Source organism: Ursus maritimus, unplaced genomic scaffold (genome assembly GCF_017311325.1).
Source record: "Ursus maritimus isolate PB19 unplaced genomic scaffold, ASM1731132v1 scaffold_1, whole genome shotgun sequence".
NCBI classification, from domain to species: Eukaryota; Metazoa; Chordata; class Mammalia; order Carnivora; family Ursidae; genus Ursus; species Ursus maritimus.
Genome location: NW_024423343.1, coordinates 27,261,395 through 27,405,573, shown reverse-complemented (window position 1 = coordinate 27,405,573; position 144,179 = coordinate 27,261,395). Strand labels below are relative to the sequence as shown.

The 144,179-nt window shown below is 39.6% G+C and overlaps 2 protein-coding genes across 2 annotated transcripts; one reads left to right on the top strand and one right to left on the bottom strand.

Moving 5' to 3' along the window:
* Positions 1 to 9,298: 9,298 nt before the first annotated feature.
* On the bottom strand, positions 9,299 to 27,881 carry IDH1 (isocitrate dehydrogenase (NADP(+)) 1). The gene is made up of 9 exons (XM_008687448.2): positions 27,739 to 27,881; positions 23,814 to 23,951; positions 20,466 to 20,757; positions 17,940 to 18,045; positions 16,505 to 16,682; positions 14,860 to 15,011; positions 12,612 to 12,752; positions 11,775 to 11,937; positions 9,299 to 10,256 (listed from the first exon to the last, which is right to left on the bottom strand). The coding sequence occupies exons 2-9, from the start codon at positions 23,933 to 23,935 to the stop codon at positions 10,166 to 10,168; spliced, it is 1,245 nt and encodes a 414-aa protein (XP_008685670.1). The 5' UTR covers positions 23,936 to 23,951; positions 27,739 to 27,881; the 3' UTR covers positions 9,299 to 10,165.
* Positions 27,882 to 34,205: 6,324 nt separating this feature from the next.
* PIKFYVE (phosphoinositide kinase, FYVE-type zinc finger containing) lies at positions 34,206 to 111,943 on the top strand. Its single transcript, XM_008687449.2, has 42 exons — positions 34,206 to 34,643; positions 37,850 to 38,030; positions 39,876 to 40,028; positions 43,298 to 43,416; positions 44,223 to 44,394; positions 49,167 to 49,374; positions 51,139 to 51,228; positions 55,763 to 55,901; positions 57,426 to 57,583; positions 59,044 to 59,155; positions 60,080 to 60,227; positions 60,769 to 60,936; positions 66,762 to 66,821; positions 68,588 to 68,717; positions 69,139 to 69,319; positions 69,945 to 70,019; positions 71,996 to 72,103; positions 75,813 to 75,953; positions 76,608 to 76,734; positions 77,010 to 78,175; positions 80,099 to 80,199; positions 81,552 to 81,623; positions 82,262 to 82,433; positions 84,726 to 84,904; positions 86,488 to 86,601; positions 86,974 to 87,082; positions 87,186 to 87,340; positions 88,414 to 88,504; positions 92,118 to 92,178; positions 93,038 to 93,175; positions 94,198 to 94,318; positions 96,573 to 96,668; positions 98,141 to 98,224; positions 99,104 to 99,201; positions 101,448 to 101,612; positions 103,092 to 103,151; positions 103,818 to 103,994; positions 104,786 to 104,889; positions 105,610 to 105,738; positions 107,225 to 107,486; positions 107,889 to 107,963; positions 108,681 to 111,943. Exons 2-42 carry the CDS (start codon positions 37,859 to 37,861, stop codon positions 108,794 to 108,796), a joined length of 6,306 nt encoding a protein of 2,101 aa, XP_008685671.2. The 5' UTR covers positions 34,206 to 34,643; positions 37,850 to 37,858; the 3' UTR covers positions 108,797 to 111,943.
* Positions 111,944 to 144,179: the final 32,236 nt, after the last annotated feature.

Sequence of the window (144,179 nt, the reverse complement as noted above, 5' to 3'; positions counted from 1 at the left end):
GATGACGACCCCATCCTGGGTCCTAGCCAACAGACACACGAGTGAGGAGACATGACAGCAAACAAGACGACTCCAGCCACAGCCACTGTCCGACTGCAACTCCAAGCGTGAACCCCGAAGTGAGAACCGCCTCGCTGAGTGCAGTCAGCCTCTGGAACCATGAGAGATAACAATGAAGTAATTAACGGGGTTGTAAGCCATTAAGTTTTGAGATAATTCCCTCTGCAACAAAAGATGAACAGAGTATCATCAGTGTGATCTCGGCACTTCTGTGCCTCAGTTTCTTTATCTATGAAATGAAAAAAATATAGGTATCTGCATCACAGGGCTACTGCGAACACAAAACCAGTCATCAAGTAAAGGATCCAGGACAGTGTTTCTGTGAGACTGATAAATATCAGCTACAGGCATCATTACTGTGGGTCCAAATTATAACGAAAGGACAAGCAAGATATGGAAGAGCCCATCTAGCTCTGGGTCTATTCCAGATTGACGCTAAATGACTCGTCCTCTCTTATCCCCAAAGATGGAGAGCGAACCGCTGGAACTTGGCAATACAGTGGCTTCTATCTTGAGCACATCCTTAGATGACCTCTGTCCTCTGGTTTGCCTGTGGAGTAAATGTACATTCTAAATATAAATGATGGTTTTATTAAGTGATCCCCTCCCCCTCAACCCCAGAGGGAGTAAATTTTCTTCTATATGGGTACAAACCTTTAGAGCCAAATGTGTTTGTGGGTGCTAATCTGCTCTTTGCAGTCAAGGAATGTTCTTTTATGGAAAATGTCTGTTGCTTGAACAACACTTGAGTTATTTGGTAATAAACAGCATTTAGAAAAGTCTTACTTCTTTTTTTTTTTCCAACTTGAGCACAGAGAGTGCTAAATCCAATTATCTTTAAGGTCCCCCTTACACTATATCATTTATTTTTAAAAGAACTACAATTCCCACCCTACCTTTATGTCTTGACTGCTTAGTTCCTGCCAGCGTCCAGATGCATCAGGCCAGCAGACAACCTTGGAGAGAAGAACCCGAGAGGGGAGGTAGAATTGATTACGAGGGGCCTGGGGTCCTGAGACCACCCCCAGGGAACCTGAATTCCCTCCAAGGGCTAATGCCTGGTCAGAAACCACGGGGTGGGGGGGCGCCTGGGTAGCTCAGTGGTTAAGCATCTGCCTTTGGCTCAGGGCATGATCCTAGCATTCTGGGTTCGAGCCCCCCATCAGGCTCCTCCACTAAGAGCCTGCTTCTTCCTCTCCCACTCCCCCTGCTTGTGTTCCCTCTCTCGCTGGCTGTCTCTCTCTGTCAAATAAACAAATAAAATATTAAAAAAAAAAAAAAAACCATGGAGGGGCCATTTCACCCAAGGTGCTGAGCACAGCCGCCTGGCAGAGCATGGAGGTCCTGCTGCAATGGAAGCTCTCAGGCAGTATTTGGAAAAGCACTTAGAACTTCAGACTTGGGAAAATGCCAAATCATTGACCCTTAGGTACCAGTTCTTGCCCCTGACCTGTATGGGTTTTTGGAGGTTGCCTTGGCATCTGGATTCATCGTGGCTAACTCAGTCCCACCAACCTTGTCAGTAATACTTAATCCCTAGACAGAAATGAGAGAGAAAATTGATGTGTGGGACTGAGGGGAGATGGCAGGAGGTGGGGTTGTGGAGGGAGATACTGGGGAAAGCAGAGGTCTAGACACACACACACACACACACACACACACACACAGATGATGGAACCGTTTCTGCATTAGTGTGAACTCTGTTTATCTGCGTTATCACAAAACAACATTCAAATATAACCTGGGTTTACCATGTCTCCCTGCTGTAGCTGTCACGGTGGTAATAGCATATTTCCTGATCTATCTTTGATTACTGACCATTAACATTCAGGTTTTCACATCCAAAGTGACTTTATGCAAATGTGCATTGTATCCAGGAGATTCTGGGGAAAATATCATAGAGTTGCCTGAAAACGAGGACGAATATCCCAAAGGCTAGGGAATCCAGAACTCCCAACTTACAGGTGACCCTGCTTTCCAGGAGGGGGGGCCACAGCTGGCCCTGACACTCTCCTTACCCGATCACTGGGAGTTCTTAGGGGATTGACAGTGACACCAAACCCAGTTTTGCTGTTTGAGAGAGTCTCTGGGTCCAGAAGTGAAAGAAAGGAAGGAGGTTGAAAACAAGCTGGAAAGTGGACTTCAGAGTAAGTCTCCCCCACACAGAAACTGTCAATGCCAGCAGGGGGAATAACGTAAATAATACACCTGAAATTGTATCCATTAGGAATGATTTGCAATTAATCATCTTCATCATTTAAAATGGATGCTATTAGCCAACCAAAACCTTGTGTAAATTTACTCTATCTCGTGGCTTTTCCCTAAACCCTTTCCATAGTTCTCAAATTTTCCCATTTAGAACAATCACCAGAGAATCTTGTTAACCTGGAGATTGCTGGGGCCCTGGCCTTCAGCATCTGATTCAGTAGGTGGAGCCCAGGAATCTGCATTTGAATATCCTATTGGGGGTTTCCAATTGCGTTCTTCAACTGAGTGTTCTGCCCATCCTGCTGCGTCTCCTATGGGTGGCCTTTGGTTCATATTTTGAGGAACAGTTTATCTAGCTAGATGCACTCAGCAAATGGTGGCTCGCCTTCTGTTCTGCTGCTTGCTCGCTGACCCTGGACAACTTACTTTCATTCTGCGCGTCTCAGTGTCCTCCTGAGTAAAACACAGGGATAGGTGGTGGTGGGAATGAACTGGAGAGGCACGTAAGAGACGCATGTAAGGGACGACACACACAAATGTAAGCACCCTCAAACTTTGCCCCAGCTACACACTGAAGACTCACCCCATTGCTTCTGCAAGAAACTGTGCTCCAGTGCCAAAGAACCGATTCACGCAAACTTTTGAAACATGGTCTAATTGCAAGCTTGCAACTTGAACCTGGGACCAAGTTAACCTTACTTACAGAACACCACGTGACCACAAACAACTTACTTCTTCGTGCTACCAACAGTCAGCATAAATGCTCAAGACATTTACTTTGCACAGAACTCAGTCTATACACTGCTTTTCCAGAGCTCCCGTTTCCATGCGGTATTTCCATTTTTGCATCCCAACCACTCACATATGCCTGTGGTTTATCACTCTCTCCCCATCTCAGAACTCTGCAGGGACTCACTCCTCTCTTTTCTTTGTATTTCTTTCCCCGTCCACCCCACCCCACCCTCAAAATAGTAACTGATTTATTTTCCATAACATCAACACATAGGCTTAAGACATAATCATGCTGGGGAGCCTGGGTGGCTCAGTCGTTAAGCGTCTGCCTTTGGCTCAGGGTGTGATTCCAGCATTCTAGGATTGAGCCCCACATCAGGCTCCTCCTCTGGGAGCCTACTTCTTCCTCTCCCACCCCCCTGCTTGTGTTCCCTCTCTCACTGGCTGTCTCTCTCTCTCTGTGTCAAATAAATGGATAAAGTCTTAAAAAAAAAAAGACATAACCACGTCAATTGAGACTAAAAGTTCAAAAGTGCCTACTCACTTTGTATTTGAATAAACAACAAAACTGGGTCCTCCACGAGCAATTGATGTAATTATTGAAATAAACGATTTATATTTGTGTTACAAAAGTTGCCTGTGTAATTTATACATCTGGGCCCTAGGTGCCAATCTACGATTATATATGATCTCGCCAGTTTCCCTCTCTTTGAGTAGTATGTAAATGGTGTAATATTAAGCTTCAAGGGACCAGGTCCAAGCCTAACTCACCACAGTGTGTCCAGTGCCTAAGCCAGTGCCTGGCACACAGTGGACCCTCAAATCATATTTGTTGAATGAGTGCATAGGTTTAGAGTTTCCATAGGAGCTGAAGTTTTCCTAGAGCTTTATTCAGTTGTTCAGGTGATGCCCTTTGCTTGTTCCCGCGCTGATAATGATTCTACTGTCTTTGTTCAACGTGATTCCTAATCAGAGATGGCAGAGAATGTCAGTTCAGAAGACGAGAATGTTGTAAGCTTCCTACAAATGAGTAAAACACTAATTTAAAAATCTTAGTATGCCTTTTAGAGTGTGATTATCAAGAGTTGCCAATGATTGTTTTTTAGTTTACGTTCACCTTGGTCTCTAACGTCTACCTGTGCGCTGACCCCTTTCCATGGGAATTAGCTTTTCCCCTATCTTTGACACTGACCTCCTCTGTCTTCCAGCTTGTTCTTTCTCTGTCCTTCACGGATTCTTCTTCTGGCTTCCTAAATGTGGCCAATCAGTGACCATCTATTGTTCTCATTTTGCCCTTTTCTCCTGCAGCTAATCTGTTTGCAAGCCTTCAACTATTGTCTACATCTCTGGCCCTGACCTCAATCCTTCATCCTTAAATGCTGCTTGAAATCCCCTAGTTGGGTGTCCTGCCTATCTCAAATTCATTGTCTACAACAGAACTCATCTTTGGTTTGGAACCAGCAATCTTCTTGAGGCTTCTCTTTTTTGATGGTGGTCCCTTAAGTGATTCACTCATCCAGAGAAACTCATCTTTTTTTTTTTTTTTAAAGATTTTATTTTCTTATTTGAGAGAGAGAGAGCACGAGAAATTATATGATAGATATAAACATGTGTAATAAATTAGAGTAATTCGTTGTTAACAAGGCTTTTTAGAGGTTGGTAGAAATCCAAACTTTCTATACAGCAGATTATTTTTTAAATGTTGGGATACCAATAAGATGCTGGGTGTTTCCTTGGGTTACATCCATTGACAGGTTTTTAGGCTGAACAGATTCTTGTAGTGAAAAGGAATTCAATGGTAATCTACCTTCAGCAATCATCCCAACTGAAGGTCATTCTTACATACAGATTCAACTATTCTCAAGTGTGTCTGGGCTATTTTTTTTCCCTCAGCACTTTGAATATATCATTCCTCTGCCTTCTGAAATCCATGGTTTCTGGTGAGAATTAGCTGTTAAATTTTAGTGAGGATCCCTATACATAATTAGCTTCTCTTCTGCTACTTTCAAGATTTTCTCATCATTGACTTTTAACAGATTCTTCTTAATGGGCTGTGGTGACATCTATTGCAGGGCCAGATTACCTCACAGTTATTGTAGTGGCTTTACAGTTTTATTTTTAATTTTTTAAAAAAGATTTATTGATTTGAGAGAGCTCATGTGTATACAAGCAGGGGGCGGGGCACACTCCCCAGTGAGCAGAGCACACCAGAGGGGCTAACTCTCAGGACCCTGAGGTCATGACCTGAGCTGAAATCAAGAGTCGGATGCTCAACCCGACTGAGCTGCCACCCAGGTATCCTGACTATGTATTTTTAAGCTGTGGCTTTGAACTGTAGGAAGTTTATATCAGAAAAAACACATGGTATTACCTACATAAAAGATAACCCAATGACTTGATCCCTACTCTGTTATTTATAGGCAAAATAGAGTACGACTAAAGATGTTGTTTATCCTGCCATAGCTTTAGGAAATTTGGAGAATATATTCATGGAAAATCAGACCCAAGTCAACTCCAAATAAAGTCTAAAAGTCTCCCCTTACGATAACAAAGAATCTCACAAAAACACTGTAACAAAGTCAATGACTCAAAACCCAAGCTGGTTCGCTCTTAGAACTAGGACAGTGTGAGTCCCTGGGACAGCCTGACCTGAAGAGAAGTACCCCCATCTAGAGGTTGTGGGTCTTATGAGACACTGGTATCCCAAGAGAGTGTCAGGATTAGAGGACATACTCAAATCTATTTGTGGGGTGAATTGTGTTCAAAGACAGAAGAAACAAACAAAAAACCCCTCATATAAAGAATTTGATCCAGATGCCAAAACCAGGTTAAAAACTTTGGCTGAGATCCAAGTTGTAGGTCTTTATGGAATAGTACAAGGGTGTGGTAATTAATTTGCAGCAATGTGTAGGCTGCCTCAAATAATAAAAACAGGGACATGATTTAAAAAATAAAGTCATTGAGGGGCGCCTGGGTGGCTCAGTTGTTAAGCGTCTGCCTTTGGCTCAGGGCGTGATCCCGGCATTCTGGGATCGAGGTCCGCATCAGGCTCCTCCTCTGGGAGCCTGCTTCTTCCTCTCCCACTCCCCCTGCTTGTGTTCCCTCTCTCACTGGCTGTCTCTCTCTCTCTGTCAAATAAATAAAATCTTTAAAAAAAAAATAAAGTAATTGAGTAATTCTAGCAAATGGAGTAACTACAACCAGAAAACATGGAAAATTAAGGTGAAATAGATGAAAGTAGCTTTAGAGTATTAGAATCAAGATTCAAAGTTAAATTTTTGGTTTCTATCATATAACTTAAACATTTCAAAATTTACTTGGGAAATTCACAGTAAAACCCCATAAGGAATGCCTGAATATCGCTTGAAGTAGGAAGAAAAGTAGGAGAAATTTGAATTAGTGCTTTGAAAAGAGGAAAATGTGATTCAGTTAGAAAATGTCTCGGAGCTTAGTCTCTGAACATATAAATAGTGCACCAGGTGAAACAAAGCAAGGCCAACCAGGAAGAGAGCAATTCTCAAGCAGAAATCAAATGACAGCTTTACACCCAAGTACTCCGAACAAGAAAGTGTCACAGATTCACAAGAGAAGGGAGGTCCAAAAAGCCACCCAAGGACCCTCAAGCATCTCTATTCATAATTCTTGGTGTTCAGTCCAGTTGACATTACAGGGGTAGAGCATCTTCTTAGAGAAACACTTCGCAGCTTATGTTTGAAAAATTAGACACAATGTGACTGGAATGTGTCACTTTATCAAAGGCAAACCAGAAGGCACGGACAGCAGGGTCAGCCTTGGAGATCTTGATTTGTCTCTGGAGAATGTGGCCCTGTGTCATTAGTCTATGAGATTCAGAACAGGTTTCCTAATATACTTGTTAACTTTTGTATTGTGAAATAAAGTTGGTAGAGTAGACCACAAAAAACAGTCTAATAAATTATTACAAGGCATTCTTGTAAGTATCACCCATGTCAAGAAGTAGAACACAGGTTGGGGCCCCTGGGTGGCTCAGTCAGTTGAGCATCTGACCCTTGATTTCAGCTCAGATCATGATCTCAGGGTTGGGATATCGAGCCCTATGGTATGGCGCCTGCTTAAGATTCTCTCTCTCTCCCTCTACCCCTCTATCACTTCAATGGTATTTCTGCCCAAAATGCGTAACTTGAATCTATTTACAAGGGAACATCAGATAAACCCAAACTGAGGGACATTCTACAAAATAACTAGCTTGTACTCTTTAAAAATGTCAAGGTCTAGAAAGACAAAGAAAGGCTTAGAAAATGTTTCAGGGGAAAGGAGGCTTAAGAGCTATGACCAACTGAATGCAATGTATGATCCTGGATTGGACCTCGGAGGGAAGGCTGTAAAGATCATGGAAGCAGTTGCTGAAACTTGAATAGGGACCGTATTGTATTATATCAACGCTGAATCTCCTGACTTTGACAATCGTATTATGGTTCTATAGGAGGGTGTCCTTGTTCTTAGGAAGTACACACTGGATTATTTAAGGGTGAAGGGGCACGAGGTCTTCAAATTCCTCTGAAATGGTTCAGGAAAAAAAAGTGTGTGTGTGTGTGTGTGTGTGTGTGTGTGTGTGTGTAGGGAGGGAGGAAGACAAGAGAGAGAACAAAGGGTGCAAAAGTAAAAAATTGACAAAAGTTATGGGACTTCCTCATACAATTTTTATGATTTTTCTTTAAGTCTGAAATACTATCAAAAATAAAAGTTACAAACAATGCTATGCTGTTTGCAAAGGTCACCTCTTTGAGGTCTGAGATACCATCCAGAGTTGTTCAAACTTCTTGTTCCAGAGGAATTAGCAGTTTGGATGCTGCACTCTCCCTAATATTAAGAATGGGGCTTATGAAATAAAATTTCTAATAGAGAGGTCACAAGAGTACACAATTTTTCAGTATTTATATAAACACTCAAAGTCTTTCTTAATATTTTTTGTGTTTGTCTCATATCTTACCTCCTTTTTAACAGGAACAGAGAAGACGCTTACAGCACAAGAAATTTTTACGATAGAGATATTCAAAGGGAAAGTCACTTGTTCGGAGTGTCTTAGGAGGGCTCTCTGCATCCGGGCAGAACACAAGGGAGCTGTGATTCTAACTGTGAAGATTAGTTATTAAGTATTTTTGGTTAAAAATTCTACTTAAGAAATAGTACTTGCAATTGAGAGAATTTCGAGGCGTGGGACTCCGGTCTTCTTTGTCCCTAGATCCTGCTGCCTTTAGTGTTTTGCAAAGCAGAAGCCAATTTCCAGGTCAAAAATTCTGATCCTGACGCTGTTACAAAATAAACCATTAGCCTCGGCATGTATTCGTCAGCATCTGTTCATTTACTAAGTATTTAAGAACATTAACCGGTTCTTGGCCAAATACTGATCCTGATAGACATTGGGGCAGGTCTTTGCAGCCATGAACACTCATCTGATCAACTCCCAGGATGCTTGTGAGGGCCGGAGGGACGAGTTAAGGTCATCCGACCCAATGGCGTCACTTTGTTCCACGCGGTGCTTTATCTATCCAAACCCGCACACGCGCAAGTCCAGTAGAAAGAGACCCAGCTCAGCTACAAGGCTTCCTGGCTTCCGGGCCAAAGTGGCCACTGAAGTACCGTGTGTCCCTGATCAAAGTGCCTCTTGAGGCCTCAGTTTCCTTCCCCATAAGTATGTGGCTACTGCTGGGATGCTGACCAGCTTTTCTTCAGGCGTGAGCTGAACTGTGGGAAACCTCTTAGATGTGTTGCTTTTCCCACATCCCCCAGGGACCCACCGATCTCCATCTATTCTCTTCTCTTTTCGGGGATCCACCCTGCTCCCTCCATCCCCCGTGCCACTGTCCCAGTTCAGATCTTCATCATTTCCCACCTGAAGTATCACAACACCCCAATAACTAGCCTTCCTTCCTGGATTGTGCCGACCACCCCCTCCTCCACTCCTATCCATTCTTCATACAAGCTGTGCTGTTTTGTTTTGTTTTTAAAGGAAAATATGATCGTGTCCCTCCCTTCTTAAGTCTTCATGGGCTTCCTATTAACTTACACGATCATACCTAGACTTCCTCGCACGTGCCTACATGCGATGCCCGAAAATTCCAGTTACCTCTTTTGTTCTGTCTTTGGTCTTCCTTCCCTTTCACTGTAGGATCCACATCTCGCCGTTTACTTACCCATTTTCCCCACAGTCCACTCCTTTGGGGCAGAGACTTTTTAAAATCAGATTCCCGTGGCTAGGACCTAGCATGGTGCCTGGCGCCTGAAGTATACTCGATAAATAAAGACCCAAGAAGACTACTCATTAGCACTGAATTTTAATTACAATTAGTAGTTCAGATGAAGAACAGACTAGAAGAGTGTTTAAAATCAACTTGTGAAAAAAAAATCACATTTATAGAAGGGAGATAAAATGGGCCAGCAGAGTCCGAAAAAGGTACAGCTTGGATTATTGCACTTGGATGAAATATGCTGCTCAGGGTAGCATAACGCTCAGGCCACATCAGGCCGGGAAGAGGAGACACACACAGAGGACAGACCCCCAGGTAGTATTTATTCGGGATGCCAAACTCTCCAGTCGCCTCACAAATATTCAGCATTTTCAAAATGTTCAAGAAGAGCTCTTTACAAAAGTGACTGCGGTGTCTCCAACAGTTTTAGTTACACCTCTGCTCTTCATTCCAAATTTTGGGCAAGTTAACCCAGATAACCGGATAACTCCTTGTCACCCGATGGGACATCTGTCACACCAAAACCACCCAGCGCCCCAGGCCACGGAGTGCTGAAGGGGGTGAATCTGTACTTCACGGATATTTTAGGGAACAATACTGTGGCTACAGTTTACCCCTTCGAGCACTCTTCGTTTTGGTCATTTGTATTGGAACATGAGAAAAAGTGACAACGAGTACGAATGAGCACTAAAGTAACTCCTAGGCTACTAGTAGAAAATAAAATAAAATTTAAAAAAGTCCCCTGCCACATTCACGAAGGTGGCATAACTGTATGTGTAAGAAAAAGGCTGTAAACTTATAGAAAAGATAAACTCTGGCTTCTAAACAAATTACAAAATTGATTTTACCTTTACCCTTGAGTGTTACACAGGAAAATGTAAACCAGAGGACCTAGTTACCAAAAACACGTATCGTCCTAAGCTGAGGGATGGATGGCCTTAAAGTTTGGCCTGAGCCAGTTTTATATTCAAGTTTTCTCCGAGTTTGTCCATGAACTCAAATGTATTCAAGTAGTCAGAACGTTGCACGCTAATAAAGGAGGAGAAAGAAAAGAAAGGAATTAGTTTGTCTCTGATCTGGTAGCAGGTAGAGGGAAAGTTCTAGAAATGCTACATCGGTAGGATTTTACTTATGTCTAAAAGAACACTAATTAATATTAACAAGCTATGAATAAATGCCTGAAGACCGTGCTCAAGGTTCAAGGGGCTGACCCCCGGAGCCGCAGCTCAGCCACACGCACCTTCACAGGATGTCCCTTGCCCTGAGTCTTTGAGGGTGAAACTAATGCCTGAGAGACTGAAATCATCCCTTCTTATTCATCATTCTTTAAAAATAACAAACCCTATTCAGGGGTACAGCCATGCTTTCATCTACATTCCTACAAATTGTCACATGTCCTTAAAAAAGTCTGAACACTTATTTTTATCATTGTCTTACTTAAAAAAAAAAGGTAACGGACTGCCTAACGTAATCCTGGTGATAGGTGCTTATTCAAATAGGCTACAAAGGTAACATACTGATAAACATTTCAAACAACATGTTCTTGCCAGAAACCTAAGGTAAGAAAGACAGAGTGGTTGAGTATATCCCCATCACTGAGGTATACTGACCCTAAACCAGATCTCAGAGGATGCACGGTTGGGATTTGGGATTGGTGTTTAACTTTAGTAGGGTTTCTTGAGGTGAGTCACAGTGACCAACCGCAAGGGAGAAGTCTCTGATTAGCAGCCAATCCTGCTGGGATATGGGCTACTATGGTCTCAGAAAAATCCTGGGCAATAAACAGGCCTCAAATATCTATAGGTTATAGACAATTATGGAAGGGACTAAGACCAAGTGGGCATCTGAAACTTGTGCTGTTGGGGTGCCCGGGTGGCTCAGTTGGTTAAGCATTTGTCTGCCTTCAGCTCAGGTCATGATCCCAGGGTCCTGGGATCGGCCCCGCATCGGGGTCCCTGCTCAGCGGGAAGCCTGCTACTCCTCTCCCTCTGCCTGCCTCTCTGCTTACTTGTGCTCTCTCTCTGTCAAATAAATAAATACAATCTTTAAAAAAAAATAGATCAAACTTGTGCTGTTATTTTTCTTACCCGTAAACTGAAGAAAATAAAGGGGTAGAATACAATAGCCTTGGAGGTCCCTTTGTTTCAATGGTCTACAATTTTCACTTTAAACAGAACCTTGTCACCCAACGAGCGTCAACTAGATCAGAGGTCAGCAAACTACAGCCTGGACCTGGACTCCATCCAGGCTATAGTCTGGTTTTGCACATAGTTTGATTGGAACACTGCCACATCCGCTAGCCTCTGCATCACCTAGGACTGTTCTCCTTCCACAGTGGCAAAGTTCAATAGCTGTATAGTTTTGAAAAGGCTGTATGTTCCCACAAAGGCTGAAATGCTTACTGTCGGCAATCTATAGATAGTGTCTGTTGATCCCTGAACTAGGCGAGAAATAACAATTCATGTACTTCCAGAAAGCCCTGATGTTTTGAGCCCAGGAAAGATAAGCAGTGATTTGACTGCAGAGCTCAGGGCATTTAATACTTACTTGGGCAAACCTTTAATACAAGCAGCCAAGTCCTTGGTCATGAAGCCAGCCTCAATGGTCTCAACACAGACTTCTTCCAAAGCCTTGGCAAAGAAGCTGAGCTCTTTATTGTTATCAAGCTTAGCCCTGTGGGCTAACCCTCTGGTCCAGGCAAAAATGGAAGCTAGAAGAGCAAAATAGAACAAAACCAAAAAACCAACACTTAGATCATACCAAGTTTCCAAAGTAAAACAACTTTTTTTGTTTAGGTGACTGATTCTATTAGATGCTATCCACATGGGCTATACCTTTTATAAGAATTGAAAATATTTTTACTGAATAGAAATTAAAAAAAAAAATCTTTTTGTAGAGCAGATGTCTTGGGTTTTGTTAGAGCCTTACAAAAGCACATTTCATGGTGTGCTAGTAATACTTGAAGCTTAAGGTATTTACTAATCTGGAATGGGTCAGAGTCTCTTCCATCTCTTGTCTATGATGGCTTCCCCTCCTCGTTCCAGGCTGTAATCTCAAAAGTGTTTTCCTTGAAATCCGGTTAGAAGGATCTATCTGTGGCTTTTAGATTCTTAGCCATCTGTGACATCTCGCCGCACCAGAGGAAAAGGAAAATGCTCGTTGACAACATTCTTCTCTGTAGTGCATTCTCCCACAACATGGAAAAGCTTATATCGTGTCTATTTCAAGAAGTACCCTCAAATGGCTCTTATTAGTAGAACAGATGCACTGTTTGGTGATGATTTAATACACAAAGCATTGGGCAGCCAAAGAAACATGTCTGATTTCCTTTGGAGATCTCCACTCTTTAGGTGGAAATCAGTGTAGTGGTGAACACTACCTTACCAATGGGATTGGTGGACGTCTCCTGTCCTTTCTGATACATGCGGTAGTGACGGGTTACGGTCCCGTGGGCAGCCTCTGCTTCTACTGTCTTGCCGTCTGGACAAATCAGCACGCTGGTCATCATGCCAAGAGAACCATAACCTGTAAGTGGCAAAGCATGGAGTATGGGGTACAACTTCAGGAAGGACACTCCGTCTCCCAGAGATAAGAGGTCTCAGGAAAACAAACATCAGCATGTGTAGTCATCAATAATTGCACCTTTCAGGAAGCAGGGTCCCTGCTCCAGACCTCAGCATCGAAGAATCTGGAAAGGCTATACTTCTTTCTCACCTGTCTATCTGATAGGTACCTGCTGCAGGATGGAGAACTCAGGATCTGCCTGCTTGCGTTTCACCCTAGTGCTGTGACTTCCTTGCTACTGTGACTCAGTTTTCTTACCTGTACAATGGGTATAATGAAAGCACCTCCTTCATCGGGTTGTTGTGAGAACAGATGAATATACATGTATTTGTGAATATATGTGAAAAGAATACATATTCCTCTTCCTTAGAATAGTACCTGCCACAGAGCAAGAGCTCAGTATATTGCCGCTTTTTTTAAAAAGATTTTATTTATTTGAGAGAGAGAAAGAGAGCAAGCACAGAGGGAGAAGGAGAAGCAGACTCCCGCTGAGCAGACAGCCGGACATGGGGCTCAATCCCAGTTCACTGGGATCAGGACCTGAGCCGAAGGCAAACGCTTAACCGATTGAGCCACCCGGGCGTCCCATACTGCTGCTATTCTTACGTGCAGATGCTCTGCTGTTCCGGAAAAATAAAGATTAATGAGAGTTGTGTCCTGCCATCAAGCTGCTCAGATTCACTGGGACTAGAAAGAAAAGGCAGGTTGAAAACAGGATGGAATGATCCAAGAACATCCCTCTTGCCCTTGCTCCTGGCAACAGTCCTGACAAAACAGTCCTATTCTGTGGCTTCCTATTCAGAGAATGACATTACCACTTTTAAGTCCAGACAATTAAGTTTCCTTCTCTTATTCACTCTTTCACACTTCAATTTGAAGAATATCTTTCTCTGTTTTAGCTACCGTCCAATAGCACCTGTGGGGTTAGTAATGCAAATTTATCACAGGCTGCTACATTTGTTGTTTTGTTTTTTGGTTTGAGAGTAGATAAATAAACGATACGTTTTTAAAACTCCTCTTTGGGTATCGTTAGAAACTTCTGCACAGGATTAGTAGCTCCTTTCATATGTTGTGCTGGTCTGAGTAGTTCGGGACCAAACCCGTAGTGAGTTTGTCTATGTTTAACACCAGAACACTAGTTGGTACCATGGTCAAAACTGAGGACATAAGTGGTGTGAGTCCACAGTAGCTCATATCCTAGGACAGAACGGACACGTGGACAGCTCTGTTGCCTCTTGCCTGTTGAGCGGCACTGCGGTCACATTTACCTACAGGCTCTGCCCAGACACAGAGCCTCAGTACCTTATCAGTGCACTGTTGGACCCTGCACTTCCAAAGTCCTATTTAAAGTCCTTTGAACCTCCACATCTTGACATTTACACTTGAAAGATCCCTCCAGATACTCTCTTTGCTGCTGTGAGGACATTAAGAAAGAGTGGAATGATTTGGGTCCCTTTCTAAGAAATCTGCTCACAAGGAACGGGTTCCCTTATCCACCCTGGAAACATCACAAAGCAGCACTCCTTCCTCTACTGAACTCAGCACAAAGGATTATGAGGATTTGGAGAAACAGAAGAAAGGTAAAGAGAGTTGTCTAACTCATTTATCTGACATGAACCTGGTTGATCTACCCCTTTTTAAACTGGTAGGAGGTGCTTAACTTTTCGTAAGAGAAAAGAAAATGTAGTACTTCCTGGGGAAAAGCCAACATGATTAAAGTTAACACAAACGTTTATCAGGGGAAGATTCACGTTTACATAACTGCCATGGGTAACTGAAATTGAAGGGCAGCGTGGTGCTGACGAAATTGGGGCAGGGAGAGTTCCCATTGATTTGGCCCTTACCTCTGGCATAAAGCCCCTGGTTCTTGGAATTTCTGTGAACAGCCCTGGGCTTCTCTGCTTGTATCAGCTAAGAAGATGGAACGGGATGGCTTGTAGTACCTACACTTTAGGATTTAACAAACGAGGGGAGGCAGAACCCCCCTTCTCAAACTAGAGAAGTATTGTGGCATGACCTACATACCATCAGCTGAGCTCCACCTCTGCTCGGTCCCACAGCTCCTTACCTTGGGCCACGGAGTCCGACTGCACGTCACCATCATAGTTTTTACAGGCCCAGATGAAGCCTCCCTCGGATTTCATAGCTTGGGCCACCATGTCGTCAATGAGCCTATGCTCATACCAGATTTTTTGGGCTTCGAATTGGGATTTGTACTGCCTAAGAAGCAAGAGAGAAAAGGGAATTAAAAAGGAAATTGGTGTTCTTAGGGACAGTACCTGCTTCTCCAAAGGGGGTGGGGGTGGGGCTGGAAGCTGCATTTTTTAGTGGAAGCAACACAGACTTGAGAATCTGACAGACCTAAGCTCAAATTCTGCCCATTTTTTAGCTGTGAAACCCCAACCTCCCCACCTGCTAGAGTGATTTTACCTCCTTCGAAGAGATGTGAGAATAAGGGAGACGGTAGAGTGTCCCCAGCACTATTTTTAGTTTTCAGTACACTACTGATCAGATTCTTGAGAAATGGCTTACTTTAAGAATGTAATAATGGGGGACACCTGGGTGGGTCAGTTTGTTAAGCATCTGACATCAGCTCAGGTCATGATCTCAGGGTCCTGGGATTGAGGCTGCTTCCAGCCCCAGCTTGGGTTCCCTGCTCAGCAGGGAGTCTGCTGGTCCTTCTCCCTCCCCCTGCTTGTGCCCTCACTGTTTCTCCCTCGGATAAATAAAAATCTTAAAAAAAAAAAAAAAAAGAATGCTATAATGGATGAAAAAGACTATTCTACCACTCTATACCTTTCAGGAAACTAGGACAGCTCCTGGGGTTGGTACAGATGGGTAGCAGGAAGAGGAATTAAGATGTCTTAGGAAAGGTACCTAAAATCCAAGCCCTGGCCTCCACATTTGCACCTAAAGGGGAGTTATGTCATCTTAAAAGTTTACACATGCTCCTGTGTTGTTGAACCTGAAGTTGTTATAAATATAGACAAGTTTAAATGACTTCACTAAAGCAGAGTTTTAAATTACAATGGGCTTCAGAAAGAGTAGAAATGTGCCCAACTCAGAAAGTCATATACTTGAAAAATTGGAATTTTCTTTCTTTCTTTCTTTTTTTTTTTTTAGAGAGACAGCAAGCACGAGTGGGGGGTAGGTAGGCAGAGACAATCTTAAGCAGGCTCTACACCCAGCATGGAGCCTGATGGGGAGTCGGGGGGCACGAACTCATGACTCTGAGATCATGACCTGGGCTGAAATCAGGGGTTGGATGTTTAACTGACTGAGCCACCCAGGTGCCCCTCCTTTTCTTTTTAAAAAATATTTTATTTTTAAATAATCTCTACACCCAACATGGGGATCAAACTCAAACCGTGAGATCAAGAGTCATATGCTCCACCGACTGAAACAGCCAGGTGCCTCCTAAAATTAGAACTTTCTGTCAGTCACAGGGTACCTTCATTCAAACATTAAACAATTCTGGCTCTGAAAAAAATAAATATGGGACCCTTATTTGAGAACATTTACCTTCTAAAAGCAACTCAAGAGTGGTTTGTTTCACATCTGTTAAATCTTAGTTTTGCCCTTAACTTTATGGGATAGTGATGGTTTTCATTCAATTTGTCCCAGAATCAAAGTAATAAGGATGCAAATTCTATACTATAAATCCTAGCTTATTTTAGGGTAAAGACAAAGAAGAAAGAAAGCACTGTAGTTACTTGTCATATATTTCCTGAAAGATGTCTTTAAAACGTCCATCATATTTCTTCAGAATAGTGTTTTTGGTGCTCAAATACAAAGGGCAACTCTTAGACAGAGCCATCTGGAAAGAACTATGCGCAAAATCTTCGATTGACTTATCTTGATTGTACATCCCCATGGCCACACCGCCGCCCTCTGTGGAGGAGACACCAATGAGAGAAAAAAGGAGAAGGGTAAATGGGGTAGAGTTGTAACAAGTCCAAATCCACCCACCACCATCCAAACACCCAATTCCCAGCTCCCAGGGCTTCAAAAAGTTCCGGCCAGGCTTCAAATGTGAATACTCCATGAGTTGCCGGGGCACCTGATTGGAAGAAAGACAATTCTAGATAAGGACATTCTAACTTGTTTTGAAAGGGCAATAGAAGTGAGAAAAACACAGTCTTTAGGATCCTGAAGATACCAAAATACTAAAAAGTAATGATATGAACCAGAAATACACTCATTTTTAAGCTGTCTTTCACACTGTTTAAAATTTCACACGTGCTTTAAACTCTAAGTGTGTGCTCCATCCTCAGCCATTGAGAAAAACTGGCATTTCAAATACTGAAGGAGAATTCTCATTTCCTGGAGGGTACTGAAGCTTCATATCTCATTGGCAGAAATAATTATGCATGTCATCACTGGTGTTTCACAACTCTTACTTGGTGAACTTTGTAATTACTGAAAGATGGAACTTGAACTTGTGCCACTCACTGCCCAGGGCCGACTTAGGCTCAAACCCGCAGGACTAGATTCCATTAAAATGGTATTATTTACAGGAGGCAAAGAGAACAAGGGCTACGTAAGCTTTGAGCTTTTGTTTTTATGAGAGCTTTTAACCACTTCAGTAGTGGAGAAAGAGGGTTCTCTGTTCTTTCAACAATCTTTGGGTGGCATTTGCCACAGTGGACCTTTGAAGCAGCAGGATGGTGGGGAAGAAAAGGCAAAAAAACAAACGATCACTTTCACAGAATAAACACTCAGGGCAAGAAGAAAATTTCAGCAAATTTGTAACGCAATCATTTTCAAATGCAAACACTACAAGAGGAAAGGACAGATTACATGACAGGTGATCTGGGATTATTAATGTTTAATTTCCGTAATTTAGGCACGACAGATTCCCGCCAACCTTCCCTCCGTGTTTCAGGAGAAGTGCAAAACTATCTACGTGTCTTTGCCCACATGCATTTCCAATTAAGTGGCTAGTTCCTTTTGTGTCTTTCCGTAGTCCAGCCCACAGGAAGGCAGGAAAGCCAATTCCTTCTTGACGCTAGATTCTGGGCCCTGTAGAAGTGTTGTAGATTGTAGGTTGTATTTTTGGCAGCCACATAACTAACTTTTAAAGAACAGTACCAATATTGTCTAACTGATCTGTGAAAAATGAAAAGATGTAGCTTATGATGGACTTACCTTCAAAGTTATGCACCAGGTATGTCATTTTTTTGGATCCATCACTTGACGTGTAGGTTATCTCAACTTTACCAGGCCCAGGAACAACAAAATCAGTTGCTCTGTACTGTGTAGGGGGGAGAAAGGTTTTAAAAAAACCACCAAACTATCCTTTCAAGAACTATAAGGGAAAAAAAATTAATAGAATATAGAGCTGGAAGATACATAGACAAACAGGGCAGTGTGGCTCAACCTTCATTTATTTTACAGATGGGAAAAAAGAGATACAGAGAGTTCCCAAGGCAAGCTAATCCTAGTGTATAGTGGAAATCAGAATTTACTGGGTGCCTCCCATGTAAAGGGCAATTTCCTGAGCACCGATAAGGAGAGGAGAATGACAAAGCATTTTCTCTTAGGAAGCTTATAACCTAACAAAGACATACAAAAGTGAGAAGCAACCTAAGAGCTTTCAAATGTCAAATGGGGGCTTAGATAAGAAATGCAGTAGGACGACAGAGGAAGGGAAATGGCCATGACCTGGAGGTCAAGGAAGTCTTTCCACAGGGGGATGATAATACACCAGCTACAGCATGAATGGTGACGAGAGAGCTAATGCCTTGTCCTCACTATATGACAGACGCTTTAAGTGACTAACTTGAATTATCTCATTATCTCATTTGATTCTTACCTCAATCTTACAACAGAGGAACTGTGATATAGTGGAAATAACACATCTAGGGTCAAAAGACTTGGGATCCGGTCCTTTGACCTTCAGGGCTCAGTCTCTTCACAGTTATTATCACTGCTAACACCAGCCCAGGATCTGTCCAAAAGCAGCAGTGGCTGCGGAAGCAGGGGCGACAGGCTGGTACCCCTCAGGAAAGGACCATACGGGGACAGCCGTCTTGCTCACAGGAGTGAGCTACGCTGGCAGAAAAACGTGACTGGCCCACACGAGGCACCCGTGAATTTCTGCCACACCGTACCCTCTTCCGTGACTTAAATTAGGGTATTTTCACAATCAGATGCCAACTGTTGCCAACCATACCCATTTATTTACGTTTGTACAGAATAACACTGATGACAGCTGGGACAGGGCCGTCAGGTAACCGTGAAGATTAAGAATCTTTTCTACACAGCACATTTCTGCCATTTAAAGTCCTTCACTACAGATGGTAACTTATTCCCATTTCTTAAAAGGAAGACATCGAGACACCAAAGCATCACGGCCGCTTTGTAGAGGGTTATGCACATTGAAACGATTAGGATTGAATCAGCCCTAGGCTGGGAATTTTCAATCTGGACTTTAATGAAAAGAATGGCCGTTCTTCCAAGTGACTGATACCAAAATAATTAAAAGAAAGGAGGGGGGTGGAGGATGACAAAAACACCAAGAACTCATCAGAACTAAGAGCGGTCTCCCCGGGGTTTGTGAGTTTGTAGTCCTCCCGTCTACGTTCTCTCTCCTGGGCCTCTGGGAGGTTTGGCCAGGATGAAGGGATAGTTTGAACCCCAGTGCAGAACAAAGTGAACTGAGCCTCAAGGGCTGACCCAGTGACCCCGTTCCCAGGAACAGAGAGTGGTCTGACCTGGCCACACTGTTTCTGAGGACAGCTGCATGAAAGCCTCTGGATTTCAGCATTAGCCGTTCTTATTTGTAAGGCTCTTTCAGGACCTAAGCTGCTTTTTATGGAAGTCCGAAACCTCCGTTTCAATACGGATTTTGTTTAGTTGGCAGTTTTTCTGTTTAATTTGGCAATGAGCCTACTGGTACAAAGTACAGAAACTAGTTCTTCTTTTTTTTCCAAGTAGGAGAGGAATGTTTTACAGAGAATACTTTCAACTACTGACTCTGTTTTTCCTTTTATGCATGAAGTGATCATGTTCAATATAGTCTTTGGTGCTTAACCCTGTCTGCACACTGGCCTCACCTGCGACCTTTAAACGGTCTGAACCCCATGCAACTCAGATTCAGCTGGTGGAGGGTAGAACTCATGTACTGGAATGAAAACAAAAACCCAAATGTGTTTAAGAAGTAAAACAAAACAAAAACCAAAGGACCCCATAAAGGGATCTTATTGTATAGCGAGGGTGAAGAACCAGTAATTCGGTGGAACCACTGGAAATTATACAAAAATGGCAATATCGTTTGGTTTAAATTAAAAAAAAAAAAGATACATGGGGGCGCCTGGGTGGTTCTGACTTTTGATCTCAGCTCAGGTTTGGATCTCAGGGTCGAGAGTTCAAACCTCACATTGGGCTCTACACTGGGTGTGAAGCCTACTTTAAAAAAGAAGAGAAAAGATACAGGAAGAAAAAAACACATTTGAAAAAAATCACTTGTGTTGAGACAGGTACCTATCTGTAAGTTTATCTATATTTACTTCTACCTAAATCTACAGATATACACATACCCATTTCTTGATTTTGCACCTCACTTAAAGGGGGAAGACACCAGAAGAATAAAACATATAGATCAGGGCTTCTGGGCAGCCAAAGGTCATGAAGAAAGAATATGGAGAATCCAGCTATGCCAACGCGACTTACTTGATCCCCATAAGCATGACGACCTATGATGATGGGTTTTACCCATCCGCTCACAAGACGGGGGATATTTTTGCAGATAATAGCTTCCCTGAAGACGGTGCCACCCAAAATATTTCGGATAGTGCCATTTGGTGATTTCCACATTTGTTTCAACTTGAACTCCTCAACCCTCTTCTCATCGGGGGTGATGGTAGCACACTTGATACCAACGTTGTACTTCTTTATAGCTTCCGCAGCATCCTTGGTGACCTGGTCATTGGTGGCATCACGATTCTCTATGCCTAAATCATAGCTGGGAGGGAAAATCATTCAATGTAACTCTCCAGACAAACTGGTAAGTGACTGAGGGTGTCCCCATTCTATGCATGGTGACGGCACACAGAGCCTGCCCTGAAGAAAGGAAAGGCTCAAAATACACCTCAATCTGCCAACGTTTAGGATTAACGCACCTTAGACCCAGAAGACGGCTACCAACCAAACAAAGCACTAAGAGAGGTGGACTGTGGGCCGCACCTGCCTGTGTTGTGGGAAGCTGTCTGGAAGGAGACTGAATGGAAGCCATTGTGCTCTGCCTCTTGGTGTGTTCTTCGCCGTCAAGAGGCAATCACAGCATATGAGCAACCGTTTTTCCAGACTTCCTTCCATAAAATTAGCATAAAAACGTAAGCCTAAGCACCTTATTTTCCCTTTGTAAATACTGTGCTCAAAAAATAAAGGGGTCAGAAGGTTTAAAGGATTGTTTGTATTATGGCATTCAAGTGGTAGGAGCTATAAATGCCACGGTCCGTGCCAAAAATGCTACCGACTTCTTCAGTAATGCCAGTTAGTCAGAAGATGAACCTTTCCCTAATTCTTAGGCAAGGCTGTTTGTTCTGGATATAAGCCTGCAGTTTGTTGGGTAAAAATGGACTCCAACGACGGTTTTATATACCCCAGGGAGTAACAGTACTGTACACCAGTACCCAGACTGCAGGTTATTCAGAACTGGAAAGAGTGTTGGTTGTCCACAGAGCATAGGAAATGATTAAAGCCTTATCTCAAGCATGACATAGTTTGTCAGAAACAGGAGAAACATAACAGTAATGTAACAACTCATTTTGTTCTCCAAGACTTTAAAAAAGTTTTCCGGCTTTTTTCAACTTCCAAAACTTGCTAACCCATTAAATGTCTAGATTTCTCTTTTCAGTTCCTTTTAGTTTTTGCATTTTCCTTTTCCTTCACTACCCAACTCACGATGCAAACGCAAAGGTAGCAATCTTAATGTATTTCCAAATAAAAATTATTCCAAGCGCTTTGGCCTTAGATAATTCGAGTCAGTCTAATGAATCCACTGACTCTCTTATCTTCTGGCATAGGAAATGCTGAATATTACAAATGTCTAATCCTAACGCAAACGAGGACCACGGTCAGCACTCTTCATGTTCGTAGGAACCATTTTTCATCAGAAGAATCTACCAACAAATTAGTGGAGTTTTTGCTTCTCTTCTTAACATCTCTAACACTGCCTCCTTGTGCTCTCTCTCCTTCAAATGAATAAATAAAATCTTAAAAAAAAAAAAAAGAGTTAACGTCTCTAACAGGAGAGAATGAATAAGTGGCCTGGACCACCGTCCAGCCTGGAGAAAACAAAACAAACAAATCATTCCCACCCCTCAAAAAGAACTGGTCATGTAATAATCATAGCCATTTTGGAACAACGTACAACTTCTTGGAGCCTCAAAAAATTCTTTATTCTACTGTAGCTAGTGACTCTTTTCCTTCTAGGCATAATGACTGTCCTTCAAAACTCCTTATGCCCCAAGGCTAACGAGGCTTAAAGGTTCTTTGCAACTACTACACTGGCAAGGACTTGGCAAACTCACCTACTTGCAGGCCAAGGTTCCAAACCAGGAGAGTGCTCGCGAAATGCTTCTCTAACCCACTTGGATGACGTTTTTTATACATCGTTTCCTGTATGTCTGGTTGACCTCTGCAAGTATTTGCTTCATCTCGTGGTTGCAATATAGACATTATCAACAGCTTGGGTTTGGAATAAGTAAAAAAAGTGTCTAATGACACCACGTGAATGAAGTATCCACACTCAGGCAAAACAATAGGCCCTTGGAATACATGGGTCTGATAATTCTGGGTCAAGACAAGTACACTTAAGACTCACTGTAGTTTGGCTGAAATGTGTGGGTCAACATTTTGCCATGCCAGGCTTCAGCCACATCCCCTTTGGAAAAATTCTGTCCTTCCTAGTTTGGATGTAGAAAGAGTGTGTGCAAGTTTATAAATATCACAGGGAACACAGGGGAGAATCCCACAGAGACTTTCGTATCTGTCTCCAAACACTTTAAAGACAGGGCAAAGGCTCAAATCCTTGGAACACAAAAGGTTTAAGGAATTGTCTATGGAAAGATGGGGGTTGTATAAGATAATTTCAAGGGTTCTTTCTGTGCTATAATTGTGTGAAAAGGGCAAAAGCCAAGGAAAGAATAGGGGGAAAGGTCCACTGACTAGTTAAGTAGAATGATAGAAAACAGAGGTAGGTAGAAAGGATAAGACTGCGTTAACTACATTTACTTTACTGTTCAACGCAGACTGTACCTCTATTATTTTCCCTTCCACAAATAACACCTTGTGCTGTTCTGAGCCATCTTCATGGGAAATAGAGGCTTGGAAAGAGTGGAGAATCACTGTTCTCATCACAATTCTTTCCTGCGGAACAATGGTAAGTCCAGACTTTCTAGCAATATGTCAAAATTAAAACAAAGTTTGGGGCGCCTGAGTGGCCCAGTTAGTTAAGTGTCCGACTTTTGGTTTTGGCTCAGGTCGTGATGTCAGGGTTGGGAGATCGAGCCTCTGGTCATGGGGCTCTGTGCTCAGCGGGGAGTCTGCTTGAGATTCTCTCTGCCCCTCCCCCCTGTGTGCTCTCTAAAAATAAAGACATAAATCTTAAAAATATAAATAAAATTAAAATAGAAGGTTCATGTACCTGTATTTTGGCATCCCTCCCTTAAAAGCTTTATTCATAAGATACAGCTATAGCTATTTATTTATTTATTTATTTTAAACCTTTTTTTTTTTTTTTAAAGATTTTATTTATTTATTTGACAGGTAGAGACAGCAAGAGAGGGAACATAAGCAAGAGGAGTGTGAGAGGGAAAAGCAGGCTTCCTGCGGAGCAGGGAGCCCGATATGGGGCTTGATCCCAGGACCCTGGGATCATGACTTGAGCCGAAGGCAAACCCTTCGAGCCACCCAGGTGCCCCACAGCGATAGCTATTTAAACACCTGGTTATACCCTGAGATCACTTAGATTATACTGCTGTTTGAGTTTGCTGCTTAGACGACTAATTCGTTTACCTGTGCAGGTCCAGTTCCACATACGGAAATATGAGTTTTTCTTTAATCAACTCCCAAATGATTCGTGTCATTTCATCTCCTTGCATCTCTACCACAGAACCGCCACGGATTTTCTGAGACATTTTGACTTTAAGAAACCTTTAAAAAGAACAAAAGGCAAGACACAGGTCTTTTCATTTATTTCATTACAGTGTAAAAACAAAATACCAAGAATTCGGTGACTACTAACCACTACATTCGCAATAGCACTATTACATAAAAAGGTTAACGACAATATATTTACCATTAGAATCGAGTACGTTCTCTGTATAAAGCATTGTGTTATGTGCTTCGCGCGTGGTATCTGAGGCAGCCCTCACAACCCTGTAAGATGGATATCTTCCCATTTTATGCTGACAGAAGGAAAATATCTCTCCCAAGGCCGTCCCACTAGAGCGTGGGGGAACCTGACCCTGGAACATGTTCTTGATAATATTATTATTCCTGACTGTTGGTTCATCTCCTAAAATGAGATGATTTCTGCAATATCATGTTTATTTGAACCCTTCTATCTAACCCCTCATTTTATAGCACCCTCAAGATCAGCAAAATGATAGGTGCTAGTATTTCCCCTCTTTAAAGAGACTGTTTTGGTTAAAAAAAACAAAAAACAAAAAACGAAAACACTAAAACTATGTTTGGGGAGATTCAACAAGTTCTTATAAAGCAAATTTAAGGAAACTTTAAGTCTAAAAGCGAAAGACGAAGAATTTCTGGTAGAATTATGTTTTCCTAGAGACAATGGATATTGGGGATGTCATGGTAAATACAAAAGTGATTTCTTAATTTAGAAAAACCTGTATATAGAAGGGCTACTACTGCCCAGGAGCCAAGCATGTCCCTGTACTGTTGCTTGGTATCCCAACTCCTGGACTGTTCTTGGGTAAAGGTAAGCTACCAGTGGGTGGGACAGAGAAATGGAATTATTCCAGGAAGACACGTCTTCCTGGGATGTGAGGATAGCAAATACAAATTAATCTCATTCCCAGAAAGGGTAGGGGTGCACCCTCTGGAAGAAGCAAAACTATGAGGCTTCCAGGAAGACCACATTCTGTGTGTGTGTTCCCTGAGAAGCAGAGGAGGCCCTTAGCCTGAGGAAGGTATCTGTTCCCTTTCATGATGCTCTAATGGAAACTTTACCCTGGGGGAACATAACTGCAAATTGCTTTTATCCCCTTAAGTTATGGCTGAAGACTAGAAAAGTCAGGAAAATGGACTTAAAGAATTATTAGGTAAGAGGCCCATAAACAGTATCACTTGACAAGTTGAGCTAAAGTAATTTGATCTTTAAATAACAAAAATGTACTGGGGGGCACCTGGCTGGCTCAGTCCATGGAATGTGCGACTCTTGATCTCGGGGTCATGAGTTCGAGCCCCACGTTGGGTACAGAGATGACTTAAAAAAATAAAATCTTTAAAAAAAAAAAGTGTACTCATTAGACTGTGAACCTCAGTTCCTTGTGACAAGCCAGGACACATTCCTAATCCACAGGCCCGTTTTCACTTCCCAAATTTGTAATTCTAGAAGTCTGCTTATTAGTGTTTAGCAGGTTCCCTATACCATTACTGAGGAACCATCTGGAACTCAACTAGAATAAAAAAGTGAACAAACTGGTGTGGAGGAGTTAATAACTTCTGATGTGTAATTTCAAGTATAATTTACAGTAGAGTTTTAAGTATATGATTCAGTCCTGCTGAGCCCACTGTCACATCTGTCCTTGTGTTTAGAAGAAAACAACCAAAACAAAACACAAAAAGAGGCAGCAAACTTACCTGGCACTTGATACAACATTTCCATGGCTGCATTCCTACCTAATATTATACAAGAGTTCTGACTTGGCTATTTTTCCTTGATAGCAAATACAACTGATGGGTCATATAGCATCCTTGAACATGTCTTGCCTTGTCACAAGAAACTGAGGTTCACAGTCCACTAATGAGTACAATTTTGTTATTTTTTTTTTAAGATTTTGTTTTTTAAGTCATCTCTATACCCAGCGTGGAGCTCGAACTTGCAACCCCAAGATCAAGAGTCATAATATTCCACTGGCTGAGCCAGCTAGGTGCCCCCCAGTACATTTTTGTTATTTAAAGATCAAATTACTTCTGTTCAACTTGTCCAGTGATACTGTTTATACCGAATAATAGCATTTTTAAAATTATTTCCTTCTCAGTTGAAGCAAATATTTTCTGCAGTAATTTTTCTATATCTCATAACTGAAACATTTCAGGATTTCCTCACATTATCAATTAAAATTTCAGCACCTTTTAACTAAAAAAGTAAAGTTTTTTTTGTGGGTTTTTTTTTTGTAGACCCTTGCTTACTACAAGGTAGGACATTATTTCTCTTGGATTTAAATTCCATGGGGTAGGCTGTAGGCCCCACTGGACTCACTTCTCTAAACCTTGCTGCTGAAATTCTCCCTCTCCACCCAAACCCTGACTTCAGAAAGAAGGACTTTTCCAACAAGCCAGTTCATTATTCTGGAAGCAGGTGAATTCCAATCTCCTGACATACTTGGGTCATTCCAGAAAATAAACCTGGCCAAATACAGAGTGGTTTAAGAAGAAGGAGTTGCTCAACCTTCTTGATTTTCTTTTCATCAGCCCCAATTATGTAGCCTCATTTCTTTTAAACTGAGTTCATGAACTACAATAATTTCTGAGCCAAAAAGTCTCTTGCAGAAAAGAGCTGCACTGAAAAGAAACAAGGAAGCAGTTGCAATTTGTTGTTGGAAATATCCCTGACTCATTCCTTGCAGCGCCTCCGCCTACCTCAAGACCTCCAAGACCAATTAAACCAGAACTGCCGCATCAGAAAGTACAGAAGGGGAAATATTGCTAGTTCTCACTTTTACAACTTCTAATCACCCCAACTCCTTTGAATCTTGCAGACTCAGTTGAGTGCAGTTTATGTCCTAAAACAAAACAAAAAGGGGAATAGAAAGACCTAACATTCAAAACACGCCTGTCAGGAGCATTTAGCTGTTTTTAATACGGGCCAGACAGCCGGGTTTATCTGGTTTAAAGTACAGCGTTCAGTATACCCAAAGGGCCAAAGGGCAGTTTTAGGTGCAAGGTCAAGGGAGCACAAATATCTCTGCCCCGCACACACTGGAGGGTGCGTCAGTGGGCGCGTCTCGGGTTCGTCGGCCGTTAGCTGGTCTTGGGGTTTGCATGTCCTTAGGTGACGCTGTGACCAGAGGGCTCTTGGCCTGCATATGTCCTTGTGGCCGTCGTGCAAGAGGGCTGCAAGCGAAGCTGGCTCTACTCCTCTTTCCAGGTCTCCACGCCCATCCCATCGCTCCGCGGCGCAAGAACCTTTACCCCACCCCGGGCGCCTGGAGCCTGCTGGAGGAACGCTTCCCTAGAACTGGAAAACTGGCGATCCGAGCGGGGGCGGAGGTGTCCCTTCCACGCCCCCAAGAGGACGCTTCCACCCTGCCGCACCGCGGGTTCCAGCCACCTGAGTTCGCTACACACGCCCAAGTCTATGGCTTCCACCTTTCTTCGCATCCAGCTCGCCACTGCGGCACGTTTTCTTCCACTCCTTGCAGCCTCCCACCGCTCGATTTTCCTTTCCGCATGCAGACCTGGGTTTCTATGTGTCACTGCAAGCAACTTTCCGCCTCCCAGTTCCACCCTTCCGTGCCCAAGAGTGGGCCTTCTCCACATCCAGACATCTAGCACCCTCTTCCCCCCATTGTCTCTTCCCCACGCCCAACCTGGATTTTCCCCCCTTCCTTTCGATCAGGGCTCGCCGCTAAATTCCTCCCTCCATAGCCAATCTGAGCTGTCTCCCTTTTCCCGTTCCAGCTACTGGCGGGCTCAGAGCCTTCCCGCAAAAGCCAGGGTCTGGGGGCCGCCCCTTGAAGCCTGCGGTTACCTGCAGCGGAAGGTACGCGGACGATGAGCCAGCGGCACCACAGCGACTCACACGCTGAAGCCCACAAGCGTCTACACTGGCAATCCCAGCTGGGCCCCAGCTGTTTCAGCTTCTGACACCGCCTCCGCACCAAGCCGGGAGCCTGCCGGCGGGGTAGGCTTTTGCACCGGCACGCTTTTGTCCCCTCCCAGGCCCGCCCCCTCAGCCCACCTCCCGGAGCTCCGCCCCTTCCGCGCCGCCAATCGCCGCGCGCCGACCTCGCAGGGGTGGGCGGAGCCAAGGGGCGGGGACGAGTCCCGGAACTTCGGGGCTGAAATCGGTGCCCTGTCTCCTCGCTCGGGGTGGGCCGCAGCGCCCCCTGGACTTGGCTCCGGCTACCTGCGGCAGAAGGACGTGAATGCCACCTGCAGGCTCGGACCCGGGCATGCCACGGCTGGTATTCTAAGACCCACTCGGCTTAGGGCCCCGCAAAGTGAGTTTCCAGGTCTTCAGTAAAGGCAAACAAGACGGAGCTCCCCCGACTTCCGGCGCTACTTGGGTGCGAGTTAGACTGGAATGAGCGTTTGGCTGAAGGGAGAGTGCGGGTGGGGGGTAGGGAGCTTGAGGTGGCTTTGGGGGCTTCTTGGTGCAGGAGAATGCAAAGGATTAAACAGTTAAACAGGCAGGCATACCACGGTAAATAATTTCCGCCACCACCGACGACTGCGTCTTCAGAACTTATGTATCTGTAATTCTAATTACTACTAAGTACGTATTATAAATAAACCCAATTGTCATTTGCATTAGAAGATAAAGATAGGAGATTATTGTGTGTATCCCAGTGAAGACGGAGTAAAGATGTGAAGCCTTAAGAAAACAGTGGAATAAAAAAAATATTCTACCCCCTGCAGGGAATTATTTTTTGCGTATTCCTTACTCTTGAAAACATGGGGAGGGGTATTTTATTTCACTTTTGGCGGGGAGGGGTATTTTAGACAGTGATTTGTAGTCAGTGTAATGCTTGTATATTGCTGTCCAGATTCAGTGTTCCAAAATTTATTTTTAAAATTTTTCTGTAGCATCGGATTATTACAATTACTCTTTGAAGATAAACGAGTATGACAGGCACCACGCAAGGCTCATTTTGGACACTAGAGGGCACTGGTCTTTTCTCAAGAGAAAAGTAAGAAAGACTATACAGCATCACACTGATCTTTATTTTTTTTAAAGATTTTATTTTTAAGTAATCTCTGCACCCAAGGTGGTACGTTAACTCACAACCCAAGATCAGGAGTCCTATGCTGTACCACTGAGCCAGCCAGGTGCCCTGCAATTGTTGATTTTTTAGGTGGATTAATGGAAAGTAGCAGTCACCTCCATTTATTCTTGTGGAAATGATTATAGAGGAGTATAAGCTTGTATTTTCATCTAGAATCTGAGACCCAAAGTCACCTGAGCTTGTAAATTTACTCCATTTTATATCAGGTTCACATTATTTATCACCCCTTGCCTACTACTAAAAGTATATTCATTCTTGCTTCAGAAAGGATTTAGGGCGGCTTTCAAGATAAAATACGTTGAACATGTGTGAGAAGACAGAATAAATATGGGAATATACAGAATGAAGGTGAATTTAATCACAAAATGTATTCCATCAAATCCTAAACACTGCTAGAGATGGGCTGCAAATTTGGCTCTGAGCCGAAATGGGAGGCAAGGAAACACATGGGAGTCTCAGCATAGTAAAGTTTCTTAAGCCAGTAACATAGGAACTCCTTTTTCATTGAAAACATTTTTTTTGGTAGATCCCTAGAATTGACTTTTTATAATATGCATATATGTATATGCATAAAACTAGATATATACTCCTTATGCTGTTAGCTCTTATACAACTAAAAAATAACAAATTTATAGACAACATGATGAGAAACAAAACTAAAAAATTATACATTACCAATTAACATTAATTAAATGTAACAAATGATGTTTAGCTGAAGTTAAGTTATTGCGTGAAATGTGAATATGACTCTCACGGCTCAGATTCTTGTTCTTTTGAATTTAGCTTGCCTATTCTGAGTGTCATGTGAGGATTCATTAGCACACCAATTTTCTCTGATGTTTGATGTTGCATCCCTTGACATCATTTGGTTTTCATTTGAACAATAAAAAATCTGAATATTTTTTTTAAAGATTTTATTTATTTATTTGACAGAGATAGGGACAGCCAGCGAGAGAGGGAACACAAGCAGGGGGAGTGGGAGAGGAAGAAGCAGGCTCACAGCGGAGGAGCGTGATGTGGGGCTCGATCCCATAACGCCAGGATCACGCCCTGAGCCGAAGGCAGACGCTTAACTGCTGTGCCACCCAGGCGCCCCCAAATCTGAATATTTTAGTATTAGATGGTTCTATTTACTGTTGTAAACACAAATAGAAACATGGGCTATGAAGTTTCTGTCCGTATTTGGTTATGAGACCCTCATCTAGATAATAGGGGATTCTTATAAATATTTTAAGGCATTTGTGTTTACATTTTGATGATCTAAAAAAATGAAGTAGAATGAACAGTTATTCTACCTTGTGGAAATTCACTTCATTGAAATTTATTGGCCATGAAGATTATGGGAGAAAGAACAGTGTAGGTGATTTCTGGGCTTGGGGTTTGGGTGACAGGGTGCCCTTCAACAAAGAAGGGATATAGATAGAGTCACAGGTTTGATGGCCAAGTTAATAATGAGATAAGTGTAAGGTTTGTTAAATTTGAGATGCCTGTGGGACAGCAAGATAGAGATGTTAAGGAGGCAGTTCAGGAGGGGTGAGTTCAGGAGGGGTGTCTGGGCTAAAGAGAGAAATCTGAGAATCTTTAGCATTGTTATGGGCTAAATTGTGTGTCTTCCTTTCCCCAAAATTCATCTGTTGCAGCTCTAACCCCGCTGTACCTCAGAATGTGACTGTGTTTGGAGATAGGACCTTTAAAGAGGTAATGAAGTTTAAAGGAAGTCATATTGGTGGGCCCTAATCCAATCTGACTAGTGTCTTTTTTTTTTTTAAAGATTTTATTTATTTATCCGACAGAGAGAGAGAGACAGAACACAAAACGGGGAATGGTAGAGGGAGAGGGAGAAGCAGGCTGCCCACTGAGCAGCGAGCCTGATGTGGGGCTCCATACCAGGACCCTGGGATCACGACCTGAGGTGAAGGCAGAAGCTTAACCGACTGAGCCACCCAGATGCCCCTGACTAGTGTCTTTATAAGAAGAGGAAATTTGGACACACAGGATGTGCACACACAGAGAGATGAACGTGTGAAGAGGCTGAAAGAGGGTGGCCATTTATTTTTGAGCCAAGGACAGAGGCCTCAGGAGAGAGTAACCCTGCAGTCACCTTGATCTTGGACTTTCTGCCTCCAGAACTGTGACAAGTAATTTCTGTGGTTTAGACCACCAGGTCTGTGGCATTTTGTTATGGCAGCCTTAGCAAACTAAGCATGTATTGATAGTAGTTGAAGCCATGGAATTTATGAGGTCATAAGCTAGAAGCATACAGTAAGAAGAAAAGTCAACCTCAGTGAGAACTCTGTGGAATATTTCATATCTTTAACAGCCAGGTGGAGGAAAAGAAGTCCCAAAAGAGGATGGCAAGGATTGTCTGGGAGGTAGTAGAAAAATCAGCACAGACCGATGGGAACCAAAGAGAAAGTTTCCAAAAAGGAGGGGGTACTACAGAGAAGGCAAGGAAGACAAAAGCTGAAAATAATTAAGTTGAAGGACCTCACAAACGCACCGTAAGAAGAATAATTCATCGGAATGATTCTAAATGAAGCCTTACTCTAGGGGATTAAAGTTTGAATGGGAGGTGGGGAAAGGGAACATAACTCTTAAGAAGATTGACCATGAAATAAAGAATCATGCTCTGTAAAATATTAGCATGATTTTTAATGACTGCATAATTGTCCATCATTTGTATTGCTTTCAGGTTGTGTTCATTATTAATTTGTTTCCTTTTTATTTATTTATTACTGTTTGAAATAACTGTGAAAAACATATTTCACTACATTCTGCTTTGCACTAGAATCAATTCCTTAGGCACGATTGCTAGAATTGCAGTTGTTGGATCAAGGAGTATAAACATTTTTAAGGCACTTGTTAGATCCATCCAATAATTTTCTAGGAGGGATATACCTATTTATGTTTTCACGTGCAGTGTATGAGAGTGGCAATTTCATTACTTCCTAGACAGAACTGAATTTCATGATTTTTAAAAACATCTTTGTGTTCTCTACTAAAGGGATCCTTACAGAACTGACTAATTCTAGACGTGGAGCAAAGATAGTTCAAGATGAGTCTGGTTTATTTTATTGGGTAAGAAGGTAAGGAAGTGCTCAAAAAGTGAGAAAAACATGTCAAATGTACATGGGAGCTGCTTGAGGGGCTCTCACTGGGCAAATCAGGGAAAACTTGACTGTCAAGAGTGGTGCAGTAATGAATTATAACATACTGTAAAAAAATCATGGGTCTGTACTAATACTGTTAAAAAATAAACTGAGGCATATTACAATTTTTAAAAGTTTATTTGAGCAGGAATTGGACATTGTCAAATGTAAAACGATTGCAAACATTGGAAGTGACAGGAGCTAGGGGAAAGACTTTTTTTTTTTAAAAGATTTTATTTATTTATTTGAGCAAGAGAGAGAGAGAGAGAGAGAGAGAGAATGAGCCTAAGACCGGTGAGGGTCAGAGGGAGAAGCAGACTCCCCACTGAGAGGGAGCCTGATGCCGGCCAGGATCATGACCTGCCAGGATCATGACCTGCGCTGAAGGCAGTTTCTTAACCGACTGAGCTACCCTGGCGCCCAGGGGAAAGACTTTTATAGAGCAGAGGCAGAAGCAAAGAAAGGAAGTTATCTGATTGACTACAGCTTAAGGGGTTGCCATGTTTGGAAAAGCCTATGTGGTTGTTTGTGATTGGTCATTCTTAGGTTTCAAATTCATAACCTTGAGGCATTATATAGGCTTAGGTTTTGGTTTACTTACATAGGCTACTAAGACATTAGAACCATCTCAGTCTAATGGCCCCCTTGTCTAATTAACTGAATAATAGGAATCAATATAAAAGAAAAGGAAAAGCTGTTTTGAGTACAAATGCAAGTGATACCTGATAGAGGAATATAAGTATAGTACCCTCATTACAATAATAGACTCAGTAAGAATCATAAATATGGGCTTCAACGAAGGGTTTATTAGAGGTCACACCCAATAACCCTGCTTTTTCACTCAGGTAGATGAGATTCTCTGCTGAGAATGATCGTCAAGGTAACGGGGCAGGAAGAATGGTGTGATGTGGAATAGTAGTTGAGAAATGGGAGAGGAAGCTGACTACTCTTAGGATGATTGCCGAGGGCCCCGCTGAGGGTGATCAGGATTTCCTTGTACTGTTACCAGTCTTAGGGCTTCGAGGCTGCTCTCCATTTGCCGAGATGGCTAACTGAAGGAAAACTGGGTAGGGATTTGCCAAAACTCTTGAGGAAAGGGCCTGAAGAATTTAATTAAATAGCACCTCACTTTGGGTTTCCTTTCTGACCGCCCCTGCCAAGCCCCACAATTGGGATGAGCAGGTTTTGGTATGTTTTCTTCAGCGAAGAGCACAATGCTCACAGCAGGACAAAAAGATGGACTAATGCTCGCCAGGCTGAGCAAGACGAGGCTTGGTAATTTTCCTTGCGCTCAGTCTTGGTGCAACACAGAACCTGAATGAAAAGACTAGCTATAGAGCTCACATCACTTGCTCAGGGGTAAGGCACTGTGCAAGACGCTTCATGCGCTATGTTTTATCTTCAAAAAATTGTCCGTGAAGGGGGCGTTGTTATCAGCCTCATTTTACAGTTAAGAGGGCAGGGACCTGAAGAACTTAGTAATTGTTTAAGGTCACATGGCCAGTTATTGACCGAGTCACTTAACTGTGACAGCAGTCTGCGCTCCTGTGACTGTCAGTCCCCGGGAACGCCGAGCGCGGTAACAGCTTATGAGAGCCCATATCATCGAACACATACGGTAACTGCAGTGGCCCAGCCAGCACCCGTCCGGTGACCCGGCACGCGTGATGCTCACGCGCGCAGTCGCCCTGGCTTCCTCTGGGAAGGCTGAAGCGGCCTAATCAGTCAAATCGTCCAGGACGACTCTATTTGAGCTCGACTCCTTTTGCCTGGGCGTCTGATCCGAACGCGGCGCGGACGGGAAGGAGAGGGTGGAGCCTGCGCCCGGGAGAATTGCGGATTGGAGAGAAGGAGGAACAGGGGGCGGAGCCTTCGGGGGAAGCGAGAAGCCGCATCAACCATGTAAGTGGCTTTGCTTCCTGCAGCAACCGCCGGCGGCCCGGGTGCCCCCGTCGCTGCGCTCCGGAGCTGGCGGCTTCCTGCGCCTGAACCGGGTGAAGCGGCGCCTGGGGAGGAGGGTGGCCGGCGGGGCCGGGGCGGGAGGCGCAGGTAAGGGAGGGGGCTTGGCGCGCGGCCGGCTGGCGCTGAGAGCGGGGAAGAAGGCCGGTTTGGGGAGCTCCGGGGCCAGAGCGGAGGGGAAGGCTGAAGTGAAGGCGAGAGCTGGCGCTTTCCAAGCGTGGCTGGAGGCCGGACTGCGGCCGAAGCTGGGCAACGAAGGGCAGAGAACCTGTGCCCGCAGTGAGCAGCTCCCTGATTCCCCGGTTGCTCCTTGTCTGGCCAGCGGGGAAGGGAGCCGGGTGCGGCTCTTCTTGGGGAGATTTCCTTGGAAACATTTGAAGTTCCTTTGCCCCTCTCTTCTCCCGTGTCCCTGAGCTTGTTTTGGAGGTGCACAGTCCAGTTCCTCCTCCCTCCGATGGATCAGCTCCTCGTCTGTGTGTCAGAGGTGCATCCTTAGACTGAAAAAGAAAGTTCCTGAGCTACAGAAAACGACACCAATAGTGGGTTTTCAAATACGTATATACCTCAAATGATTGCTTCTGCTCTTTGAGTCCATTCTATTTGTACCTATGGTTGAGGAGGGGACTTGATTTCCCAATTAGTATTTTCCCTTTGCTTAGAATGTTCCCAACAAAAGGGTGAGGATGAAATGTGATGGATATTTTAAGAGTCTCCTGTTCAATGTAGAGGTTATTATTTTTAAGATATCCAAGAAATATGAGAAGTGCTATAATTCTGTATTAAGCAAGTTATTTATGTTTATCTGAAGTGTGTAGGTATATGATAAATTACCATGTATTGATTCAGTGCATCCTCTGTTTTAGAATGAGTACCATACAGATGGTAGAGGTAGTAACTTGGGGTATTGCACTCTCTTATTTTTAACTTATCGAATCTCGTTTTCTGCCACTCCAAAATTCCCATCTATTAGGATTCAAAAACCTTAGTTTTCGTTTTTTTTTTTTTTTTTTTTTTTTTGTTTTTGTGTGGTTGGGTTAGGGTTTTTGACAGATTGGGGGGCAGGTTAAGTCTTCTGTGAAGCAAGACTACATTCCCTTTTTCTTTATGTGCTCCCTTTTTCTTTCTGGGAGAAGTAATATGGATCACGTTGTGGTCTTGCTTTAGTGTTTCTGTTGGCATGTTGATGAAAAATTGAACAAAAAATCTTTGTTGATGGAAACTGACATTTCTGGTATTCAGCTGACCTGCATTATTTTGGGTACATTTTAAGTATTTTTAAAAATTGTATTTAGAAATGATTCAGCTGATGCTTGGGTTTTTTCATCTGCTATATTTTGAAATTGGCTAGTAGACTGGGCTTATTTTTTACATTTAATACCTGATTAGTTTTCGTATTGGCTTAATCAGCAAGATAGCATGTGGTGGGTCTGTACATACTAGTAGCCTACAAATGAGAAGAGGTAAAGTACTGGCATTTGGAAGAGTAGGTTAATATTCCTAATTGCTTATCAGTTAGCAAAGTGTCCTGATTTATATCGCAGACAGTTATTAAGCTACCAGAGAATAAGAATTGTAAGAGTTTTTTCAAGATCCTGGCGTCATTGTGGAATTTTTAAGATGAACTTTGTGACTATGTTTATGTTTCAGAGATTACAATTTCTGAGTGTTGTCATGGTAATTTTTATCCTCATATTGTTAAAGCTTATTAATTAGTTTTGTATGTGGGTGACCTTCAGAAGTAATGCAGAGATTCTTTATGCGGATTGCTAACTCTGCTTCTGATGTTACTTGTATCAGAGTAGAATGTAGACTGTTTAACCAAGGCCTGAGGGTTGTTGCTGTGATCACAAAATCCTTTCTCCTTAGTGCTCTTTTTTTTCTTCCCTTTTTTCTCCCTTCCCCCCCCTTTTTGAGTTTACACTTACTTAGTCAGCAGCTTGCTTTAAAATCCTTTATGCTGGAATATGGATTGTTGACTACTCTCCCCAATAGTGGATGATTTTAGAGACCTCCTCTCTCCCTCTCCCTCCCTTCCTCCTCCTTCCCCCACCCTTTCCTTCCTTCCTTCCTTCCTTCCTTCCTTCCTTCCTTCCTTCCTTCCTTCCTTCCTTCCTTCCTTCCTTCCTTCCTTCCTTCCTTCCTTCCTTCCTTCCTTCTTCCACCTTCTTCTCTCTCCTCCATCTCTCTCCCTGCTCTTCCTCAACACTCCTTCCTCTTTTTCTTCCTCCTTTCCTCCCACTTCTCCATACCAATAAACTTTTATTGGCAAATCATGTTCAAGTCCATGGTTTAATTTCTGCTTTGTTTAATTAATTAATCAATTATTAATCAGGCAATGGCTTGAGTAGTTAGAATTCAGATAGGCTAGAATTGGAAGTCTGTGAAGAGCTACAAAAATAATTTTGCTCTAAAGAGGAATTCCAGGATGAAACTTTGGGGTCTAATTACAGTTCTACCACTGACCAGCTGTGTGACCCTCAAGAAACGTGTTTTAGGTTCAGTGTCCATTGGTTGCCTTAAAGGTAAAATGTAGTAATAATTCCAGTTCTGTGCTCCCTCCAGGATTTTTGCAAAAATAAAACGAGATAGTAGATATGATTTTGAAAGTGAAAAGCATTTTGGAAGAGTATGATATCCTCTTAGTAAAACATAAATTAGTTGACAAACTATAGCACTTTAATGACTAGAGTTATGCATAGTTTATGGTTCTCATTTATTTGAAGCATTAATATAGCTGGAAATAGACACCGGTGTTTTTCTGTAACCTCCATCTGGTGATGTGGTTACCTTTACTACTTCAGTTGAATTTTGATTTTTAGGTATTTAGAAAAAATCCCTTGAAGATCTTCATATTAATGTCTGTATGAGTTTACTCTTAAAAGGAGAAAAACCAGGTTTGTTTGCCTAGAAGAAAACATGATAGAAACAGCTTGTTGCTTTGGAAAGTTCTTGAGGTGATAAGGCACAGCTTGAGGTAATTTTTGAGGTTATGTAGAAGTGTCATTAAGGGATGACTGTTCCATCTTCTTTTCTTGGAAATATTTATGTTTTACATTTTTAAAAAAGATTTACTTTAGAGAGCTAGCGAGAGCGTGCCCACATATGAGCTGGTGGAGGGGCCAAGGGAGAGAGAATCTCAAGCAGACTCCCCGTTGAGGTCAGAGCCCGTATGCTGGGCTCCGGTTCCATCTCATGACCCTGAGTTCATGACCTGAGCCAAAATCAAGAGTCAGACACTTAACTGACTGAGCCACCCAGGCACCCCTGCTTTGCATTTTTTTAAAAGAAAAAATTGATACAAGTTCAAAAATTTTGAAGAATTAATATGATTGTGTAAAACCAGTTTTCCCTGATAACATTAAAAAGCTATTGAGTATGTGTCTTTCAAAGAAAAATTTTAAAAGGAAAAAGATATAAATTATGTCAAAATGCTTTTTTTTCTTTTTACCTGCTCACATTTATACCTTACCTCTAAGTTGTTAATGATTTTGATATTTTCTGTAGATTGAATAGCAATGTTGAAAATTAGGTTGACTATGTAATCATAGTTTCACGTGATTGAGACCCTTATGATCTAGACTGCAGTGTTTCTAAGCCTTAATTTGCAATATATGCTAAACTAGATTTATTTACTCTTTGGTTTTCGGAGGTCTGAGTTTTCGGAGTCAGATTTCCAGATATTTAGGGATGCTATTTGGAATCCACTTTTGGGCTTCCTTAGGAACTCATATCTTTTGTTTTTTAGGCTCATGAAATGGCCACAGATGATAAGACTTCCCCAACATTGGACTCTGCTAATGATTTGCCTCGATCTCCTACTAGTCCTTCTCATCTCACACACTTTAAACCTTTGACTCCTGATCAGGACGAACCTCCTTTTAAATCAGCGTATAGTTCTTTCGTCAATCTCTTTCGATTTAACAAAGGTAAGCCTTATTCTTAAGGATCAGAGAACCTGCAATTTTGATTCTCTGAAATTCTCTTTTTCAGCTTTCATGCTGTGTCTTTGCAAGGATGTGAAGTATTAACAAAGAGATAGCTTTAATCATAGGTCACTGGGGTTTACTGCTTATGAAGAGAAAGCTAGTATTTTCCCTGTAATCTTATTAATTATTGGTAACTAAAGACCTGAGTTAAAAACTTAGTGTTAAGAAGAGGTCCCTTTTTGAAGTTAGCATTTGTTTTCCTTTCTTAATATGTTTCAACTTTCTTAAGTTCACAGAATGGACTTTGTTCTTTTAGGGGTTAATAGCCAAAAGATTGCAATTAGACCCATAAAACTAGAAGAATCAGCGTATGGGAGGAAAGGTTCTTATTTTTCCAAAATTGGAACTGTCAGCATGCCTGTTGACTTAAACCCTTTAAATTAGGGTGTAAATGTAATAATATCAAGGGAAAAGATACTTTTTACTTATTTATTTCAGGAAATTTAGTATCAATGCAGTACTTTTATTTAATCAAGCCTGTATTCCAAACAAATGAATTATCCCCAAAAGAAAACTTCCCTTCCAGGATCCAGTCTGGGGTCACATTTTGCATTTAGTTTTCATCTATCTTTAGTTTCCCATTCTTTGTCTTTTGTGAGATTGATATTTTTGTAGAGAACACAGCAGTTATTTTACAGAATCTCCTTTATTTGAGATCTTCCTTATTTTTATTTTTTTCATTGAAGTATAGCTGACACACGGTGTTACTTTAGTTTCAGGTGTACAGCATAGTAATTGGACAGTCTATACATTATGCCATGCTCCCCACAGATTAGCTCCCATCTGTCACCATACGATGCTATTATATACCATTAACTGTGTTCCCTATGTTGTGCCTTTCATCCCCATAACTTGTTCATTCCATAACTGGAAATGAAAAGGTACTTTTTAAATGAGCTCTTTTTAAGTGATATATTTTTTACCTGGAAAAAAAATTTTTAAAAATATGGTCTGTATCTTTGCTTTTTATTTGGCTGTATTATTTGACATGCATTAGAAAGTAATCCCCCTTGTTGTAAGGAATTTGAGGGCTAATTGTTAAATGAATTCAGGAGAAATTTTAATAGTATTAACTGACTTTTAGTAGTAGTCATATTTAAAGCTGTATAAAATCTCCTACTCTTAGTCCATTTTTAAGATAATGACTTTTTAAAAAATCTGTTTACTTTTAGCTTTATAGAAAAATTGGGAAGATAGTACAGAGTTCTCATATACTCCCACACCCAGCTTTCCCCCAGCTTTCCCCATTATTATGTTAGTATAGTATACTATTATAATTCATGAGCCATCATTGATACATTGTTATAAACTATGTGTTTTATTCATGCTTCTTTAGTTTCTACCTAAGTCCTTTTTCTGTTCTAGGATCTCATCCAGGATACCACATTATATTTAGTCATCATAAGACAATAATCTTTTTATCCAGCAAATGTTTATTGAGCCCCTCCTGTCCACTATTGCACTGTTTTAGTAGTGCATGGGATCTATCCCATAAACAAAACTGATAAAAAAAAATCTCTGTAGTCATGTAAAGCTTGCATTCTGTTTCCTTTAATATGCTCAAGATTTTTCTAATGAAATGTAAAACAAATTGAGGATCATATATGCCAAGGATATATTGGCCTATAATTTGCCACTTTCTTTGAATTTTTTTTAAACCTAATTTTTAATTATGCAAGTTAATTCATAGATACATTATTTTCTGAACAGTTTCATGTGTTCCTTCTCTTTGCTGAACTCTGAGTCTTATTTTTTCAAATAATGCCAAGCTTTCCTTTGCTACAGAGCGCGCAGAAGGTTGCCAGGGGGAGCAGCAGTCTCTAGGTGGAAGTTGGGCCAGCCCTCAGCTCCCTTCAAGAACACAGTCTGTGAGGTCACCTACACCGTATAAAAAACAGCTTAATGAGGAACTCCAGCGACGATCTTCAGCAGTATTAGGTGAGACAGTGCTTCTCGTTTCATGTCTCTCTTGTGTGTTAGATTTTTCCAGTCATTGTGTTTCCCAGGTTGTTTATTGACTTAACTTTTCTGCTGTTTGGAATAGTCAGGTGCTCTTCAGAATTAATGATACTACTACCTCGGTAGTGAAAGAATTTGTTGATACCTGAAAAAAAAAATTCTTAAGCATTTTATTAAATTTTAACTTAGGCCAAGCACAGATCTCTTGACTGTTTTTTGATTAATTACTTGCTTGGGTTTCAGAAGAGAACAGTTTGCAACATCCCCAGGAGAACACAGGTTAGTTTCAACTTTGTGAATGAATTCTGCATCTGTTCTTGGGATGGCTAGTGTAATGTGGTGTGCATGCCTCTGGCTGCAGAACTCTCTCAACTCTGTTAGCGGGCTGCCACTTGCTCTTGGCCTTCTGTCCTTGTTGGGGTGCAGACTGTCATTGTGGCTGGATAAGAGCTCTTGCCTGTTTGTTCTCTGTCCTGGTGTACTATAGTCATCTCCTTCATTTTCATGCTCTTTTGATGAGTATAGGCTGGGGATCAGTGCCTGAATTGAGAGACAAGACAAAGTGAGTTGTTTTATGTTTTATTTCTGTTAGAGTATTAGACTCAGCACAGTGGTTTGCCCAGCTCAAGGTGATAGAAGAAAGGCAGTGAGAGGTGGCATAATAGAGAAGGAGGGGGCAGCACTGGAAGTCAAGTGTCCCTGAACACCAGATCCTGTCTTGTCTGGCCAGTCTTCCCCATGAGATCCTCGAGTGAAAAGTAGGCAGGCACAGGTAATGATGGTTGGCGGGAGGATATCTTACAGCTAGCCGAGACTTGGTTCAGAACCTCTTGAGGACTGGAGCAGAGTTGTCTGTATCACCTCTGCAGGCTTCCTAGGGCAACAAGCCTCAGCCTGGGTTACATCAGCCATTTGGAAGGAAGAATCAGAAGGTGGGAAGGGAGAGAGGGAGAGAGGAGCTCTTCTACCCCAAATGGTTGGAAGGAAGAGACCATCCCCACTTTAACCTTTAAGCTCAATTAAATTCCTTTCCTTTTGAACCTGACCTGTGGCAACACTACTGTTTTTGTTGAGGGATCTGACTACATCCTATGCTGAATTAAGCCTAGAATTTCTTTATTTGTCAAATTGAGGAGTTGGACTAGAGTCTCTTAGGGATTACAAACTGACAGCCTATCACACCTTGCCTCGGTGTTTTGATAAACTTAAATTTAAATATCACTAGGTGTGGGGGCACCTGGGTGGCTCAGTTGGTTAAGCGTCTGCCTTTGGCTCAGGTAATGATCCTGGGGTCCTGGGATCGAGCCCTGTGTTGGACTCCCTGCTCAGCTGAGAGCCTGCTTCTCCCTCTTCCTTTGCCCCTCCCCCCCCTGCTCGTGAGCACTCTCTCTCTCTCTCTCAAACAAATAAAATCTTTTAAAAAGATATCATTAGGTGGAGCTTGGTAATGTCTAGTTTGCTGCAATCCCCACCGCTCCTTACTGTCTTTTATCAAGTCCGTTTGATTCTTTGATTTCTTTCTGCCTTAGCTGCTAGAGGCATTTAAGCTTCAGAAGCCTGAGACTGTTTGACCAATCAAGTTCCTTTTTCTACTGAAAGGCTGTAATTCCACAATTTACTAGCCCTGTGACTTTAGGAAAATCATTTAATTATGTTATATCCGTTTTACAAGAGAAGCATCTAAGGTTACTTAGGGCAGAGTGCTAGACAAGATTTCCTCTCAGGTCTCTTTCACCTTCATCTGTGATTCTTTTGGTTCCAGGAACAGCCTTGCTCTTTCTTTTCCTAGTGAATGATGCTCTTAGTACTCTCTTACACTTCTAAGTAGCTTCACTATTATTATATATTACTTAGAAGTATATCACATACTTCTAAGGGCTTCACCATTATTTGTTGTCACTGCATGGGAGCACAGCCATTGCGATCTGACAGCTTCATCTGCCTCTTTTTTTCAACTTATGAATTATGGCCACTTGCTTTATATTGTGGTATTGAAGAAAAATTTGGTCACTCTAATGCTTGCACGTTGTGTTCTAGTAATAACACATCTGAGGCGTCTGCTGCAATTAGCATATGACTATATAGAAAGATAAAGTTTTTAAAGTTTCCTAACATAGGTACACTTTCAATAATTACTTGTGTTATTTAGTTGTCTTGGGAAGTTCTTTGTCAGTTTAGATTTAGAGAGCAACCTCTCATTTCTCAGTAATCCTTTCTGTCCCACCCAAGCAAAACAAAGAACACCTAAAACAAATGTAGCAGATAAGTGAGTTTGAGAAAGACTTAAGGTGGGGTATTTTCCATCTTCATTTCCATAGGTTTTTAGGTTAATGAATTCAAGCTAATAGAGACATTCATCCTTTTTGTCAAGCCACCTCCACTTCATCCTTAGGTTTTGTAACTGCCAGAGCCAGGAATAGGTGGAAACTTCTGTTGTAATCTTGTTCTAAAATAAGGAAATAATGTGACCGCTTTGGTGGGCATACCTATTTTGTCCCTGAAGCTGAATTTGGGTTTGTTTTACTCTTGGTAGGACTGGCTTCAGTATTGCTCTTCAAAGTGTAAGTGAGCCCTTCCAGTTTGGAGCTGCGGGGCTGAGGAGGTGGCAGGAAAGGGTAGGATCGGAGTTCTAGCAATTCTTTGGCATTTTCAATCTGTTTAGATCTTGGTGAAGGGAACGTTGTGGGTAAATTACCACCCTGGATGTTCCAAACTCTGGAACGTTCCAGATGTCTTTGTCGACGTGGTTATTAAACTTTCTGATCATCTGCTTTATGAGGCTTTAGGTACTTGTTCTCTAGACTGAACTGAATGAACTGTTACTTCCTGTTTGTAGAGACTAAGCTTGGTTAACTCACAGGGATTGCTTTTTCTTCTGCTAAATTTCTAGCAGGTATTTATTATGGCTTGGGACCAAAGGGCCCAATAAATCATTAATGAATTTTGGGGCCGTTTAAGCAGTGTGTCTGTCTGAGGCCTCAAAACTGTCAATGGTCTTAGTGCTTTTCTTAGGTAGCCCTTACTTGCTTGTGAAGCAATGGTTTACATGGTAATAAAAAATAACTTCCAACAGCCTCTTACCTTTATAAAAAGTAGTTTAACTCTCAATCCATATCACTGGCTGGGAGAACATAAAGGCACTGTGCATCACATTATATACCTTATTTTGCATAGGTATTAGAGACTAATAACAAGGTTGATTTTGTTGTTGTTGTTGTTGTTGTTTTTTTTTTGTAAATCTGACTCAGACACAAGAAGGAAAGCAGAACCTACCTTTGGAGGTCATGACCCTCGTACAGCTGTTCAGCTTCGAAGCCTCAGCACAGTATTAAAACGCCTCAAGGAAATCATGGAGGGGAAAAGCCAGGTACTCTCTAGGGGCTTTAGAAGATTTTTATTAAATACTTACATAGGGCTCATGCCATAGTCACTAAAAATGGCATAATGCTACTTGACTCGAAAGAATGTTCAGCTAGTACTTCCTCCAGCTGTGAACACATTTTTACATACAAATTCTTAATTTTAATTTATCAGTTTTTTTCCCCTTTATGATTAGTGCTTTTTGTTTTAAGTTAGTGCTTTTCTGTTTAAGTACTTATTTAGCCCAGGGTCAGTATATAGTCTTTCATGGTTTCTCCCAGGCACTTTATAATTCATGTAAATTTTTGGGGTCAACCTTTATTTTTTTTCATGGAGGTCTAATTGGACCAAGTACCATTTTTTTGTTTTGTTTGGTGTGTTGCATTGTTTTTTGTTTTTGTTTTTTATTTGTTTGGTGTGTTGTGTGTGTGTTGTGTTTTTTTTTTTGGAAAGACCATGCTTCATTGATTGCATTATAAATCTTGTCGTAAGTCTATATACATGTACAAGGGTGTGCCGCGCTCTCTTTTCTGTTCTATAGCTCCATTTTTTTCAATCTTTAAATGAATTTTCTGTCTAAAATTACTATAGTTTTAGAATAAGTCTTGATGGTCGGTAATGTAAGTGCTTCAACTTAAGCCTTGTTTAAGGCTGTTTAAGGCTTAAGGTCATTTTGGTCTTTCCCATTCCCATATGAATTCTTGAAATAGTTTGTTAATTTCTGCAAAAGAAACCTTGTAGGATATTGATTAGCATTGCAGTTGTCATTGCATCTTTTCACATTTTCAATTTTACATATTGTCATTGTTACAGGATAGCGACCTGAAGCAATACTGGATGCCAGATAGCCAATGTAAAGAATGCTATGACTGTAGTGAGAAATTTACGACCTTCAGGCGCAGACACCATTGCCGACTGTGTGGGCAGATTTTTTGCAGTCGTTGCTGTAATCAAGAAATCCCTGGAAAATTTATGGGCTATACAGGTAAGTGCACTTTATTGACGGTTCTACAGTTTTTAAAGGTCATAACTATAAAATAGGTATCATACAGGACCGATGTTAAGCCAATATATTTATTTATTATTTTATTTTTTTAAAGATTTTATTTATGTATTTGACAGAGAGAGAGACAGCCAGCGAGAGAGGGAACACAAGCAGGGGGAGTGGGAGAGGAAGAAGCAGGCTCCCAGGGGAGGAGCCTGGTGTGGGGCTCTATCCCAGGACTCTGGGATCACGCCCTGAGCCGAAGGCAGATGCTTAACGACTGAGCCACCCAGGAGCCCCTAAGCCAATTTTTATGTTAGGTTTCATGTGTGAGACATGGGGGACACAAAAGTGAGGGAGATACAGCTTTGCTTTAAAGGACTTTTCAGTCGAATAATAAAGTAGATGGAGAGGTTCATAAATAACTAGAGTAAAAGAGTATGTCATAGATGCTTGCAAAAAACCACAGGAGCATTAATATTTATTAGACAAGGTGGTTAGGATAGATTACTAATATATATTACTATGAGAGTTTTCATTTTATGAAATGCAGATCATCCTTGAGTTATATGACACCTTGCTTTAGCAAATTGCATCTTATTCATATTCTTTCATAAATTTATCAATATGGAAATTTTAAATTATTCGTTGAAGCAGAAAGTACTAAACAATGGTATGTGGATTTATACAGTGATTTGAGCGTGGAAGGTGGGCAGAAGTTACCAAAAGGAGAACAGTCTTTGCATCTCTCAAATTATTTTTGTTACTGTGCAAATCTTCCTCTTAGCCTCACTCACTTTATTCCCCACCCCCCACTAAACTGCTAAGGAGTTCAGAGCTCAATTGCCTTTCATCAGGATTACGGCTACAGCCTTTAAAAGAATTTTTTACCATTAGTTTTTCCCTGCCTCTAGTTCCTTTTCCACACTCTGGTCATTATTCTTTGTTAAATGCTAATTTGATCATCCTGGGGCATTACCTGCCTAAAACCCTTTCAGAGCTCCCATTACCCTCAGGATAAAATCCTGTCTTGTTAATATGGTGGCTGTGTTCATTTCCCCGGGCTGCCTTAACAAATACTACAAACTGAGCAGTTTAGAACAGCAGACATTTATTTCCTCACAGTTCTGGAGGCTGGAACTACCATAATAGCTCTCATTGCACAGGTCAGGGAACAAATATACGGATTCTGCTATTTGCTGAGTATGTTTATTCCAATTACATATTTTAGAACTGAGGAATAACCACAGAATAACCACTGAACCCACTATATGATGGATCTGAGCTAAAACACTGTTGATCACCTGACCTCTGTAAGCCCCTACTGTGATAGGTAGACTACAATAAAATTTTGGGTTTCCTGGAATTAGAGGCAGGTCCAGTAATCCCCCAGAGGTTTGATGGTTACCTTTTTTCAATGCACAGTCACCCTGGTAAAAGGCTATAGGTCCCTTTGGGGAAGGGTGGTAGAAAGAGTAACAGTGTAAGTTTTTGGCAGTGTAATGAGGTTTTTCCTCAAGGGGATCCAGCCTCCCTGCAGCAATCAAGGAATTCTGGGTCTGTAAATGGCTCAATTCTGATGATTACTTGGTGGGCCATGACTCTTTTTGATTTAAGTTAGACAACTGTCTACTTGTTCTGGAGTTCGTCTTACACAAATCAAGTAAGAATTTAGTAGACTGCCCATCGACTTCACTTCTGGGAACACCATGACCACTGCCATTGGTCGCTGCAAGTCAGGCTATTCTGATTGCTGCTTTGACTCTACTGTCTATTCTAGTATCCATGCCCACCTTTGTCATTGGTGATTAAATGCCACCATTCTGCCCCTGCCACCCTGGGATCTAATGGTCTCCATTGCATTTAGGTTTCCCAATTCAGTGGCAGCAGTTTCCACTGTAATTTCTGACCTCGGAGAAGAGCGATCACAAAGCTCTACAAGGATCCTGGGGTTCCCTCACAAATTTATTTCTCATGGTCTTGAAAGGCATATGCTCCAGATCCTCCTGGGGTGAGTGAGCAGGTCTTACTTGGTAAATCCTTTCTTAACACTTAATCTCCCTAATTCTTTGGATCCCTTCCTTCATAGTATGCAAGGGCAGTTCCGGCCTTTTAACCTCTTTAAGTGTAGGCCACTTTTGGTCCATGTTTCAGCCAACCAGTCAACCCACGAGACTGTTAGAGCCCTTTTTACCCGCCAAGCTACGATATTTAATCTTGAGTCTCTACTTAGTGGGCTCATATCAATAAATTCAGCTGGGTCCTACTTTATATTCTTTCTACTGTATCTTTGATATATCTCCACTATATCTCCTCTTTCTTTGGTATCCATTCACATACCTATTCCCTGGTTTCTGTCTATATATTTTGGAAAAATCATGGAATTCTTTTGGAATGTAGTGCACCTTTTCATGGGTCACACTATACCTTATCTTTCAGGGCTTGCTGGGACTTGAGTCTTGTTATAGCTCTAGAAGCAAAGAGGGTAGTAGGAGTGGGTCCTGAGGAGAATAAGCAGTGTCTTGCAAGGTAGCAAACTCAGGCCATTTTGGATTTCTCAGGCAAATCGGTTAATCTCCTATGACAGGGTACAAAGGCTAAGAAAGGTAAAGAATACTCAACAGAATTTTGGGGCTTAGTGTCCCCAGCTTCATCAGGATCTTAACATATATCCCCATTCCACTTTTTAGGATTCCATTCCTTCCTAATCAGTGCCCTCATTTTCACAGCAGTCATACTGCAAGATCAATGATTCAGTGTGTTTTGTAATTCAGCCACTTGCAGGATGAAACTGTTGGTTTGATTTTCAGCTCTGTGGCTACAGGAGGTAATGATTTTTCTCAGGGAAGACATAGAAACTTCCAGGTAATACTTTGTGCAGCTGAGAATTTGAATGCCTGAGGTCGTCCTTCCTCCCCCACCACTTTGTCTAGTACAATTAGGAGCAACCAGTCAGTGTCTTTATACCTGCTAATTTGACAGAAATATTCTAAGATATGAGGCCCACCCACTCTATGGAGGGTAATCTACTTAAAGTCAACAGGTTGTATATTTTAATCATATGTTAATCAAAAACCCTTCACAGCAACAAGGAGACTACTATTTGACCAACCAACCAGTCTCTCCAAGTTGACACCTAAAATTAACCATTGCAAATGGGATATTACATGCCGGACAAGTTGTATGTTGTAGCCTTGAATAAATGTAAAGTACCTAGAATAATGTATGGCACATGGAAAGGGATGAGTGAATATTAAGCAGTTATTGGTGGTAGTAGCACTAATATCTCTGCATCTGTCATGCAACTTTTTAATTACATGTGTGTCTTTCACCTCAGTGGACCAAGTTCTTTGGTGACAGAGCTGAGTCTCCTCAGTCTTTGTATACCAACACCTAATATAGGCCTGCATTCAGCAGGCACTTGCTGATGAGGGCTCTTCATGAAATGAAAACTTTCCAGTTCAGGCTTGACTGTGTTCTGATCATTTTCATTCTAATAGCTGACTGGTGAAGGGAGATTTCCTTATAATAAGAAACAAACCAAGCCTTTGTTGTAGCAACTTAAAGACCTTTTCTGCAGAATGTGATTTTACTTCCTTACTGCAGTTCTACTTCGGCCAGCTGGTGGTGGTTCATCCTGACGCTCTCATTTATCCCAGACTGGATTCACTTTTTTTGGTCCTGATTGAAGTGAATATGTTTTTCTTTAGTTTTAGTATGTTTTATCTGTTGAATTGTGACATCAGATATGAGTAATACAACAAGTGATACTTAATTTTGCTTAAAGTATATGCATAATTTAACAAAATTGAGGACTACATAGTTGTAGTCTTGAAATGAAAAAAAAACCCTAAAACCATTTATTATAATTATACTTGGTTGTAATTATGGTAAAAACAGAGTACAGTTGCCTTTAAGAAATCTTTTGATCTGTGTGACGTCAGTTTTCTAATGTTATTTGTAAAAAAAAAAATTAAGGTAGAATTGTTAAATAACATGTATTTGTGAAGTTTAATTAGCTGACCTTTTTTTTTTTGTACATTAAACTTACAGAATCACATGAATTATCATTACAGAAAAACAAGATAGAAATGAAAACTTCTCTTTGGGAAGGGCTGCGTCCTAAAAAAAAAAATGGCAGTGTATGAAAGTATTAAATAACCTTGTTGTTTGTCCTCTGGAGACTATTTCATTGCCAACTCAACTTTCACTATAGGAATTTCTGTAATAGTTCCCTCACATATTTCATACAGTTTGTAAGCCCATTTTCTATTTGTTTGTTTTTGAGATGGTGCCCCCTTGTGGAGGCCACTCTCAGGGCTTTACAGTGGAGACCTACGTAATATTTTCCTCCTTACTTCTTGCCCAGGGAAAATATGTTGTTTCCCTTTGTAGTGGTTTATTTACTCTATTCGAAACAACTTTTTTCTTGAACCTACTGTCCCTTATTTCATTTTTAGAACCTTGAAAAATTAATTTTTTTGAAAAATACTGTTAAAACAGTTTCATCAGGTGCTGTTTTCTTCACTCATTAATAAATTTTGAGGTTATTTGAATGACTGGATGAGTTTATGATAATGATGGTTTTTAAAATATATAAATGAGCCAATAAATTATTTTGCATTGTGAAAACATCTTTTTTGGTAGTCTTTACTTGAAGACATTTTCCTGTTATTTGAAAAACTATTAACCCAAGGATTTAATGTGTTTTGTTAAGTAACCTATTATCATTATTTCTTAAGTTAATTTTCTTGTTTTGTTTTCGCTCCTAGGGGACCTCCGAGCTTGTACATACTGTAGAAAGATAGCCTTAAGCTATGCTCATTCCACAGACAGTAATTCCATTGGGGAAGACTTGAATGCTCTTTCGGATTCTGCTTCCTCTGTGTCTGTACTTGATCCAAGTGAGCCTCGAACACCTGTTGGAAGTAGAAAAGCCAGCCGCAACATATTTCTAGAGGATGATTTTGCCTGGCAAAGGTACTATCACTTAAGTCCAATTTTAGTTATATTTGAGAAATACAGATAGTCTTGTGACCCATGGCTGCCTTCAGTTAATTTTTATCATCTTTGAAATATTTCCTACACATTCCCCTCCTTTTTCTTTGGCTTGCTACCAGAAGGATTATGGGATGTTTATGGACAGTGATTATATTGACTAATTAGAATGTAAGCTCTACAAGAGGAGAGACTTTGTATTGGTCTTGTTCACTGTTCTGCCTGCTGGCACCAGGAATAGTGTATGGCATATATATGATCTTGATAATATTTGTTGAAAGGAAACAGAAGTTATTGAGATGAATAATTTCCAATGTGGCCTTCTTAGAGAAGGAAAATGCCCATAAACTTTCATAATATTTATAAATACAATTTAGATGTTTTTCCTCCCTAAGGAACATTTCATGTTTTTCCATAGGTTTAAATATGGTACTTCCAGCTGCCTGCTGGTGAAAGATGTTACTTACTCTGGGAAGTTACATGCATTTGTTTGAATTAGGATCCTAGATTCATCAGTTTCTGATTTTTTTTTTTTTTTTTGCTAAGTTATATTCTTATGTATAATACTAAATCTGGCCATATGAAAGAGCTTAGAGTTTTAATTAACCTTTTTCTGATAAGTTATTTTATCAAGCACCCCTTAAAAGTGTGAGGAATTAATAGGTAACCAATGAATTTAAATAGAAGTCAAGAATGAATTATAGCTACATTCTACATGTATGAATCTCAGGGACATAATGTGGAGCAGAAAAGAAAGTCACATACATATACAGTGATTATTTATGAAGTTCAAAAGTGCACAAAACAAACACACTGTCTAGGTATACAGATGTGGCAAACTTAAAGAAAAGGCAGAGAATGGTAAGTATAAAATTGACAATAGTAGTTTCATTGAGGGCCCAGAGGAGAATGGGTTTGGGTAGGGGAATACAGGCATTTCAGACTCAGTGCTAATGGTGCATTGGTATTTGTGGCATCATGATTCTTTATATATTACATGTATTTTGTAAATTTTAAAAATTGATTCTACATTTAATAGAACAATAAAAAAGTATAGGGAGTCTCAGTTCTTTCTTACTTTAGCTAGTAATGCCTTTTAGTTGCACCTGGCCTTATTGTGTGAGCCCAGAATTGGCAAGTGTCCTCTAATGAACTGGATTTGAAAGCTTCCTGTAGTTTAGTTGTCAGAGGTAGAATAATTTTATTTCTGTGCTAATTGTTTCATGTTCGTTCTCTTTTAGTTATCATATCTCTCGGATAGGCACTACTTGCTCCTTTTGACAGAATTTAAGGTTTAGAGAGATTAACTAATGGACCGAAGGTCATCCAGCTAGTAAGAGGGAGAGCCTGCACTTGGACCTAGGTCTGACTCTGCAGTGCTATTCCAGTGGGCTATGGGGATGAGAATAAAATACTTGAACTCAGGATTCCCCCCCCCCCAAATCACTTCAATTTTGTGTATATGATGGATGAAGGAGTTCTGTAAGAACCCATCCAACCAGTAGTTATTATTTTAAGGGCATACCATATACTTAATAAACTACCATTCTTTTGGCAGTTGATGTAGTTAATATATAAACCGTGATTTCTACCTTAATTAATTAATTAGAAGAAAACCTAAGTGACCCATAATCTCATTATTGCAGGGAAAAACAGTCTGCTTTTAAATGTTAAAGCACTTCATTGAAATTGGATTTGCTTGTTACTGTCCCAAATCATCTCAGTATTTTTCTACTTTCTTTGTAGTTTGATTCATCCAGACTCCTCAAATACTCCTCTTCCAACAAGACTTGTATCTGTTCAAGAGGATGCTGGGAAATCTCCTGCTCGAAATAGGTAAACTGCCAAATGAAAACTCCATATTCTGTATTTGATTTTTCTTTCTTTCACGGTAATGAGAAGATCAAACAGATAAACATGGGGTGGGATTGATTATTATACTTTCTTTACTCGAAAAGCTGAATTAAACTGTTGTTTTTCCTTTTGCTAGTCAGCTCTGGCTTGCATTCTCTTCAGTGTCTCTTTTCCAGTATTCTCCAGTATTCTCCTCTTTTCCAGTATTCTCTCTTCTAGCTTAGCAGATGGCCTTATTTTTTGTGTAGAGCGAAGAGAACAGCTAACAAATAGGCATTTCCTCAACTCTTACCACTACTTACCAACTTGATTATATTTAGAGCTCATCTTTTTTCTTTACGTCTTATCCAAGCTAATTCTCCATTCGTATTCTGGATCTCATCCTTTCTCATTTTTTGTTAATTATCCTAAAGATGTTTGTACCTTCTACCTCTCATTGCTGACTCCTTACCATCAGCATTTAGACAAACTCAGATCACCTATTAAAAACAAAAATTTCTTCTTTATGTTTCTCTCTTTACCTGTATTCTCAATTATTTCTTTTCTCCTTAACCAAATTCCTTGAAATAGTTGCCTCTCTTTACCTGTATTCTCAATTATTTCTTTTCTCCTTAACCAAATTCCTTGAAATAGTTGCCTGTAATCATTCTACACCCGCATACTTTCTCCTTTTTCAACTTACTAGATCTTACTGATGTCCACACCTCTTCACTGAAAATGCTTTCCTTTTTACAAGTTTAAGTGGTGAGTAAGTAGTTCTTAACCTGAAGAACTAGACATCTTGGTTTAACATACTTTCAATTTATTCTTCCTACAAGTATTATTAAGTACCTAGAAACCAGGTGTGTGTAATACAGCAAATGAATCAAACAAAAATTTAATGCGCAAAAAAGCAATAAGGCATAGGGGTAGAGATTGGCATTTTAAATAGTGTAGTCAGGGAAGACCTCACTAGGAAGGTGATATTTGAGCAAAGGCCTGAGGATATGAGGGAATGAGCCATGTGGACATTTTGTAGAAGAGTGTACCAAGAAAAGGGAATAGCAAATTCTTAGAAGGACCATAGTTGGCAAAGAGTAACAAGAGGTCCTGTGTACCTGGAGTAGAATGTTCTTATAGTTACTTGTAGGACTTTGTCAGTTACTCTGGGTGAAGTGGGAAGCTACTAGAGAGTTTGAGTTTTTCAAAAAGTTTTGAAATTATTTTGAAAAAATTTCAAGTTTGCAAAAAGTTGCAAGAATAATGAATTTTAATATATTCTTTATTAAGGTTCACTAATTTACATTTTCCCATTTGCTTTGTTACTATTTATATAATAGAATTTTTCCTGAATTAGTTGATAATAAGTTGTATACGTCAGGATCTTTTACTTTTTTTAAATTAATAAGCTTCATTTTTTAGAGCAGTTTTAGGCTCATAGCAAAATTGAGTATAAAGCACAGAGAATTCCTATACACCCCCTACTTTCATAACCTCCCCCATGATCAAAATCCTGTACCAGTGGTACATTTGTTACAGTTGATAAACAACTGTTAACATGTTATCACCCTGCATTGATATATTATCACCCAAAGTCCATAATTTACATTAGGGTTCACTCTTGGTGATGTACATTCTGTGGTTGGGACAGATGTATAAGGATAGGATATCCAGTGTTGTAGTATACTATACTTGCACTGCCTTAAAATTCTCTGTGCTCTGGGGTGCCTGCCTGGCTCAGTCGGTTAAGCATCTGACTCTTGATTTTGGCTCAGGTCATTTGATCTCAGGACATGGGGTCTCTGTGCTCAGTGTGGAGTCAGCTTGCCCCTCTCCCTCTCCCTCCTGCCCTGTTCGTGCTCTCTCTCTCTGTGTCAAATAAATAAATAAAATTTTTAAAAAGAAAATTCTTTGTGCTCTCTTTATTCATTTCTCCCTCCCCCCAAACCCATGGCAACCACTGATTTTTTTACTGTCTCCATAGTTTTCCATTTTCTACAATGTCGTATAGTTGGACTCATTCAGAATGTAGCCTTTTCAGATTGGTTTCTTTCACTTAGTAATATTCATTTAAGATTCCTCCATATCTTTTCATGGCTTGGTAACTCATTTCTTTTCAGCATTAAATCATATTCTATTATCTGGATATACCATAGTTTATCCATTTACCTACTGAAGGATATCTTGGTTATTTCCAAGTTTTGACAATATGAATAAGGCTGCTATAAACATTTGTGTGTAGGTTTTCATGTGGTCATGTATTCAGTTCTTCTCGATAAATACCAAGGGGTATGATTGCTGTATCATAGGTAAAGAGTATGATTAGTTTCATAAGAAATTGCCAAACTGTCTTCCAAAGTGGCTGCACCATTTTGGATTCCCTAAATGGAAGAAGAGGAATTGGAGATGGGAGTTGTGCTATAGTGAAGGGGGGAATGCCGCAAGGGGATGTGGAGTTAAGACAGTTTTTTAAAAGGTGGGATGAATTACAGTATTTTCTGTTGGCAGTGAACAAATGGAGAAATAACTGCTAATTTACAGTGTAGTTCCATGTGTTTTGAATTAATGCTAAGACTGATGTAAGTCTTTGGGAAAGGTATAATTTAATCAGTGAGTAGTATCTCTAAATAAAATTTCAACAAGCATTCTTAATGCTAGGCATTTGAGTATTTGACAACAAATTTGACGAATTTTCCTTTGTTTTTGTTACTGCCATATCAGGATATGTGCAGGGATAGTTAGAATGTTAGAGAAGCAAAACACATGGATAATTCATTCATTGGAAAAGAGATTTTAATTAATGGAATAAGACATATAGTGGTGACTTTTCACTAAAAGAATATGGCAAGAAATAAATGATTATTTAAAAAATCTTGCTTATTTATTTGGTTTCTCATAAGCTATTAAGAATGACTTTTTGGTAAACCTGTTACAAACCTGTGAATAATTTTTTAATTTTTTTTAAAGATTTATTTATTTATTTTTTAGGGGGAGAGAGAGCATGCATGTGAACATGCATGCATGAGTTGGGGGAAGGGCAGAGGGAGAGAATCCTCAAGTAGACTCCCCACTGAGCGTGGAGCCTGCTGTGGGCCTGATCTCACGACCCATGAGATCATGACCTGAGCCAAAACCAAGAGTTGGATGCTCAACTGACTGAGCCACCCAGGCACCCCAAAATTATTTTAAAAGTATCTTTATCGTCATGCTAGGGAGAGCATAGTTTTTCAATTGACACCTGGTTTTGAATGGCAGCCTTGTTAGTTGAGTTACTTTAGACAAATTACTTAATCTCTGACTCTTGATTTCTTTATGTGTAGAATGGATTTAGTAGTGCCTATTCCATAGTATGCTGTGAGAATTAAGGGAGTTTAGTGTCTAACTCATTGTACATCTGCCTTTTTATCCTTTATATAGAAGCTAAAATTTGGTTTCATTGTTTTCTAAGTAGAAGCTAACTAAAATTTCTAGCTACAATTTTTTAATAAATGAAAGCTTGCTTGGTGTTATTGACATTCCACTTACAAGTCATTTATCTAGTAACTTTACCAAGAGGCAAAATTAAGGATATTATATAAGTAATAATATAACAAGAGAGGAAACAAATTTTTACTCATTTTTTTATTGATCAAATTCAAAATATAATTGAGGACAACAGTGCGGTTCTAATAAGAAGGAAGGAATTATTTTGCTTAGTTGGGGTTCAAAGTTAATGTTTTCTCTTACCAGAACATTACAGATGTTCATCTAAAGAACATCTAAAGATTCTTAGTTCATTGGTTATGCAAAAACTATTTGGCCTGTGGGCCATAGTTTCCTGTCCCTGATAAGCAAGATTCTTTCTTTCTTTCTTTCTTTCTTTCTTTCTTTCTTTCTTTCTTTCTTTCTTTTTTTTAAAAGATATTATTTATTTGAGAGAGAGAGAGAGTGCGCGCGTGCACCCGCTTGTGCTTACGGGGAGCAGGGGGAGTAGCAGAGGGAGAGGGAGAAGCAGGCTCCCTGCTGAACAGAGAGCCTGAGGCGGGGCTCTATCCCAGGACCTTGATATCAGGACCTGAGCCAAAGGCAGATGCTTAACTGACTGAGCCACCCAGGGACAGCCCCCCCCCACACGCAAGATTATTTCTGCTTTTAGTCTGTGATTCTTCATCTTTGTCAGCTAAAAAAAACAAAACAAAACACTGGTTTTCAGCATTTTAACAAGAAGAGTTTATATCTTTTTCCTTTGAAATATTAAATGGTAAATGAACTATATTTACCATTGCTTTCCTATAATCTTTCCATAGCGACTGACTTTACACTAATTCTGAAATAGTTTTAGACTAACACAGAAGTTGGACAATTTAGTATAGAGAATTTCTGGATACTCTTCTCTCAGCTTCTCCCAATGATGATATTCTACATAACCATCATAACTACGTTTAAAAGTACCCTTGATGTTGGCAAGTAAGCATTTATTTAAAAATGAATTTTCACTGTAATTTTAAATTGATGAATAATTTACAACTGTGTTTTCACTTTTTATTTTTATTTCCAGATCAGCTAGCATTACTAACCTGTCACTGGATCGATCTGGTTCTCCCATGGTATCTTCATATGAGACATCTGTCAGTCCCCAGGCTAACCGAACATATGTTAGGACAGAGACCACTGAGGATGAACGCAAAATTCTTCTGGTACTGGTCCAGTATCTTTGCTATTTTTGAGCATAAAGATTATGTATCTCACTGATTTTTCTTTTTAAGAAACCTACAAATAGCCAGTTAGCATATAAATTAATAGAGGAAATAATTAGCTTAAGTTTTTATTAGGATCACCTAAGAAAGTGGTGAAGCATTTGGTGCTCTTATATTGCATTAATATTTTCTTGATCCCTTTCATCTGGTAAGATAAGAATTCAGGCGCTTATATAGTAAGTGAGCTGAACTTTTAGTTAGGGCCCAGATTGTTTTTAAACTTTGAAACATGTTTCTCATACACATGGACTGCTTTGCATACCTTTCTACTATATGTTTATATGAGATAATAATCAGTTGTTTATTGAATTTATCTATGTGTAAAATATTGTGTTTAGTTCCGAGAGTGACTCAAAGAAATGGAAATTGGCTTCTGTCCTCAAGCTTAAAATTCAAAAGGTAGAAAGGAGACTGATGGGCAGGTCCTTAATAGTAAAAATGTAATACTTTATTAATAAGAAATAGAAAGATCATTAGTGGTGATGGCTTTAAACTGAAAGGCTTGGCCTGGACCTTGAAGAATGCAATGGATTTGGGTAGGCATTGAGGTAAACAAATCTTATTTAAAGGTGTGACAAGGTATAGAGGTGAAAATACTCATGACATTTTTCCATGCACCAAAGTCGGACTTATTAGTTAGGAGAGTTTGGGAGAGAGAGTAAGCTGGAGTCTGTGGGCAAAGAGATTAAGCTGGAGTGTGGGGGCAGTGAGAATGGAAGTTACTTGGGGTTACCTGGTGGGACATGGTGAGTTCAGCCTTTACAAGTTTAGATTGGAACCTGCAGGTGCTAAGCAATGTTGGAAGTTTTTTTGAGCAGGGAGTCATTCACTGAAGGCCTTCCTGTAGGAAGATTTCACCTGGCAGTTGGGTGTAGGTGACAAGGGTGGGAAGCTGCTGGAGTGAAGTCTACGAGAAACAGATTGGTGTGATTGACTAAAATCTCCTCTCCCTTGCCCTGTCTCCAAAGAGGAGATTTTGTGATATTGTACTTAGATAACTAGGGGACTGATCATATGTGTCATTGACTGAAAAAAATTATTTGGGATAGTTGGGCTTTTTTTCCTTAAATATTTTATTTATTTGAGAGAGAGAGAGAGAAAGAGAGAGAGCACAAGCTGGGGAGGGCGGGGAGGAGCGGCAGAGGGAGTGGGAGTCTGACATGGGGCAGGATCCCAGGACTCTGAGATCATGACCTAAGCTGAAAGCCCCCGCATAACTGACTGAGCCACCGAGGTGCCCTGGTATAGTTGGTTTTTAAGAGAAGAAGTTGCATTTGCAGTTAGATGAGCTGAGTTCAAGCTGCTTCCCATGCACATGTCATTTCTATTAAATGGTATGAGTTGGCTCTGACAAAGAAATCTGAATTGAATTTCCTTTTATGCATCTAAAAACGGAAAGAATCTGCAAAGGTATATAATAGTTTCTTTCTCAGGAGTAATTATTTGCTCATAATGTGATTTCAGGACAGCGTTCAGTTAAAGGACCTGTGGAAGAAAATCTGCCATCACAGTAGTGGAATGGAGTTTCAGGATCACCGTTACTGGCTGAGAACGCATCCCAATTGCATTGTGGGAAAAGAATTAGTCAACTGGTTAATCCGAAATGGACACATTGCTACAAGGTAATGTGATCTTAAGAAAGACTTTTTGATATTATTTACTTTAGTTTTATTAAGGCCATAATGTCGTAGATATAAGGGCAGCAAATTTTGTGAATAGGGTACTGTTTGTTTCCTGTATTTGGTGCTTAGTGTGCTAATGATTCACCGCCCCCCCCTTCTGGGTTTTAACCAGTAGTGAATAGATGCAAGGAGCAAATGGGGTCACAGTTTACCTTATTTATTAAAAGCAGAAGTGTGCAATAATTCCCCAACACAAAACTTTTCGGTTGAGTGGGGGAATGTGGCTAGATATTAAGATCACAGTGGATTCTCCTGCTACTGTTCCCTAATCTGCAACCTAATTGCAGCCCTAATTGCAACCTGTTCCCTAATTGCAACCTGGCCTATGGAATTGAGTTCTTAAATCACACCTGGAGTGTCCTTGCTTGCCTCAGGAATCATTTGTGAGGAAGAGACAGACAGGTCCTATTGCCTTTCAAGGCAGCATGTCCCTAAGCTATTCTAGTTGATTAGATTAGCTACTCCTTTCCTGGGAAGAAACAAGTATGTAGGAAGAGAGAATAAAGGCTTTAGCAGTGAAGCCCTAGGGTCCAGTTTTGGCTATATTTCTTTTTAGTTTTGTGCTTTTACTCACGTTATTTAATCTCTTTGAGCCTTGGACCTCTCAGTTCCAATGTGGGGAGAATATGTGGTCCTGTGAAGAAGCCATGAGGATGAAATGAAATAATATGGGCTAAAGTGCTTTATAAATTGTGAAATGCCATGAGTGCAATGTGTTGTGTCTATTTCATGTATATATGTATTTGTATATATTAAGTGTCTATATGTTATTATTATTTTCTAAAGATTTATTTATTTGAAAGAGAGCACACACGAGCAGGGGGAGGGGCAGAGGGAGAGGCAGAGGGAGAGAGAAAGGAGAAGCAGACTCCGCTGAGTAGGGAGCCCGATGCGGGACTAGATCCCAGGACCCTGAGATCATGACCTGAGGCGAACTTAACCTACTAAGCTACCCAGGCACACCTTAAGTGTCTATATATTATTGTATATATATTAAGTATCTATTTCATATATTTATGTATATATATCTGAAGTATTTGGTATTGTCTTCTCATCAAGACTGTAAGCTCCTTGAGGGCAGGAACCATGCTAGTCTCACCATTTTGTTTTACTCTAGTGAGGACAGCAGTATGCCTGCACTGAGCACTTGATACAGGTTTGTTGTAAGTGAAATTAGGTTTTGGTAGGACTGCCTTACCAGCAGGTTCTCCTTTACTCTGGGATCTGGGAAAATCTTTTAATACAGCTTCAAGTGTCGCTTGTTTTACCCCTCAACTGTCGATGGACCATTTTTAATTCCAGCTGATTATAATGAAAGAGAATTCAGTTTGCATCTCATCTTGTACCTGTGAAATTACCCTGACTTTTAAAAGTTTTTATTTTTGTTGGTCTTAATTCAGGGCACAAGCTATAGCCATCGGACAAGCGATGGTCGATGGGCGTTGGCTGGATTGCGTCAGTCATCACGACCAGCTGTTCAGGGACGAGTATGCGCTGTACAGACCACTGCAGGTAGTTTTCCTTGTCACCGCTGGTTTCTTGTGAAGTCTTTCTTCGTCGGTGGGAATAAAAAGTTGTTGAATTAGTCAGAGATACATTTTCCTAACCCGTTTTCCCTGTTGTTTGAAAGTTAAAAACATTTTTACTTGGTGGGTAGGGGTGATGAAAAACCTATTGGAATCAGACAGTTTGCAGTTGGTTTGGCTTTTCTTAAGCTGGCCTTCGTGGTATTATAGTTGCTTGTCATTTGCCATTAATGGTTTTCAGTTTCACTATGTCTGTGTTTTCAGCACTTAGAGTATACATAATAAAATGATTGAAAAAATTTAGTATCAACAATGCAGTAGATTTTGACACATTAGCAGCATTAAATTGTATAACAGTGGTAAAACAATGGATATGTATATGTCTTTTTACTTTAATTAGGCAAATAGAAATCATTTAAAATATAACTTTTAAAAAGATAAGCTTTCACTTTTGGTCTATGTTAATTTGATATATATATATAATGTTTAGGAATACCTTTGTAAAAAAGGTTAGAAAAGACAAACGACCAAAAAGACTGGTGTGGTGTTATTTGTTAAAATTTAACAGTTTTCCAGAATGTGTCCTAGAGTTGGCACAGGATTAGAATAAATTCTAAGCCAGGTTTACTCTCAGGACTAAAAAGGATGAAATGAAACACTGTAAAATCTGTAATGTTTTGCTCATGATAAGCTGCCTAAACCTACTGATGAATGGCAATTATAATTTTCAGAGTGGAATTGTCAGCATTGATGCTGGTTTACAACTTAGTTTCTATTAATTTGCTTACTTTTATGTAATTCATTTGGTGGTTAGCTTTGTAGAAGTATTGGGCTAGAGTTTATTTGTAGCGTTGCCATTGAACGTTGCCACTGAAAGTGAATTACTTGGATCTTGCCTTGATCTTTACAGAGTACAGAATTTTCTGAGACCCCTTCTCCAGACAGTGACTCAGTGAACTCTGTGGAAGGACACTCTGAGCCATCCTGGTTTAAAGACATAAAGTTCGATGACAGTGACACGGAACAGATAGCTGAAGAAGGTGACGATAATTTGACTAGTGAGTTTAAGCTTTCTAACATTTTAATTTTTATGACTCATTACTGTGTATGTATGATAAAATGAGTGTTTTGTTTGTTTAATTGAAACAATTCTACTTTAAGTTTTATGGCACCAACTAAACGTAAACGTCTGGTAGCAATCCTTGTTCTAGATACAGTATTTTCTTAAGAAACCAACTTGTTAGGCTACTGGCGTTTTCACATTTTGCCATAGTCTCTAGTTTGCAGCAGCTTAAAAATAACTCTGAGCTAATAATATCGCAGCAGACAACTTTCTCACCTCTTCACTACAATATCAGACTTTCTCTCTGCAGAACCTCCAATATATTTCTCCATCTTAAAAATTCATCTTATATTTAATGTGTTCCAATTTTATTAAGTCTCCACAGAAGTACATGAAAATACTGTATCCATTTTGGTAGTGCACATTGGGCTTGTCTATTAAAAGAACATTTTTCTCCTTTCCTCCAATACCCTGATGAAACCCATTTTTACTCCCCTCCTCTCCCTATATTTCTTTCCCCTCCCCGACACTAAAAGATTCTGCCAGTCCTAGCAAGCGCACATCAGTCAGCAGCTTCCAGTCCACAGTGGACAGTGACTCAGCCGCTTCCATCAGCCTGAACGTGGAGCTGGACAACGTGAACTTCCATATCAAGAAGCCCTCCAAGTACCCACATGTGCCCCCTCACCCTGCTGACCAAAAAGGTAGGAGGTAGTCACCATCTGGAATCCGGGCACAGGCCGGAGAGCTGGGCCACACAATCTCATGCCAGCCTGTCCTCCTGGCTTCCTCTGTCCCATGTGGCGGAGGGGGTTCGGTGTGGGTCTTGTTCCCCCCTTTCCATTTTCCCCACACCACCTCCCCACACTTTTTTTTGGTTGGTTCCTTTTATTTCTCGTTTTCTCCCTCAGTACCACCACACCCAATTTAAAGCTTGTAGTCTTTAAAAGGAACTACATCTTTAAAAGGAACTACTACTACTGCTCTTTCCTTAGCATAATGTGCAACTTCCAAGGTGGCATTTCTTTGCATTTATAACATGGATGTTCTGCTCTATTCATTTCTCTTTCTTTATATAACATTTTAAAGCCTATTCGCTTATGCTATTAACCAGTAATGTAGTATTTCACTAAATCTTTTCAGGTGCTTGAACTATATTAGGGGGAAAACACACAATCCAAAACATCTTTCTCCTATGATTTAAAATGTTTGTTATGGAAAGAACAGACTGAAGATACACATTTCTTTCCTGGTACCATTGTATTTTTTTCTGTGGTTTCTAACCATGATGAAGCTTCTCACGGATGTTTGTCTGCAGGGAAGGATCGTGTCGATCAGACTCTCACGTGTATTCCCAGGCCACGCAGTAGTTATATTTTCCATTGTTAATAAATAAAATACCATTCTTGTGTCCACCTCAAAAAAAATGCTTGTGATGTATATGCCATACTTATAGAAAATGTTTCTTCTCTGAGTAATACAAAGTGAGTTTGTTAATTTTAGTTGTCTTTTTTGAGGGTTTATTCTACTGACTCAAAAATAATAGTGGCCATATTCAGAAGACATTTGGTATAAAAGGAAAAATAAGATAAATCTTTGCTAAAATCCAATATAGCAATGTATAAAAAATGAAATGCTTTTTAAAAAATGGATGTTGAAGTTTACTCTGTTGGATATAACTAAAAGCCAAATTAAATCTTAGCTCTAAAGAGGCGTTATGTAAAAGTAAATAAAAAATACATAAGTAAATAAGTAATTGTGAGATTTCATTATGTTGTAGTAGCTAAAAAATCATTATAAAGATGAAACCATTTATTCCATGGTTTCACCTGGAGTTTGGATTTTTAACATTTAGCTCTCTAAAGTTGAATTTTCTTAGATTGGAAATGCTTGTCTAATGCCTTGCTACTTTCTATTTTGAGTCTAAAAATATGGTCAGAAAAGAAAAGCTTTTGAACCTAAAGATCTATTCGAAAATAATTGGAAACAAACTCCCATTTCTATAACAGATTTCTAATGGTTGTCAGTATTAACCATTATCCCCAAGATGTGGTAAAAAAAACTTTTTAAGGGTTATAGTAATAGGGGAAAAAAAAAGAGAGGCAAACCATAAAACAGACTTAATGATAGAGAACAATCTGAGGGGTGCTGGAGGGGATGTGGACAGTTGATGTGGTAAGTGGGGGATGGGTATTAGGGAGGGCACTTGTGATGAGCACTGGGTGTTATATGTAAATGGTGAATCACTAAATTCTACTCCTGAAATTAATGTTACACTCTGTGTTAATTAATTGGAATTTAAATTAAAAATTGAAATAACAAAAAGTTATAGTAATAAAAAGGTGTATTTTATTAAAAAATAGAAATTTAGAGAGGATGCAGTAAAAGAGGAGACTTGACTAGTGTTGAACATGAGTAAGATACATATCTTTATGGGAATCCTCAAAACAAATTGTAAGCATGGTGGAGAACATTTGGGTGAGTATGAAAGGACAGTGAAGTAGACATGACATTTGGCGAGATGAACTGTAGTCTGGTCCCCTGGTGCATATTGGGTGATGTTTTTGTAATAGAAATAACAGATGGGGGTCAGAGGTGGCATCTGTTTTGATGGAGGGTATCTGTCGTTTGGAGATGTGTTGGCAGTGCACTTCGTTTTGCTGAAAGTAGAGCGTGAAATACCTTTTTGATGTGATGATTTCATGTCTTCGAAGGTTAGGAAATTATGAAAACCGTGAAGAAGGTGACCTGTCATCATAGTATTCATAATAGCAAAAGATGGACTGCTGAGCACAGTAGGGCAATTTGCTTTAGGGTGCCTGACTTCATAATGTGGGGAGAGGAATGGAACAGGAAGCTTCAATACTGACAGTTGTACAGTACGACCTCAAATTGTATTCCTAAGGAAAATTAAAGGGGAAGCATCTGCAGTTAAAAAAATCACCATGACTTTTCTGCAACTTCTCTGCTCTCAGCCCTTTAAAAAGATTGTCTACAGAAGTTGTGAGAATTAACTTTTGTATGAGGATGAATCTGAAAGGGGGGCTAGCACTTAAAAAAAATGACAGGATAGCAGAAGTCCAGATTGCACTGATGGATGGAGTAAATGCCAAGGACAACTGAGAAAAAGATTTTTTAAATTGTGGCACAAAGAAAGAAAATTAGTGTAATAATATGGGGAAGGTGATGTAATATTAATTGAATCTTCTCCCCCTCGCCCGCATCAAGATAATTTTATCAGGAAAGAACGTACATTGGTAAAAGGAAAGTCAAGTCCAAGATAATGAAAGGAAATTAGAGAATACCTGATTATTTTGAATAAGTCTTTTGCCAGGTTCAGGTAAAATATATACCAGATTATTGAAAGAATTTAGAGCTGTGATCATGGGGCCAGAGTTTGTTATTTTTGGAGAATTATGGAGAAAAGGAGGGGGTTCAGATGATTATAGTGACAGAGGCATTAAAATTTTGTAAAAAATAAGTGCTTGATTTAACATTGAAAGTTGGCAAAATTGTAGGAAAAAATCAAGAGGATGTACTGTGATCTTTAGAGAAGGGATTGGTGGTGACTGGGCACCGGTGTTGGTTAACTAAAATAAATCTTTTCACAACAATCCCATTTCCTTCTTTTATGGTGGTTTGAGATGGTTAGCTCAGGAGACTGGTAGATACTGCTGTCTGTTATGTTAATAAGACATCTAATGGTCTCAATAACCTTGTGGAGGACAGTTTCACCCTTGAAATATGTTAAAGAGGGAGTAATAGGCTGTAGTTATATATACCTTTTAAAAGCACAGGCTCTGGAGTCTCTGAGTCTCTCTATAAAAAACACACATAAAGACATTAGTGTGTTTGGCAAATGTAAGAACTTAGCGATGTCACTATTAATATAACATGTGGATTTTGTACTTTGTGTAATGGTTGTGCCAAATACTGAAAGAGTAACCCGATAGCAACAGGAAAGAGATGCTCATAGGTTATGCTGTGGGGCATATAGGTCCTGTGCAACCTCGAGAGTCTAAAATTTAAGGCCTCTATAAATCCCTTGATAAATGTTTCTGGCTTTCACAGTTCTCTCCTGTTAGTTTTTAGCATAGTAACAAGAATTTGTTCTTTTTCTGTTTTTCTTGAGAAGTTGAAGTACAATAATGTATTTTTCCTGCATTGTAGTTGATTAACACTGATTACCAGAAAATAAAGATTGTCAGAGTGAACTGGTAGTGAGGTGAAAGCGTAACACACTCCTCTGCCTCTGGTTTTCCTTCCTTTTAGAATGTAAATGGGAATGGGTGGTTTTTATCTTTCCGTTGAAGTTAAAGGTAATATTTATAAAATATTTTCATAGGAATCATCCTTTATCTTCCAAGGCTGAGGAAATTTGGATTTCTAAAATTGATTGACTTATCTGTACTTAAAAAAAATCTGGTATTTTTTATCTTATGTAAGCAAACCCCGCATTTTCATGAACTTGTAAAACTGGAACATTGTGGTCTTCTTTTGGGTGAGTTTTTCACTATTGGTAAAACCTGGAGAGTCGTACCACTAAAATACATTCTGTTATGTGTTGCAAGCAGGATTCTGAACCATTCTTGACAGGTTAGTGAGTAGAACCTAAAGAAGTGAAAATCATAGCTTCCATAAGCTTCTAGATCTAACTTCCCATTTACAGAAAAACCTATAGGAGCAAGTTAAACGACACCATACAGAAACAATCCAATTGAATCCAGAAAATGTGAAATTCCACAAGACGTTTGGTCTGAGTTCTTTCAAAATTCAGTATCGTGACAAAGTAAAAAGGTAGGGGGTTTGCTTTGGACTGAAAGAGAATGAAGGAAATACAATGTGTGAACCTTATTGGATCGAGGTTTAAGGCAAAAAATTTATTAAAGCATTTGGGGACAGTTAGATAAATTTGAAGAATATGCACTAATTTCATCATATTAAGACATTGTCAATTTCCTTTTAATTTTTTTTTGAAGGCATTATCAATTTTCTTAAGTATGTAAATGGTATTATGGCTATAGAGAAGAATGCCCTTATTTAAAATAAGAGATGTATGCTGAAGTATTAGTGGTCAAATGTCATGATGTGTGTAACTTCAAATGTTTGGGGGAAAATTCATATATATATGTAGAGAGGAATCAGATACGGAACGTTAACAGTTGTTAAATCTAGGGGAAGGGTTAATAGGGTTTTCTGTATGCTCGAAAATCATTACACACACACACACACACACACACACACAAGCATACTTAATCCTTTTTTTTTTTTTAAAGATTTTATTTATTCGTTTGACAGAGATAGAGACAGCCAGCGAGAGAGGGAATACAAGCAGGGGGAGTGGGAGAGGGAGAAGCAGGCCTCCAGCGGAGGAGCCTGACGTGGGGCTCGATCCCAGAACTCCGGGATTACGCCCTGAGCCAAAGGCAGACGCTTAACGACTGAGCCACCCAGGCGCCCCTTCATCTTTAGTATGAAAAGTAAAGCTTGTAAAGCCAATATGTTAGTTGGACAAACAGTTGGCATTATTCATTTCTGTGCAGGAGGTGTAGAGATAAAGTATAACATCTGTTTTTATTTGTCCATGTACTTGTTTTATTGTGTTTGGCATGGTACACTTTGAATTTCCAATGTAAAACTTTTTCTCTGCTTGTTGAAAGGATGAGCATATTGGCTTATAAGCATAGCAACTTCTGAAGCTCATTTGTTATAAGGGAAGTCTACTTGGAAAGAATTTTGTGGAGAACCTTTATTTTAAAAGGCTTAAAATACACTGTGGTTTCGTTTGCATAGTAGAAAGAACCTCACTTGAGCTATGCTTGGTCACGGATGCAAAGAAAAGTTCATGGGGAAGTAAAGAATAAGTTTCACTTGTGAGAAAAGTGATGTTCTAAAAGTTCTAGAAGAACACAGTGTATGTTCAGTTATGGCAACTATTTGGCAGTGTTTGGTTTGAATTTTGAAAAACTGAAACCCTAATTCGAAAGCTCATAAAAGTCCTGATGAGTTAAATCTTTATTCCCTGCCAGTGTCACTTCTGTATTAATTTGCTTTATAGCATATAGTCTGAAATTTGAAAAATAAAAACCACCTTTTATATTCTTTCAGGTGGCTTCTCTATAAACTGTTTTGTATATAGACAGAGTGATTATTTGTGAAATCATACAGTTACAGATGAGAAAAATAGTGTAACTTTTTAGGCTTGTCATACCTAAATTCCTAAAGATCTCAATTTTCAGAAACTGGTTCAGCTTTGATAAGGGCAAAGCAATCTGTTAAAGATTATCTGACATTACTGCTGCAAGGTTCTGTTGAGTTATTATTCACGTCTGTTACGTTTGGTTTGAAGTGTGTGGAAAAAGTATAAAGATGCCGTTTAGCCTAAAGCTTTCTTCGATTGGCTGGGCCGCGTTGGGTTTAGTGTGAGTAATACTTTGTGTGTAGGTGTGTTCTCTGTGTAATGACGCCGGCATGTTACAGTCATAAGTCTCTCCTTTCCTTCCTCCTCTGCTCTCTCCCTGGTATGCAGAGTATTTGATTTCTGACAATGGAGGACAACAACTCTCAATAAGTGACGCCTTCATCAAAGGTAATTTTATCAAAAGCTGTACGTGGGATAGTGTGTCTTGTTCGTGAGGGTGTACTTAGGGCCCAGCCCATTGATTGGCACCGAGTAGGTACTGAAAATAAATTTGATTTTTTAGTACTATGGGAACACAGGTTTTATATGTATAATAACTCTGAGAATGTTGGGAATGAAGAATATAAACTTGGACTTGGTTTGAGAGAAGATACCTGATCCAAAAAACCATTGTTTAAAAACATTTGAATAGAATTTAAATTTTATTCCATGAAAGGCATAGTTTCTGCTTTCCAAATCATGAATATAATATTAAGTATTGATACACATATCATCAAGGGATTCTCAAACTTGTCAAAAAGCCCCCAGGGAGATCTCATCCATTTGAGGTTGCTGCCTGCCCTGTGGAATTGGGAAGAGAAATGGGGAGAAGAGATTAAGAGCTAACTTTGCTGATTAATTTCTTGGGGACAAAAGGCAGTATAGAAGAAGACAGCCTTCTCTTACACCTTCCCTACTTAGCTTACTGTGGAGTAAAGACGTACTTAATTAGGTCATAACACTCCACAGCTCAGACCTCAGATAAATTCTCATAACTTAGCAGTGTTTCTAAATTTACCTCTGAACATCTGGTTGAACTAGAAGTTTATAGGCCAGCTGTTTACATAATTAAAATGTACAGTGTTTTGTACCTCATATCGTGGACACATGCTTTACTTTGTAGTGCTGGGCTGTTCAGTTGAAAGTTTTTTGTTTGGTTGGTTTGCTTTAAGAGAGGGAAGGATTAGAGAATTTTTGTGAGCATTTTCCACCTCTTTCCATTTATTCAGTCACATTTTTCAGTAATTATACAGTGAACATCCTTTTTGCAAAGCTTTTTTTTTTTTTTTAAAGATTTTATTTATTTATTTGAGAGAGAGAGCACACACACAGAGGGTGAGGGGGAGAGAGAAGCAGACTCCCCACCGAGCAGGGAGCCCGATGTGGGGCTCGATCCCAGGACCCCGGGATCATGACCTGAGCTGGAGGCAGACCCTTAACCCACTGAACCACCCAGGCGCCCATCCTTTTTGCAGAGCTTTCGATACAATCTGTTTTTTGTCTAGATGCATTTTCATTCTTTTTAAAAACTTAAAGATTTTATAAAATTTTAGGTAAATTGTTATTTATCATGTTTTAATATTTCTTTATAGTTCATTTTTGGGTCTGATTTGTAAAAGTTTTGCTTAAAAAAAGGCCTTTGTTCTAATATCAAGAAAGAAACACTATAAAGAATTGTCCGAATAGACTGTCTACACTGTCCTGTACTGGTTGAGACGTATCAGGGCTGAGCTTTTCTTTTTAAAGTTCAGCACCCACACTATCACATATTGTTCTGCCAGCATTCAGAATTCTGTTGAATGCAGTTTTTAGTTTGTGATTTTACAGGGAAAGGCAGCCCCCTTCTTTCTTAACGTTCCCAGTGAAATAAAAGGACTGTTAAAATCTCTTTTGTTTTTCAGAAGCCGTATTTATAATTATTGGCTTGAGAGTCCTAGTCACTTATGTACATTTGCTTTTCACTGTTCTGTCTCTGATTTTGCCTGTTGTGAGTATTGATGATCGAACTCACGCTTAGTTTTTTCATGTATTTACACATATCCTTGCCTTTTTACACCAGCAATTTGAATTGGCTGAGTTTAAGAACTTAAAAAGATAAATTGGTACTTTCTAAATCTATTAAGTACATGGCATAAAACATAACAGTAAAGTACGATTTCTTATTTTACACTTAGAATCCTTATTTAATCGTCGAGTTGAGGAGAAATCCAAAGAGCTGCCTTTCACACCTTTGGGCTGGCATCATAACAACCTGGAGCTGCTGAGGGAGGAGAATGGAGAAAAACAAGCCATGGAGAGGTTGCTGTAAGGCAGTGAGCTTTTCGATGTTAATTTTCCAGTTTTACAATTTTCAATGACTTGATGGGCATACGTGTAGTTGTTCTTCCTCATAAAGTCAAAAATCCTAAGATTACGTAGGAAGTAAGGTCTGTTCTGATGAAATTTCTTGTAAAATAAGAGTCCTAGACTGTGATTGTCTGTCCCAACTGTAATTTATATGTTAAAGTTTCGTTGAATTAAAGGGGTTATCTTAATTGAAGATACAGATTTCATTCATGTGCACAATCATTAAGGTACAGATGAAATAAGATTGGCTCAAGAAGATCTTGTCGTTGAGCCATAATTCATATGCTTATTTCTTTGTAGACTGCTTATCGCATCTTCAGAATTACTGTTTCTGGCAGTGTTAACTATGCCAACTTCTTTCTGGTGACGTCTTTTATAGTTCGGCTAATCATAACCACATGATGGCACTACTCGAGCAGTTGCTCCACAATGAGTCATTGTCACCATCTTGGAGGGACATCATCGTATCACTGGTCTGTCAGGTTGTTCAGACGGTCCGACCTGATGTCAAGAACCGGGATGACGACATGGATATTCGTCAGTTCGTCCATATTAAAAAAGTGAGCTCTGCTAATGCTTTTCTAATGCTTGGAACTGATGGGGTGGGTCTGGTAGTAATTTGTCTCTTAATGGAAATCTAACAGGGGTTCTAAGTAAGGAGGGGGAGGTTTTTCTGTCTGCTGTTTGTTAGCAATGCACTTACAGGTCATAGAAGCCACCCATAGGAAGTGAGAGGGGAATGGAAGGGGGTGAGTGGGTCATGGAGTTGGGAAACCAAACAAATGTGGTTTCTTCCTTTTTGCTTCCTTTTTCTTGGCACATCATCTATGAGAAGACCTCTTCCCACAGATTACTGTGACTGTTCTAAGGAAAAGCAGTGGGTAACTGCCTTATTTAGATAGTGGAGTCCCATATGTATTTTTTGCCTATGACGTTTGATTTAGTAATGGTTTTAATTGTCAGTTTGTTCAGTCATGTGGGTATTTTAGAGTACCAGATAAGACCGTAGAGAGTGGGAGGTGGGAAAATAGTCATGCTAGATATCATTAATTATTGGTTGAAAGGAAGAACTATATCCTGTACCTTTCTGTTCTAATTTAATAGTTTAAATTAAAAACAGAAATAATCCATCTGACTGGATTCTAATAATATATTTCACTGAGTTTTGTTTTCTTATTTCATTAGATTCCAGGTGGAAAGAAGTTTGATTCTGTGGTTGTCAATGGATTTGTTTGTACGAAAAATATTGCACATAAAAAGGTAATGTGATCTCTTCTAACAGCGAAGTTCAGTAAACTATGACTGTGTGCCAAGCCAACAAGTTTGGGTACCCTAATCATAGGAGAGAAGGAAAATGGATATCAAGGAGCAATTAGCACTGTCTACTATAGGGGTGAAATTTTGGAGGTTCGGGTAAGGTCTTCAGAGCTGATGATGATTAGGATTTGGATAATAGGAATTCATGAGACAAGAGAAGGAAGGAAGGGGATGGGCCAGGCTTCCAGACCAACAGAGTGATAGGGTACTGGTATCATTTCTCCCTTGACCTGCCACATCTTAGGGAGACAGGTTTCTCTAATAGACTGAGTCCTTCCAGAGGCCTAGCATTTTAAAACTTTGTTCTCTCTTCTACGGCTGAGCTGCAGAACTATCACTGGTGTTCTGTTATCCTTCTCACCTTCTATCTTTACCTTCAGGCCTGAGGCCTCTTTCTAGCACTAGCACAAAGGAATGGGGTGAAATAACGTGGTGTATTAAGGAATCTCTGAGATCCTAATGTGCAAGATGAGAAAGGAGATGAGGCTGGAGGAAGCAGGCAAGGGGCTTTGTATCCCACTATGGGTCTTGAACTTTATTCTGAAGGCCACTGATTCTCAAAGTGCATGGTACATCAGGGTCCCCTGTGGACCTTGTTAAATATGTAGATTCCTAAGCCCAACCCCTAGAAATTCTCATTCAGTATAAGGGAGTGGGAGTGTGGGACTAAGGGAAAGGTGGGGCTGCTTTTAAAGTAGCCACTCCACTGTCAGTGGTTGGTCCTCAGGTTTTGAAAAACCATCAGGCTAGCAGTGCTCTCGAACTTGCTGTGCTTCCGAATCACTCTGGGGTGGAACCCACTGCAAATAGAGACACCCCGACCCCCACCTCTGGGGATACTGATTTGGTTACAGTGAGAGCTCAGGTAGATTTCTGGCCTGAGCAACTTGGTGGGGTGGGTGAACTACAGTCCTGTTTTCACTCTTTTCTAAGCAGAGACTAATTCATTTTTTTGTAAGGCACGAAGCCTCCCGAAAATTGTTAGTGACCATAGATAAATAAAACTAAGCTTAGATTTGATCCAATGTCAGTGTTTCTACATAGAGTCTTATTAAAACGGACACATTACCCATCAAAGTATTAATTTAAGCGAAATTAAATGATCTCTGTTGAATTAAGAGGAAAGTAAGTTGAGCTTATCTCCAGAATTGAAAATTGTATGTGGGAGTGGTAGAAACATATGCATGACTGACTGTCTTGCTCCACTGACCATATTTAGAGATAGTCTTTAATTTGCAGTTGCTAAAAAAAAAATCCCTAAATGCAGTTCCCCAACTGACGTGTTCTCTGTTCTAAGACCATGTGCCAGTTCGGAGTGTATAAGCACGGTCCGTCTGAAACCTCCTGGGCTGGGCTGCTGGGCCTGGGGCTTTAGTTGCATGGGGGTATTGTTTGAATCTGCGCTTCTGGATACACTTTAAGGTTTTCTGTTTTGACTTCTTGTTACCCAGTTTGGCTTGCCAATTTCTGACTGCTTGGAATCTCTTCAGGAGGTGTTTTAATTCTTTTCTCCCTCCTTTGTCCTTCTTAGAAAGGTTAAATTATGCTTTCAAAGTTGCTGATCTCTATGTGTTCGTGAGGTATTCTGTCTTTAAGCCCCTCTCCTCCATACCCAGGGCTTGATATCTTTTCTTGTAATATTAGAAAAAAAACTTTTAAAGAGTGTAGAGGATTAGGTTGAAATAGAATCAGTGAAACAAAGCCAATTTTTGAGGAAGTCTGCATTTCTCTGAGCAATTTGTTTTGAAAAAATATGTAAGAGAATACCACAAAAGAACTAAATGAGAGTATTTCGATACAAATATAAAGAGATAGTCTATTTAGGAGGAATTATAAGCAGTATGACTTTAAAGATACGATTAGAGAAGGTCTATAAAGTGCAAACTTTAAAAGCTTTTAACAAATTTCATGTTTTGTAGATGAATTCTTGTATTAAAAATCCCAAAATTCTTCTGTTGAAGTGTTCGATTGAGTATCTCTACAGAGAAGAAACTAAATTTACTTGCATTGATCCTATTGTGCTTCAGGTAAGAACTTCTTACTGAAACAACGATCTGGAGGGATCTTGGTGTACTATACTGCTTGGAAACTCTTACAACTCATTCCGGCTGATTACATTTGGCAGGCAAAGAAACTTGATCACTTTTGTTTCATTTAAAAAATTTATTATAGGGGCGCTTGGGTGGCGCAGCTGTTAAGCGTCTGCCTTCGGCTCAGGGCGTGATCCCGGCATTATGGGATCGAGCCCCACGTCAGGCTCCTCCGCTATGAGCCTGCTTCTTCCTCTCCCACTCCCCCTGTTTGTGTTCCCTCTCTCGCTGGCTGTCTCTGTCAAATAAATAAAATCTTTAAAAAAAAATTTATTATAAAAGACATTTTTTATCTATTACTTTGGAAGCTTACCAAAACCTCTGTCATTCCTTATTTTAGATTTTCGGAGTTGATAAAGGGAACATATGACTTTTTGGGAATATATGGAAGAAAAAGTGAAACTAAATTCTGGCCTCTCTGTCCGCTTGGGTTATTGATTTACTTTAAGGATTTTTCTAACTGATCAGATTCCCAGTGGCAATACCTAGTTTTTAATATAGTCTGTCCTACTAAAACACATGTTTCTGGAATATCAGTTACCTTTTACAAGGTTGGTAAGGGGGAATAACATCAGATGGAAGTTGTGTTGGTTTCTGTGTGGTTTTTCTTAACTAAGGGGACCCAGACTAGCTTCAGAGGATTATGACCCTCAACTGGAAAGAAGAATCCACCTCAGCTCAGCTGCTACACAGGCAGGAACCCTTTTGGCTCTATTTTAAGAAACTAAATGTGCTCTCCTCCTTGAAGGACTCTCCCTCAGAGAGATGCACCCCAGCCCTGCCTGGATGCCTCTCAATGGCTCCACCGCTCAGAGCACCATTTCTATTTGTACTGTTGTAGTTGCTTTCGTACATTTTAAATTTCCCTTGAGGCAGCCTCCAGCTGTGCTGAGCTACCTGTCTGGGCTGTCCAAGTTCTCTCTTAGGGTACTGATTATTATTTTGTTAGTGCGCTGGGTATGAAGTTGTGTCGGCTTAAAGTTTTTTTGCCCCAACTCCTTTTCTCCCATAAACACTATTAATTTTCATTTGCAGTTGTTCAAAATGGGAAGTTTTCAGGAATGTGTCTATCGTATTATAGCAGAAACTCTTATATTCAATACCAGAAATATTTGGGAAAAGCATTACTTGAAAATCCATAGGCGACAGGCGCGTTTTTCCTAGAGTAGTAGGAGCACTTTTGTACTGAATTCATGAACACCAACAGAAGAAGCTTAGTTGTGCTTTATGGAATTCTACTCTATTGCTTAATGACTCTGTTGCTTGGGGCTGTTTCCTCTTTGGAATTTAGCTATGTATAAGTAAAAATCAGGTTTTGACTACATCATTACTATCCCTGCTAGCTCTGAATTACTATGACTTCTCAGTGGTGAACTGAGATAAGGAATAGGGAAAAACACAATTGTTGTTCTTGGAATCTCAGATTCTTTGATGCTGGGAGTTTTCTTGATCTCACCGAAGGTGTCAGTGTAAGACTTTTATAGGATTAGATCACAACTATGTTGATTATAAGGCTTTTCCTGATTGCATTTGTTAAAATGTATAAAATTGCAGGTCATGGATGAACTGGGTAACTGAAATCCACAGATCAGTGTTTACAGAAAAGTATACTTAAATTTATCCACTCTATTTTAAATCCATTCTTGCAATTAGGTTAGCAGACTGAAGTCTGTGTTAGAGAAATATGCTCTGAGCAAACATGTATTTAAGAAACATGATTTAATTCACATATAACCTAAAACATCTTGTTTGTGCTCTGGGATGTTGTTTATTATACTTTCAACACCTGCCCTATAAAAGTTTTTAGTTTGAATTGATAGAAAGTATCAGCTGATTTTTTTTCCTCTCTTTCTCTCTCTCTTTTTATTTTTTTGGTCCACTCAGTGTGGAATAACCAAAGAAGAAGCAGAAATTTTGGTAGATACAGGCACACCTCAGAGAGATTGCAGGTTTGGTTCCAGACCACTGCAGTAAAGCCATCAAATGTATTGCAACAAAGCCCATCAAATGACTTGTTTGGTCTCTTGGTGCATATAAAAGTTATGTTTACACTATACTGTAGTCTAATAAGTATGCAAATAGCGTTATATCTAAAAAAAAGTGCGTGTGTGTGTGTATGTGTGTGTGTGTATACATCTAGATATACACACCTTAATTTAGGAACACTTTATTGCTAAAAAGTACTAGCCATTATCTAAGCTTCCAGGGGGTTGTTCATAATCACTGATTACAGATTACCATAACAAATATAATTATAATGGAAAAGTATAAAAAGCTCTGAGAATTACGAAAATATGACACAGATACAAAGTTGAGCAAATGCTGTTGGAAAAATGGTGCCAGTAGACCAGTTTGACACAGGGTCTCCACAGACCTTCAATTTGTAAAAGATGCAGTATCTGCAAGGCGTGGTAGAGCAAAATGCGATAAACAGAGTTTGCCAGAATCAGGAGGAGGAAGAGAAGCAAAGAGCAAGGAGATAACAGCCGGTGTCATCACAGAGTTTTCACAGAGCTGACACTGCTCCGCGCTCATTGCCTACTCCCCGATCTTCTGTCCTTGCTGGGCCTGGCCCAGGCCTCCTTTGGAACAGGGTGCTTTGTGTACAGTCATGGCAGTTGATTATAGTTGGGATTGAGAGGAAGTGTATTTGCCATTCCTGTGCCAAAGCCCAGAAATTAAGAAAAAAATCAACATCTTCTAGTTATACTTTTGAAGCTGCACAAATAAAATCATTTAAAATGCTGTTACATTATCATTTAGTAAGTAGAGTAGGAAATTAACACATTTCAAGGGGAAAAAATCCGTTTTGTTAATATGAGAGATTTTAAAAATGTCCAGTTTCTGTCAGTAAAACAGAGGTAGAGCTGTCCTCCGCCATGGCAGGTTCACCGCAGGAATAGGCTCATCCGTGGCTGCTGGCGCTCACTGTGAATATAGACTTGCTCAGAACACACTTTTTGGGCACGTGGAGCAGAAGTGACAGACGTGTTCACATGGTCAGGTGTCTCCTGTGTGGAGCCCAGAAATTTGATGAAACAGTGATTTGTATTGTTTTAATTCCAGTCGTTACTTAATGATATTCATTTGCTTTGAAAATAAGCCTTCGTCAAGCAATTGCATTAAGCGTGATGTTTTAGATCTTCAGCTGTTCTGGGTAGAATATGATCTGCTGGGAGAGTGAAGTGAGGAAGAAGCTGAAATAGCATCTTTAGAGAGTTATTTATTCAGGTACCCAAAGAAGAGCTACTGTGGTTAATTTCAGAACATAATGGGGGAATCTATAATTAAAAAATTAGAAATTGCTTTCAGTGGGGAGTTACGAGGTTAGTTCTTTTTATTCTTTTTCTTTTTTTTAAACCTCAGAGAGTGAGCTAATTGGATTCTTGGCTTTCATATTGTAAGTTATTTAGAACTGAAAATCCTTCAAAGTAAGATTAGTGAGTCAGAAAATAGAGTTTCTCCGGAAACTTTTTAGCATAACCAACAGTTCAGAATTATGAATAATACTGTTGGTTGTGTTTGAAGTAACTTGCTTACGGACTTATTTGTGGATGAAGAGAATTTAGGCTTAGATTTATATTAACAAACTATCTCTAGATCTTGAATTGTACCAGGTATAATAGTTTTGATGTTTTTTCCTCAGGAAAGGGAATTCTTGAAGAATTATGTTCAGCGAATAGTTGATGTTCGACCCACTTTGGTTCTCGTTGAAAAAACAGTATCTCGGATTGCCCAAGACATGTTACTAGAACATGGCATTACTTTGGTCATTAATGTAAAATCAGTGAGTGTTCTTCTTTTTCTATTTTTATATCATTTTTTTAAATCTCAGTTTTTAAATTTATATGTACGCATGATTGATATGCAGGGATCTTTAATTATCTATTTGCTGTTCCATATATTGAAAGTAGGACAGTAGGCACAACAGCCATTTCATTATTTGAGAACCTCAGGCTGGAAGAAAGTGTAATTAATTATATAGCGCTCATTATAGTTGTTTACAAGACCAAGGGTGTAATAGACATTATTTAATAAGTAGTCCTTGTTGAGCTTTCATTTTGTTCGGGGAATTGTACAAGTAGAAAATTTTCTCTCTCTTGAAAAGTTACCCTCTTCAGAGTAGAGGCCAACTGTAGGAAATTTTCCTCCTTCCAGTAGCCTGTGCCAATGCATGATGCTTAAATACCTTTTGATAATGTTATTAATATGAATCTGGTTTGTTTTCGTGGGCACATATTGATCACTAAGCAACTACTTGTAGTCTAATATAGAGTCAAAAAAACTTGTTATATAATTAAAATTAAGGGAATTGTATAATTTTATAATTAAAATGAAGGAAATTGTGAGGTTTATTTCTAAATTTTTATCTTCCAGAAAAAATTTAGTGAGAATTTTATTCTTCTCTAATTTTGTAATGTAATGTTTTTGTGTGTTCTAGCAAGTTTTAGAACGCATCAGTCGGATGACACAAGGTGATTTAGTAATGTCGATGGACCAGCTGCTTACAAAACCCCATCTGGGCACCTGTCACAAATTTTATATGCAGATGTTTCAGTTACCTAGTGGTGAGTGATCTTTAGCATAGATTCACCTGAGACTGAGGACAAGAGGAAATGAGTAAACTCATCAGTACTACAATGTTTACTTTGTCCTACTAATATCTAATATCTGTTAATACCTAGTTATAATACTAGTATCTGAGCAGTGGTTAGATGAGGGTTGGCAACTGTGGTCTTACTTAAAGGTTTTTCTCTTGTAGAGGTTAAGATAATGAAGTAATTCTCTCTGGTCCTACAGATTGCCGCCTAAGTCGTCTTAAACTTTTTGTGTTTGTTTGTAGAGCAAACCAAAACGCTGATGTTTTTTGAAGGCTGTCCACAGCACCTGGGGTGCACAATCAAGCTCAGAGGAGGCTCAGATTATGAGCTGGCTCGAGTAAAGGAAATCCTAATATTTATGATCTGCGTAGCTTATCATTCTCAACTAGAAATCTCCTTCCTCATGGATGAATTTGCTATGCCTCCTACGTTAACACAAAACCCTTCCTTCCATTCTCTGCTTGAGGGGCGGGAGGAAGACGGGGCAGCACAGGAGCCATTCAGCGGAAGCCCCCTCCCCCGGGAGCCTGACTTCCCTCCAGAGCTTCTGCCCTCCGAGGATGGCAGCCTGCTAGAATCAAGGACTGTGTTTGAGAAGGGGGACCAGGAAAATAAAAGCGTCGCACAGGACGTTGGGTCTTTGAAGCAGCCGGAGTACGCCACAGCCACAGCAGCTTGCGCGGCAGGTGTCCCCTGCGCGCTCTTTCCCTCGGTCCCAGAATCGCTGTTGCCGCTGCACGTGGACGACCCACGGGATGCCATGGGCCCTGAGCAGCCGGAGCCCTTGCAGCTCGCCGACGAGCTGCAGGATCCCAAAGGCCAGATGAGAGCCTTTCGAGACCCTTTACAGGACGACACTGGATTGTATGTTACTGAGGAGGTTACCTCTTCTGAGGATAAACGAAAGACTTATTCTTTGGCCTTTAAACAGGAGTTGAAAGATGTGATCCTCTGTATCTCCCCAGTAATCACATTCCGGGAGCCCTTCCTTCTGACTGAAAAGGGGATGAGATGCTCCACCCGAGATTATTTCGCAGAGCAGGTTTACTGGTCTCCTCTCCTCAACAAAGAGTTCAAAGAAATGGAGAGCAGACGGAAGAAGCAGCTGCTTAGGGACCTGTCCGGCCTTCAGGGCATGAATGGAAGTATTCAGGCCAAGTCCATTCAAGTCTTGCCCTCGCACGAGCTAGTGAGCACTAGAATTGCTGAGCATCTTGGGGATAGCCAGAGCTTGGGGAGAATGCTGGCTGACTATCGGGCCAGAGGAGGAAGAATTCAGCAAAAACACGCAGACCCTTTTGCTCATTCAAAGGAAGCACCTGGCATGGCAAGCGGCAGATCGGGAAGCAGAATGGAGATGGATGAAGAGAAAGGGTTAATTCCGAATGACGCGGTGTGGTCCACAAAGGTGAGGCAGACCACTTTGGGTGCGTGTTCAGAATGTGTTGAAAAACTGTGCTGTGGCATGTTTACAAAAAAACAAAAAAAAACCCCACAAATATGACAGATTGCCTACAGATTTAGTAAATATTTCTTCCTAAATTTTTTTTTTTTTGCCTTGAGTCTGTTGGCTTAGGTATTGCTTTAAGTATGAAATAGGAGTATCAAGTCATGAAACTGGGTTTTGAACTTTTCACGCAGACCTCATAGTTCAAGTATAGGAAGAGCTTAGGGGTAGAGGGAAGGGTGGAGCTAAGTAAAATTTGTGGCAGGCTGACTTGGGTGTGGTGTGTTGCGTCCTCGATCCTTTTAATGCTTGTGAGAGGGAGCGTGACGGAAGTTTCCTTCAGAAAATGACGTGTTTTTAGAAAATGTCAGATTATTTAGCATAAGACACTTCCTGTTATTTAAGTATGATAGTGCCCTTATTCTTTTTAAAAAGATATTGAGGGGAAATTAAGGAAGATTGGCTCATGGACATATTATTAATAGTGTTTGTAATAAAACTAATGAAAAAATCCGTCTCCAAATGAGGATATGAAATTGTTTAATAGAACAAATAAAAAGTTGCCTAATTTCACTGAGAGTTGGGGAAGTGCTAAATAATAACAGGACACTGTTTTCTATGTGGTACACTAGTGTTTGTGAGTTTGGCAAAAAAGGAAAGTGATAAGAGCCATAGTTAATGCGCTGTGGAAAAATACCTATAATAAATTGCATGTAAATTTGTGTTTATATACATTTATGTAAATTTATAGAAAGTTATAGGGAGATCCGTTTTAGTTTCCCTGTACAGGTATATACCTATGGTCCAGGATTCCAATCTTTTATAACATGTTCTGTGGAAATAAGTAAGCATTTTATATAAGGATGCTTATATTTTGTAGGAATATATGTACAAGGATATTTGCTGAAGCCTTGTTTCTAGTTTTTTGCAGTAAAAAGGATGAGTTAGATCTCACTGAATAACCCAGATAGAGCCCATGATATATTTTCAAGTGTTAAAAAGCAAGTAGTGTTGTATGAAGCATCCTCTCATTTTTATAAAAACAGAATCACCTGTGTATTGATATGTGGGTGTTTTTGTGTGTAAATGCCTGTGAAGTCTCAAAGGAATGCATGGTTTTTAACCCCAGAGTCAAGGTTATCATTTTGGGAGGTGGGGTAGCGTCAAAGGAGGAGAGGCTTTATGTATTTCTTGAACTTCTTCACATACCTCTGTACTGTTTGATTTTCAAATATTTTCAAATATTGCCTTTGTAATCATCAAGAACAGCTCTAAAGTACAAGTAAATAAGTACCTGAGAACCTAGATTCCTCAGGTCGATGTCATATCCAGCCATCAGTTCAGACTGTTGCATGTGGATTTAGTTTAACTACTTCCAAAATAATTTAATGCGGTTTTATAAGTAATAAAGAGTATTTAGGAAAACAAGCTTTTATTTATTTATTTATTTTTTTTTTAAGATTTTATTTATTTGACTGAGAGAGAGACAGCCAACGAGAGGGAACACAGGCAGGGGGAGTGGGAGAGGAAGAAGCAGGCTCCCAACGGAGGAGCCTGATGTGGGGCTCGATCCCAGGACTCCGGGATCACGCCCTGTGCTGAAGGCAGACACTTAATGACTGAGCCACCCAGGCGCTCTGGAAAACAAGCTATTTAGACATCTGTTTGTACTTTTAAGTTAAACGTTTTGGATTGTTTTGTCTCAGAAGTGAACTGCTCCTCTTCCTTATATTTCGTTTCTGGCAGTTTTCAGTCTTCACTGAAACCCTTCCGGTGATGATGGGAGGCCTCACACATCAAGGGAGATGTGTTGGCTGTTGGAGGCGTGCATTGGGGTGGGAGTGTGCTTCCGCTTCTGGGTGCTCATCCGCTCCTTCTCCTTAGGTGGACTGTCTGAACCCTGTGAACCACCAGAGGCTGTGCGTGCTCTTCAGCAGCTCTTCGGCCCAGTCCAGCAACGCCCCCAGTGCCTGCGTCAGCCCTTGGTAGGGTTCTTTTCCTCTTGCACCATTGCACTGTATTTAACAACAGAATTCCAGCAACTTTAAAAAAAAATTCAGCCATTAGGATCCGTTTTTAGGTACATGGCATGCTGTTGGTTGTATATGAATTGATAGAACTTCTAAACTTGTGAACTAAATATGAGATTTGTATTTGTTCATGGGTAAGAAGTAAATGAGAAGTACCTTGAGCAAGAGTGAAAAGGATGTGAAGGATGGAAGGGAAATTTGTACTTATAAAAGTGAGAAAGTTGATACATAAAAGCTAGTTTGCTTTTTTTTTTTTTTTTTAAGATTTTTTAGTTTTAAGTAATCTAAGCACCCAACATGGGGCTCGAATTTACAACCTCGGAGATCGGGAGTTGCATGCTCCACCAACTGAGCCAGCCAGGCACCCCCATAGAAGCTAGATTTAAGCATTTTGATGATTATGTCCAATTTAGGCAGGTTTTCCGTAAGGCATCATTTTCATAAAGGCAGTGGGTCTTTGGCCTTATTAACGGGTTTTATCCTAGAACTTAATTGTAAGTAGATTGATAGGAAAACATTTTATAGTGTTATAAATTATTTGTTTAAAATGATAAAATAGTCACAAAAGACTACTTATTACATAGTTTATCTTTAGTTTTAAAAGTACTATGCGCTTTAATTTTAAAAGCTTGTTTTTGGAGTGCTGTGTCCATGACAGAATGTATTCTGTATTTTAATTTTGGACTCCAGAAACACTTATTTCTACCAGTGAGACCAGGGATTCCTAGTGTCCGTATAGCTCTAGCAGACTGACTTGGGGCTGAGGAATCCATAGGAGTTTTCTGTGGGAGTTTATGGACTTCTTAGGTCAGGGCTTAAATAAGGTGTGGGTTACAACAGGGCTATAGCTGAATTCTCTTATTTGTGGGCATTCATAAGCTAGGCATAATATCGGGAATTGGCTCTCCTGGAAGAATGTGAGCTGCTGTTCTCCATGCTCAGTAAAGGTAGGGACCAGAGACAGGAGTTCTATTTTATGGTGATAGAACATAAAGGCTTTGTAAAGGAAACTTTTACCTCTTCCTAGCTCACATCTGTTTACTCATTTATTATTATTGTTTCTGCATCCTGATGTAGTTTGATAAGATACTAATGGACTGGGAGTGGATAAGGAGCTATAGTGTGGCTAGTCCAAACCTCTTTTATCTGATGAGGTTAACTCTGTTGTAGAACAACAGAATATTACCTGCTTTAATACACTACATTATGGGCGTGTCTAACAGGTAGTCATTTCGTAGTCTCATGAAGTGTCTTAGCTATGTGGTAATTCTTATGACGTGTTCCTAAGAAATGTTGTCTTCTTTTAGGATTGTAACAATGGAATTTTATGGAAAGAATGATCTTACATTAGGAATATTTTTAGAGAGATACTGTTTCAGGTAAGAACAAATTTTCTCCTTATGTTCCATGTACGCTTTTCTGATGCCCAGAGTTTCCACCTAAGACATAAGCATGACTTGGAGTATTATGTGGCCTTCTTTATGATACCACATGTCAGAGTATACCACACAAAGAAGTAATTAATTTCATATTCAACCCTGGAATGTCTTATCTAGTTCATTCCTCAGACTTTTTTTTAGGATGTGTGCCTTTACAGTGATTGAAATGAGAGGCTGGAGAAGCAGAGAGATCAGCTAGACCTTGGTTTAAGTGTTAGTGCTATCACCTGCCATTTACATGACAAAGAGCAAGTAATTTTTAGCAGTCCCCTATACAGGGAATAACAAGCTCCAGAAGTATCATGGACTTCCATAGGTAAAATGAATTGATGTTTTCAAAATGCTAAGCAAATAGAAGGTGCTTACGGAGTGGAAACTATCACTGAGCTGTAGCGGAAGACAGGATGCTGAGCTTTGGCTGTGAGCAGTGCAAGTGGCACCCTGCACCGATTGTCCACCGGTCATCATTGCTCTAGAGAGGCTACTGCACTTTCTGGACAGTGGTTCTCATTAGCCAGTATTCATTCTACATTGCTTCCAGTTTCATGGTTAATGTGAGGACCTTCTTTTTGTCAAAGGCCTTCTTATCAGTGTCCTAGCATGTTCTGTGATACCCCTATGGTGCATCATATTCGGCGCTTTGTCCATGGCCAAGGCTGTGTGCAGATAATCTTGAAGGAGTTGGATTCTCCAGTGCCTGGATATCAACATACAATTCTTACCTATTCCTGGTGCAGAATCTGCAAACAGGTAAATGTGCCCTGTTACCATATTATTTCATACAACATCATTTATTTATTTGTATAGTTCTTTTTGGAGGGGGTGGTCTGTGTTATTTTGTATTTATTTGTCATTGGACTCTTATTTATTTTAACTTCCAGGGATGGGTATTGCATTTAGTGTTTGTTTCTTGAAGGTTCCATTTTAGAATTTATCAGTCTTTAGGTAAAATATAGATACCTTGTTTAGTGAAATTGTGGAGATTATATCTTGACAATTCTCAGTTATGTTTATTTATTCAGCAAACACTTACTTAGCACCATCTGTGTGCGGGGGACTGTGTGAGGGCCTGGGCATAGCTCTTGTCCTTTAGTTGGGGAGACAGACTTGTAGCACAGTAATGATAGTACGCGAGGATGTTTGTGTCTGGTTGAGCTTATATCAACATTCCTATCTTCAGAGATACAGCTGAGACCATGTTTAAATTGATCTCTTAAGAAAAAGACCATGTGTTTTATTTCTTGTGTGTGCTTTTCTTTTTTCACTCTGGAGGAAGTACTTGGTTGACAATATTATGCTTTTAAGATTTACTTTTTATCCAAATTGTTTGCAGTGAACATATGCCAAGTTTAATAACTTCATTTGCTTATTTTGGAGTGTGCTTTTGGAAGGCAGATTCTCATATTTGCCTAATTATATGTAACTCTCATATTACAGATAAAATAATAGTGTGACCTGTATCAACGTTAGTGGTTGAGGAAGGCAAAATCAAAGTCTGTTCGTACTGCAGTAGCAAGCATACAGCTATGAAATAATTTCTCGTAACTATCTGTCTTTTTATACTTGTTCTTATAGGCCTTTTTGTTCCTATCAGACAGAGGATAATATTTTGTTGTGGAATATGTGAACTTCTGCAGATCGAGCAGTGAATTAAATGAATAACTTAAATTAGATGTATATCTTATATGCTTTGGTGTATGTACTTTATTTAAAAAAAAAAAAACTTTTGCCTTTGGGGTTATGTTAGAAAGGAAAAGGCAAACAGTTTTTGTTATGCAAAAATGAAAAACTTCCCATGATCCTCTCAATAGATGTAGAAGAAGCATTTGACAAAGTACAGCATCTTTTCTTGATTAAAATGAAGAACTTCCATGTGTCAAAAAAGGTATAATATGACCAAATAGTAATATACTTAGTATTAAGTTTCTGTAAGGCATGATAATAGAAAGAGGGCAAAAGGCATGACAAAGCAATTTAATAGAAATGGCCGGTAGACGTGCAAATAAATTTTACTCAGTAGTCAGACGTGTAAATAAAACCAGTGAAGTGCAGTTTTATTTTGTTTTGTTTTTAAGAAATTACATTTCAAAGATGTATAATTCCCGAGATTGGTAAGAAAGTGGGGAAATTGGTATTCTCAGATCTTGTTGGAGATTGTGTAAACCAGTACACCATTTTTTTTGTTTTTTTTTAAGATTTTCTTCATTTACTTGAGAGATAGAGAAGGCAAGTGGTGGGGGTGGGGGGTTGAGGCAGAGGAAAAGGGAGAAGCACACTCCCCACTGAGCAGGGAGCCCGACGTGGGGCTCTATCCCAGGATCGAGCTGAGCTGAAGGCAGACACTTAACCGACTGAGCCACCCAGGCACTTCCCAGTACCCCAGTTTTGGAAGACAGTGTGGCAAAAAGTATCAAAGACTGCATAAATGTTCATGCTGTTTGGCCTATCAATTCCTACTTTCCTTAATTTTTCCAAGGAAATAATTATGGATATTTGTGTGTGTGTGTATACATATACATATATATGCACACCCCCGCACACAAGAAAGTTCATCAGAATAGAGAAAAACTTGTAATATCTTAAATGCACATCAGTAGGGATTAGTTAGATATATCCATATAATGGCTATTAAAAATCAAGCTGTATAAGAGTATTTTATGTGGGAAAATACTTATGATACATTGCTAAGTAAAAATAATACAAGACTATGAAACTAATTGTAGGAAAGATTTTTTATTTAAAATACACTGGCTGGGTACCTTCTCTGTATTCATTTACATATATATGTACATATATATGTATATATATAATTATACATACACATACATAGAAAGAAAGTAAATATACTAGTATATACTAATACAATGATACGGCTCCCCCAGCCATCCCTTAACTCTACCCACTTTTAAACATTTCTTTCTTTTTCCAGGTTTCTTCATTCAGAATATATTAGATTTGTACTAGGAAAGAAAATAAATTATTTTTTAAAAAAGAGATTCTCAGTATGTGATTACATAGCAAGTGATTTTTTTTGAATTTCAGGTAACACCAGTTGTTGCTCTTTCCAATGAGTCCTGGTCCATGTCATTTGCAAAATACCTTGAACTTAGGTTTTATGGGCACCAGTACACTCGCAGAGCCAATGCTGAGCCATGCGGTCACTCCATCCACCATGATTATCACCAGTATTTCTCCTATAATCAGATGGTGGCATCTTTCAGGTAAGAAGTCAGAGTGATCTTACATACAGTCGCATACTCCCTAGAAGTCTTTGTGACATTTCTTCTGTAACTAGATTGAATTAATTTGTGTTGTGTGTTTTTCCCCACACATACCACTGCAGATGCAAAGGGTCATACTCTGTGCTAAGAGCTTTCAGTGTTGTCATTTTATTTAATCCTTAATTTAAGAAATAGTATTATTACCCTCACTTTCGAGCTTGTAAGTCACTTAGCAAGCAGGCAGGTGATGAAGTTGTGATATGACCTAGTAGATCTGCTGCTACAGGTGTTAATCTTAACCACTGTTTTCTGCATGTAGGCATTTGTTAGAATTTTTGTTAAGACATTAACTAGCATAAGGTTAATTGGATATTCCAGATAGAGCTAAAATCACGAGTTCACAGAATGGGTACACTGTGATATTACGTGATGTGAGAAAGCTTTCAGGCTCTGCCTTCAGAATCTCTCCAGAATCTGAACACCTCTGACCATCTCCACTCCCACTCTGGACTGAGCCTCTGTTAGGCCTTTTCCTAGAGTATTGCAGTGGCCTGGACCAGTTATCCTTTGGCTTGCCCCCTGCAGTCTGATCTCAACATAGTGGTCAGAGTGATTCTGTTAAATGAAAATCAGCTCAGACCACTTGTCTGCTGCAGACCCCTCCATGGGTATCTATGTCAGTGAGCCCACTTATGGGCCTGTGAGCTCCTCCAGGCTCTGGCTGCTCAGTACCTCTCTGTTCTCACCTCCTGCTCCTGTCCCCTCACTGCAGCCTCGGTTAGCTCAGGTAGGATCTTTCCTGAGAGTGTCGTGCTTGCTTTTCCCTCCCTGATCTGCCTGCCAGCTCCCTAGCCACCTGCCTGCTTTTCCTGACTCCCTACAGGCCTTTGTGTACATTTCCCCTGTCCTGACTCCAGCGGGAGCACTCCCTACTGGCCCTGCTTACTTTAGTTTGGAGCGCTTCCTATCTGATACAGTGTATGTTTTAACTATTTGCTTTGTTTATTGCCTGAGTCTCCTTCTTCCCGCATCACCAGGGCAGTAATTTTGGCCTTGTTTAGTGCTCTATCCTCAGCGCCTAAAACATCTGACACAAAATAGGCCCTCAGGAAATGTGGGTAATTAGAGCTTATTTCCTTTTGGAAGCAAGAGCTTTAAACATGAATCTACCGCCTGGATGGGTGGTAGCACTTATTAGACAACATAAACTCGCGGGTGGAAGGGCTCATAAGGGACTCAGGAGGAGTAAAGACTCATGAGGAATCCTCAGGAGCTGGAAAAGTGACGTGCTTCTAAGCGAACTGTAGGAAGGGGCTCCTCACCTTCATAAATATTTATGTCCCAGGCTGGCTTTATATGCAGCCTCAGGCGGTACATGATGATGTCATAGTGCAGTGAAGAAATAAGACAAAACCCTTCCAGAATTGGGGAAGATATTTATAATGGTAGAAAGTGTTTTCAATATTTTTGTAATTGTTTTTGTAGAAACTTTGTCTTGTACCTCATAGGATTTATGTTTACCTCTACTCAAGATATTAAAATTTTTTTATTTTTCTACTATTACTTGTATTTTTTTCTCTCAGTTATTCTCCCATTCGGCTTCTTGAAGTATGTGTTCCACTCCCCAAAATATTCATTAAACGTCAAGCCCCATTAAAAGTGTCCCTTCTTCAGGATCTGAAGGACTTCTTTCAAAAGTAAGTTTTAGTATCTTTGATCATCTGTTTTTGTGTATTTAGACATCTGTCTCTAATGTACACATATTTTAAAATATCAGGTTTGTTCATTAACTATTTTTCTAAATATATATATGCCCAATGTAAAAAAGAATGTAGACTGTATAAAAGTATAAAAAAGAAATCAAACCCTCTTAGACATAACAGCTGTTAAAATTTTGATGTACATCCTTTTAGGTCTTTTTTGTGTTGCAGAATTGTGTATGATTCTTAATTCAATAAAATATAAAGTTTTGTGTGAATTTGTAAATTTGTGAATTTGTAAATTTTTCTATGTGAGATAGAATATTTAATTCCAACTTTTCTAAAGTGTTTAATGTTTCTTTTTATTAGGGTTTCACAGGTGTATCTTGCTGTTGATGAAAGACTTGCGTCTTTGAAAATGGATACATTTAGCAAAACAAGAGAGGAAAAAATGGAAGATATCTTTGCACAAAAAGAGGTCATTCATTTCTTTGAGGGAAGCTTAAAAGTTAACTATTAACTTATCAGAAATTTCTTTTGGGGTGTGTCTCAGACGGCTGGAATTGTTTCTTTCCCTGTAGATGGAAGAAGGGGAGTTCAAGAACTGGATCGAGAAGATGCAAGCCAGGCTCATGTCTTCCTCAGTAGACACCCCTCAGCAACTGCAGTCCGTCTTCGAGTCCCTCATTGCCAAGAAGCAAAGTCTCTGTGAAGTGCTACAGGCTTGGAATAACAGGTATGCATTGCAGTCTGGAGTTTCTGTAATGTTTTTGCAAAATTTGCTCTGCCATGATGTTTTTAATTTAAACGCCTTTATTAATTATGATTTTACATTTAATTCTCAAGTTGTAGAAGTTTTTATTTTTCTGTCACCACCTCCCCTTCATCATTTAAAACATATATGCTAATCTTGAGGTAGTTTGTAAAGGTAAAAAAACAGATGAGAGCAGCTTTCAGTGCTGCTTCAAATACTTAAAGGTGTGTGTGCTTATTGAATATAATATACCTGAATTAGTATTCCATGGAGTGTTGATTGGTTTTTAGGCCAGGACTTTTTTTTTTTCTTTTTTTTTTTAAACATATTTATTCATTTATTTATTATTTATTTATTTATTTATTTTATAATGATTTTTTATTATATTATGTTAGTCACCATACAGTACATCCCCGGTTTCCAATGTAAGGCTCGATGATTCATTAGTTGTGTATATAGGCCAGGACTTTTAAATATATTAGTATGTGTGTCTTAGACCTTTATGTAAATTTTTATTGGGGGGAATAGTTCCCTTTGATGCTATTTAAAAGTTCATTCAGTTAGATTATTATAGCATTTATTTATGGGGCATCTGCATTATGCCAGGCAATGAGTAAGGCCCTAGATGGACATTCAGTCTTTCATTTGGTCTTGTGAGTCCTACAGTGTATATACCGTTTCCATTTTACAGAAGCTCTAAGAGACTAAGGCATTTCCCTAAGCTGTATAGTTATTGTAAGAGCTGGGTTTTGAGCACAGGTCTGTTGGTCTCTAAAGCTCCTGTTTTTTTTTTTTTGTTTGTTTGTTTTTTTTTTTTTTGGTTGCATGATGCTGTCTCTTACAATAACTTGTTATTCTTTTATAACTACAGTCATATCACAGCTCTTGATTAATTGGTTAGAAATAAGAAAATTATGTATAATTTTAATACCTGTTGCAATCGGAATAGGAAAATCTAATTATTGTGGTTTCACAGTTGCAAAGAGAAAATTTGTAAATGTTATTCAGGATATTAGTTACAAACTGTATTCTACCCCGCAACTCTTTAATTATAGATTGCAGGACCTTTTCCAGCAGGAAAAGGGTAGAAAACGACCTTCAGTTCCTCCAAGTCCTGGAAGATTGAGACAGGGGGAAGAAAGCAAGGTAAAGAAATGTGGTCTCATCTTTGGCCTTTTACTGATATAAGTATTACAGTTAATTTCACTTAAGACACTTACAAGTGGTAATTTAATACATGGTTTTAATAATATTCGATAGTCTTTCATTTTGCAGTTGTGAGGTTTCAAAGAGACATGGCCTGGATTAATTTTATATCTTGCTTGAAATAAAATTGTTCGTTCATTTCAAGCATTTATCAAAAGCTACTGTCTGTAGGCTTCACTGGAGACAGCATCATGGTGGCAGTAGGTGCCATAAATTGGGAAGTTGGGGATGCTTTGAGTATATAATAGAGTCCTAATTTATTTTACTATGTAGTTTTTTGTGTACTTTATCTCTGTGCTTAAGTGAGAAGTTTTTCTTAAGGACCTGTCTGTGCTGGGTTAGTTTGGCACATTGATTTAATTGCCTTTTCCTAACTGTATTAGTTTTGTCTTAATTGCATAACGAATCACCACAGACTTTGTGGCCTAACACACAGGTTTATCCTTTTACAGGGGTCAGGAGTCTGGCAGAGTGTGGCTGGGATCTCTGCTCAGTCTCCCATAGCTCAGGTCAGGATTTCAGCCAGGCTGTTATCTAGCTGAGGCTCAGGGTCATCTTCCAAGCTCAACCAGGTTGTTGGCAGAATTTAATTCTACTAGTGGTTATAGGACTAAGGTCCCACTTTTTGTTGCTGCCAGTTGATTAGAGCCCATTCTCAACTCCTAAAGGCTGCCTGCATTCCTCGCCATGAGCCCCCTTTCATCTTTAAAGCTGATAACAATGCACACTTCCGATTTCCCAGTTCCTCTTCTCTGACCTCTAGACACAGGTTTGAAGGGCTTGTGTGGTTAGGTCACTACCTGGATAATCTCGCCCCATTTTAAGGTTAACTGATTTGGGACCTTAAGTACATGTGCAGAATTCCTTCACAGCAGTATTTAGATTAGTGCTTGATTGAATAACTGGGGAAAGGGGGTGGCAAGTATACCAGAATTCTGCCTATTGCATGAGCCATATTTTCAGATAAATTATTAATGTCAGTATAATATAAGGGCTTAATATTCTCTTTTTTTGAAATTTATTTATTTATTTTAGGGGGAGAGAGTGAGAGTGAGAGAACATGAGCAAGGGGCAGGGGCAGAGGGAGAGGGGGAGAGAGTCCCAAATAGACTCCACGCTGAGCAAGGACCCCGTCATGGGGCTTGATCTCATGACCCTGAGAGCACAACCCAAGCCGAAACCAAGAGTTGGGTGTTCAGCCAGCTGTGCAACCCAGGCGTCCCATAAGGCCTTTAATAAACTGATATGATGTGGGACTTTGAGAGAATTTTTTTTTTTGTATAAGTATATAGTATCTGTAGAGAAGTGTTTTCATAGAACGATAAATTCAAGTGCCTTAGATCTTGATGCTTCTTTTTTGTCTCAGAAACAACTGTGTAGGGGGGCGCCTGGGTGGCACAGCGGTTAAGCGTCTGCCTTCGGCTCAGGGCGTGATCCCGGCGTTATGGGATTGAGCCCCACATCAGGCTCCTCCATTATGAGCCTGCTTCTTCCTCTCCCACTCCCCCTGCTTGTGTTCCCTCTCTCTCTGGCTGTCTCTATCTCTGTCGAATAAATAAATAAAATCTTAAAAAAAAAAAAAAAAGAAACAACTGTGTAGGAATCACTTTTCCTTAAAGTTTAGGTGAGAATTAGAGTAAGAGGTCCCGAAGATGATTTGTATGTTAGTATTTGCCAACTAATCTAGGGCTATTAATGGCTAACACAGACTGTTAGTTGCTTTTCCATTTGCCCACTGAAGAAGCTGCAAAGCTAGTGGTGTAAGACCTTTAATGATAATATATAGACACAGAATTGAAAATACAAAATCATTCAGTAGATGATCATCTTTTCGAAGGCTTGAAAGTTGATTTGAAAATTTGTAGCACTGCTTGTATTTTCTTTCGGTAACTAGTTTTTGAGTACTTTTAGGCAGTATTCTAGGTTTAAGGCATATATAGGTTTTTTTTTATTAAAGATTTTATTTATTTATTTATTTATTTATTTATTTATTTATTTATTTATGAGAGAGAGAGATAGAGCACAAGCAGGGAGGAGAGGGAGAAGCAGGTTCTCTGCTGAGCAGGGAGTCCCATGTGGGGCTCGATCCCAGGACCCTGAGATCTTGACATATTATCAGCCGCTTAACCGACTGAGCCACACAGGCGCCCCAAGGCATATAGTTCTGAACAAAGGCCATAGTTACTATCCTTGTGGAACATTTGTCTAATGAGGAGGAGACTGACAATAAACCAGTGAACAATAAACTTTTAAAAAACAAATGGGAAAAAGGTTATGAAGAAAAAAAAATAAGGGAAATGGAGAGTCTTGCCAAGGGAGTGGATGGTGGTGGGTTATTTTATATAGGGTGGCCAGGGAGGTCTCTCTGGTATGGTGAGCAAATCTAAGAATGTTCTAAGTAGCCATCTAGAAATGACTTTGTAGTCAAATTTTGTACAGGGTTTATAATGATGCAAAATATATCTTACCTATGGATAATGGGACTCGAATAAGTCCAGTGGATAATAAAAGATTACTAAATTTAATCGGTAATCGTAAGTAGTTTTTAGATGCTTTAATGCTAGGGAGTGAGCTTCTGTTTAGAGCATGATTCTCCAAGTGTAGTTCAAGGACCCCTGGGGGTTTAAGTCGCTTCAAGGGCTCTGCATTATTTCCCTTTTTCTTTCTTTTCTTTTCTCCTTTCCTCTTCCTTCCTTCCTTCCTTCCTTCCTTCCTTCCTTCCTTCCTTCCTCCCTCCCTCCCTCCCTCCCTCCCTCCCTCCCTTCCCTTCCCTTCCCTTCCCTTCCCTTTCCTTCCTTTTGTTTTTTTTTATTCATTTATTTTTTTATTATGTTCAATTAGCCAACATATAATACATTATTAGTTTTCGATGTAGTGTTCAATGATTCATTAGTTGTGTATAACACCCAGTGCTCATCATCACACATGTGGCTACTAGATTTCCTTTTTACTCTTCAATCACAATAATATAGCTCAACAGATTAAATGCAGAAGCCAGAGATGAATCTAGCTGTCTGCTAGACATTAAAGTATTTGCAAAAGTGTAAAACAGTGCCACTTTTACCTTTTTTTTTTTTTTTTTTTTTTTGGTAAATAGGTATTTTTAAATTTAAAAATGTTATTTATGTTAACATGTAAGGGTTTATTATTTTTAAAATGAATTAATAATATTCTAAAACTTTCTCAGTTTTAATTTCTAATAAGGTAAAAATCAAAAGTTATAACCCACATAAACAAAAGCTGAGTGTCTTTTTTTTTTTTAAATATTTTATTTATTTATTCGACAGAGATAGAGATAGCCAGAGAGAGAGGGAACACAAGCAGGGGGAGTGGGAGAGGAAGAAGCAGGCTCATAGCGGAAGAGCCTGATGTGGGGCTCGATCCCATAACGCCAGGATCACGCCCTGAGCGGAAGGCAGACGCTTAACCGCTGTGCCACCCAGGCGCCCCAAAAGCTGAGTGTCTTAATGATTCTTAAGAGGCTTAAGGTTAGAAAATTTAAAAAATGTGATTTTAATGTTTCCTTAAGAATAAAGTATTTACTTTTCTACAGATAAGTACGATGGATGCAGCTCCAAGAAATATTTCTCCAGGACTTCAAAATGGAGAAAAAGGTTGGTCCTTGAGTCTGGTGATCACTTGCTGTTGGATTTAAAGAAATTTCTTAGTCTCTGTAAGTTATTTCAGTGGCTAATTTTGAGAATTTTTTCTGATGCATTGTTCTAGACTTTTTTCCCTCTTCCTGTAGAGTATTGTAGTACTGTTAGTTTAAGATTATCTTCAAGTATATTACAAGAAAATAAGTTAGGATATAGAAATACACGATATATAGAGATGGTTGCTGTTGGGGAATAGCAAAGAAAAAAAGGAAATTGAATTTTTGTTTTGCTTGTTTCAAAGTCAGCAGGTTTAACTGCAAAAACATTGGAAAGTTTATGTTTTTATGTCACTGAAATCTTTCTTAGACCTCAGCTGTCTTTCACAGTATTTTTTTGAATAACTTGGTGCCATCCTAGAAAATTTGTAGGGAAGTTTCCTTAGATTGTCTTTGTGGAAACGAACGCAGCTCATAATTCTTGGCATTTTCTATTATAATTAAGTGAACTTGCCCCCTAAGAATCAGCATGTGATTTTTTTCCCCAATGGTGTCCTGATTTTATTCCCTATTAAACTGAATGGACTGGTGTTTAGGTAGCTATTGCAGCCTAGTGGAAGAGAATACTGGACGGGAATCAGACTTGGATTGCCGGTCACAGTCTGCCACTAAGGCCTGACCGTGGTCAGGTCATATAACCTGTTTGGATATTTGTATCTATTTCTAAAATATGTGCTAAGAGGCTAAATAATTTTTAGGAAGCTAAAATTCTTTGGTTTAAGAAGTAGAAATATGAGTTGGCATTTAAAAAACATTCCTATTAGGTAGACATGGGCTCAGCGTTTTTAAGTGACTCACTTAAGTCTGTTTTTCTTTAGAGGATCGCTTCCTGACAACCCTGTCCAGTCAGAGCTCCACCAGTTCTACCCATCTCCAGTTGCCTACTCCACCAGAGGTCATGCCCGAACAGCTGGGGGGAGGGCCCCCTGAACTCGACACAGCCAGCAGCTCTGAAGGTGCAGTTGAAGTCACTTTTACTGTACTCCATCCAGAAAAGGAGAGCACTGTGACTGCTTTGATACAATGCTTTCTTATCTCTTAGATTTGTAAATTTTATGCTCATTAAAAGTGCTACTGGGGCGCGTGGGTGGCTAGTCGGTTAAGCGGCAGACTCTTAGTTTCAGCTCAGGTCATGATCTCAGGGTGCTGGGATCGAGCCCTGTGTCAGGCTCCATGCTCAGCTGGGGAGTCTGCCTTTGGATTCTCTCTCTCTCTCTGTGCTGCTGCTCCTCCCTCTTGGGCATGTGCGCTCCCTCTTTCAATCTTTATCTCTAAAATTAAAAAAAAAAAGTGCTATTTTAGATGGAGCTTTTTACTATATCACTTCTTCAGTTGCAGTACTTGACATATCTCAGTAACAGAATGTTATTCTGCTTCATTTGTTTTCTGGGGATATTACTTTCTTGAGTCCATAAAGCACATTGTTATCTCCTTGTAAGAAAATAAGAGAAATTGCAGCCATTTCTCCAACACCTGTTTATTTCACTCATAGCAAATTTATGCCTTGCTTTCTTTTTAAGCAGTAACTACTTAAGTAGTGGAAACTTTAAAAATAACTTTTAAATTGCAGTTAAACTCCAATATAATGGGCACAGTGCGCATAACTTAAATTGAAGTGATGGCAAGAAGAGCTGTGGCTGAGTTCACGCATGCTCAGGCAGTAGTGACATCATGGCTGCTGCCTGGCCCTTCAGTGGGAAGCCATTGAGTATGGGATGATGCCAGTTTCGGAGAGGGTCAAGTGTAGAACAGTGTGCTCCTTGGAGTCAGTGCTGTGTATGCTTCACTGTTGCTTCCTCTTTCATCCCCAAAGAGTCCTTATTCCTAGATGAGAAATCTTGTACTGTAATTGATAATTATGGTGTGCATATGTCTGTATTCCACAGATGACAAGAAATAATGTGGATACTTTATACTTTTTTTTTTTTTTTACCTCTCTCTGAATATTAACATAGAAGTAGAATATTTTTTATCCTAGATGTATTTGATGGACATTTGCTGGGATCCACGGACAGCCAGGTGAAGGAAAAATCAACCATGAAAGCCATCTTTGCAAATTTGCTTCCAGGAAATAGCTATAACCCTATTCCATTTCCTTTGTGAGTATTATAAAAGTCAGTGGCTGTTGTTGGATGGTTTTATTTTCACTGAATTTAAAAAACCTCTTTGTATAGATTTATTCTCTACATATTTAAATATATTTATTTAACTGTATATGTACTTCTCAATCCTAAATTACACTTCATCATAGTAAAAGAGGTGTCTTTTGGCATGATGTAATTTGTAGAATTATTATGTAGTAATCATCACTACATAGTAGATGAGTGGATGAAAAAAGCATTAACTAATATTGTTAATGCTTCAGATTATTGGTTCTGAAAATAATTGTTTTTATATATATATATTTAAAGATATACTGCTACATCTATTGATCTCATAATCATGGAAGCATACTACTAGTTGTATATGAAGATGACATTACTGTCCTAATAACTTACTGGGACGTGGTACTTTTCTATCAGTGGTGATGTATTACAGTGACCCATACAAGTTTTTGTTTGTTTGTTTTTTAATGGTTTTCTCAGTTTAATTTATTTGATGAACACTTCCTTAGCACTTAGTCAAGCATGGTTCTAAGTGCTATTCAGGACATTTTTTTGACATACATAAAATTCACCCTTGTAAAGCATACAATTCAGTGGTTTTAGTATATTCAGAAGATTGTTCAGCCATCACTGCTATCTACTTTCAGAACATTTTCATCACCCTGAAAAGAAACCCCATACTCATTAACAATTGTTCCCCAGATGTGCAAAATGTCTTCTCATTTAAGATTCATTACAACTCTCTAAGTTAGTGACAATAATTATCTGTCTCTTCCCAAGGAGGAACTGAGCTCGGGATTCATAGGAGCTGGAATTTGGTTTGAACCCAAGTCATCTGGCCTCAGAGGCGATGACCTTAGCCACTATTTCCCCCCTCCCCCCATAAGAAATAATTTACTGAGGGGTACCTGGGTGGCTCAGTTGGTTAAGCGTCTGTCTTCAGCTCGACCCATACAAGTTTTCGTGTGATCTTGTTTGTACAGGGCTTGCTGAGTAGGAAAGAAAACAGGTTGGCTGTGGCTGGCTGTGAGGGTTTGTTCTTTTTCCCACCGGTTGATCTGTGTAGCCGTCAAATGCTGCTCTTGTATGGTGGTACAAGTGTATCCAAAAGGTGGACCTTCGTTAATAAGGACCTTTGTTCTTAACTGACTTCTGAATATATTTCTTCAGTCAATATTTAAATTTACTGAGTGCCAGCTCTAGTGCCCGAGGACGTAGAACAAGATTAATAAGGAAAATCACTGCTCTGGGAGCTCACAGTCTCAGGGAGGGGACAAGTAGAGATTCATACTACAGTCTGTGAGAGTCCCTGTTTTCTCTGCTCCAGACTCCAGTATCATAGTTTCTTGAGTGGGTTATTGTCCATCCTGTTGTATGGCCTTTGACCACACCCTCACTTTCTTCTTTAGTCATTAATTCCTGTGAATTCTTTCTCAGGAAAACTTTAGACCCTCCCCCTCGCTCCCTGACCTAGCCAGATTAGGTCTCTTTGTTACATGGTCTCATGATTCCCTCATGGTACTGACCACAGAAGGGGATTGTATTTATTTGTGGCATTATTTGTTTCCTTACCCCACTGTATGGTAAACTCTACGGTGCCTATTTTTTCCCACCTCTGTATTGTTAACATCTTGTGCAAGTTGTTAGGTGCTTAGTATTAGTTTTTCTTAATCTTGTGTCTCTGGTATGGTGGGTGCTCAGTACATAGCTGTTACACGGATGAACGAATGCTTCTCTAGGGGCCTGAGGGTGGAAATCAGGGGATCAAGATTGCGCTTAGAATGGTCACACCTTTGAGTTTCCATATGATAGGAGAGCAGCTGTGTTACATTATTTCTTGTTGGACTAATAGTATGGTTTCCACAATTTCTAGAAGACACGTCTTTCAGGCTTATAGTAGAACAAAATCTTTCACACTACTGCTGTTCATTGTAAATACTTTTTGAGATGAACGTGGCTCAAAGTCTTGGCAGCATGGAAAGCGTTGTTTGGAGTAACTATTCCAGAGCCCTCGGATTTGAAAACTACTTATGATCTTCAATTGCCTTTAAAAACTTTCTGTTGATACATTTTCCTTGGCTGTTTGGTTCAAGTTCTGCATACATTTTGGTTTACTTAATTATATTCTTAGAATTGTGCTGCGTTTAGTTAAAATTGTCTTGAAGTTTACTTACAATGTGTTAGTAGTTTGTATATATCATTTCCTGCTAATTTTGATCTTACTGATTTATTTAAAAATTTTGAACAGTGATCCAGATAAACACTACTTAATGTATGAACATGAACGGGTGCCCATTGCGGTTTGTGAGAAGGAACCCAGCTCCATCATTGCTTTTGCTCTCAGGTATTATTCATGGGACCTTTGCACCTATGACTAGATCTTTACATTTTATGTATATTTATTAATCACCTTATTGTTTAGATCTTTTGTAGAGAGTAGGGCAGAATGATTAAATATAAGCAAAAATATATGTTCTTTGGGCATGGTAGCTTGTTCTCTTTGGGTCTAAAAGTCTGTTTGTTGCCCAAATAATAACAGGATGATTCTTAAGCAAGCTTCTACTAACTAAATTGACTAGGCAAGTTATTTACTTATCTTTTTACCCTCTAAACATTGTTATACTGTGTATCCATTGTGTCCCTTACATATTACATTTACTAATTGATAAAATAGAATATCTTATACCACCTGAGTGTCTTTTTGCACTCTTTATTTCCTTCCTGCTTCTCACACTTAGCAGGTAAGGTTTTCTTACTAGAGTAATGCCGTTCCTATGCCTTAATCCACTTACATGCCCGCGGTTATCATGTGTCTTAAAAAAGCATCCTTCTTTAAAAATATTTATATCTTATGTCTAAAAGACTGTGCTTTTTAATCACAATGATATCATGGTAGTGGTAGAACTTAGTTGAAGTATAATCTAAGATGTTTAATTAAAAATTATTTTTTCTGTTGGAAGGCATTAATGTAAATTTTTCTTTTTATATATTGGTTGCAAGGAGCCTGCTTGTTCAACAAATATTTGAATATCTACAATGTGGTATAGTATAGTATTGGATTTATAGGACTAAACAAGATAGATTTATATGCCTTCGCATTTATGAAGTGTTGAGTTTACTGTTTGGATTATGAGGAATTTCTTTCCTTTAGGAGATTCCATGTGATACATTTTTTTGTTTTTGCCTTTTGGCCTTTAGGAAGTTAATATTTGTTTCTTTCTTGATTAGTCATACTACATTAATAGATAAGAAAGGTGGAAAAGGCAACCAAATAAAAAATTTCTTTTGTACTGTTAAGAATTGAGTATTCCGGTAGAAATCACTTTCTTCTAAATGTCCTGGAAAAATAACACATGCTTCTCTTGTTCCCTGACATCTGATTTATCTAAATCAGGGCTTTCAGACTGCTAGTCTAAGAATTGGATTTTTTTGTTAAAGTTCAGTATCTTTAAATAGAAAAGCATTCTGAAGTTCCTTTTCTTGCTGTTATATTATACTAAAGTCTGAAGTTTTATACTTTAAATTACCTGTTCTATCCCTGAAGATATTTGGTCTGAATGTTAATACGTAGGCTCTCACAATCATTGTTTAGGGTATTGATACTGGTTGGTGTGTCGGGTTGTATTTTACATTATCATCTGTGAAGATGACCTTCATGAAGCTTCTATTGATAACTTTTGTTAGTTGACTCAAATATGGTTAATTATGGACACATAAAATGATTGTATTTCTCTAATGCAGAGCTTATTCTAAAGTATATGATTTATTTTGAAGAGAAGCTTAATTTAACATTTTTCAACGTATTTCTACCCTAAGTTGTAAAGAATACCGAAATGCCTTAGAGGAATTGTCCAAAGCAACTCAGCGGAGCAGTGCCGAAGAAGGGCTTCCAACAAATAGGTGATCTGTGATTGAGTAGAATTTACTTCATATGGCTATGTCATCGTTTCTTAAATGCTCATACTTCAATACTTCGATTTTATTATAGCATATTATCAGTGTGAAAGTTGCTAGGATACAGACAGTGGCACACAACCTTTAGCCAACAATTCACAGAACAAAATTCAACTATAGCAAAAGGCCTTAAACGGTGCCTTTGGATACAGTTTTCTGATAATTTCCACATAAGTTCACTGTATATTGCGGACAAACTTTCAGTGTTTTAAATTCTCCTTGTTTTCATTTCAAAAATAGTAACTTGTGAAATTAGTAACCCACTGCTTTACTTTATAACTTAAAGTATTTGTGAATTTTCCATAATAATTAAAGATCCCAAATAGTTTAAAAACAAAACAAAACCCCCCAAGCCAGTTCTTTTAGTATGTTCAGTATTTTAGACATTAGACAGAAATTGTTGTAGTTTCATTATTTTGATTCTTATTGAAGTAGGTTTTCCACCTTCACTGATGTGACAACATTTGATCTGGATTTATTTATTATCATGGTAACTAGCCTGAGAAATATGAAATTGTTATTTTCTGTAATTGTTTGAATTACAGGTGCTAAGATAGCTCTAGTGAACTTGGGGAAATATTATAAAAGCCTCTGCTTTCATATATTTTCCATACACTTTTATATTTACAACATTTTGCTTTCTTTTTCTTAAGTCCAGTAGAAATTTCAAGACTTTTTCTTCTGTGTTATAACCTGTGTTTACATAAATTATGAATCAGATTTTGGATACCGTGAGTGGGATTAGGTGGGGAGTAGATTAATGTAGGAATCATTTTCTGTATGAATTGAATGAAACTAACTTTTTCTTTTGTTTTTTTTGTTTAGTACTTTAGACAGCAGACCAAAGAGCAGCAGCCCTATTAGATTACCTGAGGTCAGTGGAGGACAGACAAACCGAACAGCAGAAGCAGAACCACAGCCTAGTAAGATTATACATGGAGGAGTACTTATTATTATTTTTATTTGTAATTATGGTTATAGAAGAAAACATTAAATAAGAAATGCCAGCTGGCAAGAATTTATCACTTCTGGTTTTTACAATATAATATGCATTAAAAAATTTTTGTATGTCCTCTTTTGTAAATATTTTGCTTTTCCTTGATCTTTACCTTATTTTTGGATTTGAAACTTCTAGAAACTCATAAGTCTATGCAAAAAGAAGCAGAATCTGCCTTTTAGAGGTTTCAGTTTAAAGCATACAAGCTAAGAGAGACTTTTTTTAAAAAAGTATTTTATTTGTTTATTTGAGAGAGAGAGAGAACATGAGCAGTGGGAGGGGGAGAGGGAGAAGCAGGTTCCCCAGTGAGCAGGGAGACTGATGCAGGGCTCAGTCCCAGGGCCCTGGGATCACTACCTGAGCTGAAGGCAGATGCTTAACCTACTGAGCCACCTAGGCGTTCTAAGAGAAACTTTTAAAAAAGTTTTTACAGTATTGTTGGCATTGTGAAAAGAATTTTTCATGTGTCCTGTCCTTTAATTCCCACAATAACTACATAAGAGTTATTTAACATATCCCCCATTTTTTAGAAAGAAAGTTAAGACTTAAGTAACTTGCCCAAGATTACAGAGGTAGTGGAAAGCTGGGATTTGAACATAGGTCTCTGACTTTGTCAGGAGTGTATTCACTACAAAGAACAGAAAACTCAAGGGACTATTGGGGCTTAAACAAATGACAGTGTGTTTTTCTAAAATAGCAATATCCAGAGGCATTGATTCAACTAGTCAGCATTGTCATGACAAGAGAGGTGTAGTTTCTTTAGGATTCTCTTGTTTTCCTCATGATCAAAATGTTCCATTTCATGTCTCCATTTGAAACCGAAAGAAGGGAGGTAGCTACGCTCTGCAACTGTTGCCTTTAATTAGGAATGCAGAGGCTTCCCCTTGAGTCTCCTGGGCTAGAACTGAGTCTCATGGTCACCCCTCCCTGCAAGGGAGACTGAGATGGTAGTGACTAGCACTGCCCTAGTTGCTTCAATGAATCGTGATTCATTTTCTGGGGCTCTCCACATTGCTGTCCCAAACAAAATTGCAGTTCTTTCAGCAAGGTACAAGGTGGGCTTGGGTATTAAGGAGGCCATAATATTGTCTGCCACCCTATCTAAGCACTTTTTGAGTGACATTTTATGTGGATGTTGTAGGTGGTAAATGTACAAGATTAGAATCATATATGCTAAGCTCATAGATCATACATAGATGATATATATATCTATATATATACACGCACACATACACACACACAACACTAAGTTCAAGACTAAATGAAAGTATAGAGTAAGCTTTAGTAATATTTTTGGCTGTCTTATACTAATTTCTGAAAAATGCTGAAAACATCTTAGATTTTGCTGTGTTAAAATGTAGGAACACAAATGACGTAGAGATGTTACTTTTAACTCTGAATTCTTGTAGATTGCAGTATTTCTTTGTATTAGTTTAACTATTGTAATAGTATAAGAATTTAGCCCTAAATTTTGTTGCTTATGATATTATGACTGCCTGGGTGCCTCTGTTGATTAAGCATCCGACTCTTGGTTTCAGCTCAGGTCATGATGTCAGGTTGTGGGATCGAGCCCTGCTTTGGGCTCTGTGCTCAGTGGGGAGTCTGCTTGAGATTCTCTCCCTCTCTCCCTCCATGCATTGGTGCACTCATGAGCTTTCTCTCTCAAATAAATAAATAAATCTTAAAAAAAAATCATGACTGCCATGTAAAGATATTTTTGAAAGATTTTGTATAGGGGGCACCTGGGTGGCTCAGTCGTTAAGTGTCTGCCTTCAGCTTAGGTCATGATCCCGGGATCCTAGGATCCAGCCCCTGCGTTGGCCTCCCTGCTCAGCAGGGAGCCTGCTTCTCCCTCTCCCCTTGTTCCTCCCTCCTGCTCATGCTCTCTCTCTCTCTGTCAGATAAACAAATAAAATCTTAAAATTTCTGTAGAATTTCTCACATTTTGATATACAGCTATCTGAACATTGCTTTTCTATTTCTGATAATAAAAGTGCTTGACTAATAACCCCTTCCCAGGCCCCGTAAAACATGTGGAATGATTGTGCAAATGAAATTCAGTGTGACTCATACTTATTACCCTCATATAATGTTTACTGCTAACAAAAGGATGAGTTGAAAATTTTTCCACGTGCAGTGACCTGTACTTAATATGTTACCTTTTATTTTTAGCCAAAAAGGCTTCTGGAATGCTATCCTTCTTCCGAGGGACAGCGGGGAAAAGCCCTGATCTCTCTTCCCAGAAGAGAGAGACCTTACGTGGAGCAGATAGCGCTTACTACCAGGTTGGGCAGACGGGCAAGGAGGGGACGGAGAGTCAAGGCATCGAGCCTCCAGGTGTGTTAAAGGAGACCAAACGTGCTTGTTTTACTCGCTTGTGTTTTTATAGCCTTGAGTAGGTAATTCTTACTGCTGAAACCAGGGCGTTCGCTCTCTTCTCATGCCCCAGTATGGCAGAGTGGAAAAAGCGTGGCACTTGTAGAGTCCAGCTGGCTTTAGATGTCATTGCTATCACTTACTGTGTGGTAGAATCAGAAATCCTTAGTTTCCATACCTGTAAAGTGGCAAAAACAATGTCTTCCATGGTTTACTGAGGGCCAAGTGCCATTAAACATGTAAAACATCGATCTCACCCTGTAACTCCTAGTTACATACTCAGATGTTTTCATTCCACTACCCCCTCAGACATTTCTTTTCTTTCCCAGTCTCTGTAGGGTTGAGGACATTGATGTCTACCTTCATTTTGATATTTTAAAATATGTTTACCTGATTGTGTTTGAATATGGGGTTAGACCAGACATCAGCAAACTGTGCTGATCTATTTTTGTAAATTTGTATTGGAACATAAGCATGCCCATTCATTTACTAATTGGCTGCTTTCGTGTCATATTGATAAGTTGAATAGTTGTGACTAGTAAAATACTTACCATCTGGCCCTTTACAGAAACAGTTTAGCAACCCCTGGTTTAGATCATGAATTAGTAATCTAAAAAGTAGCATAATAAATTTTCATTAGTAATTAAGATATCTGTTTAGTATTCTATAGACTTCTGTTGGGCTATAATCCTTGGAAGACATTGGTGCTTTGAAAAAAATAATTTTGAAATGTGAAACATGGAGGATCACTTCTTTTAGCTATTGAAATATATTCCAGATTTGTAATAGAGTGCGTCTAGCAGGTTTGCCACACAAATAAAATATAAAAAATAGCTCTGAAGTAGATACTAGTATATTTTATGTATTTTATATATATATATACCTAATATATTTTATGTATATGTATATATTATATATATAAGGTATATATATATCTTAGTATATGGCAAAGAAAGCATCTCAAGCTATTGGAGAAGCATTATTCCACACACAGGGGAAACGGTCTTAAACTGATAAAGAAGTAATAAAAACTTGATGTAAGAGCTAAGTTAGTATATTGTTTTGTTTTGTTTTTTCATCTGTATTTTTTCTTTTTATTTAAAATCAATTAATTAACATAGAGTATATCATTGGTTTCAGAGGTAGAGTTTAGTGAGAGTATATTGTTATCAGAGGAATCAAATATAAGAAAAAATAATTTTCAACCTCAATTCTCTATTTTTCATCTGAAAATTGCTCTTTCAAAAGGTACTTACATTTCTGTAATAGTTTATAAGGTTTAGTTGTGCACATGATGCTTGCTCGATAGTGACTTGCCCAGGATAACAAGAATTGACTTGTTAGTTTAAATTATTGTTATGTCAGGGAAAAAACAACAGACAAAATGAATTGATAACCCATTGGAAACTTTGACTTTACTAATGATATTAAACTTTTTAGATGAAGTAGATGGAGGAGATACACAAAAGAAACAACTCGTAAATCCTCATGTGGAGCTTCGTAAGTAGGAGATAAAATACTGTTGGTTTGGTTTGGGCACGGGGACTGTAATTGAGAAACTATTATTTAAGGCTTCTAGCTTTGTACTAGATAAATATCCTGTTTCTTGGAATGAATATTAAGTCTGTGTGCTGACATAAGCTTTTTTTAATCTAGATTTAGTTTATAAAATAAACATCATTTAATTATTATTTAAAAAATTATTTAAATTATAGTTTTATTTATAAGATACAATTTGATTTAATTTCTAATGTTTAAATAATTATTGGGTACTCTAGAGCCACAGAGCCTTGACCAGGTGGGTGTGTAGAATTGTGTGTGTGTATGTGGGTGCCAGAAATTTATCATCCAGAATAATAAGTACAGTAAAATTTAAGGTGTTAAAGTATAATGATGGAAGTATAGTAACCAGTATAAAATTAGAAATGGGTCTTATTTTATCTTTGATTTTTCTATAAGGTCATAAGATGCTTTTTCAGTCTTCCCTGAGAATCATTTTAACAGAACTGTGATAAACAGGAGTGTAAACTTAACATGAGAAATGCTATCCTGGAGAAAATGAAATGCTCAAACTTGTCGGGTGTGGGGAGCGGGCAAGAAGGAAGAGAGATTTCTGATTCATAAAAGGCTCTCCCCTGCCCTTTCTTTAAACACTTCTGTTTATAGAATTTTCTGACGCAAATGCCAAGTTTTACTGTCGCCTGTACTATGCGGGAGAGTTTCATAAGATGCGTGAAGTGATTCTGGGCAGCAGTGAAGAAGATTTCATTCGCTCGCTCTCCCACTCGTCGCCCTGGCAGGCCCGTGGGGGCAAGTCAGGAGCTGCCTTCTATGCAACTGAGGGTAAGTGTTTTTAGTCACTTGCTGGCTGAGTAGTAGCCATCTTTTCCCCTCAGATAAATTGTGAATCCCCTCAACTGAGGTGGTAAGATATGGTCAGTTGGCAAATGAAGTTTTCTGTTTTCCTGTTTGAGAGGATGTAATAACAATATTTAAAAGAATATACATGCATATGGTGTGCAGTTAGAGACAGACATCTATCTGATCCTTACTAAATTCTCTCTGGTCCTGACTTCTACAAATGTAAATAGTAACAGAGAACTTCTAGAAGACTCAGAAGGGTTCCTCAGAGCTGGTGAGACGAAAGATAAAAATACAAATACTTACCCTGAAAACAGGAAGTCCAGGTTCTTCACATACAAAGGTTTACAGAACATGATGACTGTTTGTACTTCACATTCCATTCTCCATACCCTGAAAACAAAATTATCTGAGCAAATGCAGCAGGAAGGATGTTGCTTGATAAGAGCTTTCATAACTGTGACTTACTGCATTGTTAACAAAGGAGTCTATAAAATTTTACTTAGTGGTTTTAAAAAGTAGACTATCTAGCTATGAATTTAGGTTTGTTACTTCAAAGGTAGAGGCTTCTTGACTATATAATCCTCAGGAATCCTTGGAGCCCTCAGTTACTTGAGAACTATGTTCTGATGAAAATTTTCTCTGTGACATCAGAAAATCTCCCTTAAAGCCATGAAACAAACACATCACTTGGGATCTTTGGAATGATGTATTATAGATTCCCGCAGGAAATATTGTGACTGAATAAACACGTATGACGCTTCTCCTTTTAGATGATAGGTTCATTTTGAAGCAGATGCCTCGTCTGGAAGTCCAGTCTTTCCTCGACTTTGCACCGCACTACTTCAATTATATTACAAATGCTGTCCAACAAAAGGTAAAAATCCCAAACCTTGGTCTGTAATTAGAATTTTCTGGACTTTTTCACATCCTGAGAGTCCCAGTGGCAGTTTTTTTCATGCTAAGATAGGAATGGGATGTGACTGGGTCTCTTATGTTATTGAGCTGTGAATGCACTCATTTCAAACTCTCTTTCCTGCCTTTGGCAGGAAGGAGCCAAGAGATCTCCAGCAGGTTGCATTTAAGTAGTGTGTGTGTGTGTGTGTGTGTGTGTGTAGAAACATTAAGATTGGATGAAAATAGCTGCACTTTATAATTTGTAATTTTGTTGAGACAGAAATTGGAAATATTTGTTGAGACATGAGTGTATGGGTCCTTAGGTAGAAAGGAGGCCGGTGTCTCAGGTTTGTCCACTTGACGTTTAGCAGTGATCCTCCCAGTTAGTATATAAAGGAGTCATGTAGATTTTTTTTTCCATTTATGGTTTATTGCATATTTTGGGGGAAGTTATAGGTCATAATACAAATTGTGATTTTGAGAAATTATAAAACATTATCCTTTGGGAGAATATGAAGGATCTGATGTTTTTATTAGCATTGTTGTTTTACTTTTTACTTACTCCTGAGATTCAAGGGTTTAAGTTTCTTTCAAAGTCCTTTGGTCCTATTAATAGGAAATCGTGTTTGGATATTACATGGATAATCCAGATATGGGTATTAAATTACAAATGAGTTTACTTTCATCTTTTCTTGATTAGAGGCCCACTGCATTGGCCAAAATTCTTGGAGTTTACAGAATTGGTTATAAGAATTCTCAGAACAACACTGAGAAGAAGTTAGATCTCCTTGTCATGGAAAATCTTTTCTATGGGAGAAAGATGGCACAGGTAAGGATATTGAACTCTACAAACCATTTAGCTACTGGAACCTTTTGCACTTCCGGTTCCTGAATATAATGAATCAGAGAATAACACCTTATTCGATAGTATTGAACGTCGGTTGCTAGGCCAAGTTTAACTTTGGAATTGTTGAACCCTTTAGGAAAGAATAAAGAAGAATATTGTAGACTGGTCTTAAAATTTAATGTATCCAATATCCTAGAAACACGGAATTCTAGGATTAGAAGACAGATCTGTTTCCACTATCTCAGTTTTAAAGATGAAGAAACTAAGAAAGACCTAGAAAAATTGAGTTTATGACAGTCACACAGGTATTCCAGGAGCTCGGGTTGTTTTAGGTTCTAGAACAGTACCTTCCAAAGTGTTGGTCTTTGAACTATTTCCGGTCTGTGGTGAGATAAGGAGCTTAGACTAGAATGTAATTCAGCGCACTGCTTTCTTCGTTGAGAGTGCTTGCTCTGCTGAACGAAACTGTGCTTAATGATGTGATTGTTTTACATTCTGGCGCTAGCTCCTTATGTCAGCATGAGCCAGGGGCAACTGACTAGCATTCATCTGTAGACTACACTTCCTGTTGCGCAGGCCGAGGACCTAAGTCCCCTGACCTTTGGGTTTGTGGCTTTTATCATGCCCGACATTTCTAGAGAGATGCGGTTGCTTCTACATTGCCATAGTATTGAATGGAGTTTTGGTATCAAAATATTAAGTTTCCTAAGACTGTTGGCAAGTCAAGCAGAGAAAGACAGTTATCATATGGTTTCTCTCATCTATGGAACATAAGAACTAGGAAGATCAGTAGGAGAAGAAAGGGATAAAGAAAGGGGGGGTAATCAGAAGGGGAGATGAAGCATGAGAGACTATGGACTCTGAGAAACAAACTGCGGGCTTCAGAGGGGAGGGGGGTGGGGGAATGGGATAGGCTGTTGATGGGTAGAAAGGAGGGCACGTATTGCATGGTGCACTGGGTGTTATACGCAAGTAATGAATCATCGAACTTTACATCAAAAACTAGGGATGTACTGTATGGTGACTAACATAATATAATAAAAAAAATATTAAAAAAAAAAGACTGTTTGCATCTGGTTTTTAAACTGCTTTATGATCCAGTGATGTATTTTTGGAGTTATTTGTTAATGTTCCTTAAAGTTGATTAAGTGGGTTAGTGTATTCCTGAATGTTTGAGTAGCTGAGTACCTAGATGTTAATTTTCAATGATGAATCGTATCAACATCTACTTTATGTGTTGCACAATTATAATGCGTGCATTATATATAATTTTATATATAAATTTAATATAATATATAAATATCTTTAATATATGTTATGATTAAGTTTTAAAATTAAATTTAAAAGTATATATAAAAAAAGAATATATATATATGGGCTATAAGGAGTCTTTTTGCATTTCCAGTTTAATTACATCAATTAATTATGCAGCTCATGCATAAATGACGGAAACTTTTCTTTCTGCTAGGTTTTTGATTTGAAGGGTTCACTTAGGAATAGAAATGTAAAAACCGATACTGGGAAGGAGAGTTGTGATGTGGTCCTGCTGGATGAAAATCTCTTAAAGATGGTTCGAGACAACCCTCTGTATATCCGTTCTCATTCCAAAGCCGTGCTGAGAGCCTCGATTCGTAGTGATGCCCACTTTCTTTCTAGCCACCTCATTATAGATTATTCTTTGCTGGTTGGGCGAGATGATACTAGCAATGAGCTGGTAGTTGGAATTATAGGTAAGTCAGTAAGCATATGTTACTTATAGTTCATGATTGAAGCCAGAGTAAATTGGAAGATTATACTGAACCTGGTTTAGTCATAGCTTATTAGATATTTTCACCAACTTTCATTTGAAAATTCAACAATAGCTTTTAAATTCTAGTTACCTTCTATTCAGTGTCCTCATTTTCATTTCATTATCTTTACCAAAAATATCTGTATTCAAAAAGTTACTCATAAATGAAGCCCTGTGAAGTTGTTAGGAGGACTAAAAGAATTAATATGGGAAAAACCCTTGGGACAGTGCCTGGCAATATTGTTAGCATTCAGTAAACATTGTAGACATAATAGGAATTACTGTTGTTATCTTCTTATATTTACTAACGTAGCTGTACTGCTAATCTTGCCTCCTGTAACAGATTATATTCGAACATTTACATGGGACAAAAAGCTTGAGATGGTTGTCAAATCAACAGGAATTTTAGGAGGACAAGGTGAGCAGAATTTTTGTTTATTCTTTAAACTGTTCTCATGTCTTATCAGTTAACATTTAAAAAATGGGTATTTTTTAAATTCTAAAAAAATAAGGGTTATCTCTGATTTTATCATTTCCAAAATGATCAAATAATAAAGGGAATTATGTAGGCAGGGAAATAATTGGTTTTAAAGTTTTGTTAAAATGCCAGAATGAAAAGTTACCCAAAAAAGTCCAGATATTCTGAATAAGAGGTTGTTTTTAATTAACACTTGAAATATAAGTTCTCTGAGCACTGCTAGTTCCACTTGTGCTTCCATCTCTCATCTCTAAGCAAGAGCTAGTCTCTTAGTTTCAGAGAGGGGTGGGGAACGGGGAAGGGACAGAGGGAAATGGGGAGAGAATCTTAAGCAGGCTCCATGCTCAGCACAGAACCTGGAACCTGGCTCCGGGTTCGATGTCACGACCCTGAGATGAAGACCTGAGCCGAAATCAAGAGTCAGAGACTTAACTGACTGAGCCACCCAGGCACCCCAAGAGCTAGTCTTTTAAAATGGAAGCCCCTACCAGGAAGGCCCTGTCCCATGTCATGTGACACAGTGAACACTCCTGCTTCCTTTCTGAGACTGTTGTGTGTGTGTCTTTACAGCAGTCGTCGTGAAAGAACGTAGCTGTTCAAGTCAGCTGCTGATCAGCTCTGTAACAGCTTTTTCTCTTTACTCTTTCATAATCTTAGGTAAAATGCCAACCGTGGTCTCTCCAGAGTTGTACAGGACTAGATTTTGTGAAGCAATGGACAAGTATTTCCTGATGGTACCAGACCACTGGACGGGTTTAGGTCTGAACTGCTGAAAGGGAGGGAGCACATGATTTTGAAGCGGACCATGAATGAAAGTGGCCTGGAACAAAGGACCAGAATAAGCTACGTGTTTTCTTTCTTCATCACGTTTACCACTGTATGCCAAGGCGTTCCTGCTCTGCGGTCGTGGGCTGTCTGCAACTGAAGGGTTAAACCGCCGTGGATTTGCACGTTGGTTTTTGATACCTGCAAGTTAGCTGACTTATGCTGGGAAGTTGCGTGAACATTTTTCCATTTAAGCTAAACTATAGACACATTTCAAAGGGCTAAAGACGAATGTATGGTCGGAGATGAGGAGTTAGGGTGAAAAAATGGGGTGTCAGATTTGTTAACAGTCCTGCTAAGAAAATAATGCTTCCTAGATTGTGACTTTCCCAGCATCCCATTTGACACATTATTTACTTAGCATTTGTAGAGCGGGTCAGTTTGTTTTGTGTGTCTTACATAACAATGTTGCCTATTATCAGAATTTCTGAAACCTTTAAAAAACTCTGAATTATTCTCTTAATGGCCAGTGAGACAGATGGATCCAGTCTGTTCTTGTTTTATTGAGGAATTTGACTTAAATTGGGAATCCTGTCATGTTCTTACCTTGCCTTGTTTTTGAGTGTGCTTGATGTTTTTTAAGTTCTTTCTTCTCTGTGGGTGACAGGAGCCTCTAGCCATTAACGGTAGGCCTACTTTTGGAGCTGTTTTTTAAGCTTGTTTATAACTTTTGTGCAATTAATATGTTAAACTGCACTTACCTGCACATGCTCATATTCTAGGTTTTCCTCCACTTTCAGGGAAACAGTAAATGAGTCTATCACGACTAACTTCCCAAAGGGAGAAATACTACGGATTTTTTTTTAATGGAGAAAATAAATTAGACCTTATCCAAGAAATTGGTTGAGAGGTAAACACTTGCTTGTTTTCTGTAAAGGTAAAGTGTCTTTTTCAGTATGAATAGCAATTTAAGTGGCATCTGTACAACTAAGAGGTTTCTAGTGTGGACATCTGTTTCTTAACTTTCTGCACCAGTTTCTAGGCTGGTTCTGATTACTGAGAAATGTTAAGAGATAAAAGATTTGTAGTAAGGAACTTCTTGTTTAATAGAGTTTTTGTTCGTTTAAAAGTGATCGGATACAGTACTGAACCGACTTTGAGGAGATAACAGAACACCGAGTATTTCCTTGTGGCTGCTTTCCCCAACAAGGGTAATTTGGGGATTTATAAAGTTTTATAAAGTTCTCCTCTTTTCAGGCTTCCTGTAATAGCACATTTCTATTTTAACTTTCACAAAATAAGAAAAACAATTCTGGGTACATTCCAGTTACAGAGACTGTAAGTTTGTACAATAGGAACATTTTGGAAAGTTTGCTTTAGAGAACGAAAGCATTAGTTTGGTGTTTGGTGCTTATTGGATATATGGTTTGTTTTGAACTAGAAACAGGTTGGCCAAGGACTTAGGACTGATGATAAGCACTTTTAAAAGAAACATGTGGTGTGCCTTTTGAAAACGCACAGAACCCTAGTGGTTTTAATTTTGAGATTACAGACTAGAAAAGGTCAGGCTCCTGCAGGAGTGAGACAGGTGGATGGAACGGAACTTCTCCTGAGTCCAGAACAATGGATTTTGCATCTCCTTTTGAATGCAAACACTGTTTTGTCTCTGTTTTTTTTTTCGGTCAGGATACTTAGGGTTATTTGTCCGTTTCGGGCACCCTTGGTCACGCACAGCCCAGGAGAAGGCACAGCCCAGGAGAAGGTCGCTGGTTCCTTAGCTGTAACCACGTGGTTTGTTTTAGTCTCCATACGCTGCGTATGTATAGCTTGGATTCTCCACTGGAATAGCTCCTGACAGTGGTGTTGTCATGTTGATTTCGTTTTCCTTGCCCATGATTTGAAGAACTATTTTTTAAAGCGTTGCGGCCTCTTAGATAATTTTGTGGCTAAAAATATTCCAGTATGATATGATCTGAAGCAGTACTTGCTGCCTTGCAAGGGTGATCTGTCCTTTTAAAACTCTCTTAATGAAAGGGAAATTAACTTGTTGTGAGTGGTAGAACCATATCCTCAGCCCCCGCTGCTTTTGTTTAGGCCGGTACCATCTGTGTATATATGAGGTGTTTCCAATATTGTGCTCCTTGGTGTTAAGATTGAATGACCACTCACCTCTCCTGAATTCCCTTCCGAGGCTTGGAGAATATTGATGTTGAAAAGACTGAGGAAGAACTCTTAATACTTTCTTCCTTAGAATAAAATCCTGAGAATAATTGATAGTAGCACAAGAAAACTCAGTGAATGTGTTGCATTGTATAAAAATCTTATTTATAAATGTGAAGGTTTTTGATGCCATCAAAACTTTATGGAAAAATAAAAAAGATTTACTTTTTTCTTATCCAAGTCTGAGAAAAATAAGGGGAATTGGCTATTGCAAGCCCTTTTGTAGTCTGTTGAATAATTTAAATTTATAGACATTGAAAATTTCCTACAGAAAGTGCTGCTTATAATTTTTTTCTTGATCCAGCAGTGAGTGGTTTTCTAGCTTTGGCTTTTATTGGGTATTGTAAATAGGTTTGTATTGGTTTTGGTGGCATCAGTGTCTCCTTGGCATTTTACCCATTAGCAGTGGGCTTGTATAAAACTGCCAAGGAAAAGTCATCTACCTGTAGAAAGTTTGCTTAGCTAGCAGAATGGAAACTCTTGTGAATGAGCCTGGTGGTGAAACGGGTCAGGCCATTCATTATTCTCAAGTATTAACATACTGACTTATGCAGTATTCAAACCATCTAGTGCAATGCTTTTTTGTTTGTTTGTTTTTGTAACACGGGTGCAGTGTATTATAGAAAAACAAAAATTACAATCATGAGCAGTTTTATTAATGCTGCTCTGCTGGTTTTGTAAAAAATGTACATTATGTCTTTTGACAGGTTTAATTTTAACTAGAGAAATGACATTGTAAATTATAATATCCTCTTTTAATTTAATATGAAAAATTCAATTAACAATATTGAAAATACTTCATGTATTATATTGTATATATTTCTCTACTTTGGTTCTAGCTGTTTTATATGATTGACATGTTATTTAAGAGAGAAAACTGCCTTGACCTTTTGGAGACTTATACTGTAAATAAAGAAGACTTACAATAAACTGAGGATCAGCTTCACTTCAGTTTTGAATCAGCTTGAGGAAACTAACAAGGGGAGATGGAGTTTGGTGCCCAAGCCTCGCCCCTCGCCCCTCGCCCCCGGCCCCTTGCCCCGAAGCATTGCCTTCTGTTCGTTCTCTTGCCCTTCCTTTCTCCGCCAGAGAATTATCTGTGTGTGTTTCGCCTTTTCTTCATGTGTTTCTGCTTTCCTGGTGGGACACTCAAGAAAGCACCGCCCTTTCTCGTCCTGGAATGGCTGAATCCGCCTCGTTGGCAGGCTCTCTAAGCTACTAGTTGGTCCTGGCCTGTTCAGAGGAGTCTACCTGGAGTGGATCCAGCTGTGCGGCAACCTGCCGCTGTGGGACAGCTGCTCCCCATCACCCGGCCTGGGCTCCCCCGGGACCGTGAGAGCCGCTGGGCAGCACCGCCTCTGCTGTGCTGGAAAGGTGCTTGTGCTGGGGCCAGGCACCCGGTTCTCTATTCCACCTCCCTGGATGTGTCCTGTGGTGGAAATTCATTTCTTGCACACTTCCTGGGTAGGTGCTTAACAAAACTAAGGTTTTTAACCCAAGTTTAAAAATTGTGGTAAAAACATCCCAAATTTTTCATCTTAACCATTTTTATGTATATAGTTTGGTAGTGTTAACTATATTCACATTGCACATAAAACCCCCAGAACATTTCTCATCTTGCAACCCTGAAGCTATACCCATTGAACAACTCTTCTTGCTCACTCTGGTCTCAGGTAACCATTCTTTCTGTTTTCATTTGACTACTTTCGGTTCTTTACTGTGAGTGAAATCATACAGGATTTGTCTGTGGCTGGCTTATGTTACTTAGAGTGATATCCTCAAGAATCATCCATTTTGTAGCATTTCCTCCCTTTTTTAAGTTAAATGAGGGACATTTGGGTGGTTCAGTTGGTTGAGCGTCTGCCTTCCGCTCAGGTCATGATCCCGGGATGGAGTCCCGCATTGGGCTCCCTGCTCAGCGGGGAGTCTGCTTCTCCCTCTGCCTGCTGCTCCCCCTGCTTGTGCTCTCTCTCCATCTGACAAATAAATAAAATCTTTGAAAAAAATAAATGATATTCCAGGTCGAATGAAACTCCGTTATATGTATGTACCACATTTTCTTTATTCATCTTGGACATTTGAATTGCTTCCATGGCTTGGCAACTGTGAATAATATGAACATGTGAATCATGCGAATAATGAACATGGAAGTGCAAATGTACTTTTGAGATCCTTTAAAAAATTCTTTCACATAAATGCAGAGAAGTGGGATTGCTGGATCCCATGTAGTTCTATTTTTTGTTGTTGTTGTTAATGTTTTGAGGAACCTCTATCCTGTTTTTCCTGGCAGCTGTACTATTTTACAATCCCATCAACAGTATACAGGGTACCAGTTTCTCCATGTCCCTTCTAACACTTAGCTACACATTTTGATGGTAGCCATCCTAACGAGTGTGAGGTCATATCTCACCGTGGTTTCGATTTGCATTTCTCTCATGATTAGTGATGTTGCGCATGTTTTCATATGTGTGTTGCCCATTTGTATATTATCTTGGGAGAAATGTCTATTCAAATCCTTTGCCATTTTTAAATTTGGCTTCTTGATTTTTTTTGTTGTTGTTGCTGTTGCATTGTAGGAGTTCTTACATATTCTGGATGTTAACCCGTTTTCAGATGTAGGATTTGCTCATGTTTTCTCTCATTCCATAGGCTGCCTTTTCACTCTGTTGATTGTGTCCTTTGATGCACAAGTTTTTAAGTTTGACATAGTCCCTTTTGTCTCCTTTTGCTTGTACTTTTGATGTCATAAGCAATAAATCATTGCCAAACCCAACGTCTTAAAGCTTTCCCCCTCTTTTCTTCTAGTTTTACAGTTTTAGGTCTTTATCCCCTTTTGAGCTAACTTTTTTATATGTCGTAAAATAAGGTCTAACTTCACTCTTTTACATGTGGATATCCAGTTTCCTAACACCATTTGTAGAAGAGACCGTCTTTTCCCCGTAAGTGGTCTTGGCACCCTTATCAAAGATCATTCGACCATATAAGCAAGGGTTTCTTTCTGAGTCCAATTTATTTATGTGTCTGTCTTTATGCCAGTACCACACTGTTTGATTCCTGTAGTTTTGAGGTATGTTTCGAAATAAGGAAGGTGTGAGGTCTCCAATTCTGTTTTTCTTTTTCAAAATTGTTTTGGTTCTTTGAGGTCCCTTGAGATTCCAAATGCATTTTAGGGTGAATTTTTGTTTCTGAAAAAAAATGCCATTGGGGTTTTGATAGGGATTGTGTAGATTGCTTTGAGTAATACGGACATCTTAACAACATTAAGTCTTCCAATTCGTGACCACAGGATGTCTTTCCACTTTTGTGCTGCCTTTAATGTCTTTCACCAGTGTTTTGTAGTTTTCAGAGTACAAGTCTTTCACCTCTTGGTTAGGTTCGTCCCTAGTATTTTATTTCTTTTGATGTATTATAAATGGACTTGTTTTATCAATTGCCTTTTCAGATTATTCATTGTTAGTGTATAGAAACACAACTGATTTTTGTGTTGATTTCATATCCTGCAATTTTACCGAATTTATTTTAACTTTTTTTTAATGTATATACTCTTTAAGGTCTTTTACATATAAGATGTCATTTGCAAACAGATCTTTTTAGTCTTCCTTTTTAATTTCCGTGCCTTTTATTTTGCTTTCTTGCCTAATTGCTCTGGCTGGGGCTTCCATATTATTTTGGATGTAAATGTTGAGTGTGGGCATCCTTGCCTTGTTCCTGACCTTAGAGGAAAAGCTTTCAGTCTTTCTCCATGGAGAGTGATGCTGGCTGTGCACTTTTCATACATGACCCTTATTATGCTGATGTAGTTGTCTGTTTTTAGTTTGTTGAGTGTTTGTATCATGAAAGTGCGTTCAGTATTATCAGATGCTTTTTCTGCATCGATTGAAATGGCTAAGTGGTTTTTATCCTTCATTCTGTTAATGTGGTATATTACATTGATTGATTTTCGTATATTGAAGCATCCTTGCTTCTTTGGGATAAATCCCATTTGTTCCTGGTGTCTGATCCTTTTAATGCACTGTTGAATTCAGTTTGCTAGTATTTTGTTGAGGATTTTTGCATCTATATTTATCAGGGATAATGGCCTATGGTTTTCTTTTCTTGTAATGTCTTTCTCTGGCTTTGACATCAGGGTAATGCTGGCCTTATAAAATCATTTTGGAAGTTTTTCCATTTCTTCAATTTTTAGGGAGAGTTTGCAAAGGATTGGCATTAATTCTTTAAATGTTTGGTAGAATTCACTAGTGAAGCCATCTGGTCCTGGATTTTCTTTGTTGGGAGGTTTTTGATTATTGATTCGATCTCTTTACTAGTTATAGGTCTGTTCAGACTTTCTATTTCTTTATGATTCAGTCTTGGTAGACTGTATCTTCTAGGAAATTACCCATTTCTTGTAGGTTATACAATAGTATTCTCTTATGATCCTTTTTATTTCTGTGGCATTAGTTGTAATGTCCCCTCTTCCATTTGTGGTTTTACTTTATGTGAGTTTTCTGTCTTTTCTTAATCTAGCTGAGGGACTGTCAATTTTATTGATCTTTCCAAAAACCCAACTCTTTTGTTGTTTTTTTCTATTCTCTACTTTTTTTCAGCTATAATCTTCATTTTTTTTTTTAAGATTTTATTTATTTATTTGACAGAGATAGAGACAGCCAGGGAGAGAGGGAACACAAGCAGGGGGAGTGGGAGAGGAAGAAGCAGGCTCATAGTGGAGGAGCCTGATGTGGGGCTTGATCCCGTAACACCGGGATCACGCCCTGAGCCGAAGGCAGACGCTTAACCGCTGTGCCACCCAGGCACCCCTGTAATCTTCATTCTATCCTTCCATCTGCCACCTTGGGGTTTAGTTGTTCTTTTTTCACTAGTTCTTGAGGTGTAAATCTTCATTGTTGATGGGAGTTCTTTCTTTTTCAGTATACCTGTTCACACTTGTGAGCTTTCATCTTCATTCTGCTTTCACTCTATCCCATGTTTTGGTACGTCATGTCTAACTTTTCATTTGTGTCTAGATATTTTGTAATCTCCCTTGTGATTTCTTCCTTGAACTTATAGTTGTTCAAGTATGTGGTGTGTAATTCTCACATATTTGTGAATTTTCCAGTTTTCCTACTGTTATCGATGTGTAGTTTTATTCCATTGTGGTTGGTAAAGATACTTGGTGTGATTCCAATCATCTTAATTCATATCCAAAGGAAAACTTCTGTTCTAGACCATGTATTCTGATGTCTTAGGCTGAAACAAAAGAGAAGGGAAATACCCAAGTAAAGTGTTTTGAAAGTGAATGTCATGAATGAGACGTGACTACCAGTTGCTGCCCTAGGAATTTTTCCCAATGTCTTCACCTGTTGAAAGAAGGTTTTTTTAATCCCCCCCCTTAATCTCTACTCCTGATTTTTAAAACTGAAAATAAAAGCTATGAAATGATCATTTTACTGTAGTAAATGTCCTTTAATGCAACCTTGGAGTTAGCGGTCTTGAATTTGGCTCTGGTTGGTTGGTGTTTGCTGCTTATTACATTTAAAAAATTTTTCAAATTTGTCAGAATATGTGTAACAGGGCGGAGGAAACTTTTAACCTGATAAATTCTCACCTTTAGGGGCGCCTGGGTGGCTCAGTCGTTAAGTGTCTGCCTTTGGCTCAGGGCGTGATCCCGGTGTTCTGGGATCGAGCCCCACATCAGGCCCCTCCACTGGGAGCCTGCTTCTTCCTCTCCCGCTCCCCTTGCTTGTGTTCCCTCTCTCGCTGGCTGTCTCTATCTCTGTCAAATAAATAAATAAAATCTTAAAAAAAAAATCTCACCTTTAAGACACTGATTGCACTTATATGGGTCTCAACACGGTATCATAAAAGCTGCCCCTGCTCTTATGGTTGAAGAAGGAAGGTATTTTCAGGGAGTTTGATAGGGTTAAAAATGGACCAAAATGAGGGTGCAGTGGTGAGAAGTGGCCAGTAGAGGGCTCTGAAATACTAGCTTCTGAGATTTCCTGACTAGCTCTTCAGAGCTATAGGAAACCCTGGGACAAGGGGACCAGAGTCCCAAAAATTTTTACCAGAGTCCTAAGTGCCTTCTAAGTTACTTTTCCACAACAGTCTGTTGTATTTTAGCATATGTGATTTTCAGATGGAGGTGTATGTTAGAAATAGTTTAGTATTTTCTTTTTTTTTTTCCTCCTAAAGATTTTATTTATTTATTGAGAGAGAGAGGGAGAAAGAGAGAGAGAAGGTGTGCCTGGGTGGCTCAGTCGTTGGGATCGAGCCCTGCATCAGGCTCCCTGCTGCCCCGCTGGGAGCCTGCTTCTTCCTCTCCCACTCCCCCTGCTTGTGTTCCCTCTCTCGCTGGCTGTCTCTCTCTCTGTCGAATAAATAAATAAAATCTTAAAAAAAAAAAAAAAGAGAGGGAGAGGGAGGGAGGGAGGAGCTCTAGAGCATGAGCAGGGGGAGGGGCAGAGGCAGAGGGGGAGGCAGACTCCCAGATGAGCAGGGAGCCTGATATGGGGCTCCATCCCAGGACCCCTAGATGGCAACCTGAGCCAAAGGCGGATGCTTAACTGACTGAGCCACCCAGGCGCCCCTAGTTTAGTATTTTCTACTCAGATTTGTAATTCTCCTTTTCAAATGAAGGTGGCACTAAAAGCTTTTCATTTGAAAAAGCACATTTTTGATAAATTTGCTGTCCATACACCCCTGAAGTAGAGTCATAAGTACAAATGAGTGACTATCAGAAAAAGGACATTAGGAAAAACGAGGAAAATCTCAAAGTATGAACTTTAAGAAGAAAGCATCAATATTAGTTCATTAATTTGTGACTGTTGCACCTTATTAAATGTAGGATACCAATAGTAGGAGAAGCTGGGTGTATGGAAACTGTACTATCTTTGTAATTCTTTTCTGAAACAAAAACCAAAACAAAAAACAAGTGATTATATTGTAGATAGGAAGCACCTCGCTCTAGAGATGTTGAATTTAACGAAATTAAACTAGAGGGTTGTTTTGTCCTTTGTTGTCGTTATCCTATTAAAATACGTTCTTCCTTCCCCAGTTGAAAGAACCAACTGCTCTTTAGAAGACAGGCAAGCGAAAAGAAGGTATACTTGCATCTCTGATGGCCCCTTCCCTGCCATCTTGCCCTGGGCAGCGTCCTCAGACAGTAAGAGCAGTGCTGCTGGGCACCCATCAGCCGAAGATCTCTGGGGCTGTCTCTCTGTGAGGCCCTCTCCTCTCCGGTACTCTGTCCCATGAACTCAGCTGCCTTGGGTCTTCCCTAAGGAGTAGAACAGGGTTTGTTGTCCCTCCCTCTGCATTGGCCTTGAAACCTTCCGAGCATAATCTGGGACAAACTGGGCGCATCTCCTTGGTTTCCCACCTCTCGAGGATCCGCTGTCCTTTACTGGCTGATACCCAGTTTTGAAAACTGTTGTTCTATGGATTTTACCTGGTGTTCATGATTGTTCCAGTAAATCTGGACCCTACTACCTCACTTTGGCCAGAAGCAGAAGCCCAAATCAGATGGAATTTATAAAGATTATATCTAAATGCTATATTGAATTATAGATACAATGTTTTCTCTGTTAAAGTAAAAAGTAATACTCTTTTCATGACTGTTGTAAAAATGATTTAAAAAATCCAGTCTCTTCTAATTGAAGTCCTGTTTTCTGCAAAAAATTAGAATGGACAACATAACTAGGAAAAAAATTGTATTTATTTTTTTGGAGGGGGGGGAAGGAGGGAGAGAGAGAATCTCAAGCAGGCTTCACGCCCAGCGTGGAGCCTGATGTGAGGGGCTTGATCTCATCACCCTGAGATCATGGCCTGAGCTGAAATCTAGAGTTGGACACTTAACCAACTAAGCCACCCAGGTCCCCCCAGGAAAGAAAATTTTAATTCAGTATGCAAAAATATGCCTTGAGGTACCAGCAGATAGTTGTGATCCTATACACAGGTATACATATCACCTGGTGGAGCATGTTCTGGGGAGCAAAGAACCCTGAGCCAGGCTCCTGGTGTTGCTACCATATTTGTCTTTTAGCTTCTTATTTTGAAAATGCTGTTGAATTTCAAGGCTGTTCAAGAATGTCTTGAACATTAGGCATAACTAATTGTCCTATAGCTCTTTGGTAGCAGAGCTTGGTAGGTACTTCTAGATTTTTCCACATAGAATTTGATGGGCTTTTCTGTTGCTAACATGCTGATTGATCTGGGAGAAACCCATCTGGCAGCTGCAGCCAGTGCCTCAGACTCTGATTATTGTCATTTCTTCCAGTGATACCCCATAAAGTGCCAAACCACAACATGGTATCATTAAGGAAGTACTCCTTAGGGAGAGGCCAGCTCAAGCTGCTAACAGAAGAGCACACCCTGATGTTCTAGAAGTGATTCCTCTAGAAACATCTGCTTGGACTGGTCACACCACCATCGTATAGGGGCCCTGTGGTAGCTTTTCTGCGCTCATTTCTAAATACCCATAGATGGAAATTGCAGAGATTGCGCTTAAAGTCAGAGGTATTGCTTTTTCCTTCTGTCCATTAGAAGTGAATGCATTGTGACACTACAGAAAATGGGTGTGATGGCTCTGAGAAATCCAAGCTCTTCGATGATGATGGAAGGTGGACACACACTGCCTTAGTCCAGGCCTGGAAGCTGCTATCTGGTACATTCTGTCAGCCGCCAGAGTGAGTTTTTTTTATCTGCTACTTCCCATTAACATGGTGTGTGCTATTTCACAATACTGTCTCAGCAACGCTGTTCTGTTGCCTACCGGTGGTAATAAATACCTTCACTTATTCAGTCAAGAAACATATATGGAACACATGCTCTTGACTAGGTCCTGCTGCTGCAGAGATGAACAACCCCACTCGCAGGCTCAAGAAGCTTGCGGTTCAGTGGTGGAAATAGATATCAAACAAATAACCGTAAGATGTGAGGTAAAGACTGATGAATGTTTATTTTGTGAATGGAGGTAAGCTTTGTTCTCTGAGACTATTTATTCAATTAGCTACATAAGAAATTTGCTGATTTGAAGAATGCTATGTTTCAGTGACTTTAGAAGAGATTTGTTTTTATTTTTTTAATTTTAGAGAATTAAAATCTTTTCTTTGTTCTTTACGGTGTGAACTTGATGCCATGTGCTTTGTGGAGTGTTGCATCTCCCCTGTGAATGTCAGGGAGAAGACAGCTTAACGTGAACAGCTAATTTTAAACATCTCTCCTGGAGCAACCCTTCTTGCTCAGTGAGGGAGGTTCTCTAAGCCAAGGCAGGAGGGTACATCCAAACCCTTGTGAAAACACCTAAGTGAAATTCCACCTAGAAACATACTATTAATAGTTTGAAGATGCTCTGTGAAAGCAGGGACCTTTCTTTACTCAGTTCTGTGTCCCCCATAACAGTTCTTTGCTGAACTGGAGACGAGGAACTCCATGGGACTCTACGGACAGAGCACTAATTAGGCAGCCACAGTTTCTTCTGTGTAAGCTCCCATGATTCTTGTCATGTGACTTGGTTGTTATCATGACCCTCACTGGTTGACCCAACCCTTCTTTATGCCCAAAGCAACTGTCCAAATAAGCTAGATGTACAGAGCCTACCAGCCTGTGAGATGATCTGGTTTGAGGAGAGTGTCCAGTAGGAAGACTCCATGTTGGATGGCACCTAATAGATTCAGTCAAATCTCTTTTTTTTTTGTCATTTGGATCTTCAGAGAAGGCAGTAGAAGCTGGGACTGTGTGTGTAAGTTGAGGCAGCAGAGGGAGAAACTGAGAAGGCAGCTGAGTCATGACTATAGTGGGCTCTGTAGAGGAGGGAGTGAGACAAAGCTGGTTTCTGAGGGGTCGACTGGTTGCCCATGTCTCCAGCACTTGTTCGAGCTGCCTGAGCTGCCATTCTCTCATGAATAACGAGGACTTTCCTAGCTGTCCACGAAGCCCATGGAGGTCCTAGGGCTTCCTTTCTTTCTCGCGTGTGCATAGTAAGTGCCCATCAGGTGAGGCGGGCATTGCCTGCCCCTCACAGCCTCTAAGAATCTAACACAATATTTCGGCAGTAATAATTCTAAAAGGGATTATTAATGCTTCCATTGCCACATCACACATTGTAACGGCATGCCAACTTCACCATACTATTCGCATTTAGCCTTATGTTGCTTCTGTGTTTGCCAATCAGTAATGCTTGCATTTTTGCCAAGATAATATAGTATTAAATTGTATTGCTTGAAATATTGTGATTTTAATGTAAACTAGCACTTTAAAAAGTATTACAAACAAAACTAACCAGGTAAGCCTGAGAAGGAATTTTATTATCCATATTATTTTAGAATAGCTCTTATTTCAATCAAAATGCCTGCTGTTCTATTTTAATGTGTTTTGTACATATAAATAAATTCAGGACTGGCAAACACATGATTTTCATCAGATATACTTTGTTTGAATGAAGATTAAATGCTTTTGTAAAACTTGTCCTTGTTTGAAGTTGAAATTTCATGTTACCACAAGAATTGATCAGCAGAAGCTCATTTACAATAGGTAAATTGATTTATGAGAGTACACACAGGGTTTTAGCTATTATTTTTGGACTTGCTCCCCAACCCACACAGGCAATTAAGTAAGAGTCAGAAAAAGGAAACACTCATCTGAATCATCTTTTAAAGTCTAGGTTCCACTCTAAGACACAGCATTTTATTTCCTGATCTCATATTTAGCATATGCGTTGGTCAATCCCATGGATGGGCTCTATTTTCTGCAGTAGTCCAGTTCCCCTTCCGTCTGTCCTTAGTATGTGCTCCCATTCCACCCCTTTTAAAGAAAAATGCCTCTTTCAAATATCTAAGTTACATTTGATTGACAGCTGCCTTCAGCACCTAATGCTCCCCCCTCCTTCAGGGACTTGAGAACATGTGCTTTTTTTTTTTTTTTTTTTTTTTTTTAATGTGCTATCTATGAACATAAAACCAGGAATTCAGATTGAAATGAGGAAAAATTCAATTATTCAGGTATGTTTGGTCTCCTAGACTGAGCTGGTATCCTTAGTGCTGAAGACTGACTTGAGCTCTAATAGAATTCAGATCTGTTTTAATTTAAGTATAGAGCCAACTCAGTGGCCATGACATTCAAGGGTTTCCAGGTAGAACCGACTTTGCAGGGCATCTGACAATGGGTGTGCTTTCCCTAGTTCCTACTGCCCTGTGCATTTAAAAGCATTTAGCAAATATTTAAAAATGACCAACCCAGGCCTTTTGCATGCAAATGTTATAAGGATTTTTTTAAAAAAAGTATACATATTGGAAATATAATGGCCTTTTCATGAAAGTTCAAGAATTTCATAAGGATATGGAAAAATACAGGAAAGCAAGACAGTAGCCAAATTATTAAGGATTGTTGCTAGATTTGTATGAGGCTCATAGTAAATAAATTTCAATCCTGAAATCACAGGCAAACATTTATTGCTAGGTCAAGAGTATGGAAGTTCTAAATAGAGCCTGATCCATCATTGTGTAGATTTTGGCATTTTTCTTTTCTTTCTTTCTTTTTCTTTTTTTTCTTTTTTTTTTGTTATCACGTTTTTGATTCATGTAGTTGGAAGATCTTCTTTACTTACTGAAAATAATGACTCCCATATAAGGAAGACCCTCTTTTGCAATGAAAAGTTATTTATGTTTCAGTAAAATTCAATAATAGCTACCTCCTCTCAAACAGGAGTAATGCCAGCAGTACATTACAGAGATACCTGCTCTCAGTTATTCTCTTTGGATTCTAACCAGTTGTTATTACAAAGGATGTAAAACATTCTTTTGGTGCAATGAAGATTTCTGTTCTGACAAACTATCAGCCTTATGCGTCATGTGCGGTTTCCATCTTAAATTTGAGGTAAAATCCTGGCCTATTTATATTAATCAAAGCACATAATTGTTTTGTTGTTTTCCTGGAAAACAATTTTACATTCATTGCAATTCGTTTGCTAGCCTAATATTATAGATCGTAGAGTCTGCCTGCAGTAATCTCTCTATTCTGCAGACGTAAACATAAACCTGTCTAGAGAATCGAGAAATTATTGAAGGTGGGTTCTACAGATCTGTAATAGTGTGCTAGTAAATAAGCTGCAAATGAGATGTAGCACTGTTTTCCAGGGGGAAAAAAGTCTTGTTTAACTTACCACATCTACCTAAGTGACCGTTATTTTATTTGTTCCCAAACCAGTCTTGAAAGGAGAATTTGGTTTCCATAAAGTTCGAGTAAAATATTTTCAGTGATAATTGTGCAACCTCCATTTTCATGAAGTCAGCACCATACAAAATTGATTAGGCATATTAAATATTCAAATACTTTAATAGAACAAGAAATGCATGAATGGTGTTAAAATCAGTACAATGAAAATAGTCTGAAAAATATGGTTTACTTACTAATGAGGCATTAAAAAAGATGTTTCTTTTCATTTCTCTATTTCTTTTTTAAGCTAAACTTGGGTTGAAATCTTTGGTTCTTTTTCTTTTTCTTTAAGGAGGCATATGCTATGATGGAATGTCAGGTTTTGTAGGGAAGAGGGGACAATGCCCTTGAATTCCTATCTCAGCTCCCATCACACATGAGCTCTGTGGCCTTGGCAAGTCACTTACCTTCATAGAGCCTTGGTTTACTTGTTGATAAAATGGGGGGTAATCGTAGCTACCTTATTAAGTCAATACATAGAATTGCTAGGTCCTATGGCAAGTATATGTTCATAAGGATAAGAAATTACCGAACTGTTTTCTTCAATGGTTTTACCATACTTGAGTTTTAAAAGAAGACACAGACAAGCTACTTCGATGCTGTGTATCCACAACCATAGAGAATCAAATAGCTTCCCGGTCAGGGCAGGAATCGTGCAGGCGATGCATGGAGAGTGTGCAGAGAAGGAGCAGGGCGTAAGAAACTCAGGCTGGAAAGTTTTGCGTTAGCTTGCTCATCCCACCACATTCCAGGCTCTGCTCTCTGCTCACAAGGAGATGAATTCTTCAGCCTTCAGGCCCTTTTCCGCTCTAGTTACTGAACCATCACACAGAGGCAGGAAGAACGTAAGCTATTTCAGGGACATTTTGCTATTACTCTGTACTAATGGATCCCCAGGTGGCCACATAGGGCACCCCAGCTGCCAGCTCTGTTGGAGGTTGGTTAGCCCAGTGTTGTGTCATACACCCTCTTACCCTGAGAAGTTCGCTTCGTGCTGTTAGTGTGTGCCCTGGGTCATAAAGCTGGGTCTTCAGCATTGAGTCCACGCCAAACTCCTTGTCCCGCCTTCCCATTGCTGTCCCCTTGGGAGGCCTGGGGCTCTGGCTTATGGTTATTATTAGTCCATTCTGCCTTTAAGAACTGCACCTATGCGCCAGTCAGGCCACTCTTTCTGTTTCATCCTCATGGGCAGATCTAGGGCTGTACCAAGCCTTTTTACAGTAAAACTGTTATGTTGTCTAGAAATTCATCAGTGAGAAAAATACTTGCAGGGAAGTAGGTAGAAGCTGTAAGATGCTAAATATGTTCCTTTCTTTTAAGTGTAATTTGGATCTCAAGCAAGGATGATTTTCCTTTGATTATGTGCACGATGTATACCAATTGATTTTTAAACCTTGGGCAGAAATGTGTTAAGAGTCCGGATGTGAAATAAAGGGAGATCTCTGTTGGTTTGCAGCCCTGGATGAGTCTGAAGCTGGTCCCAGGACACGGGATATGGGAAGAGACCGGAGAAAGAGGAGGACCACTTCACGCTGGTAGGTGGCAGTTTTAATAAGCAGGAGAACTTACTCAGGAGGCTGCTCTTGGGCAGCTGCAAGATGAGTCGAACCCTACAACCCGACTACAACCCGACCCCTACACCCGACTCCCATCGCCCTCCCCCCCCCCCGGGGGGGGGGATTTGACGTGTTTGTATAGAGGCCTTCACTGGGTCGTCATGTATGCCATCCAGGTGGTCTCCACAGCACAGTATCTTCTCAAGGCTGCATCCTTGAAACGGCTCCAGCTGTGGGAATGGGGGGCAGAATGTACATTCCAAGGATAAGAGAGAGGGTGATGCGCCTCCGATTTCCTGGGTCCAGCTTGCATGGTAACCGGCGGTCACGTCCTCTCGATGACCTTCTCCAACTGTCTGGTGTCTCTGCTGAACTGCGCACAGTGGCTACCAGCGGAGATTGAGGGGAGCGGTATACACAGCCGAAGGGAAATAATATTGTCAGAGGCCCCAAGGCACTTTAGAAGATGTAAGGAATTCCTTCCATTTTCTGGTAGAATTATTGCAAAAGGTAGAAATGCTTAAATGTTTAAGATTCTTGTGAAACTCCTACCACACGCAGTGACGACTCTAACAACTGTAAAGCTCGATTTTTTCTGACCAGCTTATGTGGCCTAGAACAACGTGGTTATTTTTAGCCTCTGGACCTAAATTTTTTTCTGACCTATTAATGATCCCAGGAAGACAATCTAGCAATACAACAGCTCACTGAAGTACTGAACGGGGAACACATGGATGGCCAACAGCCAAACTTAAACATAATGTATGAGTGTGCCCACCGGTGCTGACGATCCCCCATGAAAACAGTTCGTCTTCACTCCCCTGCTGAGACCAGGGGCACATCCCCGCCCTGCACTGAGCATCAGCGGGCTCCACGTGCTCTGGGCAAGACAGATTTCTTCCATGGTGAGTGAGTCTTTGCCATGATGAAGATAATAATCTGGAGCAAATGGAAGGCAGGACGTGGGGAAAGATCAGGCTGTTCCCTCTAATTAGGGAAATTTCCCTCTCTGTATAAGCTAGTAGGGAATGAATGTTTCCACCTAACATGCCTTGGGAAGAGAAGATATCCGTGTGGAAAACAGTTGTCCAAACAAACGAGCAGGTGACCCAGCAGCAGCGTGTGTGGCGCAGAGAAGCAAGCGCACACGCGGTTTAGCAGAGTGACAGCTCTATGTGGGCCACACGGGTGTGAGCAGGGTTCTTGGCGAGGGTGGGGCTTGGGCAGACCCTCAAGGGTTTGGATTCGTGGAGAGGGTGGGTGTCTCAGGCCAAAACCCAGCTGTGCAGGTGGATTTGAGGACACGTGAGTGTTCGTGTCAGAAACCCCAGGGAAAGTCGGCCATGATGATCAGGAGGAATCCTTGAAAGTACGGAGGCTCGTGAAGTCCAGTTTGAGGCATGCGGATGAGGGGCTCTGCAGATACAAAGAGAGACCTATGAAAGCTTTTTTAAAATCTGAACTTGGTCAGCAGAATGAGTACAACCCCAAACATCTGACCATTCTGTTACCTCTTTTGCAAGGAGTAGTACCCCTGGTAACAACTTAGTGTAAAAAAGATCGTTGATTGGGTGCTACTGCAGAGTGCCAGTTTCTTTACACGCACACGTGCACACACACACACTTTTGAGAATTTTTCTATTACAAAGATGAAATGTTTTTTAAACTAAAAAGTTATTAATCCTATAAAACAACAAACCATTTACTTGCTAGCCCCCAAAGGAGAGATTATTTTTAAGTATATATAGCAAACTGATTCCGGTTCAGTGTTTTGGATGGAAATAAAAGAGAGTAAGCAAAAACAGCAGGAGCGTTTGAAAAACACTCATCACCCTTCCAGCACTCCTTTCTTAGAATGGACATAAAAGCCTTGTGCTTTAAAATATTGGCTAGAGAAATGTTACTTGTGCTTGCCATTCTCCTCGTTACAACTCCTGATAGTGTTAATACTTTTATTTAGTGCCTTTCTTTAAAAAATACAGGGAAATGACCTGTTCCAAGAAACAGAGTCCTTTGACTTAATTGTGTGTGTGCTGTGATTATTTTTAAAATGCCCTATTGAGTAAAGGACATGAATAGGTCATTTTAAAAACCAGCAGTAAGCGTGGTTAATAAACACGTTAAAAAATGTTCCCTCACTAATATTCAAAGAAATGCAAATTAAAATAATGAGATACCATTTTGCCTCTCAAATTAATACTTTGAAAATTGTTGCGTAAATTTCACGGATAGGATTGCAAATCAACACACCTTTTTTGGCAATTGATGCACATAATAAAAACCGTTATGCTTTGACCCAGCATTTCCAGACTTCGGTGCATAGAGTTCCATGGTCATCTGGGAGAGAGCCTGATGAGGTCCAGAGGCTTCAGAGCAATGCAATCCTCTCCTGGGCTGCAGTCTTTAATGCAGTGGTTCATGCTCCGATTTTCGATATTACCTAAGTCAAGCTCCTAAGTCAAATTTATTTGTAGGACTCTGGATTTGAGTTGGAATCGGGCTATTGGACATGCTCTGGCTTCTCCCAGCATCGTAGTAAAAGGCCTCTGAAGAGCTAGATTTGTCAAAAATCCTTGACAAATAACTTATTGCTGCAATTACTAATTGGTCAATAAAGGTAAACTGAGGAAAAACTGTAAAGAAGTTTTTTCCTATTAAACGAAACAGCTCTACCCACCTGAAACACATATGAAGAAACTGCCCTCCCCTACCCTGACTCAGAGACCCCCAAATCTGGGCGTTCATTTTCACCATATTCTGTAATTACTTTCAGCAGCCAGATCACTGTCCCCACTGTCGATTTTCCTATGTCTCTCCAGATACAGAAAGTCCCAGAAAACATTTGAATCATCAAATCTTTGATTTGTTTCCTATATCTGGCACAAGGAGGTATCCTCGTTACCTTATGCCAGACAAAGTGAGACTTAATGTTCTTTGTCGCGTTCGTGTTCTGGACAGCACAGATTAAGACCTGCTGAGTTGTGCTCATATAACTCATGTTGATATGTGTATACATATATCACATTGTGTTTGTGTTGTGATGTATTATTTATTTATTTATTTGAGAGAGGGAGAGAAAGCATGAGTGAGGGGAGGAGCAGAGGGAGAAGGAGGAAGCCGACTCCGTGCTAAGCGTGGATCCGGGGCTCAATCTCAGGACCCTGAGATCATGACCTGAGCCAAAATTAAGAATCGGACACTTAACTGACTGAGCCACCCAGGCACCCCTATGTTGTGATGTATTTAGATGTAAGTATATACAGATGATGATGCAGGTGGATGTAGGCATAGTATCGACATGCGTACAGCACAACTGTGTAATTCCATTTATATTTCGTATACATCTAGACTGTATCTACACCAATGCCTTATTGACTTGTGAGGCATAAATAAGTTGATACACGTGAAGCTCTTAGCACAGCACTTGGCACGTTGCAATCAATAATAATTGCAGAGAGGGCGAGAGACAGAGAGATAGATACAGAGAGACAGGCAGAGAGACAGACACAGAGAGAACCTACTAATACATGTAATTTATTTGGTAATATCTTAGTTTGGGCTGCTACAATAAAACATTGCAGAACACAACAGACATTTCTCAGGTCTGGAGGCTGGGAGGTCCAAGATCAGGGTGCTGAAAGATTCTGTTCCTGTGAAGGCCTTCTTCCTGGTTTGCAGATGGCCACATTTTCGCCGTATCTTCACATGGCAAAGAGATAAAGACAGAGAAATAAGAGAGAGAGAGAGAGGGAGGGAGATCAGCTCTCTGGTGTCAAAGGGCTAATCCCATCATGGGGCTCCACCCTCATGACCTCATTACCTCCCAAAGGCTTCACCTCCACATACCATCACATTGGGGTTACACATACATTCTGGGGAGACCAAATGTTCAAACCCATAAGAGATAAGTTGCAATATCTCAAGAATTTGTCTTCTTTATGTAAGAATCTGTCATTAATGGCAGATTTTTTTTTGAAATTTTTATTTATTTGAGACAGAGAGGGAAAGAGAGAGAGAGGGAGAGAACGAGTAGAGGGAGGGGCAGAAGGAGAGGGAGAAGCAGGCTCCCCACTAAACAGGGAGCCTGATGTGGGGCTTGATCCCAGGCCCCTGGGATCATGACCTGAGCCAAAGGGAGATGCTTAACCAACTGAGCCACCCAGGGACCCCAATGACAGAATTTTAAGTTTAAATGGCAATTTGTTGTCTATGTTCTTTCTTTAAAAAAAAAAACTATTTTACTTTTCTGTTCTTGAACTTCCATATGCAAGGGAAGAACAATTTGACTAAATGTTTCTGCTTTTTGAGATCTGGATTTTTATTTGCACTATTACAATCATGATCGTCCTATAATCTTGCATTTGCCCAGATAGGAGTGTATATTTTTAAAAAGAGTTTTATGTGCTGTATCAAAATTTTCATGAAACATTGTATAAGGTAGAAAGGACGTACATACTTATTTTACAGATAAGCTCCAGGTGGAGTCTGGGTTACCTTATACAGCTAGGATGTAGTGGTGCTAAATCCTAAATAAACAGGCCTGTTTTTCCAAATGTACATTCAGGTATCCATATCCCATCCCATCCCATCCCATCCTATCTCATCCCATTAATCCAACAGGCCATACACTGAACCCTCAAAGGAACACCCTCCTAAAAGTCTCTACCCCATTATATTTTTTCCCCCACCTTCGTGATAGCTCTGCTGCTTTGGTTCCTTTAGAAAAAATTCCTGGGCTTCAGAAATGAGGAGCCACTTAATTACATTAGAACTCTATCCCCCTCTTAAAAGTGTGGCTCTGTTTTTTGCAATTAGATGATCATTTTCCGTAATGAAAATCTTTGAGGCAAAATAACGTTTAAGTGATATTGCTTCTTTATTCTTCCATCGTACTGTTATTACCTAGACGATGTCACATTATTGTGATCTTTTTACTTGACTAGTCTCTGAAGGAGAGTCAACCACATCTGTTTCAATCACTAATTACATCATTGCAACAACTCTGATCCAGGTGTCCCTCCCCATCCCCCTTAATTTAATTTAATTAATTAAGAGGGGGGAGGGGCAAAGGGAGAGAGAAAGACAGAATCTTAAGTAGGCTCCACGCCCAGTGCAGAGCCCAATGTGGGGCTCGATTTCATACCCCTGAGATCATGACTTGAGCTGAAATCAAGAGTCAGACCCCCAACCTACTGAGTCACCCAGGTGCACCCACCTTTATTTTACAAAAAGCAGGAAATTGGTCTTCAAGTGTTAAATAACTTATCCCAGGATCATGTATGATCCTGGCAGTGGCAGAACGTGGATTTTCNTGTAGGGCTGTCCCACTCAAAGTCAGTCCATTAACACCGTGCCATGCTTCCTCAGAACATAGGTTACACAGTTGGGGATGGAACCATGAGTGAACTTGAAACAGCTGAAGACTTCAGCCTTCAATCAGCAGTGGTCCCAACAGCTTTGAAGCTCTAATTCCACACGTGATTTCTGTAAGGTCTCACCTTGGGTGAGGTTCCATGCTACCGCTTGACACTGTCACGTTTCTCTTCCATTGTGTCCACTTCTGAGTCCCATTCCATCAAGGCTTGAAATAACCTTTTAGGTTGTATTTATCTCCCTATCTACCTACTCTGTGTTGTTACATAGATATTGCAAATCCTGAAATCCTCTCTCTTTGCATAAAATGCATCATTATGAATTGTGCACTTTGAATTTCCAAGTAATAGTGATTGCTCTGGTACAGACACGTTGAGATAAGAATCATATCATTGGGCAAAGTAGAAGTGGTATAATAAACCTTGACTTTAGAAAGAAAACTGCCAAAGACCATGGCCAAACTCTTAGGAGGAGCCACAGCAATTCACTGCCCGGTATCCTTGAACTTCTGTTTCTCTTGACGTTTGGTTGTAATTCTACCCCCAGAAGCTTCAGATGCAATTTTTAGCTGGCACTGACACAAAAGGAGAGAATACTAACCCAGGATTTGGTACCCAGTAAGCACTCATGGATGCAATCAGCAAATATCCTGTAGTCCAGACTCCTTGGAGCGTAGCACACACGAAAGAAAGCGATGGAAGATTATTTGAACATTTCATGGACATGTTGAATTGAATAAAGTAGCCTTAGTATCAACAGCTTTACCCCCTTCTTAAAATCAAGAGGTTCTGATTAATAATTACAGGGTGTTCATAATGAAGAGGCTCTCATCATATCTGCATTTAAGCATTAGAGAATATTATACACTGAAGGTATTGGAAAAGACTAAATGTAATCATTTATTTTCCATTACTCGGAATGTTAGAAATATGCCATACTTTTTACATACATAAAAGCAAGCCCACACATAATTTATTAAGAAAAATCTCTAAGTAGGTTGTCTACACTCCTTAGTGCAGGTCTGCAGCGTTATGTACCATTTCATTAAAATTCTTCTCATTATTTTTAGCTCTTGCCAATTGTTCTGCTTAATTAACTCAATCAGTTGTGGATTACTGCCAGTTATGTTTGCAGAAACCAAGGTGGTTTATTAACTCTCATAAATGCTAAAAGATAGCAGAAGCACTGGAGGACCGATAATTAAATGCATCTTTTAATTTCTAGCCTACAAATAAAATTTAGCTCGTGTTAGTTGGCAGGTTGTCAACGTGTAGACTCTAGAATAGCTCTTTCCTCAAAGTCTAGGCTGTATGTGACCCATGAGGAGACATTAGTGAATCATGGTTAAAGTGACTCTTGCATTACCACTAACAGTGTTCCCAACGTTGATGTTTTATTGCAAACCAGCAATCAGCAAAATTTCAAGATTCTTGAAAGAAGATTTTTAAAAAAATTACTATATTGCCATAATCTAGAAAAGCCACTGGCACATAGTAGGTATTAAAAAATTATTTGTTGGAAAGACAAAAAGTTGCTGTTAGTCCTGTCTTTGAGAAGGTACTAACATTTTTCTTGGTCTCTAAAGACCACATATCAGAAAATATTTATTGAAATTAAAGATTCACTATCCAATGAATAATAATAATTATAATACATATGACTTATTACTAGAAAGCAATTGATTTATCCAGTCTAACAATAATATCCAACAATAGAAAATTAATTTTGGGGGTCTTTGATTCTTAATTTTCTTTAAGCCATAGAAATCTTGGAAAAAACTGAATTTGCTACTCTAGGCATTTCATTCAAAAATACTAGTTTCTTTTTCTTTCAGAATGATGTAAGTTTCAGTGCATATACATCTTCATTATGCTTATTGAAATGGTAATGTTTACTTAATTTTTAATGTATAGCATCCATATCCCACACTTAGCACTCTTTGGTGTTGTCTTCAAGGGTCTGAAGCCAGAATGGCCGTAAAAGCCAAACACATGTCTCGTGCAAGAAATGGATTACCACATTCACTGTGGGTCTATAGTAATGATTGGTTGGAAGTGTTTATTTGTTTCTAGCCGCTGAGATCATTGCCCCACCCATTTCCAATCACCATGGTGATTTAGTGGATGCATTAAATTAAATGTGTGTCCTTAGACACAGAACCTGAAAAAGAGAACACAATCACACTCTTCATTCAAAATGAAAAGCTTTTTAAGGGACGTTATGTCACTATTAAGAGAATCATTTTAGAGCCTGTATATGGGGTGTGTGCATGTGGTTTAGGAATGTAATTACACCATTCTGTTAAAAATGTTAAGGGGACTTCTCTCTTCCCCAAAGTTGTTATATTAACTAATTAATTTGCTATCTTGATTTTATGCCATTTGATATATGCCTAGAACAATATGGGTCTTAACGTAGAGAAGAGTTGTCTCATTGACGTATGTCCTTTGTGATAACACAGCAAAGGCTTGAATTATTAAATTAGACTGTCTTGAATACTAGCTTTTAACCAGCACTGAATTTGACTAATGATTCAAAAAGATCAGGCAAACACCAGGCACAAATGAAACTGTCTTTTCTTGGAGAAGGCTGAGACCATTCGGCATGGTTTCCTAAAATGGCCCTATTCTTATGCAGGAGGCCGAGCTTTGGTTTAGATATAACAAACAAGATTCTTCCTACACAAGGTATGCAGAAACATTGTTCAAACAAAGGGAGTAATTGTGGTTAGGGAGCATCTCTTCTTCATACCCCTTTGATTAACTGTTTGAATAATCAGCCCTTATTTTTCAACAAACCATATCACCAATAAATCTGAAAATTCTAAGTTTATTTATAATAGACAAGCTACATAATCAAGATATATCCTCCCAAAACATTTTACAGATACAGACCCTCCATCATCTTTCCACTCCAAGTAAATACCATTAGTGGGTTTACTGGGACGTCTTGTCATCAGCATTTATGCAGGAAAGGGTTAACTCAGCAGGCCTGGAGTGCTCAAAATTTGCATATTTCCTGCTTGAGGGCTTATTTGCCTGGGTTTGACCGGATAGTTTATGCTAACAATGTGATCTATGGCAAATGCCTGTTTTTGCTTGAGGTGGGGGGAGGCTGGAGTTGGTGAGGTCAATAAAAACAGTGGACATCAGAACTTGGGTGAGCTTCCCCGGTTTGTGGTGCTTTTCATGAATTGTCATTTGTGTCATTCCTGGGAGAGTTAAGTTTGTCTGTGCAACTCCGCTGGGAGAAGACACCTGCAAGCTTGTGTTTGGTTCCTCCTGAACTTTGCTCCCTTCATTGAGTTTAATCTGTATTCTTTCGCTGTCATGTCCTGTGAGTCCTTCTAACAAATCATCCAGAGTGAAGAGGGTGGCGTTGGAGATGCCCAGTACAGCTTGTTCACAAAGAGATTTGAGGTTTGACTTTCCTTTCTGATAGAAAGTTTGCTGGCCTTCTACTTACCTTTTTCTTAGCATGGAGTGGAGCTCCAAAGCTCTGTGTAATATCCCTGCAGCCCTTGATACTGACATTCACTCATCTGTCTCTGGAGACTTAAACCTTCATGAATAATCCCATGGGGGGGGGGACTTTATTTCAATAGATCTCTAATTAAATCTCCTGGAAAATTGAACTGTCTCTAAATCTCAAGCTACCTCTTTTAGTTATTGGGCCCATTTTGTTTCTGCAGAGAATGCTGCCCTTTATAGCTTACTAAAATAAATATTACAGTGGTTATGTGTCCAGAGGCTGGTAACATTCTTGCTTATTGCCAACAAAACAAAATATGAATTCTAAACAGTAATGTCCAGATTTCCCAAAATGTAAGGGGATAGAACTGACTTCAGTAGACTTTTCTTTTTTGTAGTATTGTAACATCCTGAGAAGAACTTGCCAAAAAATATGTTCAGTTACTAAATTAGTCATCAGCACCTATCTTTGGGACCACCTAACTTGAAAGGATATGTCTATTTACACTGCAGTGGGATATTCATATATTTTCAAAAATAGCAAGAGCTATTTGGTTTTCTCATTAGAACCTTTTTTTTTTTTTAAAAGATATTTAGTTTAGCCTGGTAATGTAGTAAAAACAGCAACATTACCCAGATTGCTAAGGGATGGTTCAGAATAAATTATATTAGTGGCATTTTGCTATTAGGTTTGGTATATTTTCTATAATTTTTTATACAGATCCCATTGATTTCTTTTAATTTTGAGAAAATTATTTTAGACATGGAAAAATCACATAGTAATTTTATCTAAATGTTTTTTGCATTAAGTCAATGAGAGTTCAACATATAATTGCTAAAAATAGTTTCTTTAATTTCTAAAGCCTATCTATGTTTTATTAGAAATATGATGTATGGGGGCACCTGGGTGGCTCAGTTGGTTAAGTGCCTGCCTTCAGCTCAGGTCATGATCCCAGGGTCCTGGGATCAAGCCCCACATCGGGCTCCCTGCTCAGCAGAGAGCCTGCTTCTCCCTCTCCCTCCTGCTTGTGCTCTCTCGAGTTCTCTCTCTCTCAAATAATAAAGAAATAAAATCTTTAAAAAAAAGAACTATGATGTATGTATATTATATTCCACTAAGCAAGATATTTGATGTCTGGATATTTAAACAGATGTATTTGTATCTCTTGAACCTTTCCCTATAAGCAAAAAAGTTTTGTGGAGAAGATAAACACACATTTCATAGTAGATCTTTTTTTTTTTAAGATTTTATTTATTTATTTGAGAGAGAGAGAGAGAGCATGAGCAGGGGGAGGGGCAGTGGGGGAGGGAGAAGCAGACTCCCTGCTGTGCAGGGATCCTGACTCAGTGCTTGATCCCAGGACCCTGAGATCATGACCTGAGCTGAAGGCAGACGCTTAATCGACTGAGCCACACATGTGGCCTCATAGTAGATCCTAATAAATATTTGACAAGTGTTGGCTCCATATTTCTGGAGTAGAAACCAACTGGATAGGATACAAGAGGCAGTCGATCTGGTTTAGCAGCACTGTGCTCGCTCGTTCATTAATTATACTCCAGGTATGTGTGTATACAAATTCTACAAGGAAATCAAATATATTCTTGCATATATTGAGTTTCTTCAAGTAATTCATCCACTCGGGTCTCAGCCTCCACTTGTATGTGGACTGTTCCTAAATCTGTCTTCAGGGCTTATCTTGGCCCCACTCCAGTTCCACTTCTCTTCAGTCCCCGGTGCTCCCCGCAGGTTCCGATGTTACTGGCGATGCAACAGGAAGTGTTGAAGATGAGCACCTCTCCCCTCGCAAAGCAGTCTCCTTTCCTGCCTTTGACACTGTTCCCATTCTTTTGGTCCCCAAGACTTGCAAAAGGGGATTTTTAAAAAAAGATTTAGTATTTATTTATTTTGAGAAAGAGAGAGCAGGCGGAGGGACAGAGAAAGTCTTAAGCAGACTCTGGTGCTGAGCATGGAGCCCGAGTAGAGGATCGATCTTCCGACCCTGAGATCATGACCCTGAGCCAAAACCAAGAGTCAGATGCTCAACCAACTGCACCACGGAGGTGCCCCCAAACAGGTTTGTGTTTAACCCCATTATCCCTTTTATCTTTTAATGTCGGTCAGTGACATTAATGTTTTCTCTCACATTTTATCTCAGCGATGTCCCTTCCTGTGTATTTTCCTACCTCTCATTTTCACCCCTCAGGTTTATGGCTGCACTGCCCCCTCCTCCTCGTCACAACTGCTATTCCGGAGCCCATCAAGCCCTCTGTGTTTCCCTCCCTTTGCACGTGCTTTTCTCTCTGCCTGGAATGTCCTCTTCGGTGTCCTCCGTTGACTCAGGCATAGCCGCTCTGCACACTCAGTCCCCACGCTTCCTCTGAAATCCTCTCTCGCCTGTGCAAGGGTAAGTGACCCTCTTGGGAACACACTGGAGGCAGAACAGGATTGTTCCCTTTGAAGCTCTGGCATCTAGCAGGAAGTGCCCGGTGTACTGCAGTTCTTACTGAGACTGGTCCTCTAACACAGCCCCCTGGTTCCTCCTTACTGCATCTGTTCTGCGCAGAGCAAACAGAACACTTTTTCCCATGCAAACATTTTGGTGTCTCAACTTTGCAGGAGTGCAAGATTGGCTGCCATGCCGTTCCCAGTCCCGTGTCTTAGCTGGGTAACGAGGGACTCCCAGCCTCTGCTACTTCTCACCCTCCTGTTCTTACTGGCAAGGCCATTTTCTTCCTGCTTCCTTTACCCATTATATAATGTGGTTCTATTCTATGATAATTGTATGATATACTCAGCTTTGTGGTGAGTTCATGCCCTTGCAAAACACATAAATGCCGTCTTCCTTTGTCATATCACCTCAGAAGCTTTCCAAATCTCCCTACCTCCTAGAAATCTCCCAACCTGATCATTCCCTCACTCTGTAGCCTGTAGCTATTTTCATAAAACATTATTTTAGCTATGTTGATATTTTGCTTTGTCATATACATTCTTTAGGGCACAAATACTAAGTTCTGTTTCTTTGTTTTTATCAATATTTACTTCTTACAGTGAGCTTTGGTGTCTAGAAAGCACCTAGTATAAATTGTTAACAAACTGTCATGGCTCCCGAAGACTTAAAGGTCTTGATCATATTACCTACTTCAAGTTTCCTTGATCCTTTTTTTTTAAGAGCTAGAGAAACAACTACATTAAAAATTTTAATGTTCTGGGCACCTGGGTGACTCAGTCGATTAAGCGTCTGACTTCAGCTCAGGTCATGATCTCAGGGTCCTGAGATTGAGCCCCATCAGCAGGGAGTCTGCTTGTCCCTCTCTCCCTGCCCCTCTCCCCATTGGTGATCTCTCTCTCAAATAAAATCTTAAAAAAAAACATTCATTGTTCTTTCCTAATCCATCTCCAAATTAAAGTGTCATTCCTTTTCTTATCTAGGTTAAATTTCACTTTTAAGTGTTATTTAGTACATTCTTGGAAGCATATGGCTTCCTGTGCTGAAAGACTCAAAAATAAATCACTGGTAGATATGTCATACTGCCTGAAATGTGACTAATCCTTTAGTTTAACAAGGATCTCTTGAAAAAAAAAAAGGTGATTCTATTGGAAATTGTCTTTGTGGGAAAAATGGGGAAATGATTGAGAAGGCACTTAGTAGTTCTGTGGGGTTTTACGCAGATGCTAAAGTACATTCCAGAGGGGTAGGGTAGGCTAGTAGGAAAAGTGATGGATGTGGAAATGGAAGACTCAGGCCGAGGTCCCTACCTGCTGCTGTGTGTCCTTCTGCAAGTCAACTTGACATGTCTCTGTGTTGCCCTTTCCTCATCACCCATCACTGAAATGGGTGCCTTAGTTTCCTCATCTCTTAGGGTTGTTTGGGGGAACCAGGGATATTTTGCTGACACAGATATTTTGCAAAATACGAATTTATGAAGAGAATTTATAAAAATTTTGTAGAGCATTATAAAATCCAAGTGATTGTTATCGGCAGCCAACAGTAGCCATTTCATCTGGCTATTGGTTTGTCCAGTCAGATGTTTTCCATGTAAATCTCACTACCTCAGGAATCTTTTTATTGAGGAAATATGGCAGTTGTTTTATAGAGGTGATTTACGTATTACGAAGAAGTTGAAAGATTTTTCAAACCCTCGTATTTTATGGCATCTCTAGAGAAGAATCACAGTTCTCAGAAATTCTTGACAGAAGGAGTCAACTCTGAGAAAGCCATATGATTTTGAAAAGACAAAATGGAGTTTTAGGGCAGAAGGTGTTACCTGTCCAGTCAACATTTGGCCAAGATTGAGTCATGGTCACAAGTGACCTACCAATGAAACCAAGCTGTTCTCATATCCTATGCCAACCACTAGATGAGGTTTTTAAAAAGACTTTATTATTTTTTTAGAGCAGTTTTAGGTTTACATCAAACTTGAGAGGAAGTCACAGAGATCTCCCATAGGCCCACTGCCCCACACATGCAGAGCGTCAGTTTTGTCAGTGTTCTAGGTTTTGGCCATTCTAAGGGGTGTGTAGGACTATCTCCTTACTGTTTTTATTTGAATCTTCTTAAGGACATGTGATGTGGAGCATCTTTTCATATGCTTATTTATCATCTGTAAATCTTCTTTGATGAAGTGGCTGTTGAGCTCTTTGGCCCATTTTTTTTTTTTTAAAGATTTTATATATTTATGTGACAGAGAGACAGCCAGCGAGAGAGGGAACACAGCAGGGGGAGTGGGAGAGGAAGAAGCAGGCTCATAGCGGAGGAGCCCGATGTGGGACTCGATCCCAGAACGCCGGGATCACACCCTGAGCCGAAGGCAGACGCTTACCGACTGCGCTACCCAGGCGCCCCTGGTCCATTTTTTAATTGGGTTGTTTGTTCCTTATTGTTGAATTTTAAGAGTTCTTCGCATATTTTGGATGACAGTCCTTTATCACATGTGCCTTTTGGAGTATTTTCTCCCAGTCCGTGGCTACTCCCCTAATTCTCTTGATATTGTTTTTTCAGAGCAGCATTTTTTAATTTTAATGAAGTCTAGCTTATCACTTATTTCTTTCATGGACTATGTCTTTGGAGTTGCATCTAAAAGTCACCACCATACCCAAGGTCATCTAGGTTTTGTCCTGTTACCTTCTAGAAGTTTTATAGTTTTGCATTTTGCATTTAGGTCTACAATCAATTTTGAGTTAACTTTTGAAAAGGGTGTAAGGTCTCTGTGTAGAGTGACTTTTCTGCGTGCGGATGTTCAGTTGTTCCAGCACCATTTGTTGAAGAGGCTGTCTTTGCTCCGTTGTATTGCCTTTCTACTTTGCCAAAGATCAGTGACCCTATTTATGTGGGTCTCTTTCTGGGCTGTCTATTTGGGTCCATCGATGTACTGTTTATTCTTTGCCAATACCACACTAACCTGATTACTGTAGCTTTACAGTAAGACTTAAAGTTGGGTAGTGTTAGTTTTCTAACTTTTTTCTCCTTCAGTAATGTGTAGGCTATTCTGGGTCTTTTGTCTCCCTATGGGTAGTGTTAGTTTTCTAACTTTTTTCTCCTTCAGTATTGTGTAGGCTATTCTGGGTCTTTTGTCTCCCTATGTAAACATTAATACGTGAGATCTTGAGACCACGGGAAAAGTTGTTTGATGGTGGGATAGTCTTTAGTTATTGCTGTATCACAAGCTAACCCAAATAAATCTTAACGACTTAAAATAACTACCACCATTTATTAGCTCAGCAATCTGTAATCTGAGCGGACTCATCTCTGCTATACATAGCAGGAACTGAGGCAGCTCCACTTGAGTTAGAGGATACATTTCTGACATGGCTCACTCATATGGCTGCTGAGTTGGTGCTGGTTTTTGCCTGGAATATCAAAGTTGAGAGCTCTCAACGTGAGTTCCTCTGTGGGCTCTTTGGACTTCCTCAGAGCATGGTGGCTAAATTCCAAGAGTGAAAGGCAGTCCCCAGAAGTGGAAGCTACCAGTATCTCAAAGCTAGGGTTCATTACCACTGTGTTTTATCGGTTGAACAGTCACAGAGCACAGAGTCAAGGAGAAGAGACACAGAATCTCCCACACCTCTCAGATGGGAAGAGTTTCAAAGAATTTGGGGGACATATTTTAAAACTTCTACAGATAGGGATTATAAAGAGAAAATGGAGGGCAGAAGTCTTAGAAGGCAAGGTAAGTTGGGGTGTTAGTTAGCTGTTGGGAAAGAGGTTCACATCTAATTTTTAAGAAACAAATGAGAAACACTGGGCATTTAATGAGCTAGGGCAAAGGGCGATTGGAGAGAGAGGAAATGGGATGATGCCAATCATGTAATTGTTCGACTTCCTAATTTTCTTTAGCCTTTATCTTGACTGAGGTAGGCTTTGCATTTATTAATTATTTCCTCTAATCCTCAGTAGGAAAATTTAAGATTTGCTGTTGCTTCCTTTTCATTAATTTCCCTTAAGCTACAAATTAATTACTGAGTATTTTTATAGGACTTTGCATATTAGCAATTATAACTTGAATGTGATAGCTGTATGAAAGTATCCTGTAAATACCGACGCACTGTCCTTTGTGTAATTTTGCACAGCTGATAACTTTCTTTGATGTCATTGCCTCACTTACTTCTCACATGAACATTGGAAGCGAGTTATTAATAATAACAACCATTTTAGAGTAAACAGACAGGAACTCATGCGATCCAAGCCACTGCATATCAATTTGGGGTCCGGACAGAAGTCCTCTCCTTGTGGAACACTTTTCCCTTCTGAGTAACTGACCTACACCTATGTATAAATGGCCAGGCTTGGGGCGCCTGGGTGGCTCAGCCAGCTGTCAGATTTCAGCTCAGGTCATGATCTTAGGGTCCTGGGATCAAGTCCCACATCGGGCTCCCTGCTCGGGGGGGAGTCTGCTTTTCCTTCTGCCTGCTTCTCCCCTTGCTTGTGCTCTTTCTCTCCCTCTCTCTCTGACAAATAAATAAAATCTTTAAAAAAAAAAAAAATGGCCAGGCTTTTCCCTGCTGCTGTCTACTTCCTGAGTTCCAGCCAGAAAGCCCTCTGATCTGAACCTCTGAGGCTTCATTCCTTCCAACTTTCGAAATCTTAACAGCTACACACTCCGAGGGAAGCCTGCCAACAGCTTGACAGGGACCTCTGACATCTGGGCTTGAGGAATGGGATTCTACCCTCGGTAAAATGGAGAGAGGCTCTCTGAAATCCTCTGCAAACTCTGCTTTATTCTAAGCTCCTTCCAAAACAGTAGCCTCATGTGGAGCTGAGGTTGTGATCTTAGACCCATCAGCAAACTTTCATCCCCTCCCTCCCTTCAGAATGTCTTTCCCATTAAGAAGACGGATTCTTTAACACATCATACTTTGTTAACTAGTTAGGTACTTGGGAAAACTGTTAAGTCACCATTGAACAAATTTGATTCTTTAAAACGTTAAATGTAAAATTATGAAATAGTAGAAAAGAACTAGAAAAAAATCTGATGAAAATCTAATTTTTAGTGTGCAATTTCCTTCTTGGCATAGACACTAAGGAAGAAACTATCAAAGAAAACATTGATACATTTAGATATATAAAAGTTTTTGAAAAATTTCTGCACTGATAAAGCATGACAAGGGTTTAATTGTACAAATTAGATGAAAATAGTGTTGGAGCAACATTTTGGTATTTATACCAGAGAAAGATTTAATATTCTAAATGTGCACAGTGCTTTTCTACACAAGTAGAAAACATTCGAACTCACCATAGTCCTTTGCCCATTCAGAGACTATGGTCACAAGAATAAGATCATTGATAATAAAGGTAATAATTATACTACTGTGATACCACTCACAGTAACTAACACTTATCGAGTATTTTCCCTGGACCAGACATTGCTCTTCATACTTTGTTTACTCATTTAACTTTTCCAATAAACTTTTGCCCAAGGCTACATAGCTAGGGTTTCAAACCTAGGCTATCTGGCTTAGACTACGTGTCACTTCATTTCTTCCATCAAGAGGACAGTATGGATGATTTTATTTATTTATTTATTATTTTTAAAATTTAAATTCAATTAGCCAACATACAGTACATTATTAGTTTCAGATGTAGAGTTCAATAATTTATCAGTTGTGTATAACACCCAGTGCTCGTCACATCACGTGTCCTCCTTAATGCCCATCACCCAGTTACTCCATCCCCCCTCCCACCTCCCCTCTAGCAATCCTCTGTTTTCTATAGTTAAGGGTCTCTCTTGGTCTTCTCCCTCCCTGATGACTTCCCATTCAGATTTCCTTCCCTTCCCCTCTGATCCTCTGCGCTGTTTCTTATATTTCATATATGAGTGAAACCATATGATCATTGTCTTTCTTTGATTGACTTATTTCGCTTAGCATAGTACCCTCCAGCTCCATCTATGTCGATGTAAATGTTAAGTATTCATCCCTTCTGATGGCTGAGTAATATTCAAGAATGGAAGATTTTAAAAAGATGTTATACAATTGTCCAATAAATCTTTATCAACCTTACTCGCAAACTAAAAATTTAAATTAAAGCAATAATGATGTGTCATCTTTGTTAAACGGACAGGATTCTAAACATAATGCCAATGAAAGCAAGTGTGTAGGAAAATGCTTTACTGAGACTATACATAGGTTCAGTTTGTAAATATCCACAATAAGCTTTAAATTTGAGCTTATCTTTAACAAAAATTCTGATTTAAAAAATTTAAGGTAATAGTCAATGATTCACATAAAAATACATGTTCAAGGAAAGTTATCACAGTGATATTTTTGTTTCTAGAATATTTTTATGGCTCTTTTGATTCCGGAATATGTTATCATACAATAAACATATAGAAAGTATAGAAAACTTATAATAAAACCCATCCAGCCCAACATTCTTATTGAGTCTGTTTGTTTCTCATCCCTTAAAAAATGTTATATGCACTGCAAGGCCGATTTTACTTTAAAATAATTATGAGTAGACAAAAGATTAGATAAAGGAAGACTGGTTGATTTTTGTCCTCTTTGTGATTTTTCTGTATTCTCAAAATTTGCTTTTGAGCATGTATTATTTAAAAAAGTGTGACTAAGATTTTTTGTACATGTATTTTACTTGGTTTTCCAGAAAAAGATGGTGGGCTGGGAATATACATTTATTTCTACTTCCTGCTTAAAGCCTCATTGGAATGAGAGAAAATGTGTATATAGTTGGTCCTTGAACATCATGGTTCGAACTGCAAGGGTCCGCTTTTATGTGAAAGTTTTTTGATAAATACAGCACTGGAAATGCATTTTTTCTTCCTTACGATTTTCTTAATAGCCTTTTCTTTTCTTTCGCTTACTTTATTGTAAAAATACAGTATTTAATACATATAACATACAAAATATGTGCTAATTGACTGTTTAGGTTATTGGTAAGATTCTGGCCAACAGGCCAACAGGAAGCTATTGGTAGTTAAGTTTTTGGGGAGTCAAAAGTTATACACAGATTTTTGACTGAATAGGGGTCAATGCCCCTAACCCCTGCATTGTTCAGGGGGTCAACTCTGTATTTTTAAAGAATCGAACTTCATCATACTGGACAACATCAAAGAATGAGATTGGTACACTAAAATTTTTGAGAAATTCCTGGAATGTTAAAAGCAGAAACCATGGCAAACACACACAGTCACAGACGCACACACACTCATAGATACACATAGAGAGACACACAATCACAGACACATACAGCAACAGCAGCAAAAACCACACACACACACACACACACACACACACACACATGCCTGGGATCAAAAAACTTGAAAGAACTTAGAGAAGCCATTAAGGCAATTAAATTACATTAATTAATTAATCTCAATTTAATTAATTATTTTTGCATTTTAGTTGCCCTTTCCCCATATACAGAGCAGCTGATAGCAGGGATCTTTGCTCCCAGAATAAAGCTTTTCAAATTAGTCCCTAGAGACAGTGAGCGAGGGTCTGCTCAAGAGCAGGTCAGCGAAGGAGCTCCGGAGCCTGAGAAAGCAGAGCAGGGCTTCCGACCCTTCGATGAGCCTCTCCCCACAACGCGAAGCCAGACGCACAGCGGGAGAACTCGGAAAGACGTCTACACTCAGAAACGGAAAACAAAAACAAAAGCAGCGCTCCTCACCGTAAGGCCGTTCTGGTGCAGTTGTGGGGAAGCTGGGCTAACGGCCTCCTGTCCCCCAATCTCCATCTTAGAACGAAGGCTGTTGACCCACGACCCCTGCCCCTTCGTTGCAGAGAATAGTTAGCGCACTTTTCACAGAAGAGAAGTATTGGGCCATGAGACCTCGCAATGCCCCTGACGCCCACACCAGCTGCGTGTACCCGTCAGTCGAGACAGTGGTGCTGAAAGTTTCTCTTGTATGAGAATCACCCAGGAGCTTGTAGAAATGTAGATTTCCAAGCCGCAGCCCCGGAGATTGGGGTGCAGCAGGTCTGAGGGGAAGCTCAAGAATGTGCATTTTTTTTTTTAAGATTTTATTTATTTATGTGACAGAGAGACAGCCAGGGAGAGAGGGAACACAGCAGGGGAGTGGGAGAGGAAGAAGCAGGCTCCCAGCGGAGGAGCCTGATGTGGGACTCG

Bases quoted from the DNA above. Each gene is read 5' to 3' on its own strand.
- IDH1 (XM_008687448.2), bottom strand. From the start codon at position 23,935: ATGTCTCAGAAAATCCGTGGCGGTTCTGTGGTAGAGATGCAAGGAGAT. The intron at 16,683-17,939 runs GTAAGTCCATCA...TCTCCTCCACAG, and splicing joins CCTGGTGCATAACTTTGAAG to AGGGCGGCGGTGTGGCCATG. The intron at 11,938-12,611 runs GTAAGGTAGTGT...TTGCTCTTCTAG, and splicing joins GACGTCCACCAATCCCATTG to CTTCCATTTTTGCCTGGACC.
- PIKFYVE (XM_008687449.2), top strand. From the start codon at position 37,859: ATGGCCACAGATGATAAGACTTCCCCAACATTGGACTCTGCTAATGAT. The intron at 57,584-59,043 runs GTAATGTGATCT...GTCTTAATTCAG, and splicing joins AATGGACACATTGCTACAAG to GGCACAAGCTATAGCCATCG. The intron at 76,735-77,009 runs GTGAGTGATCTT...GTTTGTTTGTAG, and splicing joins GATGTTTCAGTTACCTAGTG to AGCAAACCAAAACGCTGATG.